A 144,179-nucleotide genomic window follows, 5' to 3' on the forward strand; every position below is an offset into this window, starting at 1 on the left:
CTCACACACACAAAAAATAATAATAATAATTTTCTTGGTTTTGAATTTTGCTAACATTTCCTCTGTCTTCCTCACTATCAGTGTCCCTAGAAGAGGAGTCACTATGAGTGTAATTTCATGTTGGCATGGGTTCCCCATGTAAATTTCTTTACAAAATTCAGAATAATTATGAACCAGTTGCTAGTTTCACATAAATATTATAAATAATTCTAAGTTTATGGATGATAAAAAACACAACTATTTAACTGATCTAAATCTACACAACAGTTTAGACTTTGGTCCTTTAGTAACAATCTGATAAAATAATTTTATGTAAATAATTGACTAGTAATAACTAAATTTTAATAAAACTGAAACATCTGCAAATGACAGATTTAAGCAACTATTAAATCATACCATCGATAAAACATTTTATTTTCTTCATTTTTTCTTTAGCTTTAAATCAAACAATTAACAATTTAACAAGAGCAAATTTCAAAGCTAAAGATACTAATCAAATTCGGTAAATTATTTCCTGAATGAACTAAGATCTGAATTTACTAAACTTTTACACTTCACAGCTTGCTCTCTTTTTCATTTTTAAATGTTAAACACAAATCAAAATTGAGATAAGTAAGATTCAGTTTCTTAATGTTCACAATCACTGTGTTATCATCGTCTATTTCAATCTGTTTAAAGAATATGCAGGACCAGCGTGGTAAAAATGCCAACTGTGCCCTAAGCCAGTGTGAACAAGGCTGAACTTTTTAGACATGACTGTCAACTGAATCAACCAGAGTTGATGGACAACCATGTGACTGAAGTCTCCAAATTCACTTCCATGGAAAATACAATGTCGATTAAAGGATAAGTGAAAAATATGTGCTAATTTGCAGATTAGACGCATATTATTCAAAACAACTGTAACCTGAGCAACTGTTTAAAACTTAGACTGCCAAAAACATTGTTTTCAGGGAAGAGAACACCGGCATTGTTTTACCACCGGCATTGTTTAGAATCGCGGGCACATTGTGATCATAAAGGCAGACAGACTTTCAGTTAGTTTTATTATTGTTTTTCAATTCTCTACAGACAAGGGGTCTCCTTGAAGTCTACACTTGGGGCTCCCATGGCAGGCCCACAGTACACTACCGTTTGCAAATATTCATTCCTTTGAGCACATTTTATGTTCGTTGTTGGAAATAAAATAAAGACGACTAAGAAATGAAATGAATCCTTAGGGATAAGTCAGCTTTCCTGAGAAACAGCATGACCTCGTGGGAAACCAAGTTCCTTCAAACAGGGGAAGTCTGAAGCTGCCAAGAGAAACGACCTCATCGTGGAGACAAGGGGTTATACTTCATCTTACATTTTCTGGCTCAGAGTTCAGAAGACCTCTCTGTGAGAGTTCCTCTGCTTTGTAAATCTACTCTCTCTTACCAAAGGAAAAATCACTTCTACAATTGTCATATGATCCATCAAAAACCCATTCAACTGAAAAACATGGAGTAGCATCATTGCAGCCACTTAGATGAAGTCTGTGGCTGCCTGTTAACTTCCCTTTCCAGAGAGAGCTGCTTTGCTGATCTCCACACTCTTAACCTGTGAAGCATAATATCAAGGCCAAATGACCAGCAAAGACAATAACCATTTAAAAGAGTGCTGCCTTATGTCTGCAGTTTTGAACTGAATGCCCCGTCTATAGAAAGCATTTTTCCTATTATGCTACAGTGTGGATAACAGGTCTGTGGTTTTCACTCTTTAATAAACTCTGGGACACCAAGAGCTTATATTATATTGAAAAGAGTGGCTTTCTTTTCACCTGAGATGGTTAAACCAATGCTATTAATAATGCTGTATACAACAGCTGCCTTTATTTATTCATAAATACAGCACAAACATCTTACTGGTCAACAGGAGAGGACTTTCTTTTACTATAAAATGATAATTAATTCAGGCTGGATAAACTTAATGGCGCATTTGCCATCTGGGCAAAGCTAACAAAACACCAGAATAGAATTGTGTGAAGAAAAAATAATCAAAATATGGAATAAAAATACAAGCCTAAACTCTGTTTTGATTTCTTTAACAACAAATAATTTTCTACCCCAAGTATTATGCTCAGGCTTATTTGAAAGGAAATACGAAAGGCAATAGGGCATAGAAAAATAGCTGCGGGTGGACAAAAATTTCAGGTGATTTCTTTCTTTTTCATTTTTTACACATCAGTAACATAAGCAAAATGTTTCATAGGCTCTGCATCTCCTCTTGTCTATACCCATGAGGGACAGAAACTCTTATCAAGTAAAATAATACAGATAAAAGTGCTTTGTGAACTTTAAAGAACCATGAAAGTATAAGAAGATTATCATTATTTCTATCAGCCTGGTGTGTCCTTAGAGAGCCGAACTCATAGATACACTGGAGGTTTTGATTTGATTAAATCAGCTCAGGAAACTGAACTTGGCTGATGATCATGATCTTTAAAACCCTTGAAAAGATGGTATTTGTCATGTGGAACCATCACTGCACTGACAGTCTAGTCTCACCTTTCGGATCTTTGCAGTCACTTATTCAGAAGTGTTGCTTCTTTTTTATCCTCTCCTTGAAGACATCAGCTTTTGTCTCTTTGAAGCCACTGTACAGCCTAACCCCATAAGTCCCCACTTATACATAGTGTAATTGTGCTTTCAAAGCTTTCCCTCTCCCCACCCAGTCCACCTACCTTGCTTCTTTCCATTTCTCCTGTTTTAACTGTGCGCTGTCACCAGTCAGCAGAGCACTGTCATTATATCCTAGTGCTTTTCTCCACCCCATTTTCCATGATGAGAATGATTGGCCTCCCTTATATCAAATAGTTCTCATTAAAGAGTGGTTTAGAAAGTCCTTCTTTCAAGAAGACGTCCCTGTGTTAAGATTTTGACCACACATCAATTCTGCCTGTCCTCAGAACCCAGTGCTCGACTTATGTGTTAATGCCCATGACCTTGGCCTCTTAAGTCTCATGTACTGCAAACAGGTTTGTTGTTTTTGACAGTGAATGAATAATTACTAGCTGAAGCTGATCTCCATTAAGTGTTGCAAGGAATTCATTAAATGACTGCAATAATGAGGTATGTGTAGGACGATGTTGTTAGAAATAATTTTATTATCCTGATATTTAGTGGTAAGGCAATTTTTGACTTCAACTCTTCTCTGGACAGTAGAAATAATGCCTCCTATATTTTTTGTACATGTCAGAATGAGTCCCTTTCCTTTGGAGTATAAAGCAAAATCCTTACTGGAGCCTATAAGACCAGTTGATACTTAACAGCTTCTCACAGTGCTTTCTCTGACCCTGGCCACTCTGGCCTTCCCTCCACTCTTTGAACATGCCATAATCCTTCCTGACTAAAGGTTTTGGCATGCTGTTTCTCCAATGGATTCTTCCTATTCCCCCTCACCCAGATAATTCTTAATATAATTTATAGCTGAGCTCAGGTGTCACTGTCTCAAAGAGGCTCTTTCTGATATCTTGTACGAAGCTGCTCCTCTCTCTATATGCTCCCCTCATGCCCTTCATAGAACTGATAACTGAATAAGCACTTGAAAGATTAATTTGATAATATGACCTTTCTGCTGGAATGTAAACTCCATGAGGGCTGAGACTATGGCTGCCTTATTTACAGCTGTAACTGTGGCACTGATCATAATGTTCACACGCTGTAGGTTTTCAACAACTAGGGTTACAATTCCTGAAGAAGTGAACTTCTTAATGAAAGAAAATAGTGATAATGATGATGATGAAGACAAACCACCTGTAGGGTGACACTGAATTCTCTGATGATAGTATTCTGAAAGTGATGACAAAATTTGTAAAAACTGGATGTACAAATTTCTATTCTGCTTCCGTGTAACAATTTTCTCTTCAATTCCTCTAATGGTTACCTTATTTTGAAATACGGGATTGAAGAAGTAAGATATAGGACAAAATCATGACTCTTTATTAATGATTCATTCATTTTTCTTCTATGTTGCAACAGAGAGACTACACAGTTAGGGGACTTTTCAATGAAGCTCAAGTTTACCTTGCATAATAATTCCTTAGCAAAGACAAAATTCAGTCATCAGACACATTCGGAAGCATTGAACCAAATCTCTATGGAAATGGGATTTCCTCTGGGCAAAATATTTATACATGACATGCATATGTTAACCGTGACTCACTTGTGAAAGCAAGAAGCTTAAACTAAGCCAGATATAGTACAGATGAGGGAACAAAAATGCATTCTGCAGTCTTTCTGGGCCCGGGGTGGGGGAGAAGAGAGGGATGAATCACATTACCTGATTTTCATATTGTATGTGTCGATTTGACCTTATGAGCCATTGAATTTGGCGGCCATAAACAGTAACACATCAAAACACATAAGCCCCTCTCACAACAACAGCAGCAAAACAAAATAATTCCATTGATTCTCTGTTCCAAGATAAAGAATGAGAGTATATAAAACCAGACTTGTGACTGCGTTTTAAAAATCTCTGGGCTCACAAATTATGTATTGGTTCTATTTGCATGTCCATGTCCTCTGCCTTCTAGCTCCTTTTGTTTATTGCTAGGGGAAAGGTTAGAAATAATATTGTTTCATATATCTTTTTATTTATCTGAAATTAAGAAAGATAAGAATATAATTCCCAATAGGACTTTGGACTGTAAATCTGATTTTTATTAGGCTCGCCTTTACTATTGGAGGTTCTAAGTCTATGGATTTGTGCTTTCTTTATTATACGTAATGTATGGCAATACTTCCAGCATTTAGGGCAGTAGGTGAGACATAAATCCAGTAGCCTCGTCTAGGGAAATGACACTGGGCTGGTTAATTAAGGAAGATAGGGGGCCGGCCCGGTGGCGCAAGCGGTTAAGTGCGCGCGCTCTGCTGCGGCAGCCCGGGGTTCACCGGTTCAGATCCCGGGCACACACCGATGCACCGCTTGTCAAGCCATGCTGTGGTGGCGTCCCATATAAAGTGGAGGAAGATGGACACGGATGTTAGCCCAGGGCCAGTCTTCCTCAGCAAAAAAGGAAGAGGATTGGCAGATGTTAGCTCAGGGCCGATCTTCCTCACAAAAAAAAAAAAATTAAGGAAGACAGTTCAAGAAGGGCAGATTTTGAAACACAAAAGAAAGATTGATTTTGTTGAGTATACAAGCATGAAAAATGAAATTTAGACTGTTTTACATGATGACCTTGTTTTTTAAGTTAGCTAAGTGTATTTTAAGGAGTTATAGATCTATGCCTTGAGTTTCTTAAGGTCAACTGAAGTGATCCATATTAAGTAACTAATGTGGGAAGAATTCTAATTTTGAGCACTGGAAAATGCCAAATTTTAAGCCCACTTGTGTGCTTATGTAACCAGAATGGATTATTGCTCACTATAAAATATTACTGGTAATGTGACTGCCATTATGATTTTCCTTCCCCTATCCCAACACTGGAGAGGGTGTTAACTTTTGTCCAAGGATTGGATTGGAAACTCACAGTTAAAAGTGGTGCATTTTTCCTATTTTCCATCAGTAGAAAAGCTAGGGAAAAAAAAAAAATAGAAGGTAGACTGAAAAAAGCTTCCATCTCAGGTGAAATTAAAGAAAAAAAGAAAAAAAAAAACCAGCTACAATCCCAATCCTTAAACTTTAAAGTGTGGCTGCCTAATACTATTTGTCTGGACTGAGTTTAGGGAACAAACCGAGAGCCAACACATGACTCTTTGAAAGTCAAATAGGATACAGATTTCTCTGAAACTATCTTGAAAGAAATTTTTAAGCATACATCAACCAGAGGAATGAGATACATGAGCATGGATGGGGCACTGGGTGATAAAAGAATGTTTCAACAGAGAACCAGTTTGTACTGTGAAATGGAGTGAAATCAAATTCTTAAGAGATCAATTCCTAACCTATGGTCTCTTAGTGGAGACTGTCAGGAGTGAATTAGGTGAAAGAAATTTGTAATGAGACAAGAATATTTCATTTAATCATAGTTCCATTAAAAGAAAGCTTGCAAATTTTAAACAGTATACCACAATATATACACATATATATATACACATATATAAACAATTATTTTCTGTCAGATAATGTTTGTGCTAACAGTTTTTTTTTAATTCTACAAACATGGCAAAAAGAATGTGAAAGTAAAATACCTGTACTTGAGAAAGCATGAAATACAAAGGTCGTTGCAACCATTAGTTTTCTATACACAATTCTGCCTATCAGTGTAGGTTTATTATCACCATCGTCAAAGACATACTGATGCACATTACATGCCAGGGATTTGCAACGTCTTCCTTTCACAACAGGTGCTTTATGTATCAGTAACTAAATGACAGAGTAAAGCACTGGCTCATACCTAGTCCCCCTTTCTCCTCGGTATTCAGTTCTTCCTCCAGGTCTACACCTAATGGCGAAGGAAATAAGGGCTGGGAGTCAGGGGTTCGACACTGGTTGGAGCATCTGTTTACCTGCAGCAGTGGTACCCAGCCCCACCACTTGTTAAATAATTTGACTCTCACCCTCGAACAAATGTCGCTTATTTTCTTTTAAGAGGTAAAATATCAGTGCAATTTTAAAGGACAAAATATGTACACAATTTTATTCAACTTTTTTATATTATTATGCTACATATATGTACAATTTCAATAATAAATTAAAAATAAATGAGCAAAATAAGTCTGAGGATAGTTCATAGTCACCATGTTAGTGACAGTTTTCACTCTTCATTTCTGAGAGTTCATCTGATCCAAGATCCTGATCATCTTGCTAAAATACTTGTTTTGGCAACATATTTGAAATGCACAGTGTTTTGTTGTCTCTAAGCAGTGGGAAGATGTTTGAATAATAGAAATGCTGAAGAAGTTCAGTTGCAATCAAGAAAGGTTGATGAACATTTGCACGATATGTACAAAACTCCGCAAAAATTCTTTAATATTTTTTTCCTCCAGTTCCTCGCATTCTTTGCATCCAGATTCTATAATATTCTGCCAAATAAAAAGAAAAGATTAGATTACAAAGTCTAATATATTTCTTTCCCGGGAATATCATAACATTTGAACCATGTGGTGAAATCTTGAGACGTGAAAACTTTGGCAAATTAAAATCATATTAGGAAGAACTATGGAAAAGAGAACTGGGAGATTTGATATGGGCTTATTTTTCCTATAATGGATTAAAGACATTGAAAAAAATAAGCCCTGTCTATCAGACCATGGATTTCCTGCTTAGAGCCCTCAAGGGTTTATACCATTGAGGTTAGGTTTATACTCTAGCATAAAGTCCATTCCTCCCTGCACGGCATGCAGGCCCTCCTTGAGCTGTTCCTTACTTATCTTTTACCTTTCCCCACTGCCTCAAACGTGATGCCCTAGGACCACTGAGCTCATGCCTTTTCCCCCATGCACACATTACATTATTAGATGCCTCGCTGCCTTGGCTTTTCTCTCTGCCTGTTCCACACTTCTATTTCAGCTACTGCTACTCACACTTAAGATCACTCATGTGTTGTCTCCGTTAGGAAGGCTTTCCTGAACCTGTGAGCTCCTGGGGCAGGACTAAATGTCCCATCTCTACATTCTCAGAATCCCTAGTCTAGACTCTCCCTCATATCACATCATATATTATATTAATATTATGGAGTTTTATGCTTTTTATGCCACTGTTCTCTAAGCTCTTCCAGGAGGGCAGGAGCATGTATTTTGTTTCCCTAGCATTTAGCATAGGGTCTGGCACATATTATTCGCCCAATCATTATTGGTTGAATTGAACTATTTAGGTGAATACCACAAATTGCTGTAAATTTAAACAGAGTTTCCTGGAGAACTAGAATATTCCAAATGTAGCAATCATAAATAAACTTTTTAGAGATCATCTGAACCATGAAAGCTGTACCAGCCAAAATCAAAATTAGATTTTACATCCATTAAGCATTTGAAATTCAGATTTACCAATTTACTCTATGAACATACTCTATGCCAGGCACTGTCTTATTCCATATAACACTGTCCTATCTGATGCTGAAAATAATTATGTCGGCTAGGAAGGCAGAGATATTAAGTGACTCATCGCAGTTGACATAATCAATGAAATTCTCCATGTCCAGGTCTGGACTGACTTCCACTACATGTGCCATATTCCATGTCATGATAAGAGTATGAACATGTACCTTAAAGAGTTCACCATTGATACTGTCATGATTATCTGTTGCATGGCTCAGTCTTTCTACTGATAGCATAGAGATAACTTATCACAAGGGTATTTTAAACACTAATATATTCATTTCATAAATACATCGAGTATCTAGCATATGCCAGGCATTGTTTTGGGAGTTGGGATACAGCACTGAAAAAAAGCAAAAACGCCTGCCCTTTTGAAGCTGACATTGTGGTAGGGAAAAGAAGACAATATCCACTAAGTAAAATATGTAGTATGTCAGATAGGGGGACATGCAGAGAAGGGGACAGGGCGTGCTGATGTGGGGATGGGATTGCAATTGTAAAGAAGTGACATCACTGAGAAGGTGACATCTAAGCAAAGACCTAAAGCAGCCTGGCGTTTTTAGGGAAAATCCAAGGTGTCCAGCCCCACGAGCTCAGGGTCTTCGCACTTTCGGTTGCTTCTACCTGAGCCTACCTCTCCGGGAATCCTTAAGGCCCCTTCCCTCCTGTCTTCGCCAAATGTCAGCTTAGTAGGTAAACTTTCTCTAGAGTAGAATCCCAGCCCCCTTACTTGCCTTCTTTTTGGCCATTGGAACTAACATTATTTATTTGTTTATTGATTGTTTTATTAATGCTTCTTCCCTCCTTAAGAGCAGGGACCACTTCCCTCCTTAAGAGCAGGGACCACAGTTTTTTCACTTCTGCTATCCTGAGGGCCTACAATGGGGCCCAAAAGTATTTGTTAAATTAACAAATTATTATGTCTTCTTTGTTTATAAAACTTCTCTCTATCACGTTGCTTTGGCCACTAGCGTTATGCCATGAAAGCCATAATCTTTTGTACCTCAAGGCCTTTGCATAGCTGATCTCCCAGCCTACTATGGGAGTCCCTACTATTTGCTTTCCCAGAGCCCTATACTGCTCATGATGCCTGGGAGACCCCAAATTATACTCAAATTTTAATATATTTTTAATAATTTTATTTATTTATTTATTTATTTATTTATTCCCCCGAAGCCCCAGTAGATAGTTGTATGTCATAGCTGCACATCCTTCTAGTTGCTGTATGTGGGACACGGCCTCAGCATGGCTGGAGAAGCGGTGCGCAGGTGCACACCCAGGATCCGAGCCCGGGCCGCCAGCAGTGGAGCAAGCACACTTAACCGCTAAGCCACAGGGCTGGCCCTTAATATTTTTATTATTATCCTTTTGTGGCATTTATCCTTTCAGTAGATAAGAAGACAGACTCTGGAGTGAAACTGCTTGGGTATGAATCCTGGCTCCTTATTTCACTAGCTGCGGGAATTGGAGGAAGCGATTCAAGCTCTTAGCGCTCCAATTTCTGCAATCTTAGAACAGAAACAAGGATAGTTGTCTCACAGATTTATTGTGGGGATTCAATGAATTACCACTTAATCCTGGAAGAATAGTATCTGGCACAGAGTAAAAACCCAATAAATGTGGATTTCTATTATTGATGCTAAACACTTAATTACATAATTATACTAATGCCTATCCACTGTACCTGGTGATAAACACCTTGAGGTCAGTGACCTAACTGGTTTACCACTGTCACTCTAGCACCAAAGCACACTGCCTGGCATTGTGCAGTAAATGTTTGTTGAATGAATAAATCAATGAACAGTTTAGGACTGTGTGCACACTAGTGATGGGGCCACTTCTGGATGCCACTCCACTGGAATTAACTCCCTCTCCTGAGTGCCCCTTTGGAGGGTCTGCTTGTCCCTTATATCCAGCTAATGACTTCTCCCAAGAAAGCCAAAAACATCCGCTGTAGCTCTATATCCAATATGACTATTGGATAACTCACCCCATTAGAAGATAAACTGCTGTTTGCCAGGATGATAAGGTTTTCTACTGTTTCATTTATGTCCATATTTCTGGACTCATGCGAAATAACACGTAACTCCAGAAGAAAGCACTTCATCGCTGTTACTTTGCAATTGGGCTACAAATAGAGTCACAAAGAACCATTTTGAAATAAAATTGTTTTCTCACTATTCATTCTCACATAGATGTAATTCTGATCTTTTAAAAAATCAATCCAAATATTTTATAAAGAAACACAATACCCCTAAGAAGTTTTACATAGTAAGCAGCTTGATTTTTTTCTCTTTTGGCTTTGAAACCAAAACCAAAACAAACTGACAAGAAAACAATGAAGAAGGAGGGTGATATTGTACAGAAGAAAGAATATAAAACTAGAAAACATCGAAATAAATGCTTTTTCTTATGGAGCACATTTCCTCTGTGTAAAAGGGTGATAATACTGGCCCGAAACTCTCAAAACATTAATATAGATAGCGCACAGGGAAGAATTTTTAGAATCAGATTGTAGTGTTAACATTTTAAACAGTGGTAGCCGCTAATCATGCTGTTCCTGCAAGTTCCAAGGCTCCAGAGGCAGCCGTGATTCCAAGAAATTTGTTAGAAAAATCACAGCACACGTATTGCCTCCTCACAGGCTGGCCAAATCAGACAGGTACCGTTCGGGTACCACAATAATACGTTTCCCACAACATTTACTTTACCAAAAACCTAAACTTAAAAAAAAAGCAAGCATTTAATGAACATCGGGGAATTTGACCATGACTTGTTTGACTTTGTGTTCTCAATGCCTGGTACAGTGCCTGGGACCCCGCAAGGACTTAAATGCTTACTGAATGAATGAATGAATGAATGAGTGAAGGAACACACTTGTGCCTGGCACTGGCAATATTCCTCATCCCCGACAGCCGCTGCTCAGGACTGAAAGGGTAATAAGTACTCACCATGTTGATAATCAAATAAATAATAAATAAAACAAAATGGTAAAATAAATAACAAAACTGAGGTTCAGAAGTGTTTAGTGACTTCCAAGGTAACACAGCTAGGAAGTAGCTGAGTCAGGATTTAAATCTAAATTTCAATCTCAGCTTCTTCCTATGACCTATGAGCTGCAAGGTTATCTTCTTGCAAAAAAGCAGTCTCAGGATGCTGAGTGTTGGTAGTTAATTGACTGCTTCTACTTTGAAAAAAATGCAAAGAAAAATGGAAAACATGCTGAAGCCAAAGGAGGGAGACAATTTCTATGTGCAGCAGCACTATCCAAGTGGTTGGTGAATATCTGTTTTTTCTAGTTTCTGGCTATGGCTTCTTTCCAATGCTCAGACAGTTTTGGTGGGGGCAAAACCTTCTATTTCAGAGAAGCTCTAAGTGAGGAATAACAGAGAGAGGACTCATTGTTTTGAACGCACACAACACAGAGTTTGTTTTCCACGAGGTGAAGAAGTCGGGTATTTGTTTCTTGGTTTTTTGTAACCAATCCAGAGGGAAGGGACTAGCAACATGACTGAAATCATACATGCCTTAGGCAAGGTTAGTGTATTAATGAAACAAGTTCAAGATCATTTTTGAATTCTGATAGGTTTTATGGGTTGTGTTTTTTTCTTTTCTCACATAGAGAATAACCAGCTAGAATCCTTTTCTGACAATTGTAGAGATTTATTCAAAATGTAGAACGTGAATGCATTTAAGCAATTTGTAGAAAATACGATTAAAGATGGTAATACACTACAGCACTGAAAACAACTGATATGTTGGATACTTTTAAATTGAATCAGTTAACCTGATTCTTGCATTTAATTGCATCATGATCTAACTGCATCACAAAAATGTATAATATGTTTTGTTTGACATTGACGGAAAAGGCTTTTTTATGTTTTAATTTGGCACCATTACAAAAATAGCATCTATGTAGCTCTTTGTCCCCAAGTCCCAAAACCTCAACAATTACTTATAAAATTCATTGATCGTATGTTGTAAGAACACACCAAAAGTTAGATTTTAAAACTATACATGTTTTTTCAGTAAATTTATGAAAATATACTTCTTAGACTTTTGAAAACTGGAAGAATATAACAACTTTGAAAAAGAAAACTTATACTCACATGAGCATCACTTTCAGTATATAAAGTGGCATCAATATGTATAGACTGAAAGGAAAAAAAATTAGATGATATGAGAAACCATGCCCTGCTTCAGATATAATAAGAACAATCTACTGAAAACATTAAATTAAGCTTTTTAAATTAAATTCTTTATTTTGAGATAATTTTAAATTCATATATGATTGTAAGAGAAAATACAGAGAGATCCTGTGGATCTTTCACTGTTTCCCCTCAATGGTAGTATCTTGCATAACCATAGTACAATATTACAACTAGGAAATTGATATTGATACAACTCACCCACCTTGTTCAGATTTCACCAGTTTTATGTGCATTAATGTGTGTGTGTGTATCAGATGTGTAAATTCATGTAACCACCACCAAAGTTAAGACACAGAACAGTTCCATCACCATAAGGATCCTCCTGCTACTCTCTTACAGCCAAAACCACCTTCCTCCCCACACACCCCCTCCCCCATCCTTCTAATCCTTGGCAACCACTTCTGTGCTCCCCATTCCTAAGATATCATTTCAGAATCTTATATAAATGGAATCATACAGGATGTAAACTTTTGAGATTGGCTTTTTGAGAAAATTAATAGACTTTATTTTTTGAGCAGCTGTAGGTATACAGAACACGAGCAGAAAGTACAGAAAGTTCCCACATATCCCCTCGCACACCTCCTCCAGTTTCTCCTATAATTAATATCTTGCATTAGTGTGGGGCATCTATTATAATTGATGAGTCAATATTGATACATTTTTAACTGAAGTCCACAGATTACATATATTACATTACACTAGGGTTCACTTGGTGTTGTACATTCTATGGGTTTTAACAAATGTATAATTACATGTATCCACCATTACAGTATGATACAAAATAGTTTCATTGCCCTAAACATTACCTATTTCATTTGCCTATCCATCCTTTTCTTTCCCCTAACCCCTGGCAACCATAGATCTTTTCACTGTCTCCATAGTTTTACCTTTTCCAGAATGTCATATAGTTGGAATCACAATATAGCCTTTTTAGATTGGCTTCTTTCACTTAGCAATATACTTTTAAGGTTCTTCCATGTCTTTTCATGGCTTGACAGGTCATTTCTTTTTATTGCTGAATAACATTTCATTGTATGGATGTAGCACAGTTTGTTTATCCAGATTGGCTTTTTTTTCACACAGCATAATAATAATTCTGGAGATCCATCCAGCTCGTTGTGAATATCAGTAATTTGTTTCTTATTGCTATTAATATACTAAAATATATAATATTATATATTATCAGTATTATTCCATGATATAATGTATCACAGTTTAACTATTCTCCTGTTGAAAAGACATTTGGGTTGTTTCCAGTTTTTAACTATTACAAATAAAGCCCTATGAACATTCAGTGCATTTTTGTTTTGTGAGAAAGATCGGCTCTGAGCTAATATTTGTTGCCAATCTTCCTCTTTTTGGTGAGGAAGATTAGCCCTGAGCTAATTTCCGTGCCCATCTTACTCTAATTTGTATATGGGATGCCGCACAGCATGGCTTGATGAGCAGTGCGTAGGTCCGTGCCCAGGATCTGAATCCGCAAACCCCAGGCCACCGAAGTGGAGCGCATGAACTTAACCACTATGCCACTGGCCGGCCCCTCAGTGCATGTTTTTGTGTAAACCTAAGTTTTCATCTCTTCGATATACATGTTCAAGAGTGCAATTGTCGGGTCATATGGTAAATGCATGTTTTGTTTTATAAAAAACAGCCAAACTATTTTAGAGTGGCTGTGCAATTTTACATTCTCACCAGCAATATATGAGTGATCTAGTTTCTCCACATCCTTGCCAACATTTGGCATTATCACTTTTTTATTTTAGATATTCTTATAGGTGCCTAATGATATGTTATCACAGTTTAATTTGTATTCTTTAAATAAAATATAGCTATTTATTGGTACTTTCTTACAAAAAAGATCTGGGGTGATTTATAATTGCTTCCTTTATAATCTTCCTTTATTTCTTTTTTTTTTGCTTTATGCCTGTTATTTCTTTTTCTTGCCTTACTGATTTAGCTAAATTTCCAATACTATGTTGAAATAAGAGTGGTGAGAGAAGACACCCTTGCCTTGTTTCCAGTCTTAGGAGAAAAGCACTCAATCTTTCCCCATTTAGTATGATGTTAGCTCTAGGCTTTTTGTATATGCTCTGTTACCAAGTTAAGGAAGTTCTCTCTCTATCCCTTGTTTGATGAGAAATTTTATCATGAACAGGTATTATATTTTTGTAAATGCCTTTTCTGCATCAACTGATATGATTTGATTTTCTTGATATATGATTTTCTTCTTTAGCCCATTGATAGTGATTGATTACATTGATTGATTTTCAAATATTGAACAGGACTTGCATACCTGGAATAAATCCCACTTGGTCATGGCATATAATTCTTTTAACACATTGGTAGATTTGGTTTGCTAATATTTTATTGAAAAATTTTGCATCTAAATTCATTAGAGGTATTTGTAGTTTTCTTTTTTGGTATTGTCTTTACCTAGTTTTAGCATCAGGGTAATACTCGCCTCTTAAAATGAATTGGAAAGTGTTCCCTCCTCTTCTATTTTTGGAAGAGACTGTAAAATCGGTGTTAATTCTTCTTTAAATGTTCAGTAGAATGCTCCAGTAAAACCAGCTGAGCCTGGAGAATCTTTTGAAGGTTTGCATGTGATGACTTCACTGTCTGTATTGGTTATAGATGTTTTTGCATTATCTACTTCCTCTGGGTTATGTTTTGGCAGTTTGTGGTTTTTGAGGAATTGGTCCATTTCCTCGAAGTTGTCAAATTTACAAGAGTAAAGTTGTTCATAGTTTTTCTTTATTATCTTTTTAATGGCTGCAGGTTCTGTAGTGATAGTCCCAATTGTATTCCTGATATTGATGGTTTGTGTCTTCTCTCTTTTTATCTTTGTCAGTTTTGCTAGAGGTTTATCAATTTTATTGATTTTTTTTCCAAATAACAAGATTTATGTTTCATTACTTTTCTTTATTGTTTTTCTGATTTCAATTTCATTAATTTCAACTCTTATCTTTATTATTTCCTTTCTTCTGCTTGCAATGGGTTTGTTTTGCTCTTCATTTTCCAGTTTCTTGAGGAGGGAACTTAGATTGTTGATTTGAAATCTTTCCTCTCTTCTACTGTAATCATTTAGTTTTATAAATTTCCCTCTCAGTATTGCTTTACCTGAATCCCACATATCTTGATATGTCGTATTTTTGTTTCATTCAGTTCTATGTATTCTTTATATCCTTCAAGACTTACTCTTTGACCCATGGAATATTTAGAAGTGAATTATTTAATTTCCAAATGTTTAGAGATTTTCTTGTTATATTTACATAATTTATTTCTAGTTGATTCCACTGTGGTCAGATAACATACCCTGTGGGATTTCAATTCCGATAAATTTGTTAAAGTTTGTTTTATGGCTCAGGATATATTCAGTCTTGGTGAATGGTGCTTGAAAAAAATGCGTATTTGCTGTTGTTGGGTGAAGTGTTCTATCTATGTAAATTAGATATTGCTGGTTGATGGAGTTGTCCAATTCTTCTATATCCTTTTTGATTTTCTGTCTAGTAGTTCTTTTAGTTACTGAGAAGGAGGTGGTGAAGTCCTCAACTATAATTGTCGATTTGTCTGTTTCTCCTTTCAGTTCAATTAGATTTTGCTTCATACATTTTGAGGCTCTATTTTTTGGTGTGTACACATTTAAGGTCATTATGTATTCCTGGTGGATTGATCTTTCACCATTATGTAATGTCCCTCTTGACTCTAATAATTTTATTTTCTGCGAAGTCTACTTTATGTGTTATTAATAAAGCCACTTCTCATTTTTAAAATTATTGTGTGCATATGTATCAGCTTCCTAGAGCTGCTATAACAAAGCAACATGAAGTGAGTGGCTTAAAACAACAAAAATTTATTCTCTTACAGTTCTGGAACCTAGAAGTCCAAAATCAAGGTGTTGATAGGGCCACGCTCCCTCTGAAGGCTCTTGAGAATAATTCTTCCTTACGTCTCCCAAGCATCTGGTGGCTCCTGGCAATCTTTCGCCTTCGTTGGCTGGTAGCTGCATCATTCCAATCTTCTTTGGCTTGTAGCTGCCTCCATTTTCACATGGCCTCTTCTCTGTGCCTGTCCTCTTCTTATAAGGACACTGGTCATTGGATTTAGGGCCCAAAACACTCCAGTATGAACTCATCTTAATTAATTATATTTGCAAAGACCCTATTTCCAAAGAAGGTCACATTCTGAGGTTCTGGGTGACATGAATTTGGGAGGACACTATTCAACCCACTACAATATAGTTTATCTTTTTCTCTCTTTTTAATTTCATCCTACCCATGTCATTGGAGTTGAAGTTGGTTCAAACCATAAAGTTGGTTTACGTTTTGTTATCAGTTCAGCCAATCTTTGTCTTTTACTTGTATTTTCTTGCTCCTCTCCTTCTGGGTTGCTAATGCTAGGAATGCTGGATCTTTGTCCCAAAGATCCCTGAGGCTCTTTTTTTTTCAGTCTGTTTTCTTTGTGTTATTCTATCTTCAGGTTCACTGTCCTTCCTCTGTCATATTCATTCTGCTAATGAGCCTCTCCAGTTCATTTTGTATTTCAGTTAGTGTATTTTTCAGTTATGTAATTTTCATTTGGTTCTTTTTACATATTGTACTTCTTTGCTAAGACTTTCTATTTTTTTCAGTTGTTTCAAGGGTATTTGTAATTGCTTGCTGGCACATTTTTATGATGGTTCAGTTTCAGAGTCTGTTTCAGAGTCTTCTCTCATTCAAGTTGTGATTTTCTTGCTTCTCTGTATGATGAATAATTTTCAAGTTTGTTCTGGTATATGGGCTATTACATTAGGAAACTCTAGTCTATTTATTTATTTATTATTTTTTTGTGTGTGAGGAAGATTAGCCCTGAGCTAACATCCGATGCCAATCCTCCTCTTTTTGCTGAGAAAGATTAGCCCCGGGCTAACATCCGTGCCCATCTTCCTCTACTTTATATGGGACGACGCCATAGCATGGCTTGACAAGCAGTGCATCGGTGTGCACCTGGGATCCGAACCCGTGAACCCTGGGCCTCCGAAGCGGAGCACGCGCACTTAACTGCTACACCACCAGGCCGGCCCCGACCCTAGTCTATTTAAGTCTTCTATTTTAGCATGCAGCCACCCTGTTTAGGTTTAGCACACAGGTTCTGACCTATGTTTGTATGGTATGATTCCAAGGACAGTTTAGTTTTCAGAATCTTTGCAGTGCTAATCTGGAAGGCTTGGTTCACCTGGTGCTCCTGGGACTCCCACTGTTCCCTGTTGTGTCGCCCACTGGGGTAGAAGGCACTTCCCTGGCCCTGTTGTCAATGGGGATCCTGTTCTCTGCTGCCTGCAGGTTCCGCCAGGCCAGCCGGCATCTCGAGGTGGCAGCGGGGTTCGCCCTTCCCTAGGTCAGGCCATTCTCCCTGCAAGCGCCACCAAGCCACTTAGTTTCTCTAGTAAGAGAAGGGAGTCTCTAGCCTGTGGTGACAGAGAGCTCTTCATGCTGGGGCACTTATAAATTGAGTTTTAAAGATTACTAGGATCTGAAAATTGTAAGTAAAAGATTTTATCTGAGGCATTACAAGGCTCACAAATTCCTACAAAAATATTATTGTTCCAAGTGAGATTTCATTAAGATTGACAGCAAAACACAGGGAGAGCCATACTCCATAGCAATTATACCAGATATTTTATAGAAAAATGAGTACTCACTTGAATAAGATCTTCAATTCTTTTCAAATCACTTATTACATCCTGCCAGTTTGCCTCTGTTTTAGGAAGACCCGCACTGATACAGCTGGAAGCAAAACCAAAGAGCAAAGCCTTTTGAATGAACATCATATTGTCTTGATGAACACTACAGGCAAAAGAACAATCAGGAATTTTTTATTCTAACTAGTGAAAAGATGAGCGTTATCCCTGCCTTTGTGCATTCAACAGCCTTGTAGAAGAATATAAACACCAAACATATAGTACAACCTTGACGCTTTAGGCTAACTTGAGGACAGACCCACCTGGATTAGAGAAGAGCCTGATTTGGAGGGATAACATAAATAACCTGGTATAATCTATCACAATGAAATAAAAACAGTGCCTGATGTGTGGTAGTGCTCAGTGAATCTTTTTGAATGAATTACTACTTTTCTTTAAGTAGCGGTCCCATCAGACTTTTAAGTCTAATAAATAGGTAAAATTCTTAAAATAAGCGATAATCATTTTCATGTAATGATTTTGACAGCAAATGTTCTTACAGTAGGTTAGACAGGCCCCTTGCATACTGCTCACATTATGATGATTCTTGTGGCAGCTTTCTCCATAAACATTACAGACTTCAGCCCAGTCTAAGCTGAATAATCATATACTTACTCACTTTGGTAAAACAGAAATTTAATATCTGGAGAAAAGACACAAACACTGACCAAGTGACTGCGGAATGATTCTTAGAGCCTCAAGAAAAATAATCATTCCCTGATGGATCCTTCCAGAAGCATGAGAGCCAACACTAATCTTTCTTGCAAGGAAGATTTACCTGCACGAATCTATGGTTCCCCATACCATGAAGGCATTAGCAGAGTAAAACTGAACTGAGAGTCAGATTACATAACTAGAGGTTAGGTGCTTGGGCCAACTGGGTGCAGTGTATTAGCTGCATCTAAGAGAGAAGAAAAAATTAATAGGCATGGAAAAATATGAATGTTGATTAGGAGGAAAAACTCAACTAGGATAGGGGTCAAAGGATAAGAGTAGTTAGTGCCAGGGATAGATTAAAAAGTAACATAGGCAAGCCCTAAATATCTACCTTTTTTTACTACTGTGAAAATCATGCAGGACATTAATAAGGAGTATACTTCCAAGTTTACTTAGATACTAATAGGTCCAACTTATTTGGAGGATATAATACTCATTTGGAATATTACCAGAATATAGAAATGCTCAGTGCGGTGTTTGCCAAAACCTTCTCTGAGTCTCTATAATCTGCCCTCTATCATACCTCAAATACTAAGTACCTAAAGATTTAAGGAAACTGAACACAAACTAATTTAACAGAGAGAAAATTGAAGAACAATGATCATGGCCGTTAACATGATGATATTTATGCTGAAAGACAAAATTACCTCAAAATGAAGACATGAATTCCAGCCTCAGTTAAAAAATGACTGTTCAGAAGTAAACACAAGTAGCACTGGATGGAAGTACTTCTCAAATAGGGTTTCTGAAAAATAGAATCACAGACAAAATGGTTAAAATTTTTCTCTGTTAAAAAGTAAGATTCGAAATATTTTAGTGTCAAAATTATAAATTTATCAAAATTGCAGAATTAATGTTCCTTATCAGAAGTAATGAAACTAGAATTTCTCTTTTTTGCTTTCTCTTCCACCTCCAGCTCTGTCTCCTATGTGCAAAATTCTTTAATATATATTTAATACATATTAATTTTAAGAAAATTTACTTACATACTAACATCACCACTTAATTTGTTTTAATTATCCTTAACTTCCTTCTCATCCTTTTTTCCTTTTTAATATTCCAACATATTTTATACAGCACACATTAAAAACATGAATTACTAATATGTTTACTAGTTTTATATTAATTTCATGTAACTGTGTGAAAATTAATTATGTGTTAATAACTTTTGGAGAAAAATTGGATAGAAATGGAATGAACTAAAGGTACTCTATGCCATTCTGAGAGCCACTATATGATAATTTTTTTTGGTAATTTAGGAAAATTACTTATCTTAGAACTTCCCAGAATCTCGATACTTTTGCCTGCCTCTTTCATGTTTTCAAAGGCTTTATAATTTCAGAAAGCAGTGTTGACTGCCACCTTAACCACTAAAAATCTGTTTCATTTAATCTACACTGAAAGGATGAATAATATCCAGACCTTGTCCTCAAAGACTATACAATTTACTGAGTAGAGAGACATTTAAAGAACAAAATAGAGTGAGATAAGTGAAATAATACATTTACAACGACATGAAGAACATATCAGGGTTGTTAACAGAGTTCAAAAACTTATTTTATTTATTTTCAAAATAAGAACCACCCATACGTGAGCAGACATCTGTGACATCCCAAGATCTTTTTTTGTGTGTGTGAGGAGGACCAGCCCTGAGCTAACATCCAATGCCAATCTTCCTCTTTTTTGCTGAGGAAGACTGGCCCTGGGCAAACATCTGTGGCCATCTTCCTCTACTTTATATGGGACGATGCCACAGCAGGGCTTAACAAGCGGTGCATTGGTGCGCGCCCAGGATCCGAACTGACGAATCCCGGGCCCGCACAGCGGAGCGTGAGCACTTAACCACTTGCGCCACCGGGCTGGCCCCCCAAGATCTTTAGAGAAGAGTCATGTAACTTATGAAGTATCTGAGACTCAAATGACCTTTTAAGAAAAGTCCATATACTATCATCATCTAATTTTTCTTACCGAAATTCTCATTACTCAACGCCAGGGTAAATCCTTAAGTATTGAAGAAGAGCTGGCTATGGCAATGAGTTTCCAGCAGCCATCCATCCAGAATACTTCCTACAATACAATCCAGGGGAAAGGATGATCCATTAAAAACACAAGTGGACTAGCAGGGGAAAGAGAAGGAAGGGAATTAATATTTATTGAGCACCTATTTTTTTCATGGGCACTCTATTAGTCACTTAATATATATCACATTTAATCCTCTCAGCAATCCTATGGGGTAGGATTAGCAGCATTGGGGAAGCTGCCCAGGCCCCACAGCAAGTCCATGACAGCCAGGATTTGAGAGCAGATCAGTCTGATTATAAAGCCCAAACCCTTTCCACTATATTATGTTCTTGAATTGGCAAATTCCAAAGCCATATTAGTGAAAGGTGGAAGCAACCAAATACCAGGATTCATATAAACTATTGACTGTTAATTTAATTTACAACAGAAGTAGCTACTTCTACAATGAATAGATGTCTTCAGTCTTTGAAATAAATCACTGTTAACTGAAATATCATTTGAGAATTTCATAAGTATCAAAATTCTATTTTTTGTTGTCAAAAAAGTTCTATTTGTTGACATCAAAATCCACCATGTCCCTAGATATAAGTACTCACTCCAATTATGTTCTGTAGACTCAAATGATTATTTTATTTTTTAGATATTTCTGAGATATAAAAATGATTGCTAAAACATATGTTGTATAACTCTTAAAAGGAGAAACTAGCACTTATCTAGATGTTAAATAAGATACTTTGAGAGTATATCCAGTAGGAATTCCTTTTTTCCCACAACATATTAAATCTAATCCTCCTATTACATATGACCTAATCCACCCATTAATTGGTTTAATTGAAGCAAATTCTCCTCATTAGTCTCATGTTCTAACCATTCTCTTTGACTATATTATCTCAGTGCTTCAGATTTTTTACAAAACTTCAGAATCATTTTTTTAATTTCAACCAAATTCTCTTAAATGCCCTACATTCAAAAGAATTGTGGTATCCCAAACTCCACGTGGTTCCAAAAACAATATTTACTGACCTGGGACCCAGCAGTACAAAGGGTGATATAACTGTTAATAAGGCCCTAGAAGCTACTTTAGTAAACAACGGGGATTTTACTCCCGGGCTTTTGTAGCAGTGAGTCTCCACATACACAGGATGTTAACTTCTTAAGACTTGCACTGCCCTGCCCTACCACCCCCAGCTGGTGTTACGTCAAGAAAGAGTAAGTGCTTTAGCCAGAATGCTCCATGCCAAACATGGTGGAATGCAGCAGGAAATGGCCTCAAAATCTTCTAACAAATAATGATAATGGAGGCCAGTGTAGCTGAAAAGGCAACTTTTACAGCCTTGTATGTCATTTGGCAAAAGTTCTAGTGTGGTTTTCTGTGCTGACAGCAAAGAATCTGGTTTTCACAGCAGCTTTGGAAGCATTCAACCTGCCACTCACTATAGTTCTGTGGACTGATAATTTTACTAGAAATATATTTGTGAGTGTGTGTGTGTGCGTGCGTGCGTGTAATCCATGTAGGACAAAAAGACTTAAAAGATAAAATATTCTATTCCTTTCTCTTTAGCCAGGATTCAATGCTAACTATTAGCATAATTATTATTAATGATGGTAATATTAATTAGAATAAGTATTGTTTACCTAGTGCTTTCAGGTTTACAAAATTATTTCATACACACTATCACATTGAATCCCAGCAACATCCTTTTTGTGTGTGTGTGAGGAAGTCTGGTCCTGAGCTAACGTCTGTTGCCAATTTTCCTCTTTTTGCTAAGGAAGATTAGCCCTGAGCTAATATCTGTTTCCATTTTCCTCTATTTTGTATGTTGGACGCCACCACAGCATGGGTCGATGAGCAGTGCATAGGTCCATGCCCAGGATCCAAACCTGGAAACCCGGGGCCACCGAAGCAGAGTGTGCGAACTTAACCACTACACCACTGGGCCAGCCCCAATCCTGGCAATGTCTTTATGTGAGAGATATTATTCTTATTTTACAGTGAAGAAATTGAGGTTCTGAGAGGTTAAGTGACTTACTTCAGGTAAATGTCATACATGTAACTGTCAAAAATTTACTTCACAACCCAGATTGGGCAGGGGGAGAAGGGATGCAAGAAATTTCACAAGCTTTCTGGTTGAGAAGTGTAGGCCCCTTTGGAAGTATCTGATCCATCCCATGTGAATAATAAAAAGCCACTGCTCTCTGATAGTTTAAAAACAGGTCTTTCAAACTATTCTGACATGAAACAAAACTCAAGTTGTTTCAAATGCATTATGGCATTTGACTCTCACAAAATACCTGTTGGAGATAAGTGGCTGAAACCAGGTTAATTACTTTCTGAGAAGGCAAATATCAGGATGAAATAAATTGTCCACTTCCTTTTATGTCATATTTTTGGAGAACTATGGAAGCAGTGTTTAATAATTGCATACTGATTGTATAACGTCCTGAAATTCCCTCACAATCGGCATCTTCGTTTTGTCCTTCATTCACCTGGGTGCCTGGATCTGGGAATAAAAAAGACTGAAACCCAGCCCTACCCTCAAGGAGCTCACAGAGTTTAAGCAGGAATTTTTTGGAGTCTCGTGATTGGGTCTCACTGCAGGGTGCCTGCTGACTTTATGACAGCACTGCTATCCCAGCAGGATGTCACCACCCAGGGGTAAGACAGTGGAAAGACTGAACAAATCAACACAGTTGAGTAGCTCCAACAGTTTTAATTCTGGAGTGACTTGTGAAAACAATTGTAAACGTGTTACATTCTGTACCAACATTGTAGTTCTTCCCAGTGAGGGAATACAATCTAACACACTCCCATTTTGTTTTGTTTTATTTGTTTAATTATTTACTTGCCTAGTCACACATTTAAAATAAATTTAAATAGACTTAGCAACAAAAGAAGAGTTATCAGTATTGGTTTATTTGGTGAACACATTCATCTATTCACTCAAAAAAACTAAAAATGAGGGCAAACCAAGCTTGAGCGCTTATGTGGACTGTAAAGAATGTAAGACAGCAAGGCTGTCCTTGATTCATTTAGTAAAGATTTATTGAGCACTTCCTATGTGCTAGGCATTTTTGTATGACCTTGGGATACATCAATGAATGCAGAAGACAAAGAACCTGGTTTCAGGGGAAAAGACAGACCATATATAATATACATAAATAAATTAATTATGTATTTCCTTAGCCAGTGGTTAAATGATACAGGGAAAAGGAAACACAGAGTAAGGTAAGAAGGAAGGGGTTGCCATTTTAAGGAGAGTGGTCAGGGAAGGGTTCAGTGAAAGCAAAATCAGATCAAAGACATAAAGGCAGGAGGGCGTGAGCCCCGAGGATATCTGAGTGAAGAGCTTTCAAAGCAGAGGGTACAGCTAGAGCAAAGGCCCAAAGGCAGCTGCAGACATATGAGTCTGAGGATCAGAAAAGAGACCAACGGAGGAAGCAAGACAGAGAGCAGTCTGAGATGAAGTCAGAAAGGCAGAAGTGGAGCAGGTTGGGTCCTTTCAGCCGCTGTAAGGGTCTGAAGTGAGACACCACTGCAGCATTTTGAGCAGATAATTGATACCATCTGAACGAGCTTTTAAGAGTCCCTCTTGGCTCCTGTGTTAAGGACAGGCTGTAGGGTGGAGCGAGGATGGAAGTAGGGAGTCTGGGACTATAGGACTTCAGGGGAGAGATGGTGACGGCTGTGGGCATTGGAGATAGGGACATGTGGTTGAAGTCTGGAAACATTTTTATGACAGAACCAAAAGGACTTCTTGACAGATGGGATGTGGGCTATCAGAGAAAGAAGAATTTCTCCAAGTCTTTTGCCTTGAGCAATTGAGAAATGGAGCTGCCATCAACTGAAACAAGGCAGGCTGTGGGTGGGTCACATATTTTGAAGAGAAGGGGCAGATCAGGAGTTTCAGTTTTGGACAAGTTGAGTTCTAGAGGTCTATTAGATATCCACATGGAAATGTCAAATAGGCAGTTGGAAACGTAAATCTTGAGTTCAGGAAAGTGGTTTGAGCCTGAAATAGGTATGGGATTCATGACACTGGTTGAGACGACCACGGGAAAGTCAGAGAAAAGGTTAGGGAGAAGGACCAAAGACTGAGCCAGTGTACTGCAATATTAATTAGTTAGGGAGAAAAAGAAGAACAGTAAAGAAAAATCCAAAGTGAAAAAGGGAAACACAAAGAGAGTGTGATATTCTAGAACTCAAGTGAGAGAAGCATATCCAGAAAAAGGAAATGAGGATCATGCAGATGTGCTGACAGGTCAAAGAAACAGAGATCGAGCACTGAACAGTGGGCTTAGCAACCTGGAGGTCACAGATGACTCTGACAAAAGCACTTTCGGAGGAGTCATGGGGATCCTGCCTGAAATGGGGTGAGAAGAAAGTGAGAGGAAAGGATTTGTAAATTGCTAGTGCAGACAATGTTTTGAAGAATACTGATTCAAAATGGGGTAATGAAAGGGGGTGACAACAAGTGGTAGAAGGTGGAGGAAACAACAGCACGTTTGTATGATGAGGGAAAAATCTCGGATGTTAGAAAGAGAGGGACAATTGTCAGAGTGATGTTCTTGAATAGGCAAGTGAGGATGAGGATGGTATCTGTGATACTGTGATTTATAATAAGAAATACATATTTGGGCTTTGCCCGGATTTCTGGCACAGAGCTCCTAAACCTCTTGGAATCTCCTAAGTGATGAGAGCAATAAAGTTGTCTTTTGTTATGTTAATAACATGGAGCACAGAAGCTCCATGCCCTTTCCCCTTACCTGGCCTATGCGTCTCTTCCATCTAGCTATTCCTGAGTTATACCCTTTTACAATAAACTGGTGATCTATTGAGTAAAATGTTTCTCTGAGTTCTGTGACCTGCTCTAGCAAATGAATCCAACCATAGGAGGGGGTCTTGGGAACCTCTTATTTATAGCCAGTTGGCCAAAAGCATAGGTGGCAATCTGGGCTTTTGAATGGAGTCTGAAGTTGGGGGTGGGGAGCAGTCTAGTAGGACTGAGCTCTCAACCTGTGGAATCTGACGCTATCTCCCAGCAGATACGGTCAGAATTGAGTTGAATTCTTAGATATCCTGCTGGTGTCTGAGAAATTGCTTGGTGGTGGAGGGGGAACTCCCCTTCCCACATTGAAATTGGGTGGTCAGAACATCAAAAGAGTATCTCATGCACAAGTGGGAGGGGAAAGCATCATCTGTTGTCATGGGAAGGAAGGCTGAGTGTCAGGATGAATGCAATGGCTCGGAAGTAGGTAGATGTGATGGCGTAAATTCTCTACTATTGCTTGGATCTTCTCAGTGAATTAGGACAAAAAGTAATCAGTAGAGAATGAGGATGGGGAGGAGGTGTTAGGGCTTGAGGACAGAGGAGAATATACGAAAGAGCCATCGAGGTAAGTAGGAAAATGAACAAATATAAGTATGGTATGAGAGTCATGCCTATTGGAAGTCCACGGTCATGAATGGTCAAAAAGTAAGATTAGTCAGTATGCTTGTGTGTGTTTTCTCCAGCCATATTACTGTAAGGAATAGGCAGGCCTGGAATAGGTAGAGAACTAGATTTAATCATGGTTGTGTATGCCAAGCAAGAGAGAGGCAGGAGGTTTTAGAGTATACGTAAGAGAGTGTTGGGGAGATATGTCCAGGAAATTTAATTTTCCTTTTTTATAATACGGCTTTCTTGGAGGAAGTGTTATTGGAATCACACCTTGAAGAATCGATAGATTTTATATATGAGTAAAAGAAGAGAAGCAACATTCTAGGTGGAGAAAAGAACCTGAGCAACGACATACGCAAACAAGTGTAGTGCGTATTCAGAGGAAAGTGAGTCATTTGAACAGTGTGAAAGTAGTGGTAGGTAAGAGCAGACAAACCTGTCACCATTGTATAAAGCAGGAGTTGGTAAACACTTGTAAAGGGTCAGATAGTAAATATCAGGCTTTGTAATTCTTCCAGTCTCTGTCACAACTACTTAGCTCTGCCATTATAGTGTGAAAACAGCCGTAGACAATGCATGAATGAATGAGTATGGCTCTGTTCCAATACAACTTCCTTTATCAAAACAGATGGTTGGTGGATTTGACCTACAGGCTATAGTTCGCTGACCTCTGATGCCTATGGGTCTCTTTATCAGGCCCAATTTGATTACAGTTGAGAAAGTAGTATCTTCAAATGTCTTAAATTATCCTGTCATTAAGTGTACTGGCATTTTTCCAGTAATTGCTTTCAAGCTGTTTTTAATTGACACCAATATTATGAAATTTTCAAATATGAAATTTCATTGAACACTATCTGTGTTCAATACTAAGGCTAAAAAAAATCTATATGAACTATGTTACCATGGGTTACTACTGCGATTTTTAAAAATTAATTCCTACCAAGATAAGATCTGAAGTTGGTATTTAATTCTCTCATAAGGCCACACAACAGGTTAACAGGGCCTATAAATCTCACAGTTTATCAAAACAGAAATAAATGATTAGGTAAGATATTTCTTCTTTTAAAAATACTGTTTCATACAAGGTTTATAAATATATATATATTTTTAAATACAATGACTTTTAAGTTCTTGGGACTACTTAAAACAAGACAAATTGCTTAATTATACTGAAATTCTTCCAAAGCAAATCATAACCATTTAAATATCTATATTGCCAAAAATAAGGGCAATGATAAAATTTGGATACTTTAGTCACCACGACTATTCAAAAGGCATTAATTAAACAGGTGGTATTATAAAAAATGAATATAGAAACACCCCAGGGATCATCTAAGATAGACAAAGATGACACATTACGTGTAGCTAGAGGGCACGCATAGTAGATGCTCTTATTATTCTCTGATTATAGTGCTATGTAGCAATATATTCATGTGCTTTTTTTTTAATCATTTGGTGCAAAGGTGCTTGAAAAATGTTTTTTGTATGTGCTTTTGAAAAATGCTAGCTATACAATTCTGTAGGGCAGGTATAACGGACAGCTTCCCCAGAGCCACACAGCTTTGATATTTTACTGTACAGGAATAGTCAGTGAGGTCTGTTCCTCTAGCCCAGTTTCCAAAAGCACTTCATTCAAAACACTTGTGAGGGCCGGCCCTGTGGCTTAGCGGTTAAGTGCGCGCGTGCTCTGCTGCTGGCGGCCCGGGTTCGGATCCCGGGCGCGCACCGACGCACCGCTTGTCTGGCCATGCTGAGGCCGCGTCCCACATACAGCAACTAGAAGGATGTGCAGCTGTGACATACAACTATCTACTGGGGCTTTGGGGGAGAAAAAAAGGAGGAGGATTGGCAATAGATGTTAGCTCAGAGCCGGTCTTCCTCAGCAAAAAGAGGAGGATTAGCATGGATGTTAGCTCAGGGCTGATCTTCCTCACAAAAAAAAAAAAAAAAAACACTTGTGAAAGGTGGAGAAATTCTCCCAAACCAGAGTACAAAAGGACAAAGAGTTGGAAATTATGAGATAGGTCCAGACAGAAAAGGAACTCCAGAAAGAGCAAAGAGAATAGAGAAAAGTAAAATAATGACAAAAACAATAAAAGAAAATTTCAAAGAGTAGGGAAAAAACACTAGCTTTCACATTGAAGGGGTATAAAAAGGATAAATGAAACACCTGGTAATTTTTAATTAGATTTCCTAATTCCAGGACAAAGAAAAACAGACTAATAGCATCCATGGAGTAAAAACAAGTTACTTAAGGGTAAGAATCAGAATGAATCTGATCATGGTCCTTACAAGACAATAGAACTAATCTTCAAAGTCTAAAGGAAAATGAGCTTCAACCTAGAAAGCTATTAGTATTTGAGAAAGAGGGCAAACAACATTCTTTCATACCAGACCTCAGGAAACATAAGATCCACAGAATGTCTGTGAATAATTATGTGAAAGTGCATTCCAGGAAAATAAGAATGTTATCCAAGAGAAAAAAAAAAAGATGTTGGATACAAGAAAGTTATGAGGCATAAAACAAGTAATATTTATATTTGGGTCTAAATAACTAAAGGTAATTTTTTTAAGTACATTGTTTTTTACCTCATTCATTCATTTATTTTGCAAAAATGTGACATTCCTGTGGTTAGAAACCTTGTTTATCTTGTTCATTTCTGTACCTCCAACACATAAAAGCATACTAGCTACATAATAAGCACATATTACATCTTTGTTGGATTTGATTTTTCATTTGTTTACAATTACACTATCCCCATTCTCACAACCATCAGCCTCTTAGCTGCACTTGCTTCCCTATTCAGCAGGTGTCCCAGAAGTCACTGTAATAATATCCTAAATAGTACCCTAAGTTTCCTCCATATTTCATCTTTCTGCTACTTTTATTTTGCCAATTTCAAATTCCAAGCTACAGAGCATTGCTGAAAAAAAAGTGCCATTATAATTTCCTGAGATGCAACCCCTAATGGGCCTTCTCTACATTCTGCTAATGATTTCTTGCTCTCTCTGACACTTCCACCACAGTTTAAAAATCAATTTTAGGGCCAGCCCCGTGGCTTAGTGGTTAAGTGCACGCGCTATGCTACTGGCAGCCTGGGTTCGGATCCCGGGTGCGCACCGACGCATCGCTTCTCCAGCCATCCTGAGGCTGTGTCCCACGTACAGCTACTACAAGGATGTGCAACTATGACATACAACTATCTACTGGGGCTTTGGGGGAAAAAAAGAGGAGGATGATTGGCAATAGATATTAGCTCAGAGCTGGTCTTTCTCAGCAAAAAGAGGAGGATTAGCATGGATGTTAGCTCAGGGCTGATCTTTCTCACAAAAAAAAAAAAAAAAGAGTGAAAAAAAATCAGTTTTATTGAGGTCTAAGTTCAAAATAATAAAATACATCCATTTTAGGAATACAGTGTGCAGAGTTTAGATAATTGTGTATACCCATGAAACCATCACCACAACCATGATATAAAACATACCTATAACCACAAAAATTTCTCTCACGCCCCTTTACTGTCACTCCATTCCCAACCCAAACATCAGGCAACCACTGCCCTAATATGTTCTTTTCCACATGGCAATGTGGAAGGAAAATCATGAATAATCTCCATGTGGGAAATGATGTGGGAAAAGAATAAGAGGAAGTAAGCTCATGCTAAGATTATTATTTTATTTGGAGAATGTGAAACACGTTCATGATGATTAATTGCAAAAATCAAGAGAAAAGGTTACTACAGAAAAAAAAGACCTTTTATGAAGCATTTTCCCAAGCATTCAGGAACTTATAAAATCCTTATGGTAATATAGAATTATTCTAATTCATGGGCATCAAAATCTGATATCAATACCATGTAATGATATCCCAAAAAATAAAATTATATGGCAATCTCTTGTATGAACAAGATGCAAATTTCCGAAATAAAAAATTAACCAATTCATCAAGCAGTGAGTTAACAGAATACAATTAAATGACTAAGTAGGTTTTATTCTTGAAATGAAAGGATGCTCAACATCAGGAAGTTTATTAGTGTATTCACTACATTAATAGGTTAAAGGAGAAAAGTCATATGGCTGTCTTTGCAGATAGGGAAAATTGGACAAAATAAGTTCCTAAAACAAAAAATGTCAAAATATTCTCCAACTGATAAAGAGCGTTTAATACAAACCTGCAGGATTCCTATCTGGGGTCATTTTCACTAGGGACAGGCACAGGATGAGGAGGTGCACAATCAGGGCTGCCAGTAAACACTGACATGTGGTCACAGCTCTGTGGGTTCAAATCTTGGCTCTCTCATTTACCATCTAGGTGACTTTAAGACATGTATATACCTGAGTTCTTTTTTTTTCCATATCAGATGATCATGGAACATATCTCCTATGATTATTGTGAAGATTAAATGAAATTTTACATGGAAAGCACTTTAGGTTGTGCAAGAGGCATAGTTAGGACTCATTACATATTTGTCAATATTACATTGGCATCTCATCAAGAACCTTTGAGAAAAATATGGCAGTCATCATTACCATCAGCCTCATTTTACAAATAAAGAAAGTAAAACTCAGAGAAGTTAAGTAATTTGCCCAACATTACACACATTGAGAAGGAACACAATTGGAGTTTAGTCCTGGTTCCTTCATTCGCTTACACATCCATCAAATATTTATTGATCCCTGACTATGTGTCAGTCACTCTTCTTCTAAGGACACAGCACTGGAAAAAAAAACAGAATATGAGAAAACAAATAAAGGAGTAATTATAAAGTATGACTGATGGTGTACTCAGTTTCTGTGGAGAACAATAAATACAGTATGTGCGACATTAACCTCTATTTTACATAGGATGGGCAAGAAAGGCCTCACTAATAAGGTAACGTTAAATTTAAGCAGAGATCTATCTAAAGGAAGAGTCAGCAAACAGAACCTGAGGAAATAGGTTTCCAGGTAGAAGCAACAAGAAATACAAAGACCTTGTGGGAGAAGTGTGCTGGGAATGGCTAGGAGGCTAATTCAGCCAGAAATTCAGAAGGTGAGGTCAGGGTTAGGTAGGGGAGAGTGGTAGGAGCTATGCCATCAGGTAAAGACTTGGGCTTTAATTGGAAAACCCATTTGAAGCACGTTGAGAACAGAAAGGATATGAATGGGCTTAGATTTTACAAGCCACACTCTGGCTAGCATATTGAGAAAGACTGTGGGGGCAAGCCTGGGCATAGGGAGACAAAGTCGGGGTGTTGCTACAATAATCCAGGGTAATAGTAATGGAGATGGAGAGAGGTGTATATTTTGAAGATACAGGATTTGCTGATGAATTGGATGTTAGGTATGAAAGAAGGCGAAGCGTCAAAGATGGCTCTGAAGGTTTTGGCCTGACACGGGAAGAGCAGGGTTACCATTTATTAAAAGACGGGAGATTGTGAGAGGAGAGGTCTGAGGCAAAAGTCAGGAGTTCAGTTTCAAAAAGATTAGGTTTCACCATTATTAGATATCCAATTTTATCAAGATGCAGGGAAGAGAGCTGGATTTCAGGACAGAGCTCCCAGAAAGAATTTTAAGAATACTGACAATATACCAAATAAGCAATGAATCAGTAAATGCAAAGGGAATCAGGCACCTATTGTCTTCACTATTCAGTCTGCAGACATTTACTGAGTCCCTCTGTGTGCCTAGCACTCCGGTTACAAAGGTGAATAAGCATAGTCTGTCCTTTAGGAAACTATAGAAACACTCACATACTTCTGTTATAATATTATAAATTCTAAGATGGTTTGGGTGTCCAGACTTTTAGTTGAGAGGAAACATCCTAGAGGAGATGACAAACATAGATTACCTTAGAGGATGTTTAAAGTTAGCCAATATAAGAAAGGAGAAAAGGGCTTTCCAGGCAGAAGGAAAACAATGGGCAAAGGCACAGACGCATGAAACGAAGCATGCAGGTAAACTCCAAGCAATTCAATTTTACTCGAACGTCAAGTTGGAGAGAGGGAGTGGTAGTGCAATGGTGGATGAGAAATGGGTTAAATCATGGAGAGCCTTGCTTGACAGGACGATTTGCTGTTCCTTGTGTTCATGAGTGTAATGGCATGGCCAAATCTTCGTTTGATATAGATCATCTTGACCACTGCCCAGAGGGTGTATTCAAAGGAAGCAAGACTGAAGGTAGAAAAATGACTCAATTATTATTAGAGTAGTCCACATAAGGACCTAAACTAAGGAAGTAGTAATAGGAATTGGAAAGTAGTATTAGATTACTTATCGGAGCAATACTTTCCAGCAAGATTGGCAGGTCTTATTGGCTGTCTGGTATGTAGGGTGAGGAAGGAGGAAGAGTCTAGAATGACTGATGGGTTTTATGGTTTGTAATGTCAGGGTAGTGGGACCACTAATTGACACTGGACACAAGACAGGGCTGGTATGAGGGGAAGAGGACTCACCTAGTATTGGACATGTTACATTTGGGAGGCTGGTGGGATATCAAAAAAAATGTTCTGGCAGACAGATGAATATGCAAATTAGAAGCTCAAGCGATGGCAGGGCTGGAGATACAACACAATGGCCTATAACCTTGAGTTCAGGTGAGATCAAGCTAGGAGGGCATGTAAGGAAAAAACCACAGTGCGAAAAAGAAAGAACAACAATCTTTAACCTTTCTTCAGGTAATAGCTTCAGTGAAAGCCTTCTAATTGCTTCAGGTTATTGGTCACAGGTAACATGACCATCCAGCAAGCGATTACAGCACTCTCATGGACCCTGATAGCACATTTCCTTGAATGTAAGAAGCCCATTTTTTCTATTTAAGCATTTTTGAAATAGGGTCACATCTTATAAATGATCTCTATCTTCATCTCCAGAAAAGTTGCTATTAAAAAGATTGTGCTTCTTAAAAAATTGGTGGTGTTTCGAGGCAAGTTCTCTGGGAAGGAGACCCAGATTTATGTGCAGGAGGAATATTGGTAAAGGTCTTCAGGATCACTACTTGTGGGGAAAGGAAGAAAGATGAATTGGGCAGAGGGAGAAGTCACTAACTGGGCTTCGTGGAGCTCTGAAGCTGGGATGGCCCTCTGGAGTTGTACTAAGTTGGGAAAATGAGGGCCTTTATAACACCCTCCTCCCTCCAAAGAACAGTAGATGCAGGCTGCCCCTGGGGAGTGGGGAGGACCTTGGGCAAGAAGAGTTTCTCCCAGAGAGGAGAAACTGTCAGCTGAAGACTCTAGCAAGGAGCACTTCCAGCAGATGGGATAACAAATTCTCCATTCCAGAAAGAGAATATGGCCACAGCATGGCGCCCGCTACAAATGATATTTAAGAATGAAGGAAATACAACATTTTTATCTCAATATATTTTGATCTTAATATAATCATGAAGTATTAAACATAAATTTTTCCTGGCACAACCCATTTTAAAAACCATTTTAGTAAAAGTTTAGGTCATCTGAAATCCTACCCTGTTTGGGATAAGGTTGAGAAAGAGAATTATTCCTGAAAATTAAAAAATTATACAAGATCAAAAAAAGACATTCACTGCAAAATTCCTAGGAATTTACTGAAAAATTATTTGGCAATGAAAGAGTAAAATAGTAATGATAAGTGCTAACTTACTGAGCACTTAGAATGAGAGGCAGATTTACCGTGAAATCAGTAGCATTCCAACACCTCTATCTTGCACTGCCTGCTGTTGAGGAAACAACAGCCCTAGCCTGGTAGTAGGGGCACGGAGGGCAACCCCAGCCTGGTGGTCACATTCTATCTCCTAGAAGTCATCCGGGGTTTGCAGCCGGTACTATCAGCAGGCGGGCTGCCAGCACTTCCTTCAATCTATTTAGCCTCCAATGACTATACAACCCCAGTAGACCTCTTGGAAAATCTGGACCTTATCTGTGACTCTAAGGATGTGAATACAACGCTTGAGGGCCATTATGTCCCAGGCTCTTGGCCAATTTACACTCCCTCCCCCCATCTCTCGCAGCAAGACCTGCCCACAGGGTGGTGATGGGGAGTCAAAGGAGCAGTAGGGATCTGGCCAGGCTGGACCCGCTGCAAAGACACTGGCCTGTCTGGGATCATGCCAAGAGAAACTCAAAAGTGGGACTTCTCTGAGGCTTCCCTCCAGACAGGAAGGAGTGCCTGAGCATGAAGCCCTGGAGGAAGTTAGAAATGTGGTGTTTCTGGTGATGTGCTCTGAAGGAAAATGAATACTTCCTAAACCATTAATAATAAAAAACAAATTTCAGTCGACTTTGCTAGAGAAATGAATTAATTTTCTTTCTATACTCTTTATAGAAAATATTAAAAATCATTATCATATGAAAGAGGAAATCTGAATGTATGCAGACAAAAATGTATGGGAAATAAAGTCTAGAAAGATGAGTCAAGAAGTTTATTAATGATAATATTTTGTGATGTTCGTGGTATTTTTCAGTTTTTTGATTTCTGTAATTTGTGATTTCTTTTCCCACTCTAAATAAATACCTAAAAATTGTTCTAATTGACTAATTTTGTATTCATAATTTGGTATTCTTTTTCTTAAAGAGGGTCCCAGACACTACAAATGCTTGCAGCCCCGCACACTCGGATTCTCCCTTATCTAAGATGTGTAGACACTATTCCAAGCACTTAGTTAATGCAATCAGTTAAATTTATGAGGTAGACCTGTCATTATCTCACTTTACAGATGAGGAAATTGAGGACAATGACTTTAAGGAAGTTGCCAAAAGTGACTCAGGGAGGACAGGCAGTGCCAAGATCTGAACCTGCCGTCTCACTTCTGAGCCCATGCTCTTTAAACTCTGTGCTTTACTGAAATACTCAATTCAAAGATTGTTTTCATGCACTTTGATATGCATCCTTTCATTTATCATTCAACATTTACTAAGCCCCCTTGTGGTTAAGGAAATGTGCGAGGTGCTGTATATCAGGCAGATTTGAGATACTGCTTATCCTCACAAAACAGAAAAACTAATGAGGAGGCCCAAATTGCTATAAAAGAAAGCATAACAAAATACAAAGGTATTTAAAAATGCTGTGAATAAATAATGGAGAAGCAATGAATTAAACATTCTGATCTGCCAAGTGAAAGAGTGTGAGCAATGATATATAAACATCTGATAAGTCTTCCTTTCCATTCATGGAACATTGGAGAGCTAATGCTATGATATTCTAAAATTTCAACTCAAGATAGTGGATATATTTGGGACAACAATTTTTTTTTTGGTGAGGAAGATTAGCCCTGAGCTAACATCTGTTGCCAATCCTCCTCTTTTTGCTGAGGAAGATTGGCCCTGGGCTAGCATCCATGCCCATCTTCCTCTACTTTATACGGGATGCCACCACAGCCTGGCTTGATAAGCAGTGCGTAGGTCCGCGGCCAGGATCCCAGCCCATGAACCCCAGGCCTCTAACGCAGGGCACACGAAGTTAACCACTAAGCCACCAGGCCAGCCCTGGGACAACAAATTTTTAAAGTTTCATTTCAGGACTAAATAACTGATGTTTTCTGAGTACGTATGTTGTGACTGGCATTTTGATAGGTATTTGGTGATCGAATCAAGGTGTAACAAATTTTATAACTGGAAAGCATAAGAGAGACCCTATAATTGACCCTCTTTTACCATGAGGAAGCTGAGGCCAAAAGACACATGGCATATACTCCAAGAGTCATCTCTTCCGGGAAGCCTTTCCCTAAAGCACCACAGTCAGGTATCATTTTACCTTTTTCTAAACCCGGCTTAGAATATTGTGGTTCCTCTATGGTTTTTGTTCTTCAGTTGAAATTTGTTTTGTACATGTTGAGATCATGAGCTTTTAAACTTTTTTTTTTAATGACCAACAATACCTTTAACATCTAAAAGCTATGCACTCTTTCCTCAGAAAAATGCACATAAGCACAGACCCAAAAATTTAGATAAAATCACTTGAAGTTAAAACATTAAATCCTCTAGAGGTCTTAGGAGCCCAGGTTAAGGATCTTTCTTCTGGATTGTTGGCTCCATAAAATGATTTTTTCTTATGCACGTCATAACACATGCATAAAATACATTTATCTTCGTATTTCCCATAGCGCCTACCATTGCAATAAACATGATAGAAGCTTAATAAATGTCCATTGATTTAAATTACCCAAGAACTAAGTAGCAGCCAACAGGAAAGAAAGAATCAGCCTTGTAACTCCCTGCCTGGTCATGTCATACACTATTTCATGATTTCTCTTAAAAAAAAAAAAGATACAATCATTGCCATTGTGGGCTCATTTTCATAGTACAGGTAAAATAAATATTAAACTATAAACTCAGTATAATTACTTGGATATGACTATACATGCAATAAAAATTCACATTTAGAAGAAGCCAACACCTGTAACATACAAAGTATTCAATGAATATTTGTGGAGGGATTGCGAATACATGAATAAATGAATAATAAATAAGTAAGAGTAAATGCTGCTGCAAATGGAGAAGGCTTTTGGATGGGGTGGCAATTGAAGTTAGTATTGAGAGTGAAGAAAATATGAAGAGGAAGCAGGATATTTCAGTGAACAGAGACTTGGCATAAATAATACCATCTGAGGAGAAAACCTAAGAGGCACCAGTGACCAGGAAGTACTGATGAAGTCAAAGGAAATACATTTGAATAGGCAGGTTGGAGCCAGATTGCATGTGACCTTCAAAGACAAGCTGAGGAGTCAGATTTGATTTTCTGGGCAATGGGCTGCAACTTTAGATTCTTAGACAGTGATGCTACCTAACAGTTGTACTTGGTAAGAAGCAGTAACTAGATGCATAACTGAAGAGAAAACAAATCACACATCATTTTTTAATATCAGCTAGTATAAACACTCAGACTAGTTGCTTATCTATTAAACAAACTATTACCCTAATCTGATAAACAGTCCTTCTATTTTAATGAATTAGTTTATGATTCTTGGTCATCAACAGTCATTCTTTTTACAGGAAAGGGACAACTGTCGATTACTCAAGAGTGAGAATTTTTAGTTGACTGCATGTTGAGCCCATACATTAATTATTAGCTGGATAAACATAGGATTGGGTCACAATTAGTTGAGATCCCACATGAAATTTGCCAGCCTCCCCAGCACATATGCCCAATAGGAGCTTCCATCTGGATTGTAGCCTTCTCTGTTACTGTTGCTTCCTTAAATGTATTTTTTTTAATTTGCTTTACCAAATATTCATATTGTTTCTGCATTTTGACCTGCCTACTACAACTGGTTATTATTCAATCTCTCTACAAATCCATTCACAGTATGTTTGGGTTATAGTCCCCTTTAGAACTCTGACTGTAGATAAAAGTGAAAAGTGAGCAATGCTTTTTCCTTTTCCTAAAAATTTGTACGACCTCCTCTCCAGCCTAAACCTTTATTCTCCACCTTCAAACAGATATTATTCCAATGACTGAATGTGAAACTAAACTTGGGGATGATGTCCTAATATACAGAGAAGATGAAAGTGAGCCAGAAGTTATTAAGCGGTTTGTCCCAGGGTCCCACAGTGCGGTTAGCAGAACAATGCAGAGGAGATACCAAGTCCATACTGTTTCTATTACACCACATTGTCTCTCACCTTTCCCTAACTGTCCAGGGAACTTTCCAATGTTGGCTCTCCACTGTGTATATGTGTGTGTGTATGTGTGTTGTATGTGTGTGTGCATGTGCATATGCACATTTGCCACAGTGGAGAACAAAAGATAAAATCTCTGCTCTTATAGAACTTATAAAATTTTTAATGTGACTTTATATCATGTATGTTTGTTGTACCATGTGGAGGTAAACAGTACTGACTTTCTGACAGAAATTTCTAGTTAGTACCTTATGTCTTAAATAGTTTTGATCAAAAGTTTGATGGGGAAAAATCTCTAACTAGATAAACTTAATTTTATTTGTAGAATTCAGCTATCAATATTTTCCAAGCTTAGACTTGGCAAAGAAAGTTCAGTTAGTAAATTTTACCATTAAGTAAAGTTTTTCTAGTGTTAACGTTTTCTTTCAACAAATATGGGTCTTAATTTAAGAAGAGGGAGGTACATATAAGGAGAACAGAGCTGAATATTATTGTATTAATCATTTATATGGGAAGATAATGGTTAAACTTGTCTTTGTTAACTCTGAACAAATGTTCAGAAAAAACCTGCAGTTCAGCAAAAACTATTTCTGAAAGAGGAAAAGTACACCAAAAGAACAAAGTCTTACATTAATGATCTGTATAGTAGAGTATATGCATTTCAATTGTCTGGAGAAACCACTTGTCAGCAGAAATTATTCCACATGAGTTATAAGTTTGTGAATTAAATTGAAATCCACAGTCTGTATGGTGCCAAAAGAAAATAATGATTCTTGGCCTCGGGAACAATAAAATGGTCACTTAATGTCTGCGAGTTACATACAACCAATGAAGAGAATAAGCTTTCTTCACTAACAACCCTTTCTCAAGCCAATTAATGACTTAACTTGAGCACACAAAGAGATTCTGTGGGTTATTATCTGAAAAGAAAGAAGGCTTTATAATGGGGTAAAAAAGTCATGCAGAGTAAGTGCCCTTGGAAAAAAAATGTCTTCTCAGTTTCCATGAGAAACATGTAAAACATAAATTATATGGAAATGAAAAATATGTTAAGAATCCTGTTTTTTCACTTTGATTCCCTTCGGCACCAGCTATCATGCTAGAACTTAATATTTACACCAAATAAACACCATTAGCAGCAAAGAAAATGAAAGAAAATTCTTTTCCCACGTAAAGCACTGCAACATCTGGGCTACCATGGGCCATTAAAGCACTAAGCAACAGCCTGTCTGGACTGCCACTTACCCTTTTGTTTATCTATTTTTAAAGGAAAATGTGAAGAAATATCTGTAGAGTTTACACGCCCTTTGGATGCTGAGCAACCTGTTTCCAGGCAAAGCAAAATATTACTATGACTTCTACTACTCTTTAAAAAATTTCTTCTCCTTCTTCTTTTTACTCAGGTTAATTAAACATGCCAACTCATGAGAAAAAAGGAAGGAAAGAAATCGTGTTTCACAGTGCATCTCATATAAGAATCCAGAGCAAGAATCAAAAGGTGATCTGGGGAAAGAAGGAAAATGTACAATAACGGAAGACAGGCACTCCCTCAGGTTCTGCTTAATTAAGGTAAAATAGGACCACTAATAAGTCGTAGAGTTACAGGGAGAACATGGGTTCGTATTGGCTGAGCTGAATATCAGATGTCAGCCAATAAGGATAAAAGGCCAGGGTGACATGGCCACACAATGTAAGTGGAGAACAAGAAGTTATAATAGGGAAGAATTGGCATTAAAGTATGCTCATTTCAATAAAAAAAACAAAACTCCCCAAAATGTTCAATTAATACTCATTGAGAACTCCCTGGCATGAAGCACTGCTTAGGGAGCTCTGCCTAGAGTAACAAAAGAGATGAATTACTGAACATGAATGATATTTGGTCCTTGACAGTGCAAATATCCAAGAAGGCACCCCAAAAGCTTGGTTCTAATGTACAGCAAGGATGAGTTGAACAAGACTATTGAGCCCCTGAAGGAAGGCTGGGGGGAGAGATGTTCTGTAGGAAGGAAGTGGTAAGATGAAGGATGAGTCCAAATACACTGGGCAAACACCGCCCTGAGTCAAAACTAATACTCAGGTTCTGAGCTTTTAATAGCCCACAAGACAGCAACTCATAAAGACAATTTCCTATCAAATTTTATGGGACTTTCCTTTATAGCCAAAACATAAAGCCATATCCATGAAGGAAGCTTTACAACAAAACTTTCCATCATGTGTTCGACAGAAACAGAACCATCTGACAAGTCTCTGATATTCAAACAAAAAAATTAAAAATTAAAAACAGTAATACAATATTCATTCAGTAGAATGAAGCACATAAAACACAGGAGATAGCTCACTTCTGGACATGGTATTGGTGGCATTAGGCTTCCTGCCTCTAACACTCATAGTCACACTCTCTCCCTCCAGCTATAATAAAATATTGCTATCCAGCTAGAAAATCAACACATTGACTTCCAAAGCACATGGACTCAGCAGTTTTCCTATCAGAAGCCTACAGCTTTATGAAGCCACGTACTGACAGAATGGCAGTGTAAAAAGAAAATAAAACCAAAAGAAAAACAGATAAACAGCTGTTTCCCCTTGCACTAAGACATCATTGCAAATATATGGTGGTATAGGTTCTTGCATAGTGGAAACTCTCTTTGTTTTCTACATACTGCACAACAGCATGAATAGTTTTGTTCTGTTTTGGCTGCTATTTTCCAAACTTTATTACCAGAAAAATCATTCCTTGTGCATGTTGCCCATAATATCCTCCCTTCCAGGGAGAGAAGTTATAGCTCAGACCTCATTTCTAATTTAACTCTTCATTTAATTTTCTTTAACACTTTAAAACATCATGTGGCTGCTTTGACTTGTCACAACAGGGCCATCAATTTGGGGGAGAACTCATCAGAATGACAACACAAGTGTTTTATTCAATATATTTCACCAAGAAAGGCAAAACCACCTTGCTAAGACAATGTGTAACCACTCTGGCCAGTCTGTTATTATGATGTCTGTGTTTGAAAATTTTAGTAATTTACCCTAGATAGCAGAAATATTAATGTCTCATTAAAAGAAGAACAATCATGCATAAATTGTGACCAAATAACATTCCAAATAAAAAATATTTCTAGTGAAATAAGAGAAAAAGGAAAAAGAATGGAACACTTATTTGAGAAGAGCAGAGTTTACAAAAATTGGAACCCAAGAAAGAGTTTACTGAGGGAAGAAAGAAAAACAATCCTATAACTTGATTAAGTATGACAAGCCCCATGCACATTCCAATCAATTTTATTATAATACTCACACATTCATCTGTAAAATTTCTTCATATGTCTTTATGAGATCCAGCAAACAAATTTCTAAGTAGTCAAACCAAAATAAATTAAATTATTTCCAGCAACTTGGAAACTGACCAAAATATGTCAAAGATGTGTTTAAAATAACACAATTTTGGAACTACTCATTTTATAGTTAGGGACAACAAGGTTCAGAGCTATCTAGTGACTTGTCCCAAATAACTTAGTTATCGAGTAAACTAGGATTGAACTTTGTTTCGAACATAAACTACACTGTTCTTAATACAACTAAGCTGGTTAATAGTCTGTGAGGCTCTGTCTGACCTGGTAAATCATGAGAAAAAAGCAGATTCCTATCATTGTCTTAAGGAGGGGTGGGGGGAGATTCAAAAGCTGTCAACAAAGAAATCAATCGTTCTCTCAAAAAAAGGTTACACTCAACAGCCTAAGAAATATATGTCATATATTTGTTTATGTTATTTTAAAACAAAATAATACTTACCTGTTTCTTTTTTTCACTGTGTGCACCAGATAAAATATTCTGCTTCATGAAAATCCATGGGGTCTCTAGTTAATGGTCGCTTTATATGATCAAGAGTGGGATTTTTCTTGATTGACTTTATATCCTTGGCAGTTCCCTTAGCACACTGCTATAGGAATTATAGTCACTGAACTCAACTACCTCTGAAAAGAATATAAATAAGGGGCAAAACTATGATTACGCTCAAATTTCCAAAAGAAACTGAAATAAACATGACTCTTCATTAACCAAGTTTTTAGTGTATTCATAAGATAAGCAGAGGGGCGACAGGGTACAAAGTAGAAACCAAAGCTTGAAATAAAATAGGGCAGACTAAACTGACATAAGAGCAAATCACAGAAATAGGTAGAGCATAACAAAACCTAATTTATGCGATTCTTGACCATCTGGATCTGCTATTTTCCAGGACCAGTGTGCATGTAAAGCTTGTGTTAGAACCCCCTAAGGCAGTACTTCTTATAGCAGTATGTTGTACTAACAGAGTGGCTATATAGCAATAAGGCTGGTTTCCATAAGGCCCATGGATAAAATCAGGACCTCTGAACAATATGACATAGGGATAAAGCTCTGTAGTTCAACCAAACCCAGGGCTGACCTCTAACTCTGTCAATTACTGTTTTGAGTTACAGGGTGCAGCTAGCAGAATTATACACCCCACCCCACCCCCCAAAAAAGTTACACCATAAATGTGCATATGATGAGATATCACACACTTCACCACCTTATGTTGTGTTATATTGCACAGTTGACCTTAACAGGAAGATTATTGGGGAGAGGGCAAATCTAATCACATGAGCTCTTAAAATCAGAGTACTTTTTCTGGCTGGTGGCAGAAAGGCAAGCCAGAGAGACTCAAATCATAAGAAGAACTACACATGCCTTTGCAGGTCTGAAAACTGAGGGAGTCAAGTAAGAAGGAATACTGGTAGCTTCTAGGAGTGGTGCATGGCCCCTGCTGACAGGCAGCAAGGAAATAAGGACTCATTCCTACAACCACAAAGAACTGAATTCTGCCAACAATCTGAATGAGCTTGGTCAAGGATTCTTTCGAAAGCCTTTGGGTAAGAGCCCAGTATGGCAGACACCTTAATTTCTACCTTGTGAGATCCTAAGTAGATTATCCAGTGGAGCTTGTCTGGACTTCTGATCTACAGAACTGTGATATAATTAATGAGTGTTATTTTAAGTCACTAAGTTTGTAATGATTTGTTTCACAGCATAGAAAACTAATACATAGGGCAATTTATTTAACATCCAGAGCTTTTGAAAAACAGAGAAAATAATATAAATCATAAATAGTTGTAATTAGGAGTAATGAGATTATGTATGAAATGTACCTAGCACAGTATTTAGCATGCAGTAAGAATTTAAGATGCAATTATTATACCTTTGAATACTTTATTTTATGAAACTTCAGAGAGTTCTGGCACATTTTGTGAGTTAACCTTTCTGAAATCCTCCACAAAACTGTTTGCGTATTAATTCTGCCTACGTTCCCCTACCCCTTGAACATTCAATTAAAATGAAGTTTCCGATGAGATATCATAATAAAATAATCATGTAATTCCACAAAGCACATGTGAAAATCAGTCTGGTTAATTTGTATTTGCATCCTATACATGCTACCCTTCAATTGAGCATAAAACCACCACAACAAAAACTAGACATCCTTAAAAAGGATTAGGATCCTAATAAGTAAACAAAGGTCATAAGTGCTCTAGGTTGTGGTTCTCTATTACAATAAAGAACAGCTGAAGAATTACCCAAAACCTGTACAAATCTAACATCAACTTTAGCAAAACTTTATAAATTTTAGGACCCCAACGGAAAAGATCAAGTGCTTTGTGAATGTTCAATTTGCCTACGCTGTTCGACTGGGTCAAATAATGCATAGTTATGAAAGTATAAATGTAGGTTGAGAGGAAAGAACAGATCATTAATAATGTTGGAATATCAGCAATGGGATAAGAAATGAGATTGTCTGCTTTGAGAGCAGAAAAATTATATAGTAAAATTAAAAAGAAAGTGAATTTATGACAGTGCTGTCAGGATAACAACAGGATGTTTTATACATATGAGATAAATGGACAAAAGTTTTGGAAAAGTCATTACATAGTGATAAAGGGGTCAATCCAACAAGAAGATACAACATTTGTAAATGTTTATGCACCCAACATAGGAGCACCTAAATATTTAAAGAAATATTAACAGATCTAAAGGGAGAAACAGATACCAATGCAATAATAGTAGGATATTTTAATACCCCACTTATATCAATGGATAGGTAATCCAGACAAAAAACTGATAAGGAAACATTGGCCTTAAATGACACCATAGACCAGATAGATTTAATAAATATATACAGAACATTCCATTCAAAAGCAGCAGAATACACATTCTTCTCAAGTGCACATGGAACATTCTCCAGGATAGACTATATGTTAGGCAACAAAGCAAGACATAATAAATTTAAGAACATTGAAATTATATCAAGCATCTTTTCCACCACAATGGTACGAAACTAGAAATTAATAACAAGAAAACTGGAAAAATTATAAATATGTGGAGATTAAACAACATGATACTGAACAACCAATGGGTCAATGAAGAGATCAAAGGAGAAATCAAAAAATACCTTGAGACAAGTGAAAATGGAAATATAACATACCAAAATTTATGGGATGCAGAAAAGTAGTTCTAAGAGGGAAGTTCATAGTGATAAATGCCTATCTCAAGAGATAAGAAAAAAATCTCAAAAAGACAACCTAACTTTACACCTCAAGGAATTAGAAAAAGAACAAACAAAGCCCAAAGCTAGTAGAAGGAAGGAAATAAAAATCAGAGTAGAAATAAATGAAATAGAGACTTAAAAGACAGTAGAAAAGATCAATGAAATTAAGAGGTGGATCTTTGAAAAGATAAATAAAATTAACAAACCTTTAGCTAGACTCAACGCAGAAAAAAAGAGGGAAGGCTCAAATAAATAAAATCAGAGATAAAAGGAGAGACATTATAACTGATACCACAGAAATACAAAAGATAATAAGAGACTACTAGGAACAATTATATGCCAACAAATTGGAGAACTTAGAAGAAATGGATAAACTCCTAGAAACATACAACCTTCCAAGACCAAGTTACTAAGAAATAGAAAATCTGAATAGACTGATTACTACTAGGGAGATTGAATCATTAATCAAAAATCTCCCAACAAACAAAAGTCCAGGACCAGATGGCTTCATTGGTGAATTCTATCAAATATTCAAGGAATTAATACCAATTATTCTCAAACTCTCCCAAAGACAGAAGAGGAACTCTTCCAAACTCATTTTACAAGGACAGCATTACCCTGATACCAAAACCGGACAAGGACACCATAAGAAAATAAAAGTACAGGCCAATATCTCTGATGAACATAGATGTAAAAATTGTCAACAAAATATTAGCAAACCAAATTCAACAATATACTAAAAGCATCATACACCATGATCAAGTTGGATTTATTCTAGGGATGCAAGGATGGTTCAACATCCACAAATCAATAAATGTGATACACCACATTAACAAAATGAAGGATAAAAATCACATGATCATCTTAATAGATTCAGAAAAAGCATTTGACAAAATTCAACATCCATTTATGATAAAAACGCTCAGCAAAGCAGGTATAGAGGGAACATACCTCAAGATAATAAAGGCAATATATAACAAGCCCACAGCTAACATCACACTCAACAGTGAAAAGCTGAAAGCTTTTCCTCTAAGATCAGGAAAAAGACAAGGATGCCACTCTTGCCACTTTTGTTCAACATAGTATTGGAAGTACTAGCCAGAGTAATTAGGCAAGAATAAGAAATAAAAGGCATCCAAATTGGAAAGGAAAAAGTAAAATTGTCACTATTTGCAGAAAACATGATATTATATATAGAAAACCCTAAAGACTCCACCAAATAAACTGTAAGAACCAAAATGAATTTGGTAAAGTCACAGGATACAAAATCAATATACCAAAAAAAAAAAGTTTCACTTCTGTACATTAACAACAAACTATCAGAAAGAGAAATTAAGCAAACAACCCCAATTATAATTGCATCAAAAAGAATTAAATATCTAAGAATAAATTTAACCAAGGAAGTGAAAGACCTATATGTTGAAAACTACAAGACACTGATAAAAGAAATTGAAGAAGACACAAATAAATGGCAAGATATTCCATGCTCATGGATTGGAAGAATATTGTTAAAATTTCCATGCTACCTAAAGCAATTTACAGATTCAGTGCAGTCCCTATTAATATTCCAGGGCATTTTTCAATGAAATAGAACACAGAACCCTAAAATTTGTTTGGAATCACAGAAGAACTCGAATAGCGAAAGCAATCTTGAGAAAGAAGAACAAAGCTGGAGGCATCACAATCCTTAACTTCAAAATATACTACAATATTATAGTAATCTAAACAGCATGGTACTGGCACAAAAACAGACACACAGATCAATGGAACAGAATTGAAAGTCCAGAAATAAAACCACACATTTATGGACAGTTAATCTTTGACAAAGGAGCCAAGAACACACGATGGAGAAAGGAAAGTCTCTTCAACAAACGGTGCTGGGAAAACTGGACAGCCACATGCAAAAGAATGAAAGTTGACCATTATCTTACACCAGACACAAAAATTAACTCCAAATGGATTAAAGACTTGAATGTAAGACTTGAACCACAAAAATCCTAGAGGAAAATGTAGGCAGTAAGCTCCATTGATTTTTCAGAGATGACTCCAAAAGCAGAAGCAACAAAAGCAAAAATAAACAAGAAAGACTACATCAAACTAAAAAACTTCTGCACGGCAAAGGAAATCATCAACAAAAGGAAAAGGCAACCTACCAATTGGGAGAAAATATCTGTAAATCATATATCTGATAAAAGGTTAATATCCAAAATCTATAAAGAACTCATATAACTCAATACTAAAAAAACAATCTGATTAAAAAGTGGGCAGAGGATCTGAATAGATATTTCTACAAAGAAGATCAACAGCCACATGAAAAGATGCTCAACATCACCAATCATCAAGAAATGCAAATCAAAACCACAATGACATACACCATTTCACACCTGTTAGAATGGCTATTATCAAAGATAAGAAATAACAAGTGTTGATGAGGATATGGAAAAAAGGGAACCCTTGTGTACCATTGGTGGGAATGTAAATTGCTGCAGCGACTATAGAAAACAGTTTGGAGGTTCCTCGAAAAATTAAAAATAGAACTACCATATGATTCAGCAATTCCACTTCTGGATATTTATCCCAAGAAAACAAACACTCTAATTAAAAAAGATATACACACTTCTATGTTCATTGCAGCATTATTTACAATAGCCAAGATATGGAAGCAACCTAATGAATGAAGGAATAAAGAAGATGTGGTATACAGTCATGCACCATATAATGACATTTTGGTCAATGATGGACAACATATGTGATGGTGCTCCTGTAAGATTAGTACCATATAGCCTAGGTATGTGTAGGTAAGCTATAACATCTAGGTTTGTGTAAGTGCATTCTATGATGTTTGCACAACAACACATTTCTCAGAATGTATCCCTGTTGTTAAGTGATGCATGACTGTATGTATAACATGGAATACTATTCGGCCATAAAAAAGAATGAAATCTTGCTATTTGTGACAACACGAATAGACCTTCAGGCATTATGCTAAGTGCAGTAAGTCAGACAGAGAAAGACAAATACTGTATGATCTCACTTATATGTGAAATCTAAAAAACCAAACAAATAACAAACCAAGATCATAGATTCCAGGAACAAACTGGTGGTTGCCAGAGGTGGGGGTAGGGGGTGGGCAAAATGGGTGAAGGTAGTCAAAAAGTACAAACTTCCAGCTATAAAATAAATAAGTCATGGGGACGTAATGTATATCATGGTGACTACAGTTAATAATACTGTATTGCATATTTAAAAGTTGCTAAAAAGAAGAGATCTTAAAAGTCTTCATCATAAGGAAAGAATTCTGTAACTGTGTGTGGCGATGGATATTAACTAGACTTATTGTGGTGACCATGTCTCAATGCATGCAAATATTGAATCATTATGCTGTACACCTGAAACTAATATAATATTATATATCAACTGTACCTCAATAAAAATATATTACTTGAGTAAAAGCACTTAAAATTTGAATAAAATAACTTTTAAATATACTACATAGTTCTATTATAAAGACTTGCATTTAATTTTCCACACTCTACTGAAGATAAACTGGCTATCAGTATTTTTCCTATGTTATAATACGGCATAATGTAGTATAATAAATTACGGAACAATACAGATTATTCTTTTTTTAACATTTAGGATTCTTTTTTGAGTTTTGCCCCAGATGCCAATGTTTAACTACATACTTTTTTTCAGTTGATGGGATCTTAGAAGCAAGGCTGTGAGGTTGGCTATTGGAAGGCAGTCAACCTAACCCCAATATGAGCCATGCGCTACAGAAAAATCATTTCAAAAAACAGATCAACAACTATCTCTTGAACCACAATTATGTGCAAGGTATTATGTTAGAGTTGAAAAAATAAAAAAGGAAAGGTGGCAAACTACAGAATGTGGGTTCCAATATGTTGTGAGATGGTAATAAACACATTATCTCTTGTATATGTTACAAGAGGCAGATGAGCTCAAAGAACTGCCATGGAACAGTGGAGAACTCTGAGGACAGCGGGGCCATGAGGTTATTATTGTTCCAGAGGTTGAAAGGAAGCTATAGAAGAGCTGTAGGAAGCAGAAAGATATAGTCAAAGTAGCAAGCGTGGTGATGAGGTAAGGTAAAATTGAGGTATTTGATTTGGGTGACCATAATTCCCATAGCAATGTGTTAATGAAACTGCCAAAAATACAAAGTCAATCAAATAAAATCATATCCTTGATCATACAAAGCTACTGTTTAATAAGAGAGCATGTTAATACTCATAAAGCAGCATGTTTGATCTGTTGCACACAACGAAAAGACAGATCATTGTGTGCTTTTTCTTTTTCACTGTCAAATAACATTCTGGATCTGATCCTGATCCAGAAAACAGGATGTATTTTTATTTGGATGAAGAATACATAAAGGAAAGAAGGAAATTTTATTATGGTCTATCCCAAATTAATTCACTCAACAAATGTTGATCACTACAATGCTCTAAATGCTGCGCTATGAAGTGAAGATACCGTTGTGATGAAGGTAAATGTAATACCTGTCCTCATTGAGCTCACAGTCCAGTAAGGAAGACAGACAAGCCCACAGCAATTATAGTATTGAGAAGTATTAGATGAGGGTGCTATGAAAACATGCAACAGAGGCGCCTAGCCTGGGAAACACTTTATGGAGGGAGTAACATGGAAGCTAGGACCTAAAAGGCAAGCAGACATTCCTTAAGTGAGACGGGGATGGGAGTATTCCAAGCTGAGGAGGCAGCATATCTAAAGGCCAGAAGATAACAAACTGTGTCGCATTATCAAGAAAATGAGGGTTGGACTTGTGGTCTAGTGGTTAAGTTCAGTGCGCTCCACTTCGGCAGCCCAGGTTCGGATCCCAGGTGCAGACCCACACCACTCATCAGTAGCCATGCTGTAGTGGTGACCCACATACAAAATAGAGGAAGATTGGCAACAGATGTTAGCTCAGGGCAAATCTTCCTCAGCAAAAGAAAAAAAAAGTGAAAGACATTCCCTATAACTAGAGACTATAATCAACATATATAATTGTCTATTATGTTAATATTTTTACTTTGTTATTACTGCTTTTATGTATTTTTTTTAGTTGGGCAGTGCCAAACCAGAAGTGGTTTTATGTACTAATTCTACTATGCAAGCTAGATCCTGTGAATATTTTTCAGCGGAAAATAACTGCTACTCGCAAATTTTTGAAATCTTTTGTTTTTAGCAAAATGGACAAGTTTGTTTCTATTTTGTTATACATACCCTCTAGATATCGTGGTATATAAATCATAGTCACTGAGACTGCAAAACAACAAAGGTAGATCAACGCAACAAAATATATTTTGTCATGAAACCATTTAAAAAGGAGACTAATCAATTAGAAATGGCATTGAAAATACTAGAATAAACAAAAAAGAAAAAATCACTCCCTGTCCCACTCTATGCTCTCCAAGCCTTGGTTATGCACTGAGATAAAGGGAAAACTGAATTAAAATATATTTATCTGTTACTCATAAAGGAATAAAAGTGACAGCTATTAAGAAGCAGAATTTATTGCTAAACCACTGAAGACAGTGTAATGATCAACTAACGAGACTTTAAAACTCTCAAACTAGTATATTTTCTCATAGATAGAGACACATCCTTTACTCACAACACCTCGGTTAGAACTTGCTGCAATTATCTCTTTAATTAGAAACAACAATTACTATGAACTATACAGAAGGTCTTAAACTATATCTTATTTCATATTCTTATTTGCGAGTAATGATTGTTGAAATACAAAAAAAAAAAAAATACAACTCTTAGCCATTGCATGTAGAGAAATATTTACATTTTATCAAAATGAAATGAAAACCCCCCATGTCGCAAAGATAGCCACAACAATCCCACCCATCCCCAAGCTCTTGCGCAATGTGACTTCACCACTCCTCCCATCAAGAGGTGGAGTCTAGGGGCTGACCCAGTGTTGCCATGGTTAAGTTCAGTGTGCTCCACTTTGGCGGCCCAGGTTCGCAGGTTCAGATCCCGGGCGCGGACCTACACCACTCATCAGGCCATGCTGTGGGGGCAACCCACATACAAAATAGAGGAAGATTGGCACAGATGTTAGCTCACGGCCACTCTTCCTCACTAAAAAGAAAAAAAAGAGGTGGAGTCTATTTCCTCTTCTATTAATCCAGGCAGGCCCTGTCCTTATAACTTGCTATGACTGAGAGGATGTGGGAGAAATAATGTGCAACTTCCAAGGCTAGGCCCTGAGAGACCTTTCCACTCTGTTTTCTCCATCTGTGAATGCTTCTGCCGAATTGAAAGAAAATCCAGCTAGACTACTAGATGGAGGAACTACATGGAGAGGAAAACTCAGACCACGGCCATCCCCAAGGTCCCAGACATATGAGTGAGGAAATCTTGAATGAGCCCAGACAAGACCAGCAGAAAATTTGCCCCATCAACTAACAAAATCATGAGAAATAATAGAGTCTTGTGGCTTTAAGCCACTAAATTTTGGATGGTTTGTTACACAGCAATAGACATCTGATTCACTATATATAAATTTTTAAATCACAAGATTTAGAAAATCTGAGTTAGTAATCTCTTGCCAATAAACCCCTCAGTCTATAATATGAAATCATCTAACCTCCTACAGAACTTTGAAGTACTTTTCACAACCTCATTTTTTTCCTAACCATAACCTTATGAGCTAGTTATTATTATTATCTAGACTTATAGAGAAGAAAACAAAGACTGATTAGTTTACCCAGCCAATAAGTGTGCCCACAAAACTGTGAGTCTCCCCATTAGTCTATGGGCTTCTTCAGGTAGGGTCTATCTTACTCATCTTTGTATCTCAAGCACGTGTACACTGACTAACATAGAGAAGGTTATTTTTAAAAGGTTGGATGGATGGATGAACAAATCAACCTGCTGCTTCCTCTACTATTCTAAATATTTAAGGAAACTAATATACATGTAGCCCACCCCCACACCCAGCCCCTCCAAGGTCTTTCTCCTCCATGCTAGTTGTTTGGTTATTTTTCACTTGAGTTAGTACCCAGATAGTTTATATTCCTGGTTGTCTTCTAAGCAAAATCCAATTTATCAATGTTTCTCTCAAAACTTAGTATCTGAAACTGAACAGAACACTGAATTATCTAAAACCACTTTCTGTAATCTGAACTCTGCATCTGTAAGAAAGTAAGACTCTGTAGATTTCAAAAGTTTATCTGAAATAAAGTATCATCTTAAATAAAACAAATAAAATAATTTCCGTCGTAACAGAAAGAGATCGAATCTCTCTAGAAATCTGTTGTAAAAAGCAAAATGCCTTGACCAAATTTAATATTGATAAAATTCAGTTAGGAAAATATACTTAAACTCTCTAGTAATCTACTCAAATTGAGGGAATAAGTGGATTCATTTATTTTGGCTAGTTTAAGAGGCTTTTTAAAATTGTGCCATAGATTTTAGTTAATTTGGATGGAATTAAAGAACTCAGACTGTCTTATTAAATTCTTGCTATAATGCACTTATTTTGGTCAGTTTTAAAAGAATATAACCCCCTTTAATCCCATGGTTAAAGCAAATAATCCCAGTTCCTTGATGACAAGTGCAGCTGGCTACAATTCTTGTGTTCTGTTTCATTCTATCGTTGATCATGATGCTCTCATAAATCAAAGGCTTCACTTTTTGTTTCTGTGACATATAGTGAATCAAACTGTATTTTGCATTAATTTCCACAGAATTATGAAATTAGGAATTTTCTGAAACTATTATGTTAAATTCTAATCAATATTTTTTAAAAAATATCTGTACAAATTTTATTGAATTTACTTTTGTATCTAGTTGATACAAGGCCTTAGAAAGTAACTTTACAAGGCTTACAAGAAGTAGGACATGATTTTATAAAATTTATTTCTGGGGAAAAAACCTTTAAATTTAAATACATATACAATTTTATTTTCACAATAATATTCAATTTTAATTAGAATACTGCATATAGTATCCATACTCATTAAGAATTTTTCAAATTATATGTATGCTAAAGATTAAGAAATCTAGATCTCCAACCCCAACATCTCTGCCAAGGCTCTGTTCTTTTGCAATAAACTATAGCAGGGGTTGGCAAACTATGGTTTCATGGGGTAAATCAGGTTGCAGCTTGTTTTTGCTTTACATTTTTACTTTTTTACAAAAAATATTTAAAGAATAATTAAAAAAAGAAAATTTTTAAGAGAAGATTATGTAACAGACACAATATTTGGCCCAGAAAGACCAAAATATTTACTATGTGGCCTTTACACAAAAAGTTGGCCAATCCCGGGCCAATGTATATTTCTACCTGAATAGCTTATCACTATCTCAAACTTAATTAATCTAAAATCAAAATTTCTCTGCTCAGACAACACCCTTTTTTGGCAACTCTTCCATTTCTCTTAAATTCAATATCATTCAACCATTACCCTTGACTCAGAAACACCATTGGTCAGAGTCTCTCTCTGACCCCTGATAACCGTCTCTGTTTTCCTGTGTCAAGGCTGCTATTTGCAAAAACTCGATCTAGGCTTACGTCACCTTGAGGCTGGATTCCCATAACTACACTCCCGATCTCACTCTTTGACTCTACTGTCTGTGCTCCTAACAGAGTTAATTTAAAACAACATTACTCTCATCATACAATCACTCAAATTTGATCAAGTCTTCCTATTGCTTACTATTGTATATCTAAATTTTATGGCATTTTCAAAGTCTTACTCAATGAGGCACCTGCATTACCAACTTTATTTTCCACTTAGTCACCAGTAGGAAATTACTTATCTCCCTTCAGTCAGATGGATCACTTTACCATATTCTACTTATGTTCTACAGCTTCAAATATGTAAAACAAGGATAATTTTTTACTACCATTAATAACAATAGTAAAACAATAATTGCTAACAAATATCAAGTACTGACTACTTATCAGCTACTGTAAGACAATAATTGCTAACAAATATCAAGTACTGACTACTTATCCACTACTGTAAAACAATAATTGCTAACAAATATCAAGTACTGACTACTTATCAGCTACTGTTCTAAGCTATTTACATATTATTAACTAATTTTTTTGTTACAACAACTTTATAAGGCAAGTACTGTTATCATTTTAAAGATGAGAAATCTGAGGAACAGAAAAACTGCATAACTTGCCCAGTTACAAAGCTAGCAGGTGGCAGCACCAGACCAGAAAACTAGGTAGCCTGGCTTGCATCCATGTTTTTACTACTATACTATGTGCCTCTCACAATTAAACCAATGTCACCTCTTGTTTGGAAAATCTCTACTGCCTGTCTTTCCTGAGGCTCCTATCTTGAAAATGAAACTCAGTCTAAATAGGGTTTCTTCCATAGTAAAGAGGGTAAACACTATCTGTCTATGAAGGCTAGACAACGGGTTGCCCTCAGGATCAGAAAGATGTGATGCAAATAGATGTTTCAGCCAGGAGGGTGGGAAGGCTAAGAGAAACAGAGGTAGAAGAAGACATGTGTGTGATGAATTCTCCATCCAGCCGTTGATGCCCTTGGGGGAGTGGGTTGAGAGTGCATTTGGTGGCAAGGCTTAGTCCTGCCCCCCCATTTTGGAATTCTTGATGAATACCAACATGAAGAGTAGTCCCACCCAAGAGGCAGCCAAATGTGACAGAAAAACAAAGGTGAGGATTAGTTAGGCAGAAAGAAGAATTGAGTTAACACACCCAACCCTCCTCTCTGGAAGGAATCCAAAAGTTTCTGCTGAAACCCACAAAGGAATAGAGAAGATGGCTGAGGAGAGAGCCAGACACTTGTATGGGAGAGGCATAAAGGAATCTGAACCCAGTACAGCAGAGATGGCTTAAAAGCATGACCCAGTAAGGTAGACAGAGGCTCAAAGGATCTGCAGCATCTATCTTTCAAATGGCCCTCCATTCTAAAGAAAATATCTCTTAACAAGAATGTGTGTATATTTTCTAGCATACGTAGCACTAAGTATTATCTCTATTACAAAATCAATCATTCGATATGTTTTAATAAAATGACAAAGTGGTTTAACCACAATTATAAAATATGTATTAATAAAAGGTAATCATATATCCTTCCTGTATACTTTTTTAATGCACAAATTACATTTCTGTAAAGTGAGCTTTCCTAACAGTGACAGTAGACAAAGCTTAATGTCCCACAACAAATGTCAACGATGTCAGGTTAGGTTTAACACAGAATATTAAAGTAACCTATTGTATCAGAAAATTAAAATTAAGATAAGATAGAGGATTAAATAAATAAGCTTACTAATGGTAGACGACAATGGTGAGGTTCACGCTCACATGTGTATATGACTAACCCTGAGTGTTTTGACAACTTCCTAAACATTACATGCATTAGGATACCAAGACAAAAATAAACATACTCCACGTTATCACCCACTATAAAAACAAAGTGTTTCAAAACTGAAAAAAACAAAGTGTTTCAAAAATTAGTATTTGATTCAACTCCACCCTTCCTTCCTATAACTGAATAAACAGAGACCTGAAAAGCAGAAGACGAACTTGTTTCTTAATCTTGCTGACTGGGCAAAACAAACACAGTTTTTAAAGGTGAGAGGCATACTGAGAGTGAAAAATTACGGTGTGAATTAAACCATAGGTGCTCAAACACAAGGTGGACAGATGCATGCTCTTAATAAGACGAGCCACTGTTATCTGAGATTCCAGTCAGACTTGCTTTGCCAAATTCTTTTATCTTAAGTTGTCCCATAGAAAAATCATACCATCGTCTCAATAGATGATAATAACAGTTATTGCTTATTGAGTACCTACTGTATTTCAAAGGCCATGCATAATACATTAAAGGTTTGGCTCATGTGCCATTTACAGAACCTCTAGCAGGCAGATATGATTGCTATCTCCATTTTCCAAATGATGAAACTGAAAGCATAAGCAGCGAGCCCGAGGTTGTGACGCAATGCTACTAGGTGCTAGGGCAGGGCTTCAAATTCCCATCAGCCCAATCGCATAAACACGGCGCAGACTGTGCCCTAACGGTGCATCTGACGAAATTCAGCACCCATTCTTTTTTTAAAAAATAATTAATTCTTAATAAAAGGAATAGAATAATAATTTCTTAATATAAGCAAAACTTTCTTAAACTAATACCAACTCCAAACCTACTAGCAAATCACTGTAGGCATCCCCATTGTATTCAGGAATAAGAATAAGATACCCTGGTGGTATTCTTTGGCACTTTCCTGGAATTTCTGATTAATATAAATAAAGCAGAAAAATAAGAAACTATAGTTATAACTATTCAAAAGGCTAGAACTATTACTTGTAGATTCTATAATTATTTAATTAACAAGCTAAGCAAATTACCTGAAACATCATAAGAACTAAAATAGCAAGTCCTATGAGATGATTTGGAACAAGATAAATAATAAATAAAAACTAAACAACCAATAATTTTCATATTCATCATTCTATATCTTAGCAATATGTTGAGGAAATTATCTAATCCACCTTAGTGAAAAATTATACAATACTTAGGAATGAATATGACAAGGAATGTACTGAAATTACACAAAAAGTCAGTAAAACTAGATTGAAAAGCAAAACGGACAACTAAATAATTTGACAAGCATACTTCATTCCTGGATGGAAACACCATATTTACAGAGATATCATTTTTCCAAATTATTTCATAAGAAGTGAAATTGACAAAGGAAGTAAAATTGACACTATGATCTTTAAGTTCATCTGAAAAAATCCACCAGTGAAAATAATTTTGAAATAGAAAAGTAATAAAGAAGAACTAGACCTAGTAGATGTTAAAATTTACCAGAAAATGAAAGTAAGCCCATGACTGAAATATTGACAGATGCTCAATAAAGTATTGTAACACTGAATTTTGAAGCAGTGAGTGAGGGAAGAGTTACCATTTAACAAGATTCTGTGAAGCTATTGGTTAGCTACTTAGGAGAAAAATTCTATTCTCATCTCACATCATATGACAAATTCCAGCTTTTAAAAAAAGACACCTAGAAAAAAATATATAAGTAAGTATATAATTTGTGGATAGGCTTTAAAGCAATTTTTTAAATATTCAACAAAGTAAGATTGATAGATTTGAAAAAGTAAAAATTATCAAGTTCTGTAAGTTAACATATAATAAATAAAATGATAGGATGAACAGACTAAAAGAAGTGAAAAAAATACGTTAAAATGTACAGGTTCTTTATATATTAAGAGATTATAAAATTTGGTAAGAAAAACAAAAATATCTCTAAATATAAAGAACTTGAACAGATAATTTCAGAGTGAAAATACAAATATCAGATGAACACTTTAAGGAATTCAATGTCTACAGTAATCAAGATAGCAAAATAAAATGATGGGGCCAGCCCGGTGGTGTAGTGGTTAAGTTTGTGCTCTCTGCTTCGGCGGCCTGGGTTCACAGGTTTGGATCCCAGGCATGGACCTACGCACTGCTTATCAAGCCATGCTGTGGCAGGCGTCCCACATATAAAGTAGAGGAAGATGGGCACGGATGTTAGCCCAGGGCCAATCTTCCTCAGCTTTAGAGGAGGATTAGCAACAGATGTTAGCTCAGGGTTAATCTTTCTCACCAAAAAAATAAATAAATAAAATAAAATGACACGCAATCCCTCACTTTACAAATCTGCAAAAAACAATTACATTTTATTATATTTTTTATGTAAAGGTAATATATTCACATGGTTGAAAAACAAAACCATACGAAAGGTATTCACTTAGAAACCATGCCCTGATTCCCGTCCCAGTCCACTCTATTTTCCCTCCCCTCTTCTCCTTATTTAGACAACCATTTTTATTAGTTCGCGTGAATCCTTGAAAGTTTCCTAACGAATGCAAGCAAATTTAGAAATATATACTTATATTCCTGCATTCCTTAAATAAAATTAAATAACAAGTAGCATTTTACATGCAGTTAAATATTTTTTATGAACTGAAATACTATTTGTATTTCTTTTTATGCAAACTGGCCATTCATAATTTTTGCAAATTGTTCTATTGCTTTGTACTTTCCCCCATCCCCACAATTTCTAAGATATATTGAAGAGAAAACTCTTGGTGATTTGAGAGGAAAACATTTTTTCCCAGTTTATCATTCTCTTTTAAAATTTCCCCAGAGTAGCTGGATTCGGTTTTGTTTTGTTTTGTTGCCAACCAAAGGATTTTTTTTTATGAGTCAGATTTATCTTTTTTTTTTATTCTTTTAGATGCTAGAATTGAATAACTGTTAGAAATTTTCCAGTTAGATTCTTTTGGGTTTTCTAAGTATTGAATCATCTACAAATAACAGTTTTACTTTCACCTTTTTAAATTTTGTACCTCAAACTTCTTTCTCTTGTCTGGCTTTGTTGATGAATAACTCTGGTACAGCATCACTAGTAGAAGAGAGAGCTACACACCCTTATCTCATTTGTACTTTTAGCAGAAATAGCAGAAGCGCCTCTAGCATTTGGCCATCATTTATGAAGCTGTCTGCATTGAGTCTGTGTCTGTATGTATGTGTGAGCAGATAAACTGTTTATCAGTTTGTCATGGTCATAAAATGTTTAACTCTTACTTTATTGAGTTGTCTGTCTCTTTTTTAAAACATCCAGAATGGCTGTTGGATTTTGTCAAATAATATTCAGCATCTACAGAACTTAACATAGCCTTTTTTCTCCTTGTATCAATTAATATGATGAATTATTTTAATAGAGTTCATAATCTTTCATTCCTGGAAGAAACCCTACTTCACCATGATATATTACTTCTTTAATGAGGTGCTGGATTCTTCCTGCTAACAATTTTCTGGAGTTTTGCATTGATATTCATAAATGAAATTGGAAATAGTTTTCTCCTTGTGAAATTTTGACCAAGCTTAGTTGTCAACGATAGTCTCACCTCATGAATATAATTTGAAGTTTGTATTCCTCTGAAAGGGTTTAAATCACATTGAAATGATCTCATTAGATAGAACGTAATATACAAATGATGCATATCGTAATAACTAGATAACAATAGCTAGAATAACAACTTTAAAAAGATACATGTAATATTTCAGGTATCAAATAAGAGTAAAATAATATTAATTAACAAATTAGTAGAGGAAAAGGTGATAATAAAAAGTTGATTAATGCAGAGGCCAGCCTGGTGGCACAAGCAGTTAAGTGTGCGTGCTCCGCTGTGGTAGCCCAGGTTTCACCAGTTCGGATCCCGGGCGCGCACCGACGCACCACTTGGCAAGCCATGCTGTGGTGGCGTCCCATATAAAGTGGAGGAAGATGGGCACGGATGTTAGCCCAGGGCTAGTCTTCCTCAGCAAAAAAAGAGGAGGATGGGCAGATGTTAGCACAGGGTTGATCTTCCTCACCAAAAAAAAATAATAATTGATTAATTCAAATAAAGGCAAGAAAGATGGAAAAAAGCTACATAAAGAGATGGGTCAAATAGAAAAAAATAGTAGAATGGTAGATATAAACACAACTATATTGGTAATGGGTCAAATAGAATAAAATAGTAGGATGGTAGATATTAACACAACTATATTGGTAATTATATTAAACGAAAATGGACTAAACATTCTACCTAAAAGACTAAGATTGTCAGGTTGAATTAAAAACAAAAACATAAAACAGCTACATGTTGTTTACAAGAGATACACCTGTAACATAAGGACAAAGACAGGCTGAAAGTCAATGGAAGGGTAAATACATATCATACAAACACTAAATGAAATAAGCTGGGGTAGCTATACTAAAATTGGAAAAAGCAGACTGTAAAGCAAGTAACCTTATTAAAAAGGTAAGGGGGAATTTCATAGAGGAAACAGGGAAATTCACCATCATTGTGGCTGATTTTAAAATATCTCTCTCAGAAGTTAATAGAACAACAGTAAAATAATTCAGCAAGGATAGAGTAGGTCTGAAAAAACAATCAGTAAACTTGATCTACCCAACATGTATGGTGCATTGTACCCAACAAGGGAAAAGTTCACACTGTTTACAAGTACTATTAGAATATTTGCTAAAGTTGACCATATATGTTGGACCATAAAGCAAGTCATTACAAAATTTAAAGGATTGAAATGACTCAATGTTTATTCTCTGACAGAATTCTGGCTGTGAAATCAATAACAAAAAAGATAACTAAAGAATTCTCAGTTGCTTGAAATATAAGCAACATATTTTTGAATAACTCACAAATCAGAGTAGAAATCTCAACAGAAATTAGATAAACAATAAAGATATGACATCATCATTTGACACAGAAAAAGTATTTTATTAAGGAGTGCGATTCCAGGAAGGCAGAAGGAAGTGAAAATGAGAACAAAGCAGAAAAGAGGAAAAGCCAATAGAAGAAAGTGCTGCGGGGCTGGCTATTTCTAAATGCACAGAGCTGCACAAACTGCACCTTTGTCATCACTCCCAGGCACAGAAAGGGGCAAGAACGTGTTACTAACTCCTGCATCACACTGGTCAAAGATGAGCCACACAGCTTGTTAACTTGTCCACATTTCCAAGTCAGGAGGAAGCCCAGGCAAGAAGCCCATGAGACGCGCCTGCCCCCGCCTGTCAGGATGCACCTCCCAGGAGTCCACGGGAGCTTCTAAGAGGTGGCTTATGCTCCTGTCCTGAGCTCCTCCAGCTTCATCACCGAGAGCTGCTACGGAGGAACACAGCCTCTTGCTTCTAAGGCCGTTCCCTCCTTTTTGAAAGATGTGCTTTCTGAAATCTGCCACCCATGGAGACAAAGAATCTTTCTCCATCTCTCCCAGCAATGATTCCCACTCAGAACAGGGCTTTTTCCTCCTTGGAGTACTTATCTGCTGATGATTGCTGACATCTGTCATCACTGAGCCCCCTCCATACTCCCACTCCTCAGTGTCACTCCAGCAGGGCCTCCTGCACAAATTCTGCTGGCCTCAGTTGCTTTTGCCTACACTGATACATGTTTTGAATTTGATGGCTTTTCACTACCTCTGGATTTTGCTATAAACTTCATTTGTGGGTCTCCCTGACATCTCATTCTATATGATTTTCAAGAGGAGAATTACATTCGGCCCAAATAACAGTCCTATTCACCATGGAACCAGGAAGGATGGAACCATGGAACCAGGAAAACTGTTAAATGTCAGCACTGGTGAGGATGCAGTGTCACCAAGACTCACAAAGAGATGACAAAGGTGTAAATTTGTACATATCTTCTGGAATATGTGTGGAGCACCATTAAAATATTTATAACGTCAGACATCTTAATTCCCTTCCTAGGAAAGTAGCCTAACAAAATTGCCAGAAATCTGGACAGAGATTTATTCAAAAACATATTTGCTGAAGTATTATTTTTAATAACCACAAATTAATGAAATCATAATGGATTGGATCCATTTTTAATCGGAGTATTATATATGCATTGAAAATTAATCTTTACCTATGTAATGTCATAGGGAAATGTCACAGTTTGCTGTTAAAAAAACAAAACTATAAGGCAAATTTTCCATCTTTTTCATATCAACCATGTACAAAAAATAACCCTGGAAAGAACCATGCAATAAATTGTCTCTTAGTAATCGCATTACTGGCGATATTTTCCCACTTCACACTTTTCTGTAGTTGTCACTCTTGCTATAATGAGCACATATTACTTTGATAAGCAGAAAGATAATACGAAATAAAATTAAAAGCTTGAGACAAATTGAGTTAAAGATGGTAACTCAAGGCCACCCAAGCCTGCAGGTTGCAGCCCTAGCCAAAATAAAAGGAGGGAGCTTTGAGTAAAAGCACGCACAGATGAGATCCCCATTAGCCTAGTCTATATCCAAAGTCGGCTTTATAAATGCATTTATGCTCAGAATATAAAAAAGAAAACAGAAGATCATGATAAACACTACAAGTGAGATTTGGTTAGCACAAACGTCATCACAAAGAAAATTTCTTTAGCATAGAGCCTAATATGCTTTCCAATTGATTATCCAAAATAAAGGCTACCTTCAAGGGAACATCCTATAGAAATAGTGCCTTTCTAGACCCTTGTTGCAGTAACCCTAGTGTGCACTAAGGAACATCTTAACACTTGATTGCCTGTTTTTACTATGCAAATTGGAGCAGATACATGGGATCTTTAATTCCACCTAGCCTATATTCTTCTCAACCCTCCGTCACATCAGACAAGAACAGCTACCATGGGCCTCCACAAAATAACCACATCAAAATGCCTCTGTTTGTAAGTACCTCAAAGTAAGCCATCACTCAAAATCTAGGAATTAGGGAGAACTCAGAAAAACAGAAAGCATATAACACTCTTCTTATAACTTCAAACCACCCGAGAGGAGATTCCTGTTTCATTTCTTGCATATTTCAAGTATGATTTCATTTAAAGAAAATTCCTGTTTTTTACTCCAGAATTGATCATAATTGATCAAAAAAACCACATATTTTTTTAAAATATTATGTTATTAATTTTCATAAATATAGTGACAATTCAGAGCTATGCTGCTATTGTAAAAATGTTCCAAGTCTATCCCTCAACATCCAAAATGCCCGCTGCTTCTAGAGCCATCAATCTAGCAACATCTGATATGGGTTTCTCCCTAAGACTGTCAATAAGTTGTTTTTGAGTTTGGGGAATTCTTCACAAAATTTCTAAGAAACAGAATAGTTTCAAGGAAGCATATGAAGTTTACTTTGTAGGTAATTATAGGCAGAGGGTATGTTCTTCATACTTTTTCTTTCAATTTGTATTTCCTTTATTATTTTTTAATGTCAGAAATGATTACATAAGAGAGGAATTGGCTTTTTCCTCTTAGGATTCTTGTAAAGAGCTTCAGTTTTCATAAACCCCTTTACTTACTCCACTGTTTATCCTGATCTATACCCATGCTACAGGACTTTTTCCAAAGGAATTAAATATAAATTATAACTGAAGTAAAAATGAAAAGTGTGTGTTCACTTTATCAAGAAGAAGACAGTTCCTTGGATTTCCATTTCTGTGGCTTTTTTTTGTTTAGTTCTTGAGACTGAACTTGATTTTACATTATCCTCAAATATTTTTCAAAAGTTTCAATGAGTCATTCAAAAAAGCTACTCAACATTATCCTCTAATTTCCTTATATTAGTAAAATCATCCAAAAACTGGACAGTTGGATTACACTTACTATTTAATTTTAAGCACTCCTGTTCCTTTAAAATTAACCTAATAATATAGCAGAAAGTGAGATGCAGAATTTCTTCATTTTGTATGTCAAAGGTTAGTAAAATATGACCCACAGGCCAAGCTTTACTCATCACCTGTTTTTGAAAACAAAGTTTTGTTGAGACAGAGCCATGCTCATCCTCACCTATGGCTGCTTTCTAGCAATAAGGGCAGAGTTGAGTAATTGCTACAGAGATCATTTGGCTTGCAAAACCTAAAATATTTGCTATCTGGCTTTCTTCAGGAAAAAAATTTGCCAACTTCTGTTATGGGCAATGTTCTCTGTCCTCAGAAAATAATTACGACAAAGGGCATTTTCTTTTTTTAACTCAAGATGCTCATTTTTTCAAATTCTGAGTATATACATAACTTCACCTGGTTTGCCACATCTTCATTATTATTAATTACATTATTACATAAAAGGTTCTATACTGCACGATATAATTCTTAAAACCTTACTTACACGACCTCCTGTAGGCTGGCTATATGCTAACATTGACTTCTTTGCTTCCTGTGACATCACCAGCATGGCACATGATGGGACACTGCTTCAAAGAGCCAGATGGTCATATGTAAGAATGGATTCTGTAGGAGTCAAAGGTACGGATAAAAATATTAAAAATTATATGTTGAATAATCCTCCCTTCTTGGAATTTATGATTTACTTTCACACCTGATCATGCCAGAAAAGACAGGAAGACTCACATAGAGAAAGCTTCAAAAGTCAACAGGAATTTTTTTGGATTAATCTTTCCTAAAATCTTCAGACTTCCCCATAATTTAACTCATATCCATGTTGACTGTAGCTACTTCATTTTGGAAGACAAATAATTATACATCATTTAAAATAAATGATAACATTTCATGCAGTTCTCCAGTAAAATGTTTTTCACTTTCCCACAAAACAGCACAAAGCAAATGTGATGTCAAATGTGTTTGTGGACTCGATGTCAAGTTATTGACCAACTAAAAGGAAGATGTTAAAAATAAGTTGCAAACATCTATTCTAAGAGTGAAGTGGCAAAATCTCCACTGAGACACTCAATAGTAGAACACAATACTCTAACATCATATTTTCAAGGGATACGTGATTTTGAAGGGGCTTGAATATGCCACAGATTATAGTATTAGAAAACTTTAAGGTAGCATATTTACTATTAAAAAAAGGTAGTCTAATTTATCTATGCCATTTTAAAAAGTTAAGCATTTTAATTCCGATCTTATAAAATAAAGTAAGAAACATCTTAACCAAAGTTCAGTATGGTCTATAATATAAAGGATATTTATATTAATAATAATAATAAAATTATCTATATAATCTTATTTCTGACTATTACTAATTTTGTAAAAGTTTAATATAATTCTAAGTCCAAAAGTTTAGCCATTCAATATGCATGCTGGCACCTTCCTGAATTATTTATTTAAAAATATTTACTCAAAACTTACTGTGTAAAAAGACCTATACTAGATGCTTTAATAACTGGTTTTAATCCTTAAGGAACTCACCAACCAGTGGGGAAAAAACTGCAAACAACTAACTAATGCTCTTAGTGTTTTAATAGAAGAATGAAGAAGCCCCATATAAGAACAGAGTGTGAGGCAATTAATTCCACAGAGATGAAGAAGATGAGGGAGTTGGAAAGGCTTCAGTGAGCACGTGACATCTGAGCTGGCCTTGAAGAAACGAGTAGTGTTACTCTAGCAAAGAGAGCGTTGCTTGTAAGGCTCAAAATTCAAGAGGGTGGGTGAGGAATGGTATTTTAATAGGATTGTAAATGTGGCTTTCCTCTTGCCCTGGAATTGGTGACCTAATGTTGAGGATAAAGAAGCGTTAAGTTGCCCACATTTTAAAGAGAGTTTTATAGCTAAGTCAGGACATCTGCTCCAGGGCTAACTCAGTGGTAGGCAAATCCTTACAACTTCTACTACCTCCAAACCACCAACTCCACCCCAAGACCCATCCTAAGTCCAAATACAGAAGACTACAATACCAGGAAGGGAAGGGAAAGGCAATGATTAGAATCACCATCCAGGGGCATGATGAGAAGTACTATGGGACTATATACAAGAGAGATTGTGCTATGGACTGAATCGTGTCTCCCCCAAATTCTTACATTGAAGCCCTAACCCCCAGTGTGATGGTATTTGGAGATGGGCTTTTTGGAGGTAATTTGGGTTAAATGAAGTCGTAAGGGTGGGGCCCTCATGATGGGATTAATGCCTTTATAAGAAGAGACACCAGAGAGCTTGCTTTCTTTCTCTCTCTCCACCATGTGAGGATACGGTGAGAAGGCAGCCATCTGCAAGCCAAGAAGAGAGTCCTCACCAGAGAAATGAATTAGCTGGCCCCTTGATCTTGGACTTGGTATGGTATTTTGTTATGTCAGCCTGAGCTGACTAATACAGACTGGCATCTCATCCCCTGGCTGGACATCATATCAGTTCATGGGACTGCTGACTTGCTCTTAAGCCTACCTGACCAAAAAAAAAATAATGGAGAAAAGTATCAGATTTTGTTTCCAGTGTTTGATCTAGCAAAGCTGTGGATCAAAGGTGGCCTCCTTGCAAGGGGACTCAGATAATCAGACCTGGTGAGATGTACCACCAGGGGAGGGAGCTGAGAGGACAGGAAGAAATTAAGCCTAATTACCCACAGAAAGCCAGTAAGGAGGCCACTCACTATAGGTATGTGGTAGAACTCACACACATGTTCTATAGGAAAGCCCAACTTTGGAACCCTTCCACACAGAAGGTATCAGTGGTTACTTACTGTTAACCAGGAAGAGAAGTCACAACCCACAGAGGACGGCCTAGTTAGGTCAGCAGATATCTGGCCCTTTTGCTCTACATCACCCTCTCAATCCCCAACTTCCAGCAGTTAAAACCAGAAGGAGCCTGGAAGGCATGAAAATGTAGACCACACCCTCTTCACCCTACTGGTCCCACAGGTCTAACTTGAACTAGAAGAACACAAGGAGGTGAGACTGGGATTTTAAACGGACTAGACAATTAAATCATTGGAAGGGACCAAAATGCTATAAAATCTGACACTTTTGCAAACGGATAATTGCAAATGGATTATGAGGGGAGTGGTTCCAGAAACATTTCAGAGGTAGCATAAATAGGTCTTAGATACCATCTGTTATGGAGGAAAAGGGAAGAGTCAATGATTGTTCAGAAAAGATTAAAATATTTTGGATCCATTTAATGCAAATTCCTATTCCGCTATTTTCTCCCACTCTCTAACAATATCTTTTCTAGTTTATTCCCTTTTAAATTCCCTTTTTAACAATTTCTCACATGATCCATTACTATTATATAACAATAAGAATAACAAGAATCTTTATGAAGCTTTGTGTTAAACGAAAAGATTAAGGTTTTTGAGGAAAATATTTGTTCAATTTAAAAGTTGATCTTAGACACAGCCATCAATCTTGACTTTTTTTTTCTTTTTTGCTTTCTTCTCTGCATCATGTTCATGCATCCTTACTCCTGTTTTTACTTCTCACTTCACCATCTCCTCTCCATTATCTCATAAGAACTTTTTTTTATTTTTTGGTGAGGAAGATTGGCCCTCAGCTAATATCTGTGCCAATCTTCCTCTATTTTTTGTATATGGGACGTCACCACAGCATGGCTTGATGAGCAATGTGTAGGTCAGCGCCTGGGATCCAAACCCATGAAACCCAGGCCGCCAAAGCAGAGCACAAGAACTTAACCACTATGCCACAAGGCCAGCCCCCATCTCATAAGAACATTTTCTTTGATATTTTTCTTGGATGTCTTTTCCATCCTTTCTACAAACCTTCATCAGCTCTATCAGGCACACCTAGGACAGGCCCATCCCTTGAGCCTTTTTCCCTTCTTCAACCGGAAAACAAGTTTCCTTGATAGCTGTCAGAACTGATGAATTCTAAAGGAGGCATGAGAATGAATTTAGCAAATTTGCTAAAAGGCACAGGAGGGGCACTGGGACCCATCTGATTCTCAAATGGAAGGCCCCAGAGAAACTGCTAAGGCTTTTTGGCTACACCCGTTTATCCCTGAGCTTCAAAAGGGAAAATGAAGAAGAGCACCTAAGACTGTGGTTTAAAGCTAGTTGGACTCCTGTCTTTCAAATCCCATGCCAGTCGAATCCTTCAGTTATTAGCAATATGGGCTAATGTTTCTAGGAAGATATCAGGCTAGCTTCTTCAAGAAACACCTAATAAGAGGTAACCAAAATATTTTAAAAAATCAAAAAACTACAACTCAGCTCTTACGCCATTTTGCCCCAAGAATCTGGCAAGTTAAGCGACAGACTCTTGAATGTGCTGTAAAAATGCACATTCTCGGTAACCACACAGCAGTAGCAACAGAAGATTAGGGCTGACTTATCCAGATCATTGGCCTCTATGTGGCCAAACACATGTTTGGGAAAACTTGTCTCTCACCTTGGAATTTATTTAGTACATATTTAAATGGAACTAGAAAAAAAGAATGCTAAATACTCCAAAGAACTTCCAGCTTGGCATCCATATTTCACAGGGAAAGAAACTGGGTCCCACAGAGACCAAGTGACTTGCTCTGGCCAGCGAGGTTATCTAGGAATTGACACGCATTTCCATAAAAGATGTGAAGATGCTATTCAGAGTTGTAGTGAATACTGAGGCACTCATTATCCCAGCTGGCAGCTCAGAGCTGAGTCTCTTTCCAGAAATGCCCTCAGTGCAAGAGAGCCATCTATCACAAGGTCACAACCCTCCTGGGGGCCTGGCCTCCTTCCCTGGAGGTGGAGCATCCCTGAAGGGCCATCACAGCTCCAGAGCACTCCCCAGGGGACTGATTAGCTGAGGTCTCTGCTGCAACTGCATCACAGCTGAACATCATCCTCTACCCTACCATCCTACTTCTATCACCCCTCACTTCCATCAAGTGTTGTTCCTGAGAAGCTGCCTGAGTAAGCCTTCTGCATATACATTTCTACTTCAGAGTCCACTTCCCAGGGAGCCCAACCTACAAAAGTAGTATATGCTATTACTTGAGAAAATGTAAGTTTGGGAAACACTTGGATTAAACTGACAATATGCACTATGAACCTCCAATGAATACTCAGAGTTATCCAAAGTTATTTAGCCACAGAAACCCCTTTTTATATTGAACATCTCCTGAGACTTGTATTCTGTGGAATATGCTCTGGGAAGCACGTATGCAGTCCACTCTAGCTCACATTAGAATATAACTGCTCAACTTACTCACGTCAACATTTCCTGTAATAGCAAAAGAACAGAAATAACTTAAATAGCTGTCAACGGGAGACTGCTTAAATAAATTATGATTTGTCCATATAATAGAATATTATGCACCTATAGAAAAAAAATGAGTTCTTTAAGTATTAGTATGAAAATGTATCCAAAGTATATTTTTTAAGTGAAAAAACAAGATTACTCAACAGTATGTATGTGTTTTGAAAAAGGGGAAGGATTAAATATGTGTGTATATTTTCTTGGGTGTACACAAAATATTTGTAAAGGCATACACTAGAAAATGACAGCACTAGCTGCTTCTATAGAAGGGAATTACAAATTACTTTGTACCCTTTGAATTTTAAACCATGGGAACATATTACCTATGCAAAAAATTAAAATATTAAAAATTAAAAGCAAAACCCTGAGAAGTGTTAGATAACAGATATTTAAATATTTTATTTAATCATATATGAAGAAACTCTGGGAAAAAAATGTGTGACATCCTATACAAAGTGACTTAGACAATGAGCCCCTTGAAGACAGGAACCATACCTTAATCATGTTGAATGCCCCAAGCCCAGCACAGTGCCTGAACCAGAGGAGGTAGTCGATAATTTTTTTTTTAATTGAATCTTGTTGCTTCCACACAGCAACAGATTTAAAACACTTTTTTTCTTTCTTTTTTCTTTTAATTTTTTTTTTTTTTAATGAGGAATCCAGGGAAACTCCAGAAATGGAAAAAGAGCAGCACAATCTCTTAAAGTATTCTCCTGGCTTTGTTTTCCTATTATTAGCCTATAGTCAGCAACATTTAAAAAGTATCTGGGCTGGCCCCATAGCTTAGTGGTTAAGTGCACGCGTTCTGTTACTGGCGGCCAGGGTTCGGATCCCAGGCGCGCACCAATACACCGCTTGTCAGGTCATGCTGAGGCGGCGTCCCACATACAGCAACTAGAAGGATGTGCAACTATACATACAACTACCTACTGAGGCTTTGGGGAGAAAAAGGGAAAAAAAAGGAAGAGGATTGGCAATAGATGTTAGCTCAGGGCCGGTCTTCCTCAGCAAAAAGAGGAGGATTAGCATGGATGTTAGCTCAGGGCTGATCTTCCTCACACACACACACACACACAAAAGTATCAGGAACTGTGCTGTCCAATATAGCAGCCATTAGCCATATGTGCTTACTTAAATATAAATGTAAATTAATTAAAATAAAATGAAACTAGAAATTCAGTTCCTCAGTTGAGCCAGCCACATTTCAAGTGTTCAAAAGCCGCACATGGTTAGTTGCTACTATATTGGACACAGCAGATACAGAACATTTTCATCATTGCAGAAACTTCCATTGCACAGCACTGATCTAGGTATAGTAGAGACTTTGGTTTCAGACAGATCTGGGTTTGAATTCTGACTTAGCCATTTACTAACAGTAAAATTTAGGAAAAGTTAATCTCTTAGGGCCTCAATTTCTTCATCTGCAGAATGGGGAAAATGAGAGTAGCTACCTCACTGGGTCAGTTTGAGGTTCGAGTGAGCTCATTCATGCAGACTACAAAGAACAGGCCCTGATAGTGAGCACTCAATAACGTTACCTCCTACTAGCAATCATCACTGCTGTGAAAGTTAACACCTCCCATGAACCGGTCATCTCATCCCTCACAATCCCATAGGACTAGCAAGAGCAAAGTGGACACTAACATCCTTACAGTCTAGTTCAGTGTTATTAAAGTGCCAGTTTACGGTGAATAAAGCTTGCACTAATTCCTTCTTCAGGAAAATCTTGCTATGGAAAAAACATCAGGTGAACTAAACATGTGTGTTAGTGATGCGATTGATTTACATTCTGATGCAAGCTCTTTACTGGGTCAAATACTGGGAACATACATTTTTATCCTTTGGATTGCAATGGTCTAGTTGGGAAAACATACCCCTTGATAAGATTTTTAAATTCTCACAAAGAAAAAGGCTGTCAAACTGCTGTGAAAAGGGCAAAGCCTAGTACAGGAGAACTGAAGGGGAAGAGACAGCTGGGTCAGCCAAGGGGAGGTTTTGATAGTTGGTAAATTTGAGCTAAGTTTTGAAGAACATAAAAATCATGATGGGGGAAGAGAGTTAAGTGGAGAAGAATGACAAAGGAAGAAGACCAGGAGAAAGGAAAGAGAAAGAAAGGAGAGAGGGCTTGAAGCTTTGGCCCTTTAAGAACAAAGAAATATTTTCCTTTATCCCATAGGCTAAGTCATTCCCTTATTAACTTGTGGCTTCCAACAACAGAAAACGAGACAGGTCTGAATTTAGTAGTGGCCAGTTTGGGCCCCTTTAGTCCTATTAGGCAACACAACATCTTCATGTAAAAGAAATACTAAATAAATATAATTTTAAACTCTAAAAATACATATGGAAAGCTGTTTTGGTGACTTTCTGGCCCTTGAAACATTTGCAGTGAAAGATAAATGAGCTAAAAAACAAAAAGTTCCCAAGTATGTGTTCAAAATGAATGTTCTTCTCTTGAATCCTTCAGGTGTTTATACAAAAAGATCTATATAAAAATGATTCTTCATCATAAAAATCAGCCAATCATTACTACACAATTTTCCAGTACTGCCACTATAGATAATTGTTTAACCATTAAAGTGTATGCTGTGATTTATAACAGCCACGATGGCACCAATCTCTACATGACTGCTTGGTGCTGCCACAGAAAACATACCTCATCCGTTGTAGCGTGAAATGCCGTATGACAATCTATAATGATGTGCATTTCTTATTATCTGCTGATAATAATCTATCAGTGAAAACAACAGCTTAATTATGAAGTACTTCTCCTGCTGGCAAATAACTGGATTCAAACATTTCTACTGTTTCTCCCCCATCCCTTACAGAAGCAAAGAGGTACAGTTACCACAATCCTCAGAAATAACACTTACAATTAAGTAAGAAAATCTAAGGCAGAGCTGATCTTTTATTAAACACAGAAGCACTTTAGACCACAGAATCCCTCAGTACCCAGTCTCTAGACAGTTTCACTGGAGCTGGTTGTCAGTGTTTTAATGTTTTATTATTCTTGCTCATTAGGCCTCTGGTATCTCCCATTCCAAATACTTGGCTTTTTATGAAACCTATCAAGTGATTTACCCTGAACATCGGATCTCTGAATCAACACAGTGGCCACAAATTTGCTGTCGTGGTCCCAAATGTCTTGTACCTAAAGCATTGCTTTCTGAGCTCCTTCCTGACGGGTAAACTAAACTTCTCAAGTCCATATAGCAAAGCAACAGTGCTTGTAAAACTGCTAAGAGGCAGACTGTCTCTATAAATAAAGTTTATTTGGTAACTGGCAGAGTGCCTGGACTCTTGAGTTCTAGTATGGTCCACGAGGCTGCTGGCCTTCCTTCCCCTAGTCTGGACAGCAGAACTTGTCTATCTTTTACAGCACTGCTGGTTCCTTTTCTCCGCTAGGGCTGCATGTAATTACCTAGGACACAGTTAAAAGAATGTCTGCTCCCAGTTTAGGAGACTTAATCAGTTTTAGTTCTTTACTTCCTCTTTCACTGGTCTCATTAAATACCCTTATTTCAATAGTAGTTACCAAAAGTACTCTTATGAATAGAGTACCATCCTTTCTTCTTTGTAATCTTTGTTTTTCATCTTTCTTTGCTTTCTATCACTTCTTCCATGCTCCTCAGCTCTTGTGCAAAGAAAATGTGCTATATAGACATCATCAAACACTCAGTGTGCCTCATTCCTTGTATGGGATTACACTTTTGTAACAGTCTTTGAGATTTTGACCCTTTCTGCTGGGTGTACTTGTTACAGGATGCCAAAGATGGCTGCATTTTATAGTCTAAGATGTCAGATTTCTTTTGAGGGCATTTTTTTTTTTTTGTAGGGGGGCATGGAGACATATAAAGGGTAAAAGAGGGTGGCTGATTTTTGCACCAGAGTCACCCTTAAATAACTGAGGCTGCACTATTAACTTAAATGACCAAATTACTAATGAGGAAATTATCTGACAAACAGAGAACAGGAACAAATGAAATTGGCAAGTCTTGTAGAATATATCATCTGGGTTAGAATACAACATAGAAAATTATCTCCATTCAGTTATAGAACATAGCCTTCTAGGCAACTAGCATTAAATGTGTCACTACCATGTGCTGGGACCACATACATTCATTTTTATAGGTTCAGATCTCTCTTTGGACTTGTTGTATAAACAGTGGCAGTGGTGTTGAACACCTTTTCTTTTACTAGACTCCATGCAGACTATCATCTTTCCATTCTATTCATCGTTAGACCATTACAATTGCCAAAACTATAGTTCACGTAATGTTGAGAGTGAAGGCTCCTTGAAGAAATTTGAAGCCCCTCTAATCTTACCAGAATCACTAAATGGATCAGAAGCCTAGAGACTTGTACTCTGGTCCTGGTTCTGTCTTCAGACAGCTATGTGACCTTAAGCAAGGTACTTCATGTATCTTAACCTTAGTTTCTTTATCTTTAAAATAAGAAGGCTAGATTGGAAGGTGTCTAAAGTCCCTTGCAGCGCCAAAGTACATCTATTAAGGTCACAGGTTGGTTATCAGCATATGATCAAATTCGTCCATGTTATGCTAATGCTCAGAACCATCAGATTTGACACCTGAGGGAATTCCTCTAGTCTAACCATCTTAATTTTCCAAAAGGGAAAAAAAGTGTGGAGAAACTAAATGTATTATTCAGTTTTACACAAAGAGGTAAAATTGGGGTTTATTATATGTCTTAGATTCCCAGTTTAATTCTTCACTAGTAGTTCATTCAGTTAATAGGGAGCACAAGGCATGTGCTATGCATTGTGCTACCTCTCCATATTAGCTTCAATCTCAAAAAAGGTCTACATATCCCTAAAAGCTAAAGGTACAATATGATTGGGGCTTACAACCCCGTATGTGTTGACTATAACTAAAGGGTAGTATCAGTAGATTTTGAATTGTTTAGTTTCACTCTATCCTGCACCAGTACCAGTGCCACCAGCAAAATTCTGCTACAGTGCAATTTACATCACTCAACTTATTTCCAAATAGCTACTTTATGGGTCAGAACAACTTAAGTAATAGCCACCTACAACTGCTCTGAAACAACTGGGCTTCATCCTAACTCACTGTAGCCCAATTAACACCTTTCTACCTTGGAGGAATGGGAAGATGGCAGTTTCACAATCTCGTTCACATTGTAGCTAAGCCACCACACTCTTGATTTTACGCTGGGATCTTTACCCAACGTGGCTTGAGGATAATAACAGCAAATACCATCATATATTTACATATCTTCTGCTTTTTGAATAAATCAGTTAGGAGGAGGGAAAGCAATTAATCTCAGGCAGTTCCTAGTTAGATGAAGAACCAGCAAGGGCAGCTGGCTCCCTCTGGAAATCCACTCTGTAGGTTCTGGAGGAATAAGGTAGTTTATGGAATGCCAACCATGCTGAGGAACTGACGCCAAATCTGTGAAAATCCCTTGGGAAAGAGAAGGGAATTGTATCTCAGTTTGGCAGCCCAGAGAGGGCCAGAGTTGGGGGCCAGAAGTGGAGGATGAGACAGAGAGGAGGGTTCTAGTTTCTATATCCTGTTCCTTCCCTCATTTTCCCTGAAAGGTAGGATTGGGAGATGCCTGCTTCACTGCACATGTTAACCTGGACTGGTACTTGCTGGCTGGGCCTGGATGATAAGGCACTCAGAACGTGAAAAATTGGCAACACAATTGCATAAGTCCATACCTTGGATCCAAGTAATTGCTCATCCCACCATTACCACCAGACAGAGGGGTATCTAGAGCAAGAGACTGGGAAGGACCCTTGGAAGAGTGGAGAGTCACAGAGTTGTTAAATCCAGAATGCAACAATATAGGCTCTTCAACCTGAAGGGTACCTCAATACCAACACATTTGGAGGACTATAAGCTAGAGCCAAGGGTTTTGCCTCTTGGCTGATAATGCTAGCCAAAGTTGATCTCAATTTAAGAAAGAGAAGCTTACGGGGAAGAATATATAGGGGAACCCTATAAAAGAGAGACAAAAACTGGAAAAATATATGCCAGATGGGGAAAGGCTAGCGGAATAGATAAAACAAGAATTTAAAAGAATAAAAAATACTTTGTAGAACACTAAGAAGGATTTTGGAAACATGAATCAGGAGCAAGAAATTGTGATGAAATAATTGGGTATAATAAATACCAAAAAACCACAAGTGATAAAGTAAAGAATTAACTAGATAGCTCGAATGCCAGATTGAATACTGCTGGAGAGTGAAAGAATGAGCTATACGATTAGATCAGACAATATCCTGGGAAGGCATTAGGAACGAACAATTAGATGGGGAAAAATGAAGGAAGAGTCAAGTGACATGGAGGACAAAAAGTGAAATTTCAACTTCTGTCTACTTGTGGTCTGAAAAAAAAAGAATAAAGGAAATAAATGAGAAAATAATAATCAAGATTTTTCCAAAATTATAAACATAAACCTCAAAATAAAGAAGATAATAGAGTGGCAAAGAGGATAAATTAAAAACAAACCTATACTCATAGGCAGGCATATTTTAGTGGCATTCAAAAATATGCAAGCGGAAGAGAAACTTCAAAAACATTTACTGGAGTGAAAGCAGACAAAGGTCATAAAGACATCAGGCTTCCTGAAAGAAACAACTGATGCAAGAAGATAATGGAGTAGAGTCCTCACAATGTTGAAGAAAAAAAACCCTGTACCTAGAACTAAATATCCAGGCAAACCATTATTCAAATGGGCAGGCAAAATTAATATATTGAGAGGCATATAATACCCCAGAAAAATTTAGCTTTCATTGACCCTGTTTGAAATTATTTTTGGAGGAAGCAAAAAGATATAGGAAGCAAAGATAAGTAAAGAACGTAATAAAGTTTACTGTTGTTTAAACAAGCAAAACACATAGACCACTTAGATTTCTGCTTGGCAGAGAGTAAATACTCAGTAAAAATGCACTGTTATTATTACCTTTAGTACTCTGTTAAATAGTTGCACTGAAACTGGCATGTTCGTAGTTTCCCAAAACTAAAGGAAATGCTTTTTCAAGTTCTGTATTATGATGTTTACTAGATATATTTTATATATCTTATTATCTTATTATATATATAGTAGATATTATTCATTTGTTCATCCATTTGGAAGATCCGTCTATTCTTATCAAGCTCTTTGAGCTTGATAATAACTTTTTCTGTATCCGCTAGGATTATATCGATAGATTTTCTAATATTGGACCATTCATACAACATTCAAGTAAACTCTATTTGATTGTGGCCTGAGTGTCTTCCTGCTGGGGAGTTTGTGCTGTGTGTTTTACTATTGGGTTATGTTTTTTGTTGCTCATAGCCAGTTTGGGGGGAAGTGGGTGGCCAGGTCCTTCTTCCTAGTCCGTCTTAGTCTGGAAGCTCCGCTGAAACCTATCCAACATGGGTAACCTTGCTGGTATTTGAAATACTGGTGGCACAGCTTGCAGCATCACAGAAACATGCAGCCACCATAGTCTGACAACTGACAGACAAGTGGTGTGGTTCCCTGGCTGGGAAACGAACCCAGGTGGTGGGAGTGAGAGAGCCAAATCTTAACCACCAGATCACCAAGGCCGGCCCGTGTTATGTTAGGTAATATTTTATTTAGTATTGAAATATGCTTTTGATTTTTTTGTTAATCTTCTTTTTAGCAACCTTGCTTAATTCTCTTATTGGTTTTAGTAATTTGTTTATTTTCATGGCTTTCATTTACAAATAATGATAATTTTATCTCCTCTCTTTTAATCGTTATGTCTCTTATTAGTTTTTCCAGTGAAGTAGCACTGTTCACAAGGTGAACAGTGCAGGGTTTGGAGAAAGACCTGGGTTCAAACTCCATTTCCACCTAACTGTGGACTCTGGGTAAGTCACCTAAACTCTTGGTGCTTCAGTTTAATCATCTGAAAAGTGATAAAGAGAGCACTTCATGGAGTTTGGGAGGGTCACACAAGTTAAAGTGTTTAACTGGCAATAAATGTTAACAATAAAATATTTATTAATGAGGTTAAGAATGAGAGATACCTAACCCAATCTCTTAGAGGTTTAGGGAAATATTCCTAGAAAAAACAATATCAAACTGAACCCTCTGGACCAGGTAAGGGAGTCAGGAGAAAAGGGCAAGGAAGAGATATTGGATGAAATAGCGTGCTTGTTTAGCAAAGAAGGAAAGTATGGCACGATTAGAGAATGGACGGTAGTTCAGTATACTGGATAACTCAGCTCTTCACATACAAATAGTAACTGCTCCACTAGATAATAAGTTCCTAGAGGGAATCATGTTTGGTTCATCTTTTTACCCCTTACAGCACTTGGCAGAGAGCCATGCCCAGAGAATGCTGGATAAATATCTGCTGTTGTTTAGGAGGGCTTCTGGTCTGTTGATAGCCTCCTTGGATTCAAGACCATAGCCTGGAAGCCAATGCTTTATAAACCGCAGAGGCTGAGAGTAATGCACTTTGAATTAAGAAAGATCAAGGCTTAGAAGAGAAATACCTCAAAATCAAATCTAATAAGCCGTCATAAAACCACATGTCGGAAGTTTTAGAGGTCCTTCACAAAATAATGAGAATGAGGATCTCACTTTCCAACGGTACAATCTAAAGATATAAAATGTAGATTTTTTTATCTGACATTTGGGATTACTGCAAATTTTAAAGTGACATAATAAAGATGTTATGACTGTAAATTTGTTCTCTTGAATTCTCAAGAGGTACTAAATTAATTAAATATTAACAACACTATTTTTACAAAATTTCTCTCTTTTTTTTTACTATTGAAATTTTTTTTTCAAAATATTTGGCAAATAGAATAAAGAAAATGAAAGAATCTCTGTTTGAAGGAATTTAGAGAACAGGGTGTGCCTTGTTTCTATTTCCTTTCATTTATTGAAGCATTTACTTTACAATTTATAAAATTATCTTCTCAAGAAAACTGGCACAAAATATCAAACAGCTCTATTTTTTTTAAGTTCTAAAAAGCTCACACTAATCTAAAAAGCTCATAAATTTCGTCCTAAAAATGAATGTAAGGTTTCTGTCTGCACCCTGGCCCAAATTAGGCTCTCAGGAAATTCTATTTTCCTTCCTGATCCTGACAATAAGGAATACATTGGGAATCATTTTCCAACAGCCACAAGATCACTGGTGATGGATTTCTAGTCCAATCTAGTCAAATTTTTTTCTCAGAATATTACATTACTTGACTCCTCAGCAATCTGTAATAGATGACTGACAACAAAAATAACATTAGTAAAGGTCTACTCTGTGCCAGGCCAGGTGCTAGCACACAAGGACACAGTGTTTCCCAAACACCAGCCCCTCCAACTCCGCCATCGCAATGCTTGTCATCCTTTGTACCACCTTTATCATTTACACGAGGAGAGAGGCAATAGGAACACAAATCAATACAGTAAAATACTGCAGATACTATTAGAGAAGTAGAAAGAGGTCAAAGGAGGGATGTGGTCAATATTTCCAGGGCCTAGAGAGGAGGTAAAGTTGGGGTTTTGCCAGGAGAACTTCATAAAGGAAGGGACTCTTTAAAGATAGGTACATTAAAAAAAAAAAAGAGCTCATAGATACAGGGAACAGATTGGTGGTCACCAGAGGCAGGGGTTGGGAGGTAGGCAAAATGGGTGAAGAGAGTCAAAGGTACAAATTTCCAGCTATAAAATAAGTAAGTCCCGGGGATGTAATGTACAGCATGGTAACTACAGTTAACAATACTGTATTGCAACAACAAACTCACATACAGATACAGAGATTAGATTGGTAGTTACCAGAGGGGCATGGGGGAGGATGGAGGGTGAAAGGGATAGTTCGGTACATGTGTGTGGTGATGGGGTGTAATTAGTATTTTGGTGGTGAACATGATGTAGTCTATGCAGAAATCAAAATATAATGATGTACACATGAAATTTATACAATGTCATAAATCAACATTACTTCAATAAAAAAATAATAAATAAAAAACACTGTATGGCATATTTGAAATTTGCTGAGAGTAAATCTTAAAAGTTCTCAGCACAAGAAAAAAATATTTTGTAACTATGGATGGTGACTAAGTTTATTGTGGTGATCATTTTGCCATATATACAAATATCGAATCATTATTTTTGTATACTTGAAACTAATATAATATGTCAATTATACTTTAAGTAAAAAAATAAAAGATGAGTATGCAAGAATTGGCATATGGGGGATATAAAATCCATCATGAGAGCAGCAAAGCAAGCATGATAGGCAAGCAAGGGCTAGAAGGTGTGAAAAGCCTCACATTCTCTTTTGAAGACCTGGAAACTGACATTCCTGAATACTTCCTCTTTCAGAGTAGAGTAACAGTAACAGTCCCTCTGATCTTACATGACCCCAAAGATTCTATACATACATTTGCCTCCTGGAGAAATAGTCTCACAGTTGGCTTCAGTCAATAATTCTTTATTATTAGCTCACAAACCAAAATCTCTTGTAAAAATAGCTCACCCAATCTTCAGTCTAGTACTTCTAATGACTTACAGGACACTTCCAGTTTTATGTTCCACGTTCATCTTAGTCTTGATATTTCCAAAATCAAGTTCATCCATTTCCCCACCTCACCCCACATTTTAGCTGTAACTCATAACTGTTCCTGCAGTGTTTACTTTTCTGCCTCCCAAGATTAACATCTTCAAGTCACCTGGGACACCTCCCTGTACTTTGCCCTTCCCACTGAAGAAAGGCGAGTAAGCGCTGAGAAGAGATCCTGGCTCATACTAGGCACTCAAAATTATTAGTTGCTGAAGGAAATAAATCAATTCAATGAATAAATAAACTGTATAAATAAATTAGATCTTCCTTGAAATAGCTTTTTTTATTCCACATTGCTTTTAACATACCCTACTCTTTAGCATCTATTCAGCAAATATTTATTGAGAGATTGCCGTATGCCAGGCACTGACAGACTATGGGGATGTAGCAATGGACAAAATAACAAAATATATGCTCTCCTGTAGCTCATGTTCCAATGGGGAGAGGCAGGAATTAGCAAACAAATAATTAAATAAAACATATATAAGTCCATGGTCCCTTATTTGAAAATATTAAATCAAAGTCTCTAAAAACTGCAAGTTTTTGCTTAATTTATTGGTTAACAAAACATGAACTTAACTGACATAAGACTTTATAATCTATATTTATTTCATTTGGGGGGAGCTACCTAAATCAGCTTGGTTGTTACACGGTATATAGTAAAGGCATTATATTAGGTTACATAGTAAAGGCATTATATTACTATATTAGTCTGCACTGCTAGGGCTGCCATAACAGAACACCACGGACTGGGTGGCTTAAACAACAGAAATTTATTTTCTCACAGTTCTGGAGGCTGGAAGTCCAAGGTTCTGGAAGGGTTGGTTTCTGGTAAGTTCTTTCTTCTTGGCTTGCAGACAGCCATGTTTTCACTATGTCTACACATGTCTTTTTCTCTGTACATGTCCACTCTCAGTGTCTCTTCTTCTTTTCATGAGGTCATCAGCCTTATCAGATTAGGGCACCACCCTTATAACCTCATTTAACCTTAATTACCTCCTGAAGGCTCTATCTTCAAATATAGTCACATTGAGGGTTTCGACTTCAACATATGGATGAGGGGGAGCACAATTCAGTCCATAACAATCACCTTTCCAAGATCTGAAAAAAATCTGAATTCCAAACACATCTGACCCCAACAGTTCTGGATAGGGTACTACAAACCTGGTAGTATGTCAGATAGTTATAGGTATCTGGAGAAGAGTTTAAGCAGAGAGTGCTGCTGGGAGCACAATTAGAAGGACAAAGCCTCACTGCAAAGGGGATATTTGAGCCAAGCCCTGAAGGAGGTTAAGGGAGTGGGCCACACCTGAAGGAAGAGTATTCTAGGCAGGGGAATCAGCAAGTTCAAAGACCCTTAGATAAGAACATAGCAACATGGTTGATGAATAGAAAGGTTGTCAATATGACTGAATCTGCGAGCTAAGGGAAAACTAGCAGATGAGATAACAGAGGTACAAATCTCTTAGAGCCTTACTGACCATTGTAACGGAATCTGGCATTTATTGAAGTGAGATGAGAAGGAAGGAGAGGGTTCTGAATAGAGGAGTGGCATGACTTAATTAACGTTTTAACAGGGTCACAATGTGTGGCAGAAATCCCCAAAGATGGCAGCCATCAATCAACACCTTCCTTCCATAAACAAGCATGACACACTATCCATCAAAAGGTAGAGTTAACGTCCTCTCCCCTTGTATCTAGGATGGCCTTCTGACTTGCTTTTACCAATAGAATGAGACAAACGTGACCATCTGGGAATCCCACACCCAGGCCTTAAGAGCATTTGCAGCTCCCACTTCCTCTTTTATAGAAGCTGGATGCTATGTAAGGAGTCTGACAATCCTGAGACCATCATGCTGTGAGAAAGTTCAGTCTAGCCATGTGGACAGACCAAGTGGAAGAGAACAAAGGAACCCAGCCAACAGCCAGAACTGAGGCCCCATATATATTACCCAATGTCTTGAGCCATCACAGACAGTACTCGACCTCTGGAGTCATACCTGCTGAGACCACAGACACTGTGAGGTAGAGACAAGTCATTGCCACTGTTTTCTGTCCAAATTTATAACCAGAGATCCTTGAACAAATAAAATGGTTCTTACTTAACACCACTAAATTTTGGGCTAGTTTATTACATAGCAATTAATAACTGACACTGAAATTGATATGAGACCAGCTGGTGGGTAGACACTTGAAGATAGCAAGGACACTGTTAGTGAAGGCTAAAAAGGCAGTGATGAAATTACTATTGGAGGCTGGAGAGAGGGCAACTCACGTTATGTAGTGGCAAGATGTTTGGCAACACTGTCGCCTGCAATAATAAGGAAGAAAGAAAATGCATCTAATGAACTTGTGGGCCCGGCTAAGAGGATTTCTGAATGTGATAATTGGGTCATTTAGCTGCCTAGGATTAATTACAGGAAGAGAAAGATGAACTAAAGTGTTCAAGCAGAATTTAGAGGAAATCGTTCAACCCAGGACTTGCTAGGTTGGAAAATAATACTTATTACCATTCTTGCCTCTCTAGGCAGCAAGAGATTCTCAAAGAAAGAAGTAGTCTTGGGGCCAGCCCCGTGGCTTAGCAGTTAAGTGCGCACGCTCCGCTGCTGGCGGCCCAGGTTCGGATCCCCGGAGCGCACCGACGCACCGCTTGTCCAGCCATGCTGAGGCCGCATCCCACATACAGCAACTAGAAGGATGTGCAGCTATGACATACAACTATAAAAAAAAATTAAAAAAAAAAAAAAAGAAAGAAGTAGTCTTAGGGCAAAGATTAAATCCAGAGTCTATTAGTACAATGTGTTCTCAGGTTAAAGATCAAATCAAGTGTGTGGTTGGAAGATCCCTCACAAAGATCTTGCAAAGATTTAAGGTAGTGCCTCATAGAACTGTCAGCAAAACAAAAGCACTTCAAAAAACCTTAAGAGCTTCTACAGTATTCTGACTTGCAGCCAAAGTAAAGAGGAGCCTGTCTTAAGAGTTCTGTGGGTATGTCTTTTTCTAATGGAGTGAACCTCAATAAAATATATAGGAAGCACCGAAGGCTTATAAGAAAATTATACTAAAAAAAAAGCGCCACCAGTTAAACAAAGAGACAGCGCAAAAGATTGCTAGATCTCTAACTCTCTAGGAGCGGGAAGCAGCCTGTTAACTGCTAACAAGAGCTACTGCTTATGGAAAAGAAAGAAAGAACTAGAGAAGGAGTCTATAACTTTCCAGCCAGCCCAGCTGAGGGGCCAGACATGAATGGAGAAACCTTGGATGTTTCATCCCCGGCAGCCTAAGAGGAGCCAACCAGCTGAACATAGCCCAGATTACAGAATCACGACAAATAACAAATTATTGTTTTTTAAGCCACTAGGTTCTAGGGTGCTTTTACGTTTTGTGAGTTTGTTTGTTTGTTTAATGCAAGCAGGGCAGATAATTGAAAAGAGATAACTGAAACATTCTGGCTGCTGTGTTGTGCTGAGAACAGACTGGCAGGGGGTGAGGGGAAAGTGTAGCAGCAGGGAAACCAACTCTTGCAATAATACCATGAGACATAACAGCAGTGGCTTGGACTCAAGTGGCAGCAGTCAAGGTGGTGAAAAGGTCGGATGTGGGATATATGTTGAAAGCACAGCTAAATGATTTAATAGCAGATTAAACGTGGGACGTGAGAAAAAGAGTAGGTAAGGACAAGTCCAAGATTGACTGATTATCCATGCAACTAAAAGAATGGACTCGCCATCAAGTAAGACAGGGAAGACAGTAGGAGAGGCGGTTTTGGATGTCAAGTCAGGAATCCAATGAGTACATTCAACCAGGATGTTGAATAGACTGTTGGATATATGAGTCTGGAGTTCCGAGAAAGGTCACGACTGAAGATAGGAATTGATGAATCATCAGTATATGAAGGCATTAAAGGCCATGAGACTGGATGAGATCACCAAGGGAGTGAGTGCAGACAGAGAGAAGGCCTAAAGACTGAGCCCCAAGACTCCTGTATTTAGAGGTTAGGGAAAAAAGGAACCAGCAAAAGAGACTGAAATAGGTGTTGCGAGGTAAAACGAAAATAAGGAGAGGAGGATGGCCTGAAAGCCAAATGAAGAACTCTCAGGTCCTTCCGAGAGGGCAGATAGGAAAGAATCAAGTGCTAACCACCGGATTTAACATGGGGGTTCTTGGTACCTCTGACAAGTACATTTTTAGTGAGGTAGCGGGAATGACAGCTTGGCTTATTCTAGAAAGAATGAGAAGAAACAAACAGGTGACATACAGTTGACTTTGGAAGTTTTCCTATAAAATGATGACAGAAAAAATAGGCAGTAGCTGGAGAGAAACATGAGGTCAAGAGAGGATATTTTTTTTATGGGAAAAATTATAGCGTGGTTGCATAGTGATGGGAAAGACCCATCAGAGAGAGAAAAAAACGATGATGGAGAAAAAGAATGAATTACCAGGACTATGTGTTTGAGCAGATAATAGGAAAGAGACTACACAACTGAATGGCTGCAACGGATTTCTAGCTCATTTCCTTAGGTCTAATCTGTTTTTGCTTTAATAAATCCTACCCCCGACTAACTTCTCCAAAATACTGTTTTTATTATAATATCCCAACATTGTTTTTGCTGTATTATTGATGTTTCCCACCTGTTTTATATTCCTCCACTTAGCTGTCAAACTGTTGAATGATGTGAGTGATTCTTACTGAAGTCAATCTATGTCAACTACGTGACCAAGCATCGGCTGGGTACACGGGACACATGGTCATGTCTTTATTCAAAATGTAACTGTAGAGACAGACACATAATAAGATGAAGTTACAGAGATAAAAGCTATTATAGGGGAATGTAGACAACACCAAATAAATTCATACAAGGGAGAAAATAATTCTGCCTGGGCAGTAGAAGGGGGCAGCAAAGTTATAGAGGGTGGGCATTTTGAGCAGGACACACGAAGGATGACAAGAAGCAGGAGAAGCTCTAGACACAGAGGACTGGAGCTGAGGCTGAAGAGGAGACGAGGCTGCCAAAGGCTGTCCAGGCTCCCAAGCCTGGCTGGAAGCTGCGTCCCCACTGCTCTCAGGGGGGAGCCTCTGCAGCAGCCAGACTGTTCTTTACTGTGTCCACCCCACCTTCACCTACCCCCTCCAACACACACACTGTTTTAAGCACAATGTGCCATGGTAATGCAGAAACCAAGGGTAGGCGGTGAGTGATAAGGGTGAACTGGATTAGAGATCTTCAAAGTGAAGAACAGGCACCCCTGGGGAACCCATGACTTTCCAAGATCTGTATGGGCAGAGACAGTGCTAAAGGAACCCAACTTCCAGATCCACTATTTCCTTAGGAACCCCTTTTTATAAGTGATATGCCTGAAATATGCCCGAGGCAAGCAAATTTCTAGCAAGTTCTCCTTTCCCACTTCCCCTTTCATAATTACCCTTCACCCATTTTACCAAAGAAAGGCACATCATGCCCCCATCCAGAATCTTGTCATGTGCCTTGCCTCTTCCGGGCACCTAACAAAAAGGCAATTTGAAGATCTGATATTGGAGAGACTTCCTTTAATGAAAGCATTATCAACACTACCCACATCTATGTCTATGATGTATATTTCCAATATAGCTTAGTTTTATACCTAATAATTACTTATCAAAAGTAAATCAGGGGCTGGCCCAGTGCCATAGTGGTTAAGTTTGCAGGCTCCGCTTCAGCAGTCTGGGGTTCGCAGGTTCAAATCCCTGGCGTGGACCTATGCACCGCTCCTCAAACCATGTGTGGCAGCATCCCACATACAAAATAGAGGAAGGTGGGCACAGATGTTAGCTCAGGGCTAATCTTCCTCTGCAAAAAAGAGGAGGATTGGCAATGGATGTTAGCTCAGAGCCAATCTTCCTCACCAAAAAAAAAGAAAGTTAATGAGTCATTCTGGTTAATTATGTACTAATAGTTAAAATAACATAAAGAATAATTTTCACCAATAAAATTATTTTTAAAATTAAATTTAAATTTATATACTTCTTTTTGTTGCTGAGGAGTAAGAAGAGCAAAGAAGTTGGAAAACTATATTGTAAAATTTCTAACTGTAAAATGTTCAACTAAAGAGTAATTATTTGAAAATTCTAGAGGTCAGTGCTAACAGTGTGCAAGGGGTATTCTGTTTCTCAAATTTCTATTAGAAGGCATGTGAGCAAAATGCCCAGTGAGGAGAATGAAATGATACAAGGGATCATTGAATGTGTCATTGGGCTCCTTTCGTGTGTCACTGTGATAAGTAGAGCTTCCCCACAACCCACCTTACAAACATTGTATTTTCTTCTTCTAGGATCATTTTCAGTTTCAATTCCTTTATTGGACAACATACTTTCTGTCACTCTCCTGATCATCTCTGCACCCTGTCAGCCCTTGAAGGAACCTTGGCATTTGGAGAAGAAACAACTATGTATTGCTAGAACATATCAGCTAATAGGCATCCAGATTTTTTTATCCACTTTTATGTGGTCTATATACAGTTCTCTGCCCTTCTAAAAATGACCCACAAAACATCACTCCACTCAGAATGTGAGAAAACACTATAAAATAAACACATACACATACCCTGACTCCAGATACAAAATGTGTACAGATAACATCGTTGAACTGAACTGAGATCAAAGAGCCTCTTATTTCCTATTTCTGATTCCAGCACCGAATAGCTTTAAAAAAAAGAATAACATTCTTTGACATAAAGTAATAAATAGAAATAAATATATATAATTGATAATAGTTAATTAGTAAAATTCACTATTAAATAGTAGTGAATACATTGAGTGCAAGCTAAAACTACAAATGTTCTCTCAACTCCCCTATGGAATTTTTCCATCCAATCCATTCAATAGCATAGCAGCAAACACGTTCAACCTCAAAAGTCTCACGTAGTAATCTGTAGTCACTGGGTAAGTAAATTTAAGAACTAATATTGACCTAAAGAAAGAAGCTGGCTTCTTGTCAACACTCATACCATAAAGTCTTCTGAGAAGGGGACTTCCCAAATCATTGACTACACCACTCCAGTGGTGATATAACGGGAAAGTCTTCTGCTCTGATCTCTCCATGAATCCAAGCCTTCTACTTCGATGGATGGATAGATAGGTAGGTGGATAGATACAGACATACAGACCAATCCACATTTGCCTACTATTTGTCATGCTCTATCAGTAAAAACCGATGCAAATTAGACAAATTTTTACATTTGGGAACCAGAAAAGAAATTTCTCCAAGGAACTAAATACATATAGACACTCATGTGAATATTACTTGATCAGAAAGTTAATCTTTAAATATATAAATAATAATGTCAATCACACAAGAACCATATAAGCATTACTTTAAAACCAACATTCTATCATTATAACATTGCATCAAAATGAATAGTGGTTGATTGTCACTGTCAAATTGTGGGAAATATTTCTATGGAAATAATATCATCCTTCCTAAATACCACTGATCTTAAATCTGTCTGGGTTCAAATCCCAGCTCCACCACTATTTAGCTCTGTAACTTTGAGAAAGTTATTTAATTACTCTATGCTTCAATTTCCTTAGCTATAAAATACAGTCCATACCACCACATAAGTGTATTATGACCATTTTAAAAAATACATACATACTTAGACCAACTCCAGTACATAACAAGAACACAGTAAGTGTTAGCTATGATTCATAGTATTTCCCGTAAGTCAAGTTGTGGACCTAAAGACAGTACTCTCTGTATTATCATTAACTAACCTTCAAAAGAATAGTTACATAATGAACAAAACTTAACAGTAAACTCTAAGAGAGATAAGAAGAAAAGAACAGCCTTCTAAGTTTTAAAATGTTTTAAAAACTGTTTTGGGTCCAAGACACGTTTAAAAAACTGATCAGAGTTATGGATATTTTCCTCAGAAAAATCCACTTATACACGACATTTCAGGACTTCTTTCACAGCCTTCCTGAAGTCCACTCAGAGCCAGCAAACCTGAGATGCAGAACATTCTAGGGTTTAAAATCCTTCAATTATCAGATTCTATTTCAATAAACTTTGAATCACTGTTTTTCCCCAATCCTCCAAAGAAGTTTATAAACATGTATTTCATTGACAAACATTTTGTCTTGTGATATAGCTGCTGACATTTATATATTAATCTCATGGATTAGAACAAAAAGCATCAAATTGTTTTTCTTAAACCCACCAGTAATCTGCAGGAAAATTCCAAACTCCAGAACTATAGCTTCAAATCAGTTTCTGGAGTTCCCACTCCAAATCAGCAGGGAGCAGTGAATCCAAAAGTATTGGGAACACTCTGCCTATCAGAGGTTCTGGACCCGTGGCCAGTCTAACCCCTTTCTGTCACTCTGTCACAGAGCAGATGATACTGCAGGAAAAGCCATTCTGAGTATGACTAAACTTTGAGAGGAGAAAACAGAGGGAGAAATATAAGGATGTGACATTAAAACACAATCATAAACCTTCAGAACTTTCTGAGACTTCTTAACTTTATTAAGTAAAATGTAAAATTTTTCATCACTTTTTAAATTTAAAATGGCTATTGCTTTGTTTTCAGTCCTTTCCTTTATATGTCTTTATGTGTTTTCCTCTGTACCTCCTCCCTCTGTCTACTGTACCCACCACACTGCTTTTTAATAAAATGACAGGAGTTTAAACTTTAATCTGTATGGTACCATGATGCTTTCAGTAGAATAGTTCACCTTGCAGGATGCTGTAACTATACAGAGTTGATCTGTTTATTCAATCAAGTCAATAAAGCCTCTTTAGACACTGACCAGATGAGGATGCCTATCAGTTACAAGTAGATGCCACTGCCAGTGTTATAACATTAGAAAGTAGCTTTAAAAAACGTAATGGAAAATAGCTAATGACAACCACTTTACTTCCAGTTTCGAAACTCCTGACTCACCCTATTTAGGAATCTGTTATAAGCACCATTTAAGAATAACCTTGCTTTATACACAAGTTGAAGGTAACAAAATTTTAAATACATGGAATGACAGTTAAATTCAAATGAACTGAATATCCTGGCAACATGCAGTCTCAAAAACGCTTTAAAAAATGAACTGGATTTTCATTTAAAGCCACCTTAAATAAGGATTTTATTGCACTACAAGCTCCTGCATTTCTTCCAAGTTTCTAACACTGCTTTTCTAAGAGATAAGTGGCTTGTCCAGGGTTGGAACTAATAATAGAGGCCTGATTGCCAAACAGAGACTATTCCTGCAAATTCCTCATCAAGGTGTCCTGATCAAATAAGAGGAGAGTAATTTGATTTTGCAAACAAAGGTAGAGACAGATGCGCAGGCTCACATACACGTTTGCGCTGGCAGGCAGGGAGTTTGGCGGGGGCAGAGAAGAAGCGGAGAGCTGCGGTACCTTTCTTGAACTTTCTGAGCTCGATTAGGTGCAGAACTCAGAGCTCTGTGCTGCCAGACCGCGTCTGTTCCGAAACGGGCAGTTTGGCGGGGGCAGCCAGGCGTAGGTCCCTCCTTCTCCGCCTGCCAGCGCGGAGTCACTGGAGCGCCGCGCCCGGCGCTGCCTCCCGCTCGCCCGCAACCAGCGACACCGAAAGAGCGGAGCGCCCGGGGAGCTGCGCGAGACCGGCAAGTGGACGAGCAATCTGCGCTCCTCTGGAAGCGGAGGATGGCGAGGAGAGCCCACCAGAGGAATAAGGGTCAGAAGGGAAAAAACCTCTGCACCTAGCGCAACCGAAAACTGAAGTCGCGGTCAAGTGTTCCCCATAAGTGGACAGGGCGGCCAGACGGCAAGGGGTCGGGGGAGACGAGTGGGTCTGGCCGGAGGTGGGAAGCGCCCGAGGCGAAGGCTTTTGGGGAAAATTCCATCGCCCTTTCAACCACCACCACCTTCCCTCCCAAAGCCGAGAAGCCGAGCTCTGTACCTCCATGGAGTCCGGGCTGCAGAGTCGGGGGTGGCAGGCAGCGCTGCCGGGCGAGGGCAGCCACCCGCTCCCTTCCCGGGCGTCGGGCTTCTACGGCAGCGAGCGAGTCGGCTGGGGTTCCCCTGGGCGCCCCGAACCCAGGGAGTCCCAACCCCCAGGGAAAAGAAAAGTGAAAGAGAAAGCGCAACAGAGGCGAAGATCAACACCCCCAGCGGAGCATGGGGGAGGCGCGCACTGGCAGCGGCTGCAGATGACTACCCCAGGTGTCCCGGCTCCCCGCCTCTCGGCTGCGGCACCCGGCGGGCTTCCGCCACGGCCAAGCCCAGGGCGCAGAACCTGGAGGGCTAGCGGGAGGAGGTCAGGGAGCGCCGGCCCCGCCTCGCAGGGACATTGGCCCCCGGGCTAGGCCTGCACCTCGCGGAGCACCTGCAGAGAAGGCGCAGGGAGATGGCCCGCAGTCCACCCGACGCGATCACGGCGCCCAGCTTGACACGGCGGCTTCCCCAGCGAAGCCTGGGGCCGTGGGCGCGGTGCGCGTCTAACTCGCTCAGGGGAGAGGGAAAAATGTGTCGGATCGGGATGGGCGGCTACCTCAGACCAGCCCCTTGGCTCGCCTCGTAGGCTAGAAGGAAGGCTCTGAAGTCTTACTAGAAAAAACGTTGGAGGAAGACACCTGGGTGAAGTTCACAAAATTTGTCCCAGGCAGTTGGCACAGGGGGTGAACTTGAAGGAATAAGCCCGTCTCTTTTCCAATCTATTGCATAGTCGAGTGTAAAGATTACACGTGGTCCTATTTCATGGACCATGTGAAACGTTGTTATTGTAGTATTTTACAGTTGAAAGAAGGGACTGAGTCCTTTGAGGCTGAGTAATCTACATGCCACACAGAGTCAGCAGAAGAGGCCTCGTGCTCCGTTTTAGAAGCTCTTTGGAGACACTAGCACACATGTGAATCACTAAAAATCCCTAATGAAAGGTGCTTCCCCGAATTTTTCCGAGTCATGTCACAAAAAAATGATAAAGCTCCCTGGAACTTAGTGAAACATTTAACTACGTTTTCTTTACACAACGTATATGTTTAAAATAAAATAGAAAAATATTAGAAGTGATTTAAATATTAAATGTGCATTAAGTTCCACATAAAATTTTCATATTTTTATGAAAAAGTGGAGATCTAGATATCACTATCAATAAAATGTGTGAGATATAAAAGGGTAAAAACCTTTTTTTACAACCATTCAAAATTTTACCATAGTTGGAAGTTATATTTAAAGAAACGATGCAATCATGTTTTTTCTGTCCAAAATAACGTGATGTTGAATTTTCCTGTGGTAATGTCAATGATTTCAAATCCAGTCAGACATATTCATAGCAATATGCTGAAGCACTGATTTGCAGAATGAGCATGCCTTGTGAGAGCAGGCCAGCAGCTGCATTGGATTCTGTTGCAAAGAAATAGAAAGCACGAAAGGACTCAAGTGTGTATATATGTGAATATAGAGATTAAGAATGGAGAAGTGGATCTGTGTCCCCAGACTCAACTTGGACTGCCTCAGAGCTTCTTGGACTCCTGCAAGGTGAACTCCTTCCATACCTTCTTCAGCCTCCTTATCAATGCTGTGTGCCCTGCAGCTCTTGATGGAAGTAGGTGTCCAGTCCGTAAGGCATTGTGTTTGCCACACTCTGCACCAACTAGCAGAGCCGGATATCACTGCTGCCAGAAGACACATCATCACATCCCAGATCCTGGTGTACTGGAGCTGCCCAGGAGCACTACAGGAGGCTGCTCTTAGCTGGGGCTCACTAGCCTGTGGGCTCCAGCTGTCCCCAGGGCTGAAAGGCATCAGCGTCTGACAGCACACTAACATGTGGCCACCGCCAGTGTTCTGAGCTACTGGAGAGGTTTTCACAATACTCTATGAAACAAGGGAATTTTCTTCATAGGGTTGAGCTTTAAAATACAATCTGAGTACATAAGAATAATAAAATTGGTCTACAAATATTGACCGAGCTTCTAATATGTGTAAGTTCTGCAACAAGATGGGCTGAATGATACGTAAAGCATTTAGGCAGATCGGGGAGATAAAATAACATAAATAACAATAAAGTGAAATTGAAAATGATTGTAGCCATAAGATAGGCTTTGCTCTCCTCCGTACTTCCCAAATATGTAGGTCAAATTTGTTTTCTCAATTACAGAAAAAAAAAGGTATTTTTGAATTAGTTATATAAGTGCCTGCAATTCAATGAAGTTGGGTTTTTGGCATAATTTGTTTTTGTTGCCTTGTGCTCAAACAGAAAAGTCTAATATATGCAACTTGTATTTTCAGTTGCCACGGGCTGTTTGGCAAGATATTGAAAATTACTCATACCAATGATCAAGTAAATTCCACTGCATAAATTAAAAGCAAAGACTAAGATTGATGAAATAATTTGAAACTGCCTTAAGATAACTAATAAAATTCTAATATGGAAAGAAGTAAAAATTAACTAAACCTCACAGAAGTGACCATAATAATCTTTCTTTGAATTTCAAGAATTAACAATAAAATCATAGGTTAATAAATGTTTAACATCTGGATTTTCATTCCAAAGACAATATTTCCCAACTGGGCAGATGTCTTTAAAATAAAACACTAAATAAATTCCTATAGCTTTTGAGACTATGTGGAAGAAGTTAAAAGTTAGCTTATCTAACTCAGTGTTCAAAATCCATGACTGTGACCTTATTTGTGGTCCTCCTAGGAACAAACCACAGGCTAAGAACAAGTTGATCTGGTCTTTGAAAAACATGGCCCAGGATGACCCCTTAAGTTTCCATTTTGGTTAAGGCATCCCTGAAATGCAGCCTTACCTAAAGGTTGCTCCCTACCTCTTGTTGTTTTGGTGGTCCTGACAATAGAGGAATATTTTCTTCAAGATTACTTAAATTTTCAAGAACTTCTTAAGTTGCTGTCTTTTCAGAGGTATAGCAATACTTGCTAACATATCTATAGTTCCTACAGAGTGTCCCCAGATGCTTGCTAAGCACAAATATTAACTCATTAAATTCTTACGGCAATACAATGAGATATGACTATTATTATCTCCATTTTACATTTGGAGATACCAAGGCCCAGAGAAATTACACGACTTGCCTAAGGTCATGTGCAACTGAGTGGCCCAGCAAGGACTTGAACTCAGGTGGTCTGGCTTGAGTACACACCCCTGCCCTCTGCCACATCTAAATTGACAACTATTTTCTACTGCTTCTAAAACAAAGAGTTTGTGATGAAAGTGTTCCTGAGGAAAGAAACCATTGACTCAGTCCAATTTTGTTTGCTGCAGAGTAATTTTAGCCATCACCAGGGAGGAAACTCATCAGTTCCCTTGACTTTCTGCTTCCTGATCTTATTGTGTTTCTATAATGAAACCGCCATGGGTGTTGCAGCCCTGCTACAAGCATAGGTTATTTGAATAAAGTGACTGACAAAAGGCTGGCAGAACGCTGCTGCAGGTTAGACATAGCATAACTAGTAGTTGACAGATTCTGGCTGGTTCCTATTAGACATGGGTGATTTTGTTTGAATTGCAGTGTCAGAGTGTCCCCATGGCAAAGGAGGAGGAAAGACACCTAGTTTCAAGCAGGAGATGAATTAAAAACAATTAAATAATAACATACTTAATTCTTAATATATTTAAAAGTATATGGAATCTTAAATGATTTGGTACTTAGGAGTAGGGGAGAAGGGATTTCAATAGAACCAAGAGGTAGCTTAATGTGCTAACGATACTATTTTGAATAGTCTTTTTTTGTGTGTGTGTGTGAGGAAGATCAGCCCTGAGCTAACATCCGTGCTAATCCTCCTCTTTTTGCTGAGGAAGACCGGCTCTGAGCTAACATCTATTGCCAATCTTCCTCCTTTTTTTCCCCCAAAGCCCCAGTAGATAGCTGTATGTCATAGTTGCACATCCTTCTAGTTGTTGTATGTGGGATGCGGCCTCAGCATGGCCGGAGAAGCGGTGCGTCGGTGCGCGCCCGGGATCCGAATCCAGGCCACCAGTAGCGGAGCGCACACACTTAACCGCTAAGCCACGGGGCTGGCCCTGAATAGTCTTTTAAGGCCAACCTTACCAATCAAAATCCAGTTCAAAAAAAACATTAATTACCTTACTTAGATTTATAATGAGAATGTATCATAAATGTACACAGTATGAATTGTGTTGGCATTTATTTCAATGACTGACTGTAAAAAAGGATTTTATTTTTCATCACATATACTTGCTGACATATGGAAAATACACATTTCTAGAGTTAGCTCTATAGTTTAAATTGATGCATTTTTACAACATGGAATAACTTTAGCAAAAAGATGTGAATTGAAGTCAATACCAATAAAATGTCTATCTCAACATAGTTAAACTGATATTGATTTTGATTTCGACCCTGTGGTTGGCAAATAACTCTTTGTTGAATTTATTTTGGCCAAAAATAATTTCACTTGTCATTTTATAGTTTTAAATTCTTGCTAGAATCAAAATCTGACAAGTTACAGATATGTGTGTATGTGTATATGTATGTAAATACATATATGCATGTACACATATACACACGTATTACACACATATACGTGTATATGTATATAATAGCTCTTTGTAAGTATCATGAAATAATTTGATAATTTACATAACAATTCTGTGGTTTATATGTATATTTAATCCTACAGTCACTTTTTATTGAGTTTTTAACTAAATTTTCTTCAAAACATTTATCAAAATCAATTTTCAGGGGCTGGCCCCATGGCATAGTGGTTAAGTCTGGCGTGCTCCACCTCAGGAGCCCAGGTTCATGGTTTCAGATCCCAGGCGTGGACCTGCATCACCCATCAAGCCATTTTGTGGCAATGACCCACATACAAAATAGAGGAAGAGTGGCTCAGATGTTAGCTCAGAGCAAATCTTCCTCAAGCAAAAAGAGGAAGATTGGCAACAGATGTTAGTTCAGAGTGAATCTTCCTCACCAAAAAAAAAAAAAAAAAAAAAAATCAATTTTCAGAAGCACTTTGACATATCAACTATATCAATAGAAGGCTCATAACCATTGGTTGAAATATCACTGGTTTTGTTATTATCTTGGTGATATGGCAGCCTCCAATTACTATCTGGGAAATATCAGAAAAAAAGGCTCACAGACCAAATCAAACAACGTGGTTTGTTAAATCAATCTAAAACTCACAGTGAGAAGCAAAAGAAAAGAGACAGGGTACAGGTTAGCACACGTAGGGTAGGGTACAAGTGGGTGAAGAACCTCACTGGATTATACAATGTTTAACCTCTTTCCCTTTCTCTCTCTGTCTCTGTCTCTCCTTTCTCTCTCTCTCTGTCTCTACCATATCATCCTTCTCTGATGATGGTGTGATGATGAAGACCAAAGCTGAGGTCTGAATAAGGATAGGGGTGCACAGATGGAAGTTACCTAGGGCCAAGACACATGCTTGCTCTATCAGAGAGGCACAGGAGCAAAGCTATATATTTTTAATTACCCTCCTGAACAGCTGTGTATTCTATCTGTATCTTATGGACACAGAACACGTGAGGCTAGAATGGGACCGTATTGGATGTCACCAATGAATGGCCAACTTAAAAATGATGTATAAAAATGTCTGCTGAGAAGGTTGTGATCATAACTATGACTTTCTATCCCTTTCTATCTATAAGTAATATCCTTGTTTGTTCTTGCATATATTTCATTTATACCATCCATTTTTAACATGGTTTCAGGTTACTAACCTAACATCTATATTTAACACATCTTATAAATTTTTCCTATGCCATATAAACTACTCACTTACGCATTGTAGCTGTTTAACACACATCCTATGACTTCTGCCCATATCTCAAAAGCTACTAGCTTATTTACTATCTATGGTTAACACTTCATAGGAGCTTTATCCATCTTGTTTTTTTCTTGTCCTCTGTAGAAGAATTGAATATTCTTTAATAATACATGTTATAGTAATTCTTTGTGATAATGTGTTTTATTTGTTTGAGACTAGTATGCTTTGAGGTTCTGTTACGTGTTTGTCATGCATCAAGGGTGATGTCCTCAACCAAAGGCCCTCCTGACCTGTAGAATCATGACTGCTCTGATTCTGAAGCTATATCCTTCACACTTACACCATTCCATCTTGGATCTCAATGACTCCCTGAAATGAAGCCAAATCTGCTATATTCCTATGGGATATATATATATAATCTTAAATGTTTTGGTACTTAGTAGAGGGGGAGAAGGAGTTTAAATACAACCAAGAGATGATTTAATGTACTAGCAATACTATTCTGAATAGTCTTTTAATGTTGAAGATTTATAATATGAGAGTTTATTTTATATATATTTATCCACAGATATATATATATAATACAATATGAAAGTGTAATATATATATTCATTGACCCAGTCCTGAGGCTATCTTCTACTCATGCTTTATATCCCAAGTATGCCTATGTCCTAAATGTAAACAAGAACAGTATTTAACAGCTTCCCAAAGTATATTCTGACAATTTCCCAAATTAAACAACAAGCTTCTAAATAAACCATGGCTTAAAGAAGAAAACACAAAGGAAATTATAAGATACTTTGAACTGAAAGATAATGAAAACAAAATATATGAATATTTGAAGCATGCAGCTAACATATTTATTAAAGAAAAATTTATAGTTATCAATTTTACATTACAAATAAAAAAAGGTTAAAAACAATAGAATAAGCTTCTCAACAAACTAGAAAAAAAGAGGAAAATACAAAGTTAAAAGAAGGAAGGAAACAATAAACATAAGAGCTGAAATGGAAGAGAAAATCAATGAAAACAAGTTATTTATTTGAAAAGGTCAATAAAATTGGTGAATCTCTAGCTAAATTGATCAAGAAAAAAGAGAGAAAATACACAATTACCAATATCAACATTGAAAGAGGAGACATCACTACATATGCTATAGACATAAAAGAAAAGTAGAGAATATTAAAAACAACTTTATGGCAAATCATTTAACAACTCAAAAGGAAGAGACAAATTCCTTGAAAGCCACAAGTTACAAAGGTTGACGCACACACAAAAAATAGAAGGTTTAAATTATATCTATTATAGAAATTTAATTCATATTTAAAATTCTTCCCACAAAGAAAACTCTAGGCCCAGACGGCTTCATTGGCAAATTCTATTAAACAATTAAGGAAAAATAATGCCAATCTTACACAAACTCCTTAAGAAAATATAAGAGGAAGAAACACCTCTCAACTTATTTTATGAAGCCAGAATTATCTTGCCAAAACCAGACAAAGACATTACATGAAAAGAAATCTACACAGGAGTATCTTTTGTTGAACATAACACAAAATTTCTTAACAAAATATTAGCAAATCTAATCCACTGTATAAAAAGGATAATACATTAGGAACAAACAGTATTATTCATGTAATGCACAGCTGATTTAACATTTGAAAGCCAGTCAATATATTTCTCCATATTAATTGAATAAAGGAGAAAAAGCGTTTGACAAAATTCAACATTCAGCCATGATAAAACCTCTCAGCAAACTGGAAGTAGAAGGAAACTCCCTCAACCTGATAAAGGACATCTACAAAAAAGTCTGCAGCTAATATCTTACTTTATAATGAAAGATGAATGCTTCATCCCTAAAATCAGCTACAAGCAAAGATATCTGCTCTATTCAACTAGTACTGGAGGTCCTAGGCAGTGCAACAAGATGAGAAAAAGAAAAAAAGTCATAAAGATTGGAAAGAAACAGGCAAACTGTACTATTTGCAGACAATAGGTTCCTGAGGAACTTATCAAAAAAATTCCTAGAATTATTGAATTTAGCAGGGTCACAGGATACAAGATAAATATATTAACATAAATTATATTTTTGTATACAGCAATGAATATTGGAAAATGAAAATGTTTAAAAAATATGATTTACAAAAGTATCCAACACAAAAACTTAAACATAAATTTAATAACATGTACTCTGAAAACTACAAAATATTGCTGAGAGAAACTGAAGCTGATCTAAATCAGGGGCTGCCAAACTGAAGCCTGCATCTTTGGCAGGTTTTTGTTTTTAGAATACAGCCGCACCCATTTGTTTACATGCGGCTAAGGCTGCTTTTGCAGTTGAAAAGTTGCAACAGAGACCATATAATTTAGCAAAGCTTAAAATATTTACTACCTTGCCCTTTATAGAAAAAGTCTATCAGTGCTTCATCTAAATGTATGGAGAGATACCATGCTCATGAATTGGAAGATTCACCGTTGTAAAGATGTCATTTCCCCCAAACGTATCCATAGATTCAATGTAATCCCATCAGGCTTTCTTGTACAGCTTGGTGAGCTGACTCTAAAACTGCTATGCAAATACATCGGAGCTAGAAAAGGCAAAGCACTTTTGAAAAAGAATAATGTTAGAGGATCTATACTACCAGATATCAAGACTTACCATAAAGCTATAAAGGCCAAAGTAATGTGATAATGGCATAAAGATAGACAGATCAGTCAATGGAACAGAATAAAGAGTCCAGAAAAAATCCACAGATATATGATCAGTTGGATTTAACAATTGTGCAAAAGTAAGAGAATGAAAGGATAATCTTTCCAATAAATGATATAGGAACAACTGAGTTTTTTTAGTTGAAAGAAATTATTTTCAATTCCCAAATTCACGTCATTCATAAAAATTAACACAAAATGGTTCATAGAGCTAAATGTAAAAGCTAAAAATGTAAACCTTCTAGAAGAAAGTGTAGGAGAAAATCTTTGCAATCTTGAGGTAGGTAAAGATTTCTTGGACAGAACACAGAAAGTACTAACTACGAAAGAAAAAAAGTGATGTAATCGGATTTCATCAAAATATAAACTGTTTTTCTTTCTTTAAGGTCCAAAATAACTATCAGCATATCAAAATTTTTCACGAATCCTGCAATAAAAAATCCTGTTTAATATTGTTTGACTTCTTTCTCAAATTTATTGGTCTAAGAACAATTTTGCAGTAGAACACCAATTAATCTTTTACAGAACGTGTATTCCAGAAAACACACTTGCAAAGTGCTATTGAAGACACATTACTTTCTTCCGGAATAAACTCCGTTATCAATGTTAATTGTGGAGAAGAGCCATAATATTCAAATAATTATTTTTGCCTCAGAATATGCTCCATGTTTGATTCACTTACATTTTAGTATGATGTTTTTAATATTTGGGAGTCATAAAAATTTGTCTATGCAATAAACATTATTGAAAAACAATATTTTGTAATAGCTGTACAACTTAACTATTTACTAATAGTCATTTAAAACTTGATTTATTTTTCATTAAAATTAAGAAATTCTCATATAAAATTTGGCTGGAGATTCTCAAATTTAAACTTACATCACACTCAATTTGGTTAAAGGAACCTAAAAAACATTGCCAGGAAAAGGCTTTTAGTCCTACAAAGTCCTAGAAAGAAACTCACTCTATATTTCTATTTTATTTTGAGAGAAACGAGGGTATAGCAAAACTAGGTGATTTAGATCTAACGATGTATCCAAATAATGACAGACCTCAGAACAGATGCCTTAAGAAGTGACAAGGATATCACTAAAATTCCTCAGCTGTAGATCTTAATTAAAAGAGACAACAATGATTACATTCCAAAATATCCCCAGTAAGGACCCATCAAAAATCAGCATTGGTCCAGTATAAGACAGAGTTATCAATAAACACTGTATTAATTAAACAAACCACACAAGTAACCACTCTCATGCAGTTGAAACAGCAAAGCAAATTTTAGGTAGGTGTCGTGTAATACCCATTTGGCTTCTTGTCCAATATAGCACACAGATAATATGCTACATTCCAAGAAAGCATTTCAAAATTTACTGGTTTTTTTTTTCCTCTTTTTTTTTTTAATTTTTTGTTTATTGCAGTAACATTGGTTTATGACATTGTAAAAATTTCAGGTGTACATCATTGTACTTCTATTTCTGTATAGATTACATCATGTTCACCACCAAAATACTAATTACAACCCATCACCGCACACATGTGCCGAATTATCCCTTTCACCCTCCTCCCTCCCCGCTTCCCCTCTGGTAACCACCAATCCAATCTCTGTCCCTATGGGTTTGTTTATTGTTGTTATTATCTACTACTTAATGAAGGAAATCATATGGTATTTGACCTTCTCTCAAAATTTACTGTTGATTGCATAAAGTCAGAAAGTCATACAAACATTAAACGCCCATTTCCTTGAAACAATGTCTTTCAATGGAAGAGTTCGCATTTTTGTTCTACTTGAAACATGAATAAGAAATGAGGTTATAGAGCAGGCAAAGGAAAATCTTATGCTTGCAAAGTTAATTTTTATGTTCAAAATAGTGAAAATAGAAGTAGTATTGGAAATAGTTCTAAGTGGTGTTTGAAGGTACTTCCGTCCATGCACAAATAACTAATTATGGGTATTTAAATTGTGTTGGAAGCCTTGCTTCTTCATTTGCTTGTCTCATCCCCAAAATACATATCTTCCCTTTAAAATCTACATTTGTTTGCATTTATACCTAAACTTAGTTTGAGAAATCTAAGATTTGTGGATTCAAAATAGGCTTTGATGGACCTAAAAGTGATGTTATCAAATTATCCTTTCACTAACATTTATTGATTGTTAACTCTGCACTCAAAATCTACTACATGCCACAGATTATACAGAAGTAGTGTAAGATATAGTCCCTCCTTTCCAAAGGGAAAATATAAGACATAATTGCTACCGTTAAGAAGTTTACAGTGTTTTGTGGTTGACTTTGGAGGTTAATATAACTGCAGACAGTGGTTTGCAAAAAACCCTATACAAAAAGCTTTGCTAGAATTTTCTATCACAATTACTTTGAGGTAATATCACAATATCGTTTTAATTTGCTAGCTTTTATTCTATGATTGCTTAGTGGGAATTTTCATGCCAGATGTGTACTAATTCTTGTGCACCCAAAAACTGAGCGAAAAGGAATCCTGGAATCTATTTAAGCAAGTACCGTTAGTTATACAAACTTATCCCACAGTTGTAGATCCGCCGAGATAAAATACTGTTTTGTAATATCAGCATGACGTAATCTGAAAAATATAAAATTGTGAAACGCTGTAATGTGGGGCTGGTTTTAAATCTATCTGACCTAAGTGGGTACTTTATTCATTTGAAAATGGAAGATCAGAGATAAACTGGTCCAGGATCACACAGAAATTAATTAGTGAATTCAATATTTGAACCCATCTCTATTATCAAAGCCTCATCTTCCTGAACATATTGCAAGCTCATTGAGGATTGGCCCATATATGATTAACAATTACTCTGTTACTCACTGCCTACCCTGTGGCAGGCATACCCTTGTGGCTTAATAGGCACCATCTTTAATTCTAAAACTAAACTCAACAAGGTAGAGATTATTATCTCCAATTTACATACAGCAAAACTGGGGTTCAAAGAGATTAAGTAATGTGCCAAAGGACATATAGCTAGAGAAATAACATAAAGAACCATTTCCTTAATTCCATCTATGTTTCAATAAAACACGTACAGATTTACACATACTTTTTTGGAGACTGAACCAATAAACAACCATAGGGGGAAAAAACCCAGCCAATAAAAATGGTCTTGTGATATGACTTCAAAGTAATTGTGAAACGAACTTTTTTTTCTGGGAACCTGTGGAGCCTTCAGCTTTATAACTGAGCCATCTGATTTTTTGTGTAGTCTGAACTCAATAGTCTTTAATATGTGGAGAAAAAAAGTCATGTGTGCACCTCAAGTTTCAACAAAAAAGTCTCAAAATAAGCAGTAAAACATAGATTTTATTTGGTAGCTTTTTGAGTTAAGATAGAGAGAAATAGATGATAAAATGCAATTTTGACTGGCAAAGGAAAAGAAAAGATCAAGCACCAACTTTACATACTGGATGACAATCACAGCTGAACCTTAAGGTAATTGCCTTTAAAATCGGATGCTAACTCCTTAGGCCATCATTTAAAAAGCCTCCCATTAGCTGATCTACTGAGTTTCATCCCTTTATAATCTTGTATAATTTTGTTTATCCTAAAAACACATCGTTTTGCTGCCTCCTACTTCTGTCTGGTCAAATGTGCCTCTGTAGCTCCTTTTCTGGTTAATATTTGACACATTAAACCTCTTTCAAAGCCCAGCTCAGGAGATTTCTCCTTCAAGGAGACTTTCCATATTCAATTCACGTTCTTCTTCCTTTCAAATAATTCCTTTGCGCTTGAACACACTTGCTTGTGTATTAGCATGTTTTCTTCTCAAGTCTGGAGTGTGTATGTTTCCTCACTAAGATGGTGGTACCAGCTTGGCAATGGCTAGCCTCTTGGAAATCAGATCAATAAATGTCTCAGAGCTGGGATAGATTGTTTGCTTGTTTAATAATCTCCACCTTGTGGTGCTAGTTTTAGAATTAGAGATGAGTGCCTGGCTCATGGGAGGTGGTAAGTATACACTAGGGAACATGAGGCTTTGGAGAGAGAAAGAGAGACCTGGGTTCAAATACTGGATTCACCATCTCATTTCTGTGTGATCCTGGACAAGTCCATTTTTATCTGCAGTTTCCACTCATAAAATGATGACAACCATACCATACTTTCCAAGTGTTGTGAGAATTAATTTAAGATAATTTACATGATAAATCTCTCATTGGTGTGAGTAAGTTGAGGTCAGGCTGTCACCAGCAGAAGCCAGCTGTTTGTTTGTCAGGAGGCCTTACCATATTAAATTCAGCAAATTTAATAATGTCCAGGCTTCTGTTATATGATTTCAATGTTTAACGGTATAAGGATTGTATAATATCATGTGTCCTGCTTCTCAATAGCCCAATCAAATAACTGTGCTATTTTATCGACACTCTTTTCCCTGGAGAGTCATGAACAGTACCACCACCAAATCCCTTCTTCTTTCTGCTTCCATCATCCAGCAACCTTCCCTGATTCAAACTTGGTTTCTTTCTGATGGTGTGATTGTAATAGAATATAGCTCTGCTCTGAGAAGCCTCTCTCTCTCTCTTTCTCTCTCTCCTCTCCCATCCTATCTCCTATTTGAGATGAATACAAATATACATAAAGTTGGACATAAAAATCACCTGTAATCTTAGCACTAAAAGATAATAAATGTTGTGTAGCACCAGTCTTTTCTTTTGTAGTAATTATACTGTATATTGAGGATCTTTTTAAAATTTATTTTTAAATTATATTTTTCAGAGTCTAAATATGATATATACCTTTTGCACATCCCATGTCGTTTCGCATCTTTCAAAATCCAAATTTAATGAACATGTAGTACAATACTTTCATTAAGCATTCTTCTTTAGTTGGACATTTAGAAATATTACAAATTTTCAATATGATGTAATGAACATCAGAGTAATCAACTTTAAACGTACATCTTTTTACACATATCTGGCTATTTTTAGAGAAAGTCCTAGCAGTTAACAATCACAAGGCCCTTAATTTAAATTACTGTGTTTTCAGAATTTTACCACTCCTCGTTTACCACCACTCATGGTATACAAGAGCATCCATTTCCTTGCACCACACCAATACTCAGAAATACAAAACATTCTAATTCATTGAATTAGAAGTTGTTGGGCTTTTTTTTTTTGATTGGTAATCATACCATCTGCATATAATCATAAATCTGTACACTTTCAAAACTATATTTCTTAACACTTTCTTTCTTTTTTTTTTTTTCCTGTTCTCACTGAGTATTTTATTAACTGTTAAGAGTTATTCTACTGCCAAGCCCTGGCTAGAACCTGACTTGGCGCCCAGTGCTAACAACTGTCTTTAAAGGCGTATGAATAGTGTCATAAACACTATTTACATTAGTAGAAATATGTACTTTCAGTATTTCCACCTCCCCCTCTCCCTCCTGCTCATTGTCACATGCATAGGCAGTGTGTAATGAGTGCATAGTTACTCTGTACTTTCCTCATTTTTTTGTTTATATGGATAAATTCATTTGTTTAGACTTTATTTTTCATAATCAAGTCACTCTTGTATCCTGGCCTCCAGTCTTCACATAACATAAACCTTCCCAGATTATATGTTCTAAGGTTTTTTCCTTCTTTTTAGCCAGGGCCAAAATAATAAACCTGGGTTATAATACAAGCAGCCAGAAAGTTAAACCATTGCTTAACGTGCATTGGCGGAAGTTTAACCGCAGCAGGGCCCTGCCAGTGGCATAATAAAACCATGGAACATTCCTTAGTTCAATGGCAAACTTGATGTTCACTTCCCAGGTGGTTGATGATGTTCAGTCTCAACTTCACATCATAGAAATGTGAAAACAAAGGTTAGAGAGGCAACTCATCTTTGTTTTGTCCCATTTTTACTTAAGAGTAAAAATGGATAGTTGAAAAAGAAGTCATTCCTGCTGTTTTAAGATGCACTGTATCAAATCCAGGAAAGAAGCAATATTGTGTAAGGGTTAATTTGATTGTGACTGACTTTCCACTGAGAATATATGGTAATACGTGGTGGACATCATTCAGAAAGCTTCCAAGTATCTGTAGGACAGGGTTTGAATTCAGTACAAGCAGATGGATGAATATTCACTCACTCAACATGCCAGACATTCAGTTAGGTGATGAAGTCAGAATAATGATGGCAAGGATTATAGTTGAAAGAGTCTGTCTACAAAAGATATATGGCAAAGAAATAAAAAAACTCATTTTTTTTTTTACCTTCATGGTAGGGCTAAGGGAAGATTACTGATTACATACTTAAATTTTTTCTCAGATTCTCATAATACACATTCTGTTTAGCTATGCATTTTATAGTCTGTGCCCTTAAAACTGATCACAGTATTAAATTGGGCCTGAGAATATTGTTTAAGCCCATGTAATACTGTCAACAAGAGGTACCAACAAGCCACCTATCCTATCAAAGCAGTTTTGAGCAATCCTTAAGGATTTGGAAGTAGCTATGCTATTTCTTTCTTTCTTTTTTGTTTTTTTATTGTTTATTGTGGTAACATTGGTTTATAACATTGTATAAATTTCAGGTGTACATCATTATACTTCTATTTCTGCATGGATTACATCATGTTCTCATGTTCACCACCCAAATACTAATTACAATCCATCACCACACACAAGTGCATAATTATCCCTTTCGCCCTCCTCCCTCCCCCCTTCCCCTCTGGTAACCACCAATCCAATCTCTGTCTCTATGTATTTGTTTGTTGTTGTTATTATCTACTACTTAATGAGTGAGATCGTATGGTATTTGACCTTCTTCCTCTGACTTATTTCACTTTGCATAATACCCTCAATGTCCATCTATGTTGTCACAAATGGCTGGATTTCATAGTTTCTTATGGCTGAGTAGTATTCCATTGTGCATATATACCACATCTTCTTTATCCATTCGTCCCTTGATGGGCGCTTAGGTTGCCTCCAAGTCTTGGTTATTGCAAATAACGCTGCAATGAACACAGGTATCTTTACACATTGGTGTTTTCACGTTCTTTGGATAGATACCCAGCTGTGGAATAGCTGGATCGTATGGTAGTTCTATCCTTAATTTTTTGAGGAATCTCCATACTGTTTTCCATAGTGGCTGCACCAGTTTGCACTCCCACCAGCAGTGTATGAGAGTTCCCTTCTTTCCACATCCTCTCCAACACTTGTTGTTTCCTGTCTTGTTAATTATAGCCATTCTGATGGGTGTGAGGTGATAGCTCATTGTAGTTTTGATTTGCATTTCCCTGCTAGTTAATGATTTTGAACATTTTTTCATGTGCCTGTTCGCCATCTGTATATCTTCTTTGGAGAAATGTCTGTTCAGGTCTTTTGCCCATTTTTTAATTGGGTTGTTAGTTTTTTTGTTGTTGAGATGCATGAGTTCTTTATATATTTTGGAGATTAAGGCATTATCAGATGTATGGTTTGGAAATATCTTCTCCCAATTATTAGGTTGTCTTTTCATTTTGTTGATGGTTTCCTTTGCTGTGCAGAAGCTTTATAGTTTGATGTAGTCCCACTTGTTTATTTTTTCTATTGTTTCTCTTGCCCGGTCAGACATGGTGCTTGAAAATGTGTTGCTAAGACCAATGTCAAAGAGCGTACTGCCTATGTTCTCTTCTAGAAGTTTCATAGTTTCAGGTCTTACCTTCAAGTCTTTAATCCATTTTGAGTTAATTTTTGCGTATGGTGTAAGGTAAGGGTCTACTTTCGTTTTTTGCATGTGGCTGTCCAGTTTTCCCAACACCATTTGTTGAAGAGACTTTTCTTTCTCCATTGTACGCTCTTGGCTCCTTTGTCAAAGATTGGCTGTCCATAGATGTGTGGGTTTATTTCTGGGCTTTTGATTCTATTCCACTGATCTGTGTGTCTGTTTTTGTGTCAGTACCATGCTGTTTTGGTTACTATAGCTTTGTAGTATATTTTGAAACCAGGTAGTGTGATTCCTCCAGCTTTCTTCTTTTTTCTCAGGATTCCTTTAGCTATTCAGGGTCTTTTGTTGTTCCATATGAATTTTAGAATTCTTTGTTCTATTTCTGTGAAAAATGTTGTTGGAACTTTGATAGGGATTGCATTGAATCTATAGATGGCTTTAGGAAGTATGGACATCTTAGCTATGTTAATTCTTCCAATCCAAGGGCATGGAATATCTTTCCATTTCTTTGTGTCTTCTTCAATTTCTTTCAGAAATGTTTTATAGTTTTCAGTGTACAGATCTTTCACTTCTTCGGTTAAGTTTATTCCTAGGTATTTTATTCTTTTTGTTGCAATTGTAAATGGGATTGTATTCTTAATTTCTCTTTCTGCTACTTCATTGTTAGTGTATAGAAATGCAACTGATTTTTGTATGTTGATTTTGTATCCTGCTACTTTACCATATTCGCTTATTACTTCTAACAGTTTTTTGGTGGATTCTTTAGGGTTTTCTATATATAAAATCATGTCATCTGCAAATAGTGACCGTTTCACTTCTTCCTTTCCAATTTGGATCCCTTTTATTTCTTTTTCTTGCCTGATTGCTCTGGCTAGGACTTCCAGTACTATGTTAAATAGGAGTGGTGAGAGTGGGCATCTTGTCTGGTTCCTGTTCTTAGAGGGATAGCTTTCAGTTTTTCACCATTGAGGATGATATTAGCTGTGGATTTGTTATACATGGCCTTTATTATGTGGAGGTACTTTCCTTCTATACCCATTTTATTCATAATTTTTATCATAAATGGATGCTGTATCTTGTGAAATGTTTTCTCTGATCTATTGAGATGATCATGTGATTTTTATTCTTCATTTTATTAATGTGGTGTATCACATTGATTGATTTGCAAATGTTGAACCATCCCTGCATACCTGGAATAAATCCCACCTGATCATGGTGTATAATTTTTTAACATATTGTTGTATGTGATTTGCTAGTATTTTGTTGAGGACTGTTGCATCAATGTTCATCAGTGATATTGGCCTGTAATTTTCTTTTTTTGTGTTGTCCTTGTCTGGTTTTGGTATCAGGATAATGTCGGCTTCGTAGAATGAGTTAGGGAGCCTCCTCCCTTCCTCAATTTTTTGGAAGAGTTTGAGAAGGATAGGTATTAAGTTTTCTTTGAATGTTTGGTAGAATTCACCAGGGAAGCCATCTGGTCCTGGACTTTTATTTTTGGGGAGGTTTGTGATTACTGTTTCGATCTCCTTACTGTTGATTGGTTTATTCAAATTCTCTATTTCTTCTTGATCCGGTTTTGGAAGGTTGTATGATTCTAAGAATTTATGCATTTCTTCTAGATTGTCCAATTTGTTGGCATATAGCTTTTCATAGTATTCTCTTATAATCTTTTGTATTTCTGAGGTGTCCATTGTAATTTCTCCTCTTTCATTTCTCATTTTACTTATTTGAGCCTTCTCTCTTTTTTTTCTTGATGAGTCTAGCTAAAGGTTTGTCAATTTTGTTTATCTTTTCGAAGAACCAGCTCTTGGCTTTATTAATTTTTTCTATTGTTTTTAGTCTCTATTTCATTTATTTCTGCTCTGATTTTTACTATTTCCCTTCTTCTACTGATTTGGGGCTTTGTTTGTTCTTCTTTTTCAAGTTCCTTTAGGTGCACTGTTAGATTATTTATTGCAGATTTTTCTTGTTTGTTGAGATAGGCCTGTATTGCTATAAACTTCCCTCTTAGAACCACCTTTGCTGTATCCCATAAATTCTGGCATGTGGTATTCGTTTTCTTTTGTCTCTAGGTATTTTTTGATTTCTCCTTTGATTTCATCATTGACCCAATCGTTGTTCGGTATCATTTTTTTTAATCTCCACATATTTGTGGCTTTTCTGATTTTCTTCCTATAGTTGATTTCTAGTTTCACACCCTTGTGGTCTGAAAAGATGCTTGGTATTATTTCAATCTTCTTAAATTTATGGAGACTTGTTTTTTGGCCTAATATGTGATCAATCCTGGAGAATGTTCCATGTACATTTGAACAGAATGTGTATTCTTTGGTTTTTAGATGGAATGTTCTGTACATATCTACTAGGTCCATCTGTTAACACTTTCTTAATACTTATTGAATTGATTACACTTCCGGAATAATTTTAAATAAATATTGGTGCCTTGCATCTTGATTTTATTGGGAATGATTCTAGTATTTTAACCTTAAATGTAATTTTGGTTGTTGGTTAGAAAAATATTCTTTATCATATGAAAGAAGTAAGTATATTCTCATTTAATGAGTTATTTTATTATAGAAGAGTTTTAAGGTTATAAAATTCCTTTAGGGTACAACTGAGATTACCTTGTAGTTGAACTTCTTTGGCTTATTAAAATTATGTGTTATAGTACATTTTCTTCTTTGGCATATTTAAATCATATACTATATAGTCTAAGATTAAACTATGAAGTTATTTCTGTTTTTTTGCAAATCTGATGAATTCAATAGTTGTTAATTTGACTTTAAAGATCTGCATTCACACTCATAAATCATATCGGTGTCTTTATTCATTTTGTCCTTTGATCTTTATGAGATATATTTATATATAATATTTCTATGCTGTATTATTTGGAATATAAAGTTTTAATATTGTTTTATCCTCATCTATATTTTGTCTGTTATGAATACAAAAATGATTCTTCTCTTCTCCAAAGTAAGTTAACTTGAATTTTTAACTTTCTTAATATTATTGGAAAAGATAAACAGTTCAAACATTTGAATCAGAAAAACCTTGGTTCAAATTCCATCCATGTGATCTTTAGCAAGCAACTTCTTTCAGGCCTCATCTCCTCTTCTGTAGTCAGGGAAATAATGCTAACCTGACATGTTAGTGTACTAGTGAGTACCGGGACATGTGTGTGTCAGCCCAGGGCCCACAAACGGAAGTGCTCAAGAAGTATGTGGTGAATCCTCTACCATCTGCTTTCTTCTTCAGCACTATTTATATTTTTAAAATTGTATTTCTGATCTCTGCTTTTCATGTTGATTTTTCTTCCATTGTCTCCTTCACTTTATTATTTTATTCCTTACTCTAAGAGAACTTTGACATATTTCTTCAGCACACAGATGCAATTTTCTGCCTCAAGTTTTTCAGCAGGCAATTCTGTTATTGTTATTGTATTGACCAATTGTCCTTCCACCCGTCTTCCTTTTATTCTTAGCTTCTTATTTTTGTGTATTTTGTATCCGGTTGTCTCCTTCTCAGCCTGTGCTTTACATATGACTGATACTCCTATTTCTTAGGAATAACTACTTAAGTCCTTTTGTGGAAGCCAAACAGTTGTCTAAAAGTTTCTTTTGCTTTCTTTTATAATTATTTTTCCAGAGATTTGATTTTCACTGGATTTTCAGAATAGTATGCTCCTCTTTCTCTTATGCTACAATATTTTTTTTCCTAGAGGAACCAATGATGATTTTCATCTATTTTTAAAATTATGAAGCACTTGATACATAAAAGAATATATGTAACATGTATAATATATAATAAATAACAAGACAATGAAATAGGACATTACCCAGACTATTGAACCTTCCTGGAAGCCCTCTTCAATTACCTCCCTTTGTGCCCCATTTTTTTTTCAATATGTCTCAGACTTTCCTTCTAGCATCATTTTCCTTCTTGCTAAAGTATATCCTCCTGATGTTCCTCCATGGAGAATCTATTGTGGTAGACCAGTTATTACAGGAAAATGTCTTTAATTTGGCTTTCTTTGAAAGATGTCTTTGCTGGGTATGATTCTAGGTTGAAAGAAACTTTCAACATGTTGAAGATGTTAGTGCCTGGCTTCCATTGAGAAGTCAAATGTTAGTCTAGTTGTCATCCCTTTGCTCATAATCCATCTTCTCTCTCTGCTTTTTCTAAACACTTGCTATTTTATTTGGTGCTCTGCAGTTTTTCTAATTTTGTACCTACGTATGATAATTTATCTTATTTGGGATTTGTTGGTATTTCTTAGTATGAGTTTATTAGTTCTCATGAAATTCTCAGCCATTAGATTTAAATATTACCTCTCTTCAGTCTATTACTTTTTCCAGAACTTTGATTAGATGTGTATTGGACTAGCTCATTCTATCTTCCATGTTTCTCAATCTCTGTTTTGTACTCTCTTTGTCTCTGTGAGCACCAGTTGTATGATTTCTTAACTAGTATCATCTGGTTCATTAATTCTCTTAAACTATTATTTTGTAACCTTAGCTTTAATTTTACTGACTACATTCTTCATTTCTAAAAGTTCAATTTTGCTTTTTTTCAACTATGCCTGCTCATCTTTGCTTCATCCTTATGTTTTTTATTCCATATTTTATTTATATAAATTTATTAGTCATTTTATGTTTCTAATAATTCCAATATTTGTCTGTTTCTGCTGTCCCGGAGGCCCAATGAGGCCCAAAGCCACAGCTCGAGATTTAAGAATTGCTAACAGGGCAGAGGAGAGTCTGTTAGTCCTGCTGTCACTCATTCATAATTTCTTGTTTTATTATATGTTTTATGATCTTCGATTCTGAGCACATATTTGTTAAAATTCTGTGGGAATTTGTGGAGGCTTGATTTGAGGATGGGTTCATCAAGAAAGAATCTATCTACCTGTTCTATGTCCCAGAAAGCTACAAGCCCAGATCTTTAAACTAAAATTCTTTAATTATAAATAATATAAATTCAAGTCCAAAGCCCACTAAAGAGCAGGCCTAGGGACAAAAATATTTGGGGAAAGCTGTTGCTTCTCCATTTACCCAAAGCCAATCCTAGTTAGAGAGTCTCGTATTTCATCCATTCCCTGATTTAGGTCTTTGTAAGTCTGGACTTTACACAAGGGTGTCCAGTCTAATTCCTCACTATACAATGGCCTTAATCTTTGTCTTGCCCCTCGCTTAAGCATAGTCATTAAAACCAAAGTTCTAAGCTACCAGAGATCATCATCCCCTAGGTCAGCAGGCAGTTTCGGCATTTGATTACCTCTTAGACTTGTGCTCTTGCCCGATTCCTGGCTTTAGAGCATTCCATCAATTCTTTTAAATCCCATTCATTTATGTGATTGCTATTTTTAAAAATTTTATTCACAATTAGAACGATTTTTTGATATTTCTTGCAGAATTTTTCTGAATTTTCCTAGATCTTATAATGTTGCTTGAAACCAATGACCTCATATGAGGATTTTAACATTGGCAGTGTGCTCACAATTACTTAAAAAGAAATGCCCAGCTGGTTCTGTTTAGTTCCACCTTGGTCAGGAGTCGAGTTTTCCTTTCGTGCCTCCATCCTCCCCTAAGATACTTCTACAATCAGATGGGCCTACAAAATCCAGGATTTTTGCAAAGGGACTTGAACACAGACAGTGGATTACAGGGAGGGTCTACACAGATAGACTGCTCAATGTTGAGTCTCTATCTGATGATATTGTCTTGTCTACCCCTTACCACTTGGTCAGGTCTCTCCTTTCAGTTCTGCCTTCCTTCTCCTTCCCCCAGCCCCAATTATGTTTGGTTTCTACAAGCAAGAATAAAAATACTCTGCAAAGGTATAGGATAATCTTTGTGTGCCAACGGCTCCTCTGGGTCATTATTTTTGCTTCTGTGCTGTCTCATCGTAGAGGTAGGGAGATAGCACCGGAAATTCTCCCTTTGGAGTGCCATTGAGAGAGCAGAGACTGAGGAAAATGCACAGAAAACACATAGATAAATTCTTCAAGATTTTAGAGAGAGGTTCTTAGATTCCTCTTGGGATACTGGTGCTTCCCCTGGGTGAGTAGGTATTCTTTTTCTTGGATCTCATACCAATGACTTCACGCCAAGAATATTAGCTTATTCTGGTCCATTACTATTGTTTTTCCAGTTTCCTGTGCTTTAGTGTGCAGAATCATTTCAGTCCTACAGAATGTCTTCTGCCTCCTCTATTTAAGGTGATCACTTAATTGCAATTGTACTGTCCCTGCCCACCAGATCAACAGAAGCACTGTTGCCTAACACAGCTCCTGCACTGTGGCTGGCTCTGTTCCAGCACTTTGTTGTTACCCTTTACTATTCCATAAAACCAGAGTTTAGGGGAACAATACTGCTCATAAATATCATGTGCTTGAGGCCTGTGTAAATTCATGTCTCACAGCCGCAAAGATAGTCAAACACGCTATTAAGTCTACTCCTTTAGTCAGATCTGAAGCTTATCTAGTAATTATGATTTGACTCAAGCATTTTTCTAAGTTACTATTTAAATCAACTCTCCAACCAGAGCCCAACTACCACAAATGATTTGCAAACTAATAAGAATGAGAAAAGCCAGTGTAACAAGTTTTCTTTTTGACCTCTGAATATGTATTTGTAATATTGGTGTAGGTTGATTCTGTCTCTCTCTCCCTTTCTCTCTCTTTCTTACTCCCTCTCTTCCTCCCTCCCTCTCCAAGTTCTGCACAATTTTCAAAAAGGAAATGAGAAATGTCATAGTTTTAAAGATCTATTTTATTCATATTGAGAAAAAATTGTTTGGCAGGCACAGTGTGGAAGCTTCAGAAACTGGCTAAAAGCTTAAATGGGGAAAAAAAGAAAGATTCAGGAGATTATGTGTTTTACTTTTTATAAATTTTTATTAAATAAAAATTGATATATAAATCATATAATTAGTTTGATTATATGGGTTTTAAAAAGTATTAAAAACAAGTTACCAATGCTGTTAATAATTTCCTAGGACAGCACCATCTTTTAATTCTCTAGACAATCTGAAAAACAGAATAAATATAGCTTTGGGGTTACACTTTCATGAAATAAGTAGAAATTAATGTATACTTATTTTTTAAAAGTTGGTGTACTCTTTAAACAGGATAGAATCTACTCAAAAATGATTAATATTTTTTAAGCTGGTTCATAAATCTTTATTTTTCAGCCTCAACCTCCTAATTTAATGTAGTGATACACTTGACATTATGGGCTGCTTGATTTGTTTATGAAAAACTCATCATCTTAAAAAAATTTTCTTCAGACTCAGTTAATGGTTAAAATTCTTGTTTTAGTAGTTAACATTTATGGAGCACTCACAATGTACTAGGCATTTAGTTGACAGCTTTACAGTATCTCATTTAATCATCATGGTGCTAAAATGAGGTATGTATAGCATTATCTTAAATTTACACTTGAAGAAACTGAGGCTGAGAGAATTTAAATGTTTTGCTGGTCCCCAGAGACTAGGTAGCGGATGCAGGATACAAATCCGTAGGTGCCTGGCCTCAAATCACTTACTCCTTTATGTTGTGCATTTCAATATTTTTCATTATGAAGAGTGCGGGATTCAGAATGTAATGGTGTTCTTAAACGTGCTTGCTATAATGCAGAATGTGTTCTTAGGCAAGAGTTTTCTGTCAACATAGAATTATAGCATTATTACGTATACATATACGTAAAAGCTCTGCAAACCTTGAGGTCCTGTGGTTCCCATGTTGGGGGCAATGTGCCTGGTCTACTGCTGCAAACTCACAGGGGTGGTGGGGAAGATGTTTAAATTTTTCAGTGTGAACACACTGACTTCCCATATCTGTCAGTCACTGTTTGAACTACTAGCTCAAGGCATTTCAGTTTCTACTTCAGATAATGTTAAATTCCTTTGAATGACATCATACCTTTTGAAACTGTTGCGTTTCCTAGGTTGAGATGATACGAAGAAAGCACTGCAGTGTAGTCAATATGAGACAGGAGATTAGGGTGGCAGTATCCAATTTCAAAGTTTGAGAATTTGTGCTATACTCAATGAGTGCGCACATCCCGTTAGTACCTAATTGTGCTTATTTAAGAATGAAAATTTTAACACGGCTACTGCACTGGTGACTGGTTTCAAATGATTTGTATTATTTTTTCAAAAATTGTTTCAAATGATTTGTATTACTTTTTCAAATGGATACTAAGTTTTTGAGGATATAAATGTTTATTAAATTTTTTGGACCTAACAACTTAGAAAAGGAACTGTAGGCACTTCTTTTGATCTAGCAGTGCCATGGAAAAATTACAAAACACTAAGGCCACCATGACCAAAAAAACTTGGGAACCTCTGATCTAGTCCACTACTCCATACAATGCATGAGGTAGACTCTCTGAACATATTCAAAGACTTATAGATGAGACAGATCTATAACAAAGACAGAAGTAAACTAAAAAAAAAAAAAAGAAAATTATGTAGTGATTACAGTACCCCTAGTCATGATTTTCTTTAAAATTACGAAGCATGGCATGTATCAAAGCCTTTATCACTTCTTAAATTTACCCTGCCCGTATTTGCTCAACTTAGCATTAGATTGTTTTAACTCTTCTCCTCACATTGAGAAACATCTACTATTTGTTTTGATTTCCTATTGGTTCAAATACAAACAAGTTTGGGGAATCCATGAAGGTGGGAAATACATTTATATAAAAAATATTGTAGATTTCCTTTTATAAGCAGGTCAATAACAGTACATATTTGTTGTTGTCCATGTAGTCTCTAAATACTAAGAGCTTATTAAGTCATTCAACAAATTTTTCTTGAGCGTATATCAGACAAACATTATATTAAGCCAGTGTTAAGTGTTCTATAATGACAACTTTTTATTAAGGCATGTGTGATAATCAAATTCAACCCTTTCCTTAAGAAAAAATGTACACTTTAAGTAAATTAAAAAACAAAATTTTATTTTTCTTTACTTGATTAACTCATGGATTGAGAGGTCTTTAAAAATCAGACAATGGGTAATTTACAGATTAAATTAGAATTATATTTTGTTAAATATTTAATAAGTGAATGTTTGGCTATAAAAATACTCAAGGTTTATACGAATATAGAATAAAAGGTACAAGTCCCATTTAGTAAGCTTCCTCAGTTCTCTACCATCCAAATCCCATTTTTTTCCTCAGAAGTCACCCTTGCCTACATTGTAGGGCATATCTTTCCATTACACCAAGCATTTAAATACACACAGAGTGGGATCATATTATAATATATATATAATTCTCCTGTCACTTGCTTATTTCCCCTCATTCATAAGTTTTGAAGCATTTTATATATATATATATCTTATGTAGATACATATATCTTTATTTATTCATTTTTCCCAGTTTTGTTGAGATACAATTGACATATAACATTGTATCAGTTTGAGGCACAACATAATTATTTGATATAGTTGTATATCGTGAAATAACTACCACAATAAATTTAGTTAACATCCATCACCTCTCATAGTTACAAATTTATGTATATGTGTGTGTGTGTGTATAAATATATAGCTTTTATTTAAAAAGATATTCATTAAAAAGATATATTTATATCAAAATATTTTCTACAGTATGGATTTACCATTTTGGGGGCCAATCTCCTAATTGTGATTTCTATTAGATTTTTTTCAGTTTTTTGTTATTACAGTGATGCCTTATATAACATTTTCATTCATATATCCTTGTGCCCATATATGAGTAATTTTTTCATATATATTCCTAGAAGCAAAGTTCTCTGGGACAAAATATATGCACCTTTTGAATCTTGATAGATATGGCCAAATTGCCTTACAAAGTGGTTATAACCATTTGTATTATCAATGGTATAACAGAGTGCTAGTTTCCCTACAAAGTTCTACGGAGATGTGTTTTCAATTTTATTTGTGGCCTAATGCACAACCAAACATGTGACTGTTCGATTAACATCAGAAAACTTTTTTTAGGTTTAATGTCCAGTATTATTAACAGAATTAGCTAGATCATACATATTGACACAATTTGTCTCCGTTATCTGCCAGTTTTTGATAGAACTGTGTTAAATGATCCAACTATGATTGTACCTTTGTCAGGTACTTCTGAAATTTCTAACAGTTTTTCCTTTACTTTAAAGGTGTGATATTAGGTGCATAAAAGATTCAGAAGATACAATGTATTGGTAGATTCTATCTTATAATAATATATAAAACTGTCACATTGAATTTCTTTCTTCTGACTGGGAATATATGTTTTCTGATAGTACCATAAAGGATTTATTTTAGTTAGTTGTGCTCGTTACATTACTTTCCATCCTTTACCCTTACACATTTTGACTTCGTATTGTTTTATGGGTGCCTCTTGCAAAGCACTAATGACTAGAATTTTAACGTTTGTTTTTAAAATTTATTTTATGTCACTTAATCTGGAAACTTCTGTCTTTTGAAAGGAACTAGTTGTGATTATTGATATATTTTGACTCGTCTGACCATCTATTTTATGTTTTCTATTTACACGTAGTCTTATTTTCTTCATTTGTTCCTTTATGTTATATTGCTGGCTTGAATTAAGTTTCTTTGGTTTGGAAATTTTATACCACATCTTTCTTCTTCTAGTGGTTATATTTATTTATTTTTTTTGTTATTTACTAAGATATAATCTACATATAAGTAAGGTACAAAGAGCTTAGATGTACAGTTTGATCAATTTTGAAAATGCACCTATATAAATGCTCCATCCTTATCAAGATCTCCCTCACCTAAGAAATTTCCCTCTAGTACTATTCCAATCATTCTCTGCCACTCAGAAACAAATACTGTTTCATTTCTATAAATTAGTTATGCTAATTCTAGAATTTCATATAAATGGAAGTATACAGCATGCGCTCCTTCATGTCTGCTTTGTTTTAGTCAGCATATGCTGTGGATTTTCATATATGTCATTGTGCATATCAGCAACTCCTTCCTTTATTTTGCTAAGTAGTAGTCCATCGTATGAAATACCAGAATTTGTTTATCCATTTGCCTGTTGTTGGATATATTGTTTCCAAATGTGTGCTTTTATGAATAAAGCTACAATAAACATTCCTGTATAAATCTTTCTTGGTGGATGTACATATCAAGAACTGTAAAGAGTCTGGAATTTTACTCTTTTACAATCTAAAAATTTGCTTGGCACTTTTGTGGATTCTGGCAGAAGACTTGTATCAGAGACAAAAGACTTTATTTCTCAGGGCACAATAAGCAGTATGAGTATCAATACATTTGCGCCAGTTCTCTTGTCTCCAACTCTCGCGAGGTGATATAGTGGGGCCCAGGTGGATATTATGCATGCAGTGGGTTTATGGCAACACCAAATGCTGACAAGGATGTGGAGCAACAACAGCTTTCATTCATTGCTGGTGGGAATGCAAAATGGTCCAGCTACTTTGGAAGACATCTTGGCAGTTTCTTACAAAGCTAAACATTGTCTTACCATATGATCCAGCAATAGCACTCGGAGGTATTTATCCAAATGAGTTGAAAATTTATGTCCACACAAAAACCTACACATGAGGGCCGGCCCAGTGGCATAGTGGTTAAATTTGTGCATTCCGCTTCAGCAGCCTGAGGTTGGCAGGTTCAGACCCCTGGTGTGGACCTACACATTGCTTATCAAGCCATGCTGTGGCAGGTGTCCCACATATGAAATAGAGGAAGATGGGCACGGATGTTAGCTCAGGGCTAATCTTCCTCACACACACACGAAAAACTCTATACATGAATGTTAGAAGCAGTTATATTCATAATTGTCAAAAACTGGAAGCAACCAAGATGTCCTTCAGTAGACGAATGATTACACAAACCATAGTACATCCATACAACAGAATATTATTCAGTGATAAAAAGAAACGTGCTATCAAGATAAGACGTGGTAGAACATTAAATGCATATTGCTAAAGAAACCAATCTGAAAAGGCTATATACCGTATGATTCCAAATATATGACATTCTGGAAAAGGTAAAACTATACAGAAAACAAAAAAGAACAGTAGTTGCCAAGAGTTCAGTGAGAAGGGGAGAGGGATGAATAGGTTGAGGACAGGGCATTTTTAAGGCAGTGAAATTATTCTGTGTGATACTGGAATGGTGGATATGTGACATTACCCATTTGTCAAAACCTGTAAAATTGTACAACATAAAGAGTGAACTCTAACGTAAACTAAAGGCTTTATTTAGTTAATAATAATGTATCAATGTTGGTTCATCAATTGTAAGAAATACACCACACTAATGCAAGATGTAATCATGGAGGAAACTGTGTGTGGTGGGATGGTGGTACAGGGTGGTAAGCAGTATATGGGACTCTCTATACTTGCTGTGCAATTTTTCCATAATCCTAAAACTGCTCTGAAAAATAAAGTCTATTTAAAAAAAACCACACACATCCATAAAAAGATAGTTTGATACTAAGGCTGACAGTGCCTCTGGTCATATAGCACACAGAAACATGAAACCTATAGGGAATTATCACAATCATATGGACCTCTGCTTTTTATGCCATATTGGCTTCTGGAAAATTTTTCCATGAGTATGACACCCTGTTGATTATTCTGATTAATCTGACCAGCAGAGGTTAGAACAAAATATGTTTATTTGTCTTATACAACATTTGATAAGGCTACAGTCAACAGGGTTCCAAACATCAGGATAAGGTCAGCCTATAGTATTAACCCCAACCATGCTAACTTTCCCATGGTTTCAGCCAAGCCAGCTGAACATATGCCATAAACCATCAGGGCATACCTTGACACTCCAAGGGCTTTTTACATTTCTGTACTGACCTTTCTACTTGGCCCAGGTATGACTTGACGTATCGGTAATTACACAGACTCTGTTTTGGCCTACAAAGAGGAAGTCTAGGGTAATTCTATCATCCATTACAATGCTGCCCAGTAAGTTGAGGCAGACTTGAATCTCTTCCAGATCTAAAGAGATGTCATTGATTACTTCAGCTAAAATCAGAGACAAACAGCATACAAATTGGAATTGGATGACTCCCATCATAGCGATAAATAGACAGTTTTCCCTTTGAAGAAGTCTTTCAAGTAAACCAAGTATAGTCTCATTTTAGAGAAGTCTCCACAGTCATCTGAGAGATACATAATCTACTTACAATGTTTCCTTAAGGTCCATGAAGGTGAACCTTATAACCATCCTAAGGTACAAGTCACAGTGTTTTCAGGAGGGAGGCAAGTTAATGCTGGCTTCCGTACACAAAGTACCATTTCAGGGGCACATGTGCTACCTAGAAAGAAAGTTATGCTTATAAATTTGGGGGCCTTCCAAGTGGGACCTACATGACTCGAGGAGATTGATAATATCTCCGATGTGGTCTCCTAGCTAATTGGTAGGTCTTACAGTTCCCAGTTCAGTTCAAGTAGTTGAGTCCATTCCTTGTTTTTGGAGGGACTTTCTGAGAACAGACAGGCCAATCTGTGCTGTTTATCCACACCACCGGCTGAGTGACATTTGCCTGCTCCACAGAATGACTGAGAGAGGTAGTGGGAAAGATATCCAGATGTGATGACAAGTGTTTTGCACAGGAAGTGGAGGACCTGGGATCATTCCCTGCTATTTCTGATATAGTTTATAATAAGGTTAACGGGAATGACAATCAAATCACGGTCAGAACAATCTAGCAGAGTTGGCAGACTCTGCAGTCAGTTAAATTCAAGGCATTCGCAATAGTTTGGTAGAGCTGCAGCAGGGCATTTCCCTTCATGAAGAAAGTTCCAAGAGTGGTTCTGAAAGACAAACATCATTAACATCCCGCCCTCCTCCATACCACCTTGGATCCAAGCTGTTCTTTCCCCAAGCACTGGAATTGTTATTCTCCCTTAATTATTATAAAACTGTGTGTCCCATTCTGGTAGCTACAATTTCACTTTTTTCTCCTCAATCATCCCTTACTTTTCCTTAGAGAAAGGTCAAGTGCTAGAGAAACAAGGGCATTTTAATAAAACTTATAGAAACCCATTATGTCTCCCGCATTTGGCCTGCATGGGCCACTGTAGGGAACTCGGTGAGCAGTGCACTCAGCCAAGTGGTCATTATCTTATGATCCAGGACACTGTCAGTTCAACAAGTGAATCTAGGTTCCTGATACAGAATTAAGTTTGAATCCCTTAGGTTCCCTTTAGTTGGTTTATCATCAAGATGATATACCTACAAGGCTGGCTTTGGTAAGGAGAATACAGAAGCATAATATCCAGGAAGGTTCAGAGCAGAATCTCAAATTTTCAAAACATGTCCATATAATCCCCCATCCTTTTTATCCTGATCATTACTCAGGAAGTGACTGAGAGAGGACTATCTCTTCCTGGGGACAGTTGCATCTAGTGACCAAACTACCTACTAAGGTTTGCAGACAAGGAGGAGATGAGAGAGGTAGAGTCAGAAATCTCTTTGAGTCTATTTTCTTTTTTGAGTCTATTGTTGAGGAGCCATTCCAACACTCAAAAATATCAGATGTCTCTGGATGGTGGGAAGTGTGGAAAGTCCATAGACTATCTTGACCATTGCCCATTGTTGAGTGGCCTTTGTGATAAAAGGTGCATCATTTCCCAACTTCAAATGATCCAGAAAGTCAAAACCATGACATAGATTAGTTTTAAGGGACACAATAATGTGGTTAGAGTTGGCTGATCACACTGGAAGAATAACACTGTAATCTGAAAATGTGTCAACAGCAGTGAGGCACTAGGATAGTCCTGAAAGGGTTTAAAGTCTGTTATACTCAGTCTTCTAGGAAGAGCAGGAGCAATGTCTGTATGATGTGGTCTCCTCCACTGTAAGACAAATGGATCAGCTTTTGGTGGTAGACACAAATCTGGTAGTGCTACCCTCTGAGTTGAAAACCAAGAGTCCTTTACTTTGTGCCAAGTTTCTGGTGGTGAATGTGTTGCTATGTTTAGTACGATGGTGTATCAGGCAGCAGTGGTGGCATCCGGGTGGAGAAGCCTCCTTTAGTAGCTTGATTCCATGCAATCTCTTCAGAAAAGGGGCCCTTACCATGGGGATCCACATGTGTGACTCAGAGAGTATCATCATTAATCATGACTTTATCTCTACAGTTCATGGCCCCAAAGAAGGTTGTCTTTAATCTGCCAGTCTGTAGTTTTCCAAGTGGCAAACTAGAGTGCCAGGCCATTGACAAAATCAAAGAGTCAATAAAAGTATAACAAGGTTCATTGGGGGGAGTATTGGACAGAGCAATGTAAAATGCCTTTAGTCCTGCAGCTGAGCAAAGTAGCCATGTCTATTTTTGATCCTGGATAGCTGGAACTGAGGCTGAACTGTGGCTGCAATCCAATAGACATCATCAGGTTTCAGCTTGGCCAAGCTAGAAGTGAACTAGGCCCAGGCATTTAGGGGAATCTCCTGAAATCAAGAAAATCCAGTGGCTTTGCTTCAGACAGCAGAGTGGGGGATAAAGTCTCTCCCAATGAGATAGCTGACATTTTTTTCTCGTAAAGTTAAGAAACTACTGGAGCCAGGCCAGTTACATTCTTTTTCTGTATGTGTGTGGTGAGGAACATTGGCCCTGAGCTAACATCTGCAGCCACCTTCTTCTATTTTGTATGTGGGACGCCACCACCCCATGGCTTGATGAATGGTGCATAGGTCTGCGTGCCTGGGATCCAAACCTGCAAACTCCGCGCCGCCAAAGCAGAGCACATGAACTTAACCACTATGCCACTGGGCTAACCCCTGCATTCTTGAATATACCATTTCCATTTGGCAAGCAAGGCTTTATGTACCCATCCCACCTTGTCAGTTATGGAGTCTGAGTTGAACCACCACAAAATGGAAATATCAGGCCAGAGAGATGACACAAGGGCTCCTTGAGTTGGGAGTTCACTTCTGAGGAGAACTCTAAAACAAGCTAATAGCTAGATGTGAATGGGAGGTGCTGAATCCAAAACCCATGGTGTACCTCCCAGTAGTAGCTGCCTCCCTTTGCCAGAGTCTTAAATTGGCACAATCATCAGTCATAGAGACTTAGAGTTCAAAGGAGTCATTAGAGTTGTGGGTTCCCAAAAGTATTAGCATTTTCTCTACATCTGGCTTTTCCTTTGGCACTTATGGGATTAGGAAGTACAGGCATATGACACATCAATTCATACTACACATTTGGTTGTAGAAGCACCAACAAAAGTAGATTGAATTGGCCTAAAGGGCTCCACCCATGAGGTCTTCTTAATTTCCCTTACCCATTGTGAACTCTGCTCAAATCCTTCATTTGAATTTGGGCACGTCCCACCCCCAAAACACTGGATAGGATGGTGAGTTGATTGCCAATATCCCACAGAGCTAGAGTAACATAGGCGAAAATCACAGAAAAAAAACCTCCAAACAATTGTTTCTTCCTTAAGACACTAGAAAAAGAACAAATTAAACCTAAAGCAAGCAGAAGGTAGAAAATAATAAAAATCAGAGCAGAAATTAATGAAATAGAGAATAAGAAAATGGTAGAAAAAATTAATGAAGCCTAATTTGGTTCTTCGAAAAGATCAACAAAATTGACGTTACTTCTCCTCACTTTGTGTATAGTTTGCTCTCCTTTTTCTATCCTTTTAAACTGGAAGCACAGAGCTTGGATTTTACACCTTTTCCCTCGTGTATTATAGCCATATAAAGATATTATTTCCCTCTAAGAACCCCTTTTTATTGCATCCTTCATGTTTTGATATGTTTTATTTTCATTATCTCATCATTCAAACTATATTCTAATTTCCTTTGTGACTTTTTCTTTGACCCAGGTTATTTGGTTGTATAATTTCCAAATATCTTGGGGTTTTCTAGATTTGTTGTTGCTTTTAATTCCTAATTTAATATTATATCACTGAAATCATTTTAATGTATATATAATTTTAATACTTTTAAATTTATTGATACATGCTTTATGATTCAGCATATGATCTGCTCTGTCTTCCAATAAGCTCATTAAGAGCTATCTTCATGTTTTTATTATGTATTTTTTTAGCCATTTCCACTTGCCTTTTATAACCCATCTCTCTGATAAAATTCTCTATCTGTGATAGGCAGAATAATAGTATCCTAAAGATGTCCATGCCCTAATCCCCAGAACCTGTGAATGCTATATCACATGGCAAAGGGGAGGTAAGGTTTCATATAGGATTAAGATTGCATATCAGTTGATCTTGAGATGGTGAGATTATCCTGGATTACCCAGGTGGGCCCACTGTATTCACAGGGTCATAATAAGTGAAAGAGTGAGGCAGGGGAGTTAGTGTCAGAGTTAGAGAGAGATTTGAAGATTCTCTGATGCTGGCTTTAAAGATGCAGGAAGGGGTCATGAGCTAAGGAATGCAGGCAGCTTTTAGAAGCTGGAAAAAGCAAGGAAACATTCTCCCCTAGCAGGAACGCAGCCCTGCCGATACCTGATTTTAGCCCATAAAACCCATTTCAGTGTTCTGACCTCCAAATTCGAAGATAATAAATTGGTTTTTTTTTAAGCCACTAAATTTGTGGTAATTTGTTACAATATCAATAGGAAACTAATACACCATCAGTCCACAAGGTAGCCATCCCTCTCCAATAAATTCTTTAAAGTATTTTTCACTTGTATTTTAATATCCCTGTCTTATAACTCCAATATTTGAGTCATCTCTGGCTCTGTTTCTAGTGACTATTAATTCTTGATAATTGGTCATTAATTCTTGCTTCTTTGCATATCTCTTTTTTTTTTTCATTGAATGCTGGATAATGTGAGCAAATTAACAATAGAGACTGAGTAAACAATATTTATTACTAGGAAAGGGTACCTCTTATTCTATCAGGCTGCTAACGTGGATTTGAACTGAGCCTAAGATTTATGGTTGTTTTCCTCAGATTCCATTCACCACAGGCTTCAAATTATTTGAGGGCTAGATCAGAGCCCTCCTATTAGCAGAGATTGGGATCCGAGTTATCTCAGTTCCAGATCCAGATTATTTCAGATCCAGATTATCTCAGTTCTGGTGCCCTGACCTCTGCCTTCAAAAGGCCCCATAAAACTAGACCTAGGGAGGGGTCTCTCTCAGCCTTCCAGATACTCCTAGAGCCATCGAGGCCACTACCATGAATTTAGCATCAAATTAGACATCCAGAGTGTCTATAGGTTTCTTTCTGTGCTCCTGCCTTGCCTTCAGATTTCAGCAGGTTCCACATGCCTGGTCCTCAGGGAGGGGAGAAGGGGTGTCTCTCCCAGCTCTCTTGCTCTTCCCTCAGCAATAGACAACCTCTGCTTCCTACTAAGTCTAATGTCCAGGATACCTAGAGGACCTACCTAAGCCTTCTTGCTCTGCCCTTAATCTTTTCATGACCATTCAGTGAAGGTCGATGGAAAATGCTTCGTAGGTGAGTACAGATTCCCTTTGTGACTGGAGTTTCTAGTTATTTGAAATTGCCACACATTTGAACTTTAGAAATTCATTAGAAGTTTGTTTTCTTCTTACCTATGTCTATGAGAGCTCCTTCCTCCTCTCTCTCTCCTGCTAAAGATGAAATTAGCCATAGATCTCTTCTTTCCTAGGACGGGTTGGTTTCTTTCTGCATTTGGTTCGTTAGATTGCTTTGTGATTTCAGCCCTCAGAAGGGCTTAAACAATAAAGCTTTGATTTTTGCTGGTTATCTAGCTTCTCATTCCCAATGATGTTCTCATGCAACTTTCTACATCTTAAGTAGAAGCAGAAAAATTACATTTAAAATTTAACTCATGCATTTTGATCATCATATTGTCCATCAACATTCAGAATTAATCAGTATCAATAGCTTGCCATAGTACCCACAAGACTTTCAGAATGATTTTACTTCTCGCCTCCCTCTTCATCATTGCCAACTCCCATAATTTGTTGAAAACATTGGAAAATCTCTATGCCTCCACTTTTTTTTTAGGAATCACTGCTTAACAATCTCCTGAAGCTTTGCCAACTATTATTTGGGCTTCACTATAAATTTTATTTATTTCCTTATTCTACTCTCTTGGATATTTTATTTCCCTTTGGCCTAGGTCCACTTTATTAAACCAGACTTTCAGAAATCTCTTTTAGGTAGTAAAATTTCTTTGCTTATTCCCCCCTTTTCAATATCATTTTGACTATTTATGTAATTTAAGATTTATAATTATTTTCCCTAGAGGGTTTTAAAATATAATTAAAGACAAAAAAGCATAAAATATTACATCGCATCCAAAGAATGTGCTTATGCTAGAGTTCTTTTCTAAGAGAGTACAAATAAATATTGAACTCTCATGCTGTTTTTACCATCTCTACACCATTTAACAAAATAACATTTTGTCAATAAACATTTATTGAAACCTTTCTATGTGCCAGAGATACTGCACAGCACTAGAGAGTCCAAGATGAATAGATAGTACCTGCCCTCGATTTCTTTGGAAGTAAATGGATGATTACAAGATAGAGTTAACATGTTTTGTTAGAGATAAATTCAGGATGTAGTGCTTATAAGTAGTAGATATGGCAAAACCAAACTGCCACAACTTCCTAGGGAGGTGGCTCCTTAGCTGAGTCTTGATATAAATAATACTCAATTAAAAAAAATAAAAGATGGGGAGCCGGCCTGGTGGCCTTTTGGTTAAGTTTGCATGTTCCTCTTCGGCGGCCCGGTTTGGATCCTGGGCGTGGACCTACTCTCTGCTCTTCAAGCCATGCTGAGGTGGCATCCCACATAGAAGAGCTACCACTCTACAACTATGATGCACAACTATGCACTGGGGTTTGGGGGAGAAAAAAGAAAAATAAGGTTGGCAACAGATGTTAGTGCAGGGCCAATCTTCCTCAAAAAAAAAGAAAGAAAAGATGGGAATGTTTGTCCCAAGAAGTGGGAGCTGTAAGTTCAAAGACCCAGAAGCTAAATGGAACCTAGCAGGTTCTGGGAACTGCAAGTATTGTATTTCAAGTGTACATGGAATATACTGTAGAGCACAAATTCAGAGGGAATTTCAGACTCAGATGCCCTTGGAGGCTCAACTATTGTAGTATGGCCAAACGGTATACACACTCATATATATCCATATATGTATCAACTTAAGAAGGCATGCACTGCCAGAAGGAATTCAAAGAAATTATTTTGAAACACTGAAGTAGCTAAAAATAGTAACATGAAGACAGCTGTGAGCCAAATTTAGCAAACAGGCTGGGAATTTGCAGTCCCTGATTTAGAGAGTAAACACTATGAAACATTGTCTCAGAATCTTGTGGCTTAACCATATGACCATGGACAGATAATTAAACTTCTCTGACACTTGGTGTCCTCATCTAGAGTCACTTCCAGCTATACAATTCTATTCTAAAATAGAATGAAGTTATAAAAATACTAAAAACCTAAACCTGAAGTTACATTATGTTGTTAAGGTTGCAGACAGCAACCAAAAATGATAAACATGAAGATCAAAACTCAAGGCACATTCACCTCATTTTCCATAACATTTTGATGGCATTCATTTTACTTTACCTGATATTATATTATTCTTGTGCCACAGTTTCTCCTACTAGAATATAAGCCTCAGAAGTCCAGAAACTAATTTTTTTTCCATCTTGATATGCCCCACAGCATTTCATTAATGCCTCACAAATAATAGGTAATCACAAAAATAGTCAAAGAAAATTTTAAATTTTAAAAAAGAGAAATATTTAATTTTTGAAGACAAAATTGCATGTCTTTAAATAATCTTAAGAAAATGGAGTTTTAAAAAGCAATCTTTTAATTAACAAAAGCAAACCACAGCAAAGAAAAGTAACACATGAGCAAATAAACAAGAAAGGCCCAAAACTGCTTTATTTTCCTCATGTGACACTGGGTAAAACATCTTGAATTGGCAAGAAACTATTTTCCTTTCGTGTAAAGAATGCTGACAATTTCTGACCCATGGTTACAATACACCACAGTATTTTCTCTAAACTGTTATCTTTTGCCAATGAAATAGTCTTATTTTAGCCAGGAGTCTAATCCTATTGCCTAAGGCACAGCTACTTCCTGAGTACTTTCCATTGCACTTCCTCTGTTCCCATAATGCCTTGCTCATCCCATTATTACGGGACTAGTTATGTAAAATTGTGATTAGCTCTTTACACATCTGTCTCTGCCCTGAGGCTAGGAACTCCTCCAGGGCAGAAATATCATCTTATTCATCTTCATGGCTAAGACTGTAACACAGTGCTTAGCATATAGTTGGTGTAATGGTAGTAAGAAAAAGTAGGTGTGAAATTTTCCTATCAGACTAGATTATAGATTGTGCTGCTCTGGGAGTCCTAACCTACTGAAACAATAGGGGTCATTGTCATTGTTTCTGAGGGAAAAGCAGATAGCAGCTAGAACAACAAAGGCATTTCTCAGCTTTGACTGTTAAATAGGATTTTTGAGCCCCAAGCAAGACAGTAGTCGTTAAAGACTCTGGTCAGATCACGAATAGCTATTTTAAATTCCTCTAATTCTTCTTAACACATGTCCAAGCTGAATTTCACAGACTTTAACTAGAAGACAAAGCAGAAGACTGCAATCCCACCCAGCATCTCACTGTAACGGAAAGAGACCTTGAACAAGAACTGGTCCACTCAGTCCTTCCCGATTTCCTGACCCACAAAGTCCAGGGCAAGAGAAAATGATTTTTTTTTTTTTTACATTAGTAAGTTTGGGGGTAATTTATTATCCCTTAAAAGTAACTGTATTTAATCATAATTTTAAAAAATATATATGGTTGGAATTAACTAGCTAATATTTTATTTAGGAGATTTTATTTAGGAACTTTTCAACCACGTTTGTTAGTGAAATAAAAGTATACTTTTCTGTTCTTAATTTGTCCTACACTTGAAGTATTTCCTGGATTTTTCTTATTTGAAAACTCTAGTTGTTTACAATATAGTATTTATGTGGCGAGACTCCCACATTAGTTTTCATTTACTGTGTAACAATTTACTGTAAAGTTAGCAGCTTAAAACAACACAAATTGATTGTCTTATTGTTTCAGTGAGTTAGGAGTCTGCGCCGATACCTGGGTCCTCCGCTCAGGATTTCCCATGGCTGAAAACAAGATGATGGCTGGGCTGGGTTCTTGTCTGGAGTTCTCTGGGGAAAAGTCCACTTTCAAGTTCATTCAGGTTGTTGGCATAATCTAGTTCTTGCTGGCTGTTGACCAAAGGGCCATTCTCAGCTCCTAGAGGCTGCCTGTCATTCCCTGCCACGTCACCCTCTCCAAAACTTGGCAGTAGCATCTTCAAGGCCAGCAGGAGAATATCTGCCATTTCAAATCTCTAATTCTCCCTGTCTTTGGCCTCTAGAGCTAGACTGAAAGGGCTGCTGTGTTTAGACAAGGCCCACGTGAATAGTCTCTTTCTCCAAGTCAACTGTGCCATCTAACATAACTTCATCACAGGAGTAAAATTCATCATATTTACAGTTCAAGGGAATATGCAGGTGTCTACACACAGGACTGGGGATCTTGGGAGGCACTTAGAATTCTGCCCACCGCAACTTTTAAGGCTATTATGTCCTCACATTTGAATGACAGTTTGGCTAAATACGTGATTCTAGGTACACAATTATTTTCATTCAATATCTTAAAAGTATTATTCTATTATCTTCTCTCTTCCAGTGTTGTTGTTGAGAAATTTGATGTAACTCTGACTATTTTTTTTGGTAGATTATCTATTCTCTTGAAGCCTTTAGAATTTACGTTTAATTTTCTTCAGTGTCACTCTAAGGTGCATAGGCTTGGACTTTTCCTTTTCTCTCCTTTTGATGTTTCTCCTATTTCTCTATGAACTTTTCAGTCAGTCTCTCATCTTTAATTTTATGAAGATTATTTCCGTTATTTCTTCAGTTATTTCCTCTTTCAATTTTTTTTTTCTTCTGGGATTTCTATTACCCGGATATTTAGACTTCTGTTTCTATTATCTTTTAATTTTCTACTTATTATTACCTGGTGCTTTCTGGGAGAATTCCTTGATGTGCTGTTCAACATACTAACTTCTTTTTCGGCTGTTATTCATCTGACTGTTTACTCAATTTCATGTGGCTTTTATTTCGACAGTGTTATTTTTCACAGCTTATATTTCCTGTATTTTCTATTTTTAAGAGTAATTTTGGGGGCTGGCCCAAAATTACATGGCATAGTGGGTTAAGTTCGCACACTCTTGCTTCGGCGGCCCATGGTTCACGGGTTCAGATCCTGGGCATGGACCTACACACCACTCATCAAGCCATGCTGTGGCAGCGTCCCATATACAAAGTAGAGGAAGATGGGCAACAGATTTTAGCTCAAGGCCAATCTTCCTCACCAAAAAATTAAAAATTAAAAATTAAAAAATGAGTAATTTTGAATTCTTGTTTCATATTGTGAAGTTCTTCCCTTATATCCTCGTGGAACATTGTCAATGTTATAAAATTTCATTCAATCTATTCCAATATTTCTTCTTCACACAGTATATCTTGTCCAGTTTGTTTTCTTCCTTTTGAAGTAGTTGTACTTGTCAAATGTCTAGTTGTTTTAGCCTGTGAGCTCACATTGTGTGTGTGTGTGAGAGAGAGAGAGAGAGAGAGAGAAAGGAGAGAGAGATTCACTACTTTGGTAATATAATTAGGTAGTTGCCAGAGTTGAGTCCTGGTCTGTCAGCCCCATCTATGGTTGTAAGGAGAAGGGAGGGCATGATTCTCAGGTCAGAGGGGAATCATAACCACATGCACCAAAAGAACTCAAATCCCTCTTGACCTCTCCCATTTGCTGCTGCCCCAAAAGGAAACTCTGCTGGTCACGGTTTCATTTTTAAACCTTTAGGAAGAAGCAGTATGTGCAGGAAGTGTCCCCTTTGTTTATAATCCACCATCTCTGGGTGCCCATAGAAGGAGAGTATAGAGGGGTCCCCCCTTTCATCTTAATTATTTCTGTACCTGTTTAGACCCATATTTTAAAAAGTCATTGTTATAAATAATCTTTTCATTATCCATATGCAACCTCAAAATATAAAACCCCTTTACTGTGGTTAGTATTACCCCTCTAAAAGAAATTGACTTAAGTGAAAGTGGTAGTAATTACATTTATATCTATTACTATCCACAGGAGTCATATGTCTCTTCAAAACCCCCAAATTGCTCATATTAGTAATTTTATTTGCATCATAAATATTTTAATCAAGTTATTAGTAATCCTCTTACTATCTCAGGGTGAGGTCTGTATGTCGATAAGATGCTCTTTTCTGCAAGTGACAGAATACCCAACTAGAAATGTCTTAAGCAAAAGAGTCATTATTATCTGACTTATGTCTGGGGTCTGAAGCAGGAGAGCTCCAGGGTTGGTGCAGCAGCATAACAATGTCATCAAGGACCCCACATTTTTCCGTTTTTGCCTCTTGCCCTGCCCAGCAAGTTGGCTTTCATCCTCAGCCTTGTCTGCTTATGGTTACAGGATGGCTGTTGCAGATCAAGGCATCATGTCTTCACACGATAGCATCCAAAGACAGAAAAAAGGGGAAAAGGCAGTTTTTCAGCTTGTCAAGTGTGTTTTTTTTATCAGGGAGGAAAACTTCCCAGAACTTCCCTACAGGGTTCTGCTGGCCAGGACTGAGTAACTTCAGTAGTTGAAGCTAGGAAAGCAATTATGTAGAATTATCTAGAATATTCACTATATTTTGGGAAGCAGGCTCTTTCAGGGAAGAAATTGAGGGCAGGGGACTAGAGTAGGGCCAAGTGTTTGCCAAGCAAAGTACTAGCAAGATGATATAAGCATATGAAGATCATTATCCTCTTTTTAGAGGTGAGAAACTAAAACTCAGCACTTTTACTGAAATGCCATGACTATTAAAAAAATAATAATTTTTTTAACTGTAATTCGTACCTCTTAATCCCTTTCACCTATTTCACCCATCCCCCCACCTGCCCTTCCAAAAATAAATAAGTCACAGGGATGTAATGTACAACACGGGGAATATAGTCAATAATATTGTAATAACTTTGTATGGTAACAGAAGGTGACTAGACATATCTTGGTGATCTTTTTGTAATGTATACAAATATTGAATCATTCTGTTCTACACCTGAAACTAATATAATATTGTATGTTAATTATACTTCAATAAAAATAAATAAACAAAGTTCTCGGCAGCCACTGAGCAAGAAATCAGGCTGGATAGCTCCCAGTGGGCTACACAGGATCGTTTATTACTTCGGTGAGACTGTATAGAGATTCAGATCTATCTCTCAGCACCAGCTTCCTATTAATGCAACACTTGAAACTGACATACTAACAGAAGAGCTATTTATTATTTATAAAGTGAAATATAATTTTCACATGGACTAAAGCAGCTTCACTTATAGGATCAGTGCCTTCTTTCTCTGTAGGTAGATCTAAAACGGGGAAACAAATCTGAATCAGAAAGTTGTTTTGTGAGCATAGAATCAAGAAAGGGGGGGCCGACCCAGTAGCATAGCGGTTAAGTTTGTGCCATTTCAGTGGCCCAGTGTTCGCAGATTCAGATCCCTGGTGCGGACCAATGCACCGCTTGTCAAGCCATGCTGTGGCAGCGTCCCATATAAAGTAGAGGAAGATGGGCATGGATGTTAGCCCAGGGCCAATCTTCCTCGGCTAAAAGAGGAAGATTGGCAACGGCTGTTAGCTCACGACTAATCATCCTCACAAAAAAAAACAAAAAGGGGAATAGTTGACAAATCAAATGACAGTGACCAACTTAACGCTGGGACCAGGTAACAAAGCCTGCTAACGAAGGCTTCCCCTCTCTGGATAGTGCTTGGATGGGCACTGAGGATGCTGTGTTTTCAGCCTCCATCCCCAGTCTTTCAGAGCTGCACACACCTCTTTGAGTTTATACATCCAATCAGGAAACATTCGAGTCCTCTTGTCTTGAGAGTTCTATATTTTAGGTAATATCAAGATCTTAGAGTTTATCCTACAGTTTAATTATGTATGATTAACTGTATGTATTATGATCTTCAGGAGAAGACCATATTTCTCTCATTTTCATGTTCTTGGTGGTGAGTTGGCAACTCAGTGGAGCCTCCAAGTTCTGAAAACTAGTACAGGCATTTTTCAATCACTCATTTTTGTTTTGCTGAAATTCCTATAAGTAATGTGTTTTAAAACTGTGACTTTCCTCTCATTTTCCTTCATTATGAGCACACAGAAAGCTTAGTGAAATTAAAATCACTATTAAACCTCAATCATTTCTTCTAGTAAAATGAGTGCAATAAAAACTTTACTATAATACTTTACCTTTTCTAAAAGCTCCCCCCACAATCTCTGTTTATTTCAAATACATTGTCTCTTATTTCAAAAAAAGACCGTTAGATAAGAAAAGTTTATAGTATTGTGTTTACGGTTACACTTGACCAGATATTTACAGGTTTTTTGGTAAAATTAAAGTATTATTATTATTATTTGGTTTTTTTTTGGTGAGGAAGATTAGCCCTGAGCTAACATCTGTTGCCAATCCTCCTCTTTTTTTCTGAGGAAGATTGGCCCTGGGCTAGCATCCGTGCCCATCTTCCTCTACCGTATACGTGGGACGCCTGCCACAGCGTGGCTTGATGAGTGGTGCATAGGTCCACACCCAGGATCTGAACCTGTGAACCCCAGGCTGCTGAAGCAGAGCGCACTATGAAAGTATTGTTATTAGTAACAGATATCTACTTTAAACTGGTAACTGTAATTCTTCAGAAAGACAAGATGTTATAGCAAATGCACTATCAAAGGCATCATTTAAAGAAATTGATATTTGTGTGATACGTAAACATATTTATTTAAAAAAAAGAATAGCTTTGTATTTCTCCCCTTAGAAAACATTCACATGATAGTTCCACACAAAAAGCAAAGATAATGTGGAGAAAATATGCTTTTGTTGGTATGATTTGTAGAAGTGAACACTTTGCTGGAATTATCTAAAAATTGCCTCAATGTACCACTTCACACGTGGGGCACAGTCTCTATGTTCCAAAATTTCATCAATTAACATTATCGTGATAGGTTAATAAGAAAACGCTGTACCCAACATATATTGTCAACAGAAACCCAGTGATGTGTCTCCTACCTGTAGGCGCCAGGATTCCTTTATTAGCCAGTTTTAAAGAACACATGCCTTCTTTGAAGGAAGGCTTAATGACCTTTATAACATTGTTATACTAAGGACTTCTGACATTTGTATGTGAAATGATCTTAAGAATTATTTTACTTATTAATGAGCCTGTGGAACAATGAAAAAAAAATCATAGTGACTTATATAGTGTGATTAGGAATTCCCTCACACTATTCTCAGATGTGAAGAGAAAATAGAGTTTCTTATTTTTTTTGTTTTACTAAAGAAGATTTGCCTCGAGCTAACATCTGCTGCCAATCTTCCTCTTTTTGTATGTGAGCCATTGCCACAGCATGGCCACTGATGAGTGGTGTAGGTCCATGCCTGGGAACCAACCCCGGGCCACCAAAGCAGAGCATGCCAAACTTAAGCACTAGGCCACCGGGGCTGGCCTGGGTTTCTTTTCCTTTATAACTGATCTGTTGTTTTTTAGAAGACCCCATGAAACTGGGTGGACGAATTAGACTGGGGAGTGCAGATACAAAATGTGGCATCATCTTGTAAATTTTCTCCAGTGCAAACATTTAAAAAGTCAAGTCTTGAGATATGACTCAGTCTTGTTATGCCACTCCCTTCCCCTATGATTGCATCTTGGAGTTGACTGTGCCCTAGAGGGATGGCAGGTAGAGGAATGCAGGTAGGCACTAGCTTACATCTAGGAGCAGCATCCTTGTGCTTCCCTTGGTCTTTTTGGGATTCCTTGGCAATGCTTTCTTGTCTCTACCTGATTACTAGATTCTCTGCTGATCTCCTACACTGAAGTCTGTGGCTGGTGATCTTGTGGTCCACTCTTTGTCTCTGGCTACTTGCCTTAGGACTTGATAGGTATCTTGTAAGGTTGGTTGACTAGTTAGCCAGAAATACTCACTAAAGTATTGAAAGAAAAGGCCTTGGACCTAGGGCAAGGGAGATGACACTTAACCAGGAACAAATGGAATTGAAAAGCAGATCTCAGGGGGTGATGGCAACTTGAGAGCTGAATGGGTCCCAGTCAGAAAGTGACAGTTCATCAGTTCCTAAGGCAAGGAAGATTTGCCTTGAGCTAACATCCGCTGCCAATCTTCCTTTTTTTGTATGTGAGCTGCCACCACAGCATGGCCACTGACAGACAAGTGGTATAGGTCCATGCCTGGGAACCGAATCCTGGCTGCTGAAGTGGAGCACACTGAACTTAACCACTAGGGCACTGGGGCTGGCTCGAGTTTCTTTTTCTTCATAACTGATCTGTTGTTTTTTAGAAGACTCCATGAAACTGGGGTTTCAATTAGGTTTCATCCTAATTGAAATATATGCAGCAGTGCACTTAGGTAGTAGGATGCTTCCAGGCTGGCTGCCTAGAAGCTCCCCCTTGACTTAGATGTCTTAGGACATCTTAGGATGTCCTGGCTTAGTGTGTAGGCACACCTCCAAGCCATCCTCTTCTAGACTACTAATAGGAGGCAAAGCAGAAACTCGGGGAGCTCCTTTACTTTCCTGGCTATTTGTAAAAGCACTCTGAGACCCTAGGATTGACAGGAGAAATGGGTAAGAAAGTGAGTTTTCCTTCTTTACTCCTATCTCCCTTCTTCCCATATTTCCTTGACAACAGAAGATGTAAGCTTTTCTTTTATTACCTCTCAGTCAGCATTTTTCAAATTGCTGATCCCCAATAGTCATCAGGACATGATTAATTCAGTAAGGAATTGTTATTTTTTAAAATGAAATGGAATGGAAAATATCAAAATGCATTGCACAGTGGAAAGATGCGTATTTTTTGTGATACTTTTCTCGTGTGTGTGTGTGTATGTATGTGTGGGAGGGTATTGGATATCTAAAGAAAATATGTTTCTTGCCATGAGTCAGTGTTAAAAAAGTTTGAGAACTATGGCTTTTGTTACATCTTCCTTCCTAAGTCCAAAGTCAGAGAGGACTAGATATCCCCCCTACACTATGGAGGAAGCTTCAAGATCAGTCCACTGGGCCTAGCTCTTTATATTTTAAATGAGACCCAAAGGAATTTAGAAAAAAAGCCCTTTTTCCACAAAGCCTGACTGTGAATACTTGATGTGAAAGAAGTCCAGTACCATTGTGACCATATCTCCTATTTTGCCAGGGACAGTCCTGGATTTCACCTGTTGTATCAATTTCCCATTCCACTGAAATTTCTTCTCTGATTTTTTCATTTTTTAGCAAAGTATTCTTGTCAACTGTGGCATCAGAATAATCAGAAATGAGTTTGGTAGACATCTACTTTGTACTTACATATTCTGCCATGGTCTTGTGTAGAAGTGATTGACACACATGTGGAAGGAACAGAGTTCTGATTTTAACTCACGGTTAACTCCAAAAGATGACCAGCAATAGCCTGCCTCTCTTTTCTTGAACTTTTTCAGACACATTGTAAGTAACACCCTTTTAAGGACAGAATGTAGGGCACATGCTGGTAGAAGAACTAGCGCTCTAACAAGAGTGGCTAAGACGGCTTACTCTTTTTCAACTCAGTTGGCAATGTGAGAGTTTGGGAGGGGAGGTGCATACAATATTGCTACCCCAAAGAGCCACTTGGTGTTCCACCTAGTTGTGCTAAGCCTGTCTAGGAGCCTGTACCATGCAGAAAACCTCCAGCCACCCTGCACACCCTCTAACACATGTGTGCTCTTGGGTAGATCCCTTTTATTCACACTTTTGGAAGTTGGGATAATAATGCTTATCTTGCAGCGTATTTGTGAACATTAGTGGAGAAATGAAGGTATAGTACCTGAAACACTGAAGTACAATTAGTTATAATAATTATTGATAAATAAAAATCGTATTTGCTGCCTTTATTGCTATTTTATATGCTCTCGGTTGCCCTTTCCCTCTACCTAAATGGACTGTCAGTTTTCTTTTAATCACTTAGCTTCTTTAGGCACACATGTGTTAGGTATCCCTGACTTGCTTCCTTAGAAAGTCAACATTCTCCAGAATCTTTTGTTTTTATACAGGCAGTGTTCCAGTCTCCAGCAGAACTGGTATTAGAAGTTGTATTGTGGTTCCATTGTCTGATTTGAACTGTACTTAAAAGAGCCCTTTGTCTCCCAGTATCTCCCTTCCCGTTTGCATAGTATTAAAATTATTCCACTGTTATAATTGGAGTCTTGAGTTTAGGTCTTGAGGGTGTTTGGAATTTTAAGAATAACAGGATATTGGGTTGCAAGGGATTTCCAACAGCCTTTATTTAACAGACGAGGAAACTAAAACCCAGAAAAGTTAAGTAACTTTCCAAGCTTATACATTTCAATTCCAATACTTTTACTTTTTTTATAGATAAGGAAATGGAAACCCAGAGAGGTGAAGTAGCTTAGGTCCTGTATCAAAATGTTAATATCCTTGAAACAAACTACGAAATCAAGCAATAAAATCTGCTGCCTGAAGTAAAATCTGTACCTGAAGTTAGAAGTAAAATGTAATGGGAGTGTATTTTATAAATATTAAACTGATGCATTTTTATTTCTCCACGAAATCATATTCACTGGGAGTCTTAAATTTCCAAAGCTAAGTTCAAGGCTTATTTCTCAAGGGAAGAAGAGCAAGTGTATTGCCTAAAGCAAAGAGGCCAATAGTCAACTTTGAGATTCAAACCTGAATTTCTCAGTCTCTCTAGTAAGAGCATAGTCATGCATGGCAGATGTCAAAAAAGAAAAAGATTTCCTAAGTTATCTTATTTCACTCTTTCACATCTAAAGAGGCTTGCTTGGTGGGCTTGATTATACAATATTATGTAAGGGAGACCCATCCAGGTCATAAGAGGAAGGGGAAGGTACTCGGCCCTTAGGGTCCTGGTGAATGGTATAAAATTGGGGCAGAGGCAGGAGAATAGGAAGGTCAAACACCAAGGCTCCAGTTTGCCCTCACTCAACTCCAGGGTGTCTAGTATCAAGATGTGAGAAATTGCATCATCTGACTACATTACTTCACCTAGCCCTATATCCATACTCTTTTGCCATGTAACTTTGCAGTGCCCGCCCCTGTGGACAGGGGGACCTGCCCTGCTACTTGATTCTGGACTCAACCACTGACTTGCTTTGGCCAATAGATTGAGGCAGAAGTGGCAGTGAGCTAGTTCTGAGCCTAAACTTCAAGAAGTCCTCCTGGCTTTGCTTGTTCTCTTGTGCCTCTGTCATTACCATGAGAACATGCCCAGGCCAGCCAGCTGGAGGATGAGAAACACATGGATCATAGCTGAGTTGTCTTGCACCTCTAAAGCAGCTTAGATCAGTGAACGCCCAGCTAACCCCCACACATGTGAGTGCGCCCAGCCAAGATCAGTAGAGCTGCCTAGCTGATCTCCAGCTGACTCCAGACACGTGAGCAATAAACGTATAACTCTCTATGCCCATAAGGTTGGTTGGTTGTTATGTAGCTTTATTTTAGCAAAAGCTAACTGGCGTGGGGTTTTTAAAACACTAAAAGAAGTATGATAGAGGTAGTGGTATGCTTCCCCAGGAATAATAGGGAGAGGTTGTTAGGAGAAATCATCCGACATGGTTTGAGGCAATAGCAGCAGCTGGACACAGCAATATAGACAAGCTTGATTCAGTCTTCCCAGTTCCTCATTGCCTGCATGGGACATGCAAAGATTGAGATTTGCCCAAACGACATGGTGAAGGGAAGCAGAGACGCTGGAAGGCCAGTAGACCAGAAGCGTCTTCAAGTCTGGCAGTTGGAAACCAGCAGGTACTTGAGCAAGTCAGACCCATCCAGGTGCACATGGCATGAGCAGTACTAGCCTAGGGAGCAAGGCAGAGATCAGTGGGGAGCCTTTCAAAATAACTTGGGATTTCCAAGGTCTGTATCTCAAAGCAGCAGAAAGTGATGATCAGATTGTTAATGAAAACAGCTGTTTAGTTTCTCAGCTACAATTTCTGTTGGCAGAAATAGCCTTAACCCAGCCAGCTGAGTGAGCGCTTTCCAGGTCTCCCCAGGGGATGATAGTGGTCCTAGTGTGGGCTTCCCTACATTCTCCACCTCAATCACCCCTTTCTTTAAGATTCATCACTACAGAAAGACTTTCATTCCATAATTAGAAATAAAAAAAAAACAAATAAAATACTCTTGAAAGCACAATTAAAGTCACACAAATGTATAACATAGGCAGAAAAAGAAATTTGAGGTACCGACAACAAACTTTAAACTTGTTCACAATTTTGCCTCTTACCCTTAGATTATCTTTTCCCAAATTGTGTCCTCTAAAACATGAGTGCCTTGTGAGGTGACACAAAGCAAGTAAATCAGCAAACAAAACTACCTATAACCAAACAATATGGAACTCAACCATTAGAAGACAAAGGGGGAAATGTGTCTCTTAGAATTGACATATTAAAGACTACGAGGTGTCTTTCCTAAAAAAAAAAAAAACTTTTAAATGTGTTTAACTTTAACCAGTTTATTTCAACCCGGAATTGTCTTTTCATGAAACACCCATTAAAACTTCATAGAGCCTATCTTGAGAACTCTCCGCTGGATGGATCTACATTGTGCTGGAAGCCCAACTTATCTGCTGTGTACTTCATAGGTAAATTTGCACTACTGTTCGCCTCTCTGGAAGAAGAGCAGTTGTTTGAAATAGTGAATTCTATATCTTTTACTCAAGATCAGCAGGTCAGAGGATTAAATATTATTTTCATTTGGTCAATGAAGGAAAAACAGGATTATAAGAATATGCTAAAATTAACATTATTGTTTACTCTGTTTTTCAAAAACTACTTTTTTTTCTTTATGCCGATTTCTTGGCTTTATTTCCTACTTTTAAAGGAAAAATCAAGCTAACAAACAAAATAGTGGAATTGAGACTTTCCAGAATGTCCCTTTCTTGCACTTACATCAGTTAAACCTGCGGGCACTGCTTTATGGAGTTGCCATACGGAAAGTTGAACAAGCAAAGAGTTGGGGAAGGGTGTAAATCTTTTGTAGAAGATTTATAGATCCACTATAGAATTTCCTTTCCCTAATGGAGTGAATAAAACTAATTTTTTTAAAAATCAAAACTTCTAATAGCAATCAAACAACTAAAGGTAACTAGGCAAGAAAGAAACATGATTCTGGGGAGAGCAAGAAAATACTTTCAGTAATGAATCACTGCTATCCCCCAAAGAAACCATCAACTGAGTCAAGAAATTTCTGAATATTCTCACCTAGACCCTCCAAATTTTGAGAAAAGCAGCTGGGTTGGATCCTGCTCTTTCTTACCTACTGATAAAAAGTTAACTAAATGGCTACTGGGCAGAAACAGAACATTTTCTATAAGGAACAATGTGGGTGACTCTGTGCCTGACAAGAAGGCTCTGAGTCTCTCCCTGAATCAGAGAACAAATTCACAGTCTAAGGATTATCCCTATGAGAATGAAAACCACTCCCAACACCACTCCCGAGTATGTGGCCTGAATCCTGGCACAGGACATTTAAGAACTTGCAGGAGAGCAGAGCTTGAGTATCAAGGTATGCCAAAAATGTCTTCATATTGCCTCAGCTGAGCTCCTTTCATCCTTCTTCTCTCAAACTTTAGGAAAGCAGCTAGAACACAAAATAAGTAGATTTTAAACTATAATTTGGAAGGGACAAAAAAGCTGGGTCTCAGCTATGGTAGGAAGAGACTCCTGCAGGACCAGTATAAGGCACATTTATGCCAATTAGATGCAAGAGTACCATTAAAAGATGCAGCCCCATGAATGATGTCCTGGCTGAATGTCAACCCCAATCGCCTCTTGGACCAGATGCCCTGTGCAATAAAGGAATTGCATGAAGATATGTGGTGGCCCCGGAGTCAAAAAGAAAGCTACCTTATATGAGAGCTAATGTGATGACTTAGTGGAGAAGAACCACCTAACTATGAGCTGAATGGAAAAAAATTTTGTGACAACATAAACATAATGTGGCAAAGAAGAAAGAAAAGAACAGTTTGAAAAATTTGGACTAGCAACCTAGAAGAAAACCACAAATAGAAGAAAATTCCGCAGAGTTGCTTTATACTATAGAAAAATGTAATAGGACTATGAATTCAATAAAATAAGAATTCAAACACAAGATGATACTACAACAGAATAAGATGATAAGAGAAATCACATACTTAAGGAAATAAATTGAGAACAAAAATGACATCATCATGGAACTAATTTATAAACTAAAATCAGCAAGGAATGGAAGAGACATAGATAAAAATCAAATTATTGTCACAGAAAAGGCCTGAGATAATCATAATAAGTGCAGATACAAAGGGAAAAGTGATAAATTAGAGAGAAAACTGAGAGAGGTGATCCAACATAAAGATAACAGGTAGCCCTGAAGGAAAGAACCCAACAAATGAAACAGGAAATGTTCTGTAAGACATAATACATGAAAAATTCCCTGAAATGAAGACAAAAATGATTCTGTAGATGGAGAAAACTCAGGGGTAAGATATATCCTCATTACGCTAAAAATTAAATAAATAATTTTTTCAGGTAGCCAGGAAGAGAAAGAAAATCATCATATAGTTAAAAGAAAAATGGTGAAAAGAATAGAGGCAAACAAAAGAGAATTTCCACAAAATCCCACTATGACCTCTGCCCATCCGTGTACATCTTTGCCCAAATAAATCTCCTCTCATGTTAATATGGATGAACTGTCTGAGCTCTAACTAAGGCCAGCCACTCCCCTTGTGCACCAGGTCTCGTACCCGCATAGCTACGGAAGGACATCCTTCATCAGTTAGCTCTCTTCTGTATCATCAGGGTTGATGTCTTTTTTTTTTTTTTCCTTCTCCTGGATATTTCCTATCATTATACAAAAAATATTTCCACTATTGCAACCATATCAGCAACGGACATGTTAACTAAACAACATCAGCAATAATAAAACAGCAAATTTTTTTCTTGTGAGGAAGATTAGCCCTGGGCTAACATCCGTGCCCATCTTCCTCTACTTTATATGGGACGCCGCCACAGCGTGGCTTGACAAGCAGTGCGTCTGTTCGTGCCCAGGATCCAGACCGGAGAACCCCAGGCCGCCACCCAAGCGGAGCACGTGAACTTAACCCCTACGCCACCAGGCTGGCCCCTCAAACAGCAAATATTTTATCTCTATTTCTCCCTCATATTACTGCTTCATTTCATTGCTTTTTTTAAAGATAAACTTTTCAAAAATATTGTATATACATTTTCACTGATTTATTTCCTTCCTTTCTCTCCTTTTTCTTTTTACATATTTATTTTGTTGGGATATATATTTCATGTAGTAAAATTCACAGATCTTAAATGTATAGTTCAATAAGTTTTACCAAATGTATATGCCCATGTATCCATCACTCAAATCAAGATATAGAATATTTCCATCATCCATGAAAGTTCTCCCATGCCCTTTTCTGGTAAATAGCAACTCCTTCAATAGAAGCAACTATTGTTTGGATTCATATTATCCTAAATTAGTTATGCCTTTTTAGAGCTCAATATAAATGAATACTTACTCATGAGTAAGTCAAAATGAGTCTAAACTCATTTTGATTGTTCATTATCCTCCTGACGTGGGTTGTTTCTAGGTTTGGGATACAATAAATAAAACCACTAGGAAACATTGTGTATAAGTTTTTTGTGACATATTTTTCATTTCTTGTCTCTACTTAGAAGTGGAATTGATGGATTGTGGGACAGAGGCACATTTTAACTTTAAAAGAAGTTGTCTAGGGCTGGCCCAGTGGCGGTAGCGGTTAAGCTTGTGTGATCTGCTTCAGCGGCCCAGGGTTTGCTGGTTCTGATCCTCGGCATGGACCTACGCACCGCTCATCAAGCCGTGCTGAGGTGGCATCCCACAGAGAGCAACTAGAAGGATGTACGACTATGACATACAGCTATCTACTGGGGCTTGGGGAGAAAAAAGAAAAAAAGGAGGAAGATTGGCAACAGATGTTAGCTCAGGGCCAATCTTCCTCAAAAAAAAAAATGCTAAAAAAAAAAGAAATTGTCAACTGTTTTCCAAAGGGGTTGAATTATTTATTCTTCTGCCAGTAATATACGACAGTTCCAATTTTCGCACATTCTCACCAACACTTGTAATAGTCAGTCTTTTTTGGTTCTTTTATTGCCTTACTGCATTGGCTAAAATTCACCTATACAATATTGAGTAGACGTGAACTTCCTTGCCTTTCCTGAAATGAGGGTAAAAGTGTTCAGTATTTCACCATTAAGCATGATTCTAGCTGTACTTTAGTATTTTTTGTAGATACTCCTTGTAAAATCAAGAAAGTTCTCTTATATTCCTAGCTACCCAAGTTTTTTAAAATTGTAATTGAATTTTATGAAATGCTTTTTTTGCATTTATTGAGATAATTTTGTTTTTCTCCTTTATTCAGTTAATATGGTGGTTAACTACATTGATTAGTTTTTGAATGTTATAGATAACAACACATTTTTTAGATAAATCCTGCTAATCCACTATCCTTTTTATATATTATTGGATTTCATTTGCTAGTATTTTGTTCAGGTTTTTTGTGTCTATGTTTGTGAGAGATATTGGGCTTTAATTTGTCTGCTTTTTGTGTTGGGGTTATAGTGGCCCCAAAAAATGGGTTGGGAAGTATTTTTCCTCCACTGAGTTGTATACAATTGGTATTATTTCTTAAGCATATGTAGAATTTACCAAGGTATCCATTTGGACCTGAAGTTTTCTTCATGGGAAAGCCTTAGGTATGTTTCAGTTTCTTTAGTAGGGCTATTCATATTTTTCTCTTTCTCCTTGTATCAGATTAGCAGTTGTGTGTTTTTCAGAGAATTTGTCCATTTCATCTAAATTGTCAAAATTGTTGGCATAAAGTTGTTCGTAAGATTTCTTATTACCTTTGAAATGTCATACAATTTCTAGGAGTCTCTATTTTCATTCTATTTTTTGGTAAATTATATTTTTTCTCGCATTCTCTCATTTCAGTCTTGTGAGGGTTTTTTAGTTATAAGTCCTTTCAAAGAACAAATTGTTAGCTGCTTTGTCCACGTTGTTTATTCTTCAACTGATTCATACTTCATTTATTTCTGTTCTTATCTTACTATTTCTTTTTCTACTTTCTATAGTTTTAATTTTTTTTCTATATTCTTGAGTTGGTAGCTTAAATCCTTGATTTTAAAGCTGGTTTTTTTTGTTTGTTTTGTTTTTTATGAGGAAGATCAGCCCTGAGCTAACATTCATGCCAATCCTCCTCTTTTTGCTGAGGAAGTCTGGTCCTGAGCTAACATCTGTGCCAAGCTTCCTCCACTTTATGTGGGACGCCACCACATCATGGCCTGACAAGCGGTGCATCGGTGCACACCCAGGATCCGAGCCCAGGCCACCAGCAGCAGAGCGTGCACACTTAACCACTACGCCATGGGGCCGCACTCCAAAGCTTTTTTTTTTTTTAAATAAATGCATTTAAAATGATGCATTTTCCCTTAAGAATTGCTTTACCTACATCTCACAAATTTTGATATGTTGTGTTTTTATTATTATTTACTTTAAATATTTCTTAACTAAAGACATGATTTCTTCTTCGACTACAGGTAATTTAGAAATACTACGCTTTATTTCCAAATATCTGAGAATTTTCTCACTGTCTTTTTTGTTATTAATTTCTACTCACTACAAGACATTTTGAATTCTCTTACTTCCTACCTCTCTATAATCAGCTCCTCACACACTCGTGAGTTTTGCTGATGGAGCTTGTACTTCAACATTTTTTTACAAAAGTTTTCAAACATAGAGCACAGATGAAAGTATTTTACAGTGAATACCCATATGACTGCCATCTACTTTCCATCATCTACATTTTACTCTATTTGCTTTATCACAGATTTTCCCATCTACTGCCATCCCTCTATACAACCATCAATAAACCTTATTTTTTTTGAGGCGTTTCAAAGTAAATTCTAGATATCATTACGCTTCTCTAAGTGCAGTGACTACTTCAAAACTAGAGGTTTTAACTCAAGTGAATTTCTCCCACTAAATGTAAGTTATTTGCATAATTAAGGGATGTCAAACACAAATTCCAACAGAAGTCATGTAAGACAGATAGATAATAGATAGATGATAATAGATAGACAGATGATAGATGGGTGGATGGATGGATGGATGGATGGATCGATGGATAGATAGATAGATAGATAGATAGATAGATAGATAGATAGATAGAGAGACAGACAGATAGATAGAGATAGACAGAGATAGACAGGTAGATAGATTAGATAAATGGATAGATAGACAGACAGACAGATAGATAGATAGATAGATAGATGATGGATTCTGGCACTTAATACATCTCTGATTTGTATTTTACTCCCTGTGGTGATGCAGCATTGACACATTAATTCTCTAGTTTTTTGTTTAAAAATAAACAACACTCAGAAAAATATGGATTTTCCAACAAATGTGTTTTAACGAACTGAGTCCAAGTCAGAGATTGCTAGTTCTCCTCATATATGTTTTCTCCTTTTCCTTTCATAATAGAGTTTCCTGGTTTTTGGCTGGACACAAGCCAACTGAAATAGACACTATATTTGCCAGTTGCCCTCACAACTGTTTTCCGCCGTGTGTGATCAAATTCTATGCAACTTCTGGGAAGAGTTCATAAGGGAAGAGAGCGTACCTTCCTTCACCTCGCCTCCTCCTTTCTGCAGGCTGGAATGTGAACATGACAGCTAAAGGTCAGCTACCATCCTGGGCTGTGAGGTAAGCAAAGATGGAACAGCAAGGTAAGAGGAGTCTGGGTCCTGAGACTATTGTCAAGCGTTGATCATATTGTATAGCAACCCTAGTAACTCAAGATTCTCTGAGTTTCTGTTTATGTGGAAGCAAAATAAACCTCTATCTTGTTTAAGCCACTCTTATTTGGGAGTTTCTATCAGACACAACTAAACCTAATCTTAGTTAATATAAGATTTGATACTTGTGATCAAGTAGAAGAGAAAAAGTGAGCATATTAATGAATAATCTCAGTAATATAATTTTTAAAACTTCGGTTATATCACTTTCACAAATATAAAGTTACCACTATGTCTTTATTTTTAGCATACACATAGCAGTTATATTCTACTTATATCTCTGTAACTAACTTCTCTCCTGGTGGATTATCTGATTTGGTATGAGAAGCCAATTGAAATAATATATGTAAAAGAGTTTTCTAACTTACGCAAGATGGAATTTTATTTTATGTTGCCTGTGTTCATCTTTTTCATATTTATGTGGAAAAACTCATTTTACTTTGAGGATATTTTTCTTTATTTGTTACATATGGTGTGGCCATTTCTTTCAGATCATAATTTAAATTTAGTTTATGACATTTTTTGACTTACAGAGATTCTTTTAATTTATATCATAAATCTATAAGAATTTTTATCTATGAGTTCTGTCTTTGCTTGCATACTTAGAAGAGACTTTTATACTCTTAAGATCTTGAAATATTTGTGAATATTTTCTTCTAGATTTTGAGAAGGGTATGTTATTCTTCAAATGTTAATCTTCAACACATTGATTTGTTTTTTGTTTCATTTGAGACGTTATTGCTGAGGTAGTCTTTTTTTATTTAGATATAATTGATATATAACATTATATTCATTTCAGGTGTACAACATAATGATTCAATATTTGTATGTAATGC

At 37.2% G+C, this 144,179-nt stretch overlaps 1 protein-coding gene across 2 annotated transcripts; it reads right to left on the reverse strand.

Annotated features, from left to right (window-relative positions):
• Nucleotides 1-5,148: 5,148 nt before the first annotated feature.
• Nucleotides 5,149-88,524, reverse strand: IL15 (interleukin 15). Of its 2 annotated transcripts, none has more exons than XM_087437583.1 (7): nt 88,224-88,524; nt 20,619-20,717; nt 19,298-19,395; nt 17,895-17,979; nt 12,113-12,157; nt 9,994-10,131; nt 5,149-6,989 (listed from the first exon to the last, which is right to left on the reverse strand). In XM_087437583.1, exons 2-7 carry the CDS (start codon nt 20,628-20,630, stop codon nt 6,879-6,881), a joined length of 489 nt encoding a protein of 162 aa, XP_087293709.1. In that variant the 5' UTR covers nt 20,631-20,717; nt 88,224-88,524; the 3' UTR covers nt 5,149-6,878. The 2 variants fall into 2 exon arrangements, with proteins under 2 accessions (XP_087293709.1, XP_014639986.1); XM_014784500.2 differs by lacking the exon at nt 20,619-20,717 and adding an exon at nt 62,923-63,044.
• Nucleotides 88,525-144,179: the final 55,655 nt, after the last annotated feature.

Source organism: Ceratotherium simum, chromosome 12, assembly GCF_057802395.1.
Source record: "Ceratotherium simum simum isolate JZ-2026a chromosome 12, ASM5780239v1, whole genome shotgun sequence".
In the NCBI taxonomy this organism is placed as follows: Eukaryota; Metazoa; Chordata; class Mammalia; order Perissodactyla; family Rhinocerotidae; genus Ceratotherium; species Ceratotherium simum.

Bases quoted from the DNA above. Each gene is read 5' to 3' on its own strand.
- IL15 (XM_014784500.2), bottom strand. From the start codon at position 62,988: ATGCTGGTGATGTCACAGGAAGCAAAGAAGTCAATGTTAGCATATAGC. The intron at 19,396-62,922 runs GTAAGTAAGGTT...TCTATTTTTCAG, and splicing joins GCCAGCCTACAGGAGGTCGT to AAACCCTATTTGAGAAGTAC. The intron at 6,990-9,993 runs GTGAGTTATCCA...TTTATTTGGCAG, and splicing joins GCAGTTTATCTTCTAATGGG to AATATTATAGAATCTGGATG.